Raw genomic sequence first — 144179 nt, 5'->3', positions numbered from 1 at the left:
CTGAGCATACTAATTTTGAGGTTCAGCTGTGCTATTCTGTGTATCACTAGTTCATTCCCTTTTATTATTTTTTTTATATTTAAGTTTTTTTTATTGTATATATATTTTTATTTTCTTTAAAAATATATATATATTTTTTATTTTAATTGGAGGCTAATTACTTTACAATATTGTATTGGTTTTGCCATACATCAACATGAATCCACCACGGGTGTACACGTGTTCCCAATCCTGAACCCCCCTCCCACCTCCCTCCCCATACCATCCCTCTGGGTCATCCCAGTGCACCAGCCCCAAGCATCCTGTATCCTGCATCAAACCTGGACTGGCGATTTGTTTCTTATATGATATTATACATGTTTCAATGCCTTTCTCCCAAATCATTCCCCCCCCCCCCACAGAGTCCAAAAGACTGTTCTATACATCTGTGTCTCTTTTGCTGTCTCGCATACAGGGTTATCGTTACCATCTTTTTAAATTCCATATGTATGCGTTAGTATACTGTATTGATGTTTTTCTTTCTGGCTTACTTCACTCTGTATAATAGGCTCCAGTTTCATCCACCTCATTAGAACTGATTCAAATGTATTCTTTTTAATGGCTGAGTAATACTCCACTGAGTGTATGTACCACAGCTTTCTCATCCATTCATCTGCTGATGGACATCTAGGTTGCTTCCATGTCCTGGCTGTTATAAACAGTGCTGCGATGAACATTGGGGTACACGTGTCTCTTTCAGTTCTGGTTTCCTCGGTGTGTATGCCCAGCAGTGGGATTGCTGGGTTGTATGGCAGTTCTATTTCCAGTTTTTTTAAGGAATCTCCACACTGTTCTCAATAGTGGCTGTACTAGTTTGCATTCCCACCAACAGTGTAAGAGGGTTCCCTTTTCTCCACATCCTCTCCAGCATTTATTGCTTGTAGACTTTTTGATCACAGCCATTCTGAATGGCATGAAATGGTACCTCATTGTGGTTTTGATGTGCATTTCTCTGATAATGAGTGATGTTGAGCAGCTTTTCATGTGTTTGTTAGCCATCTGTATGTCTTCTTTGGAGAAATGTCTGTTTAATTCTTTGGCCCATTTTTTGATTGGGTCGTTAATTTTTCTGGAATTGAGCTGCAGGAGTTGCTTGTATATTTTTGAGATTAGTTCTTTGTCAGTTGCTTCATTTGCTATTATTTTCTCCCATTCTGAAGGCTGTCTTTTCAGCTTGCTTATAGTTTCTTTTGTTGTGCAGAAGCTTTTAATTAGGTCCCATTTGTTTATTTTTGCTTTTATTTCCAATATTCTGGGAGGTGGGTCATAGAGGATCCTGCTGTGATTTATGTCGGAGAGTGTTTTGCCTATGTTCTCCTCTAAGAGTTTTATAGTTTCTGGTCTTACGTTTAGATCTTTAATCCATTTTGAGTTTATTCCCTTTTATTGCTGAGTATTAGTCCACTGTATGGTAAAATAGTTCGTCCATTCCCCTTGATGATACTGGTTTGTTTGCATTTTGGGGCTAAAACTGCTGTTCACGTTTGTGTACCCATCTTTGTATGACTATATGCTTTCCATTTCTTGTGGGTAAATACCTCGAAAAAGTATGGTTGAGTTATAGTAGGTGAATGTCTTAACTTTTTAAGACTCTGTCAAGCAGTTTTCTAAAGTACCATCTTACGTCTCCCCCAGCAGTGTATTAGAGTTCCAGTTTCTCTACATCCTAACACTTGGCATAATATCTTTTTTGTTAAGTGTAGTCGATTTACAATATTGTGTTACTTTCAGATACACAGTGTAGCGATTGAGTATTTCTGCTGGTTAAATGCCATTCTTACAAGATAATGTAAGAATTCTGACAAGATAATGGCTCTATTTTCCCTGTGCTATACAATATATCCTGGTTGCTTATCTAGTTGATATATGGTAGTTCTAATCCCCTAGCCCTATCTTGCCCCTTCCCACTTTCTTCTGCCACTGGTAAACACTGGTTTGTTCTCTATGTCTTTCAGTCTATTTCTGGCATAATGTGTTTTTGACTACAACCATCCTAGTGGCTGTGAAGTGATATCTCACTGTAGTTTTAATTTACATTTTTCTGATGAATAATGATACTGAATTTTTTTTTCATGGGCTTGTTTTTACTATCCATCTATTTTTGGTGAGGTATGTTTAGGTATTTTCTACATATTTTTATTGGGGAGTTTGTTTTTTCTCACTACTGGGTGGTGAGATTTCTTTATATTCTGGATACATGTATTTGCAAATACATGATTTGCAAATACATGATTTGCAAATATATTCTTCTATTTTATAGCTTTTTATTATTTTGACAGTGTCTTTCAAAAAATAGAAGATCTTAATCTTGAAATACCACTTATCAACTCTTTATTTTATAGCTGTGGCTTTTGGTGTCATGTCTGAGAATATTTACCTAATCCAGGGTCACCAAAAGTTTCTTCTGTGTTTTCTTCTATATGATATATAGATTTAGATTTTTCATTTAGTTCTGTGATCTGTTTTGATTAACTTTTGTATATGTTGCTGTGAATCGTTGTTCATCACTTACATTATAGAAATGCAATTGCATATTGATCGTGCACACTGCAGGCTTGACAGAGTCACTAGTTTGAAGAGTTGGGGGTCCCCAAGACTACTCTCATGTGTGAGAATTGCCTTGGAGGATCCACAGAACTCACTGAGAGCTGGTATATTCATGGTTATGATTTTTTACCGCAAAAGGATAGAGATTAAAATCAACCAAGGGAAGAGCCACATGGGGCAGGGTTCAGGAAAGTGGAGTCTGTATGTTTAAAACAGGTTTCTTGTAGACAGCATGTAGGTGGGTCTTCCTTTTTTCATTCCACTTTGACAATCTGTTCATTTTAGAGTGCTTAGATGGTTTCTGGAGAAGGAAATGGCAACCCACTCCAGTATTCTTGCCTGAAGAATCCCATGGACAGAGGAGCCCAGTGGGCTACAGTCCATGGGAAGTGACTAACACACAGGCTGTTTACATGTAAGTTTATTTTCCTTATTATCAGGTTTAAATTTATTATCGTGGTATTCTTTTCTTTTGGATCAGGTGTGTGTGTGTAATAAACATAGGGATACTGTGTATACTGGAGAAGGCAATGACACCCCACTCCAGTACTCTTGCCTGGAAAATCCCATGGACGGAGGAGCCTGGTAGGCTGCAGTCCACGGGGTCGCTAAGAGTCAGACACGACTGAGCGGCTTCACTTTCACTTTCACTTTCACTTCACTACTGTGTATATGCATATATATATATATATATATTTTTTTTAATTAAGGTGAAATTCACCCAAAGAAAACTGACCTTTTAGAGTGTACAGTTCAGTGACATTTAGTCCATTCACAGCTTTGTGTAACCATGGCCTCTTTCTAGGTTCAAAATAAATCAAATCATACACTCTGTGACCTTCTGTGTCTGGCTTTCCCTGAGAGCATGTTTTTGATGTTCATTCACGTTGCAGTGTGCATTGGGACTGCTTTCCTTGTTACAGCTACATCTCACCAACACTATTTTCTCAAGTAAAAAAATTATTATAGCCATCTTAGTGGGCGTGATCTGGGTCTGACATGGTGACTACTGATGTTGAGCATCTTTGATGTGTGTGTTGGCCATCTCTGCCTCTGATCTGGAAAAATGGAGTTGTTTTGTCTTTCTGTTCTTCAGTTGTAAGAATTCTTTGCTTGGGATATTTGACTCTTGCCAGGGCTGCAGTCCATGGGGTCGTTAAGGGTTGGACATGACTGAGCAACTTCACTTTCACGCATTGGAGAAGGAAATGGCAACCCACTCCAATGTTCTTGCCTGGAGAATCCCAGGGACAGGGGAGCCTGGTGGGCTGTCGTCTATGGGGTCGGACAGAGTCAGACACAACTGAAGCGACTTAGCAGCAGCAGCAGACCTGAATGAAAACATTTTATTCTATTAAGTTGTCTTTCTAGTTTCTGGATAAAGTCCTTTCTGGAAAATTTGATTTATTGAATTGGCTGTACTGGATCTCTGTTGCTGTGTGTGGGCTTTCTCTAGTTGCAGTTCCCAGGCTCTGGGCATAGAGGCTTGGTTGCCTTGTGGCATCTGGAATCTTCCTGGATCAGGGATTGAACCCGTGTCGCCTGCATTGAACATTCACAACGGGACCTCCAAGGAAGTGCCATAATGTCCTTTAATGGACAGAATTTTTAGTTTTGATGAAGTCCAGTTTTCTTTGTGCTTAGTTGTTCTGCTGCTGCTGAGTTACATGAAAAGTTAAACTGAAAGTGGCTCAGTTGCATCCGACTCTTTGCGACCCCAGGGACTTATAGTCCCTGGAATTCTTCAGGCCAGAATACTGGAGTGGGTAGCCTTTCTCTTCTCTAGGGGATCTTCCCAACCCAGGGATCAAACCCAGGTGTCCCACATCGCAGGCGGATTCATTATCAAATGAGCCACCAGGGAAGCCCGTAATTCTGTTTATGTCCTTTCTTGGTTTATTAGCTATGTCTCTTCATTGTGTGATTTTCGTGGTTGCATTAGGGTTTATAGGATGTATCTTTTATTTATCAGAGTCTGTCATCAAGAGAAATACCAGTTCACATAGACTGGTGCTCTTATAACAGTATACTTCCATTTAATTCCTTTACCCTTGATTTTCATACATTTAACATGTATGTGTTATTAATCCATAATACATTCTTATTATTTTTCATTGAATATTTAATTCGTATATTTTAAACAGGAGCCTGGCAGGGTCTCTGGGGTTGCAGGAGTTGGACACGACTTGCGACTAAACCACCACATATTTTTAAATAATGAAAATGAAACCTTTCAATTTACTTTCACAGTTTCTTTTGCTCATCATGCTTTTGTGTGTATCTGCATTTCTAGCTGGTATCATTTTCCTCTGCCTGAAAGATTTCTTTTTAGTATTGTTTGTTCTTTTGGTCTGCTAGTGATGATTTCTTTTTCAGATTTTGTGTATCTGAGAAAGGTCTTCATCTTTGTTTTTTGCAAGATATTTTTACTGTATTCAGACTAGAACATTTTCCTCATTATTTATTCAAATATTTTTCTATCCTTCAACAATTCCCAATAAGACAGATATTACACTGCTTGAAATTTTCCTGTGGTTCCCTGACACTTAGGTTTTTTAAAAGTTTTTATTTTGAGATAACTATAGCTTCACGGTGGAGAAGGCAATGGTACCCCACTCCAGTACTCTTGCCTGGAAAATCCCATGGATGGAGGAGCCTGGTAGGCTGCAGTCCATGGAGTCGCTAAGAGTCGGACACAACTGAGCGACTTCACTTTCACTTTTCACTTTCATGCATTGGAGAAGGAAATGGCAACCCACTCCAGTGTTCTTGCCTGGAGAATCCCAGGGACGGTGGAGCCTGATGGGCGGCCGTCTATGGGGTCGCACAGAGTCGGACGTGACTGAAGTGACTTAGCAGCAGCAGCAGCAGCAGCAGCAGCATAGCTTCACGGGTGCTTGTTAAAAATAACCCAGAGAGAGCCCATCCTCCAGCTTTCCCCAATGTATAACTGTAATTCAGTATTACAGGCATGTTCATGTATTTTTCTGTTTCATTTTGATAGTGTTTATTGCTGTGTCACGTTTACTGATCTTTTTTCTACGTTGATCTAAACAGCAATTTGATCAAGCATAGTGTTCATCTCAGACACTGTAGTTTTCACCTCTAGAAGTTTGATTTTCATCTTGGCAAAATATGTTCCTTGTCTCTACCTATTATATACAGCCTTTGCTCTAGCTTCTTGAACACATGAAATACAGTCAGAGTAACTGCTGTTTTTGTCCGTGTTGTATCTTTGGTGCCACATCTAGGTTGCTTTCAGCTGATTTATTTTTTCCTTCTTTATGGGCCTTTTTTCCTACTCTGCACGCCTGGTAATTTTAATTAGATAGCAGTATTGTGCATTTTACCTTACTGGGTGCTGGATATCTTTTTTATTCCTCATATAATTGATTCTGGCTCTGGGGCACATTGACAGACTGCTCTACCAAATTCCACATGTGTCCTATACTTTATTCTCTAGAGCTAATTTTAAAGATGAAAAGGGCCTCCCTTGGTGGGCCAGTGGCTGAGACTTTGTGATCCCTGGTCAAGCGAGTACATCCCATGTGGAGCAACTGAGTTCACATGCCATGACTCACATGTTGCAGCGAAGGCCAAATGCAGAAATATACATGCCACTGCGGTCTGCATCATCATTCGGGGAAGAATCCTGTCCCATTTCCGATGCGAGTCCTCTAGGCTCGAACACAGTTATGTTTTTCTTCCCTCCATCACATGACCTTAGTGCAGACCCCCAGCACGTCTCCTCCGTTTTTCTGATCCATTCTCCACCATGTTGCCAGAGTTCTCTGAGAAATGCAGGTTGTGCCTTTCAAGGGATAATAGCCAGGACATAGAAGCAACCTAGATGTCCATCGACAGACGAATGGATAAGAAAGCTGTGGTACATATACACAATGGAATATTCAGTTCAATTCAGTTGCTCAGTCGTGTCCGACTCTTTGCAACTCCATGAATCCCAGCATGCCAGGCCTTCCTGTCCATCACCAACTCCCGGAGTTTATTCAAAATCCTGCCCATTGATTTGGTGATGCAATCCAGCCATCTCATCCTCTGTTGTCCCTTTCCCCTCTTGCCGCCAATCCCTCCCAGCATCAGGGTCTTTTCCAATGAGTCAACTCTTTGCATGAGGTGGCCAAAGTATTGGAGTTTCAGCTTCAGCATCAGTCCTTCCAATGAACACCCAGGACTGAACTCCTTTAGAATTGATTGGTTGGATTTCCTTGCAGTCAAAGGGACTCTCAAGAGTCTTCTCCAACACCACAGTTCAAAAGCATCAATTTTTCAGCGCTCAGCTTTCTTCACAGTCCAACTCTCACATCCATACTTGACCAAAAAAGATATCCAGCACCATAGCCTTGACTAGATGGACCTTTGTTGGCAAAGTAATGTCTCTGCTTTTGAATATGCTATCTAGATTGGACATAACTTTCCTTCCAAGGAGTAAGCGTCTTTTAATTTCATGGCTGTAGTCACCATCTGCAGTGATTTTGGAGCCCCAAAAATAAAGTCTGACACTGTTTCCACTGTTTCCCCATCTATTTCCCATGAAGTGATAGGACCAGATGCCATGATCTTCGTTTTTGAATGTTGAGCTTTAAGCCAACTTTTTCACTCTCCTCTTTCACTTTCATCAAGAGGCTTTTTAGTTCCTCTGCACTTTCTGCCATAAGGGTGGTGTCATCTGCATATCTGAGGTTATTGATATTTCTCCCGGCAATCTTGATTCTAGCTTGTGCTTCATCCAGCTCAGCGTTTCTCATGATGTACTCTGCATAGAAGTTAAATAAGCAGGATGACAATATACAGGCTTGACGTACTCCTTTTCCTATTTGGAACCAGTCTGTTGTTCCATGTCCAGTTTTAACTGTTGCCTCCTGACCTGCATACAGATTTCTCAAGAGGCAGGTCAGGTGGTCTGGTATGCCCATCTCTTTCAGAATTTTCCACAGTTTATTGTGATCCACGCAGTCAAAGGCTTTGGCAAAGTCAATAAAGCAGAAATAGATGTTTTTCTGGAACTCTCTTGCTTTTTCGATGATCCAGCAGATGTTGGCAATTTGATCTCTGGTTCCTCTGCCTTTTCTAAAACCAGCTTGAACATCTGGAAGTTCACGGTTCACGTATTGCTGAAGCCTGGCTTGGAGAATTTTAAGCATTACTTTACTAGCATGTGAGATGAGTGCAACTGTGCAGTAGTTTCAGCATTCTTTGGCATTGCCTTTCTCTGGGGTTGGAATGAAAACTGACCTTTTCTAGTCCTGTGGCCACTGCTGAGTTTTCCAAATTTGCTGACATATTGAATGCAGGACTTTCACAGCATCATCTTTTAGAATTTGAAATAGCTCAACTGGAATTCCATCACCTCCACTAGCTTTGTTCTTAGTGATGCTTTCTAAGGTCCACTTGACTTCACATTCCAGGATGTCTGGCTCTATGTGAGTGATCACATCATCATGTTTATCTGGGTCGTGAAGATCTGTTTTGTACAGTTTTTCTGTGTATTCTTGCCACCTCTTCTTAATATCTTCTGCTTCTGTTAGGTCCATACCATTTCTGTCCTTTATCGAGCCCATCTTTGCAGGAAATGTTCCCTTGGTATCTCTAAATTTCTTGAAGAGATCTCTAGTCTTTCCCATTCTGTTGTTTTCCTCTATTTCTTTGCATTGATCACTGAGGAAGGCTTTCTTATCTCTCCTTGCTATTCCTTGGAACTCTGCATTCAGATGCTTGTATCTTTCCTTTTCTCCTTTGCTTTTCACTTCTCGTCTTTTCACAGCTATTTGTAAGGCCTCCCCAGACAGCCATTTTGCTTTTTGGCATTTCTTTTTCTTGGGGATGGTCTTGATCCCTGTCTCCTGTACAATGTCACGAACCTCTGTCCATAGTTCATCAGGCACTCTGTCTATCAGATCTAGTCCCTTAAATCTATTTCTCACTTCCACTGTATAATCATAAGGCAATTAATTTAGGTCATACCTGAATGGTCTAGTGGTTTTTCCTACTTTCTTCAATTTAAGTCTGAGTTTGGCAATGAGAACTCATGATCTGAGCCACAGTCAGCTCCCGGTCTTGTTTTTGCTGACTGTGTAGAGCTTATCCATCTTTGGCTGCAAAGAATATAATCAACTGATTTCGGTGTTGACCATCTGGTGATGTCCATGTGTAGAGTCTTCTCTTGTGTTGTTGGAAGAGGGTATTTGCTATGACCAGTGCATTTTCTTGGCAAAACTCTATTAGTCTTTGCCCTGCTTCATCCCATATTCCAAGGCCAAATTTTCCTGTTACTCCAGGTGTTTCTTGACTTCCTACTTTTGCATTCCAGTTCCCTATAATGAAAAGGACATCTTTTTTGGGTGTTAGTTCTAAAAGGTCTTGTAGGTATTCATAGAACCGTTCAACTTCAGCTTCTTCAGTGTTACTGGTTGGGGCATAGGCTTGGATTGCTGTGATATTGAATGGTTTGCCTTGGAAATGAACAGAGATCATTCTGTCGTTTTTGAGATTGCATCCAAGTACTACATTTCGGACTCTTTTGTTGACCATGATGGCTACTCCATTTCTCCTAAGGGATTCCTGCCCACAGTAGTAGATATAATGGTCATCTGAGTTAAATTCACCCATTCCAGTCCATTTTAGTTCACTGATTCCTAGAATGTCAACATTCACTCTTGCCATCTCCTGTTTGACCACTTCCAATTTGCCTTGATTCATGGACCTAACATTCCAGCTTCCTATACAGTATTGCTCTTTACAGCATCGGACCTTGCTTCTATCACCAGTCACATCCACAACTGGATATTGTTTTTGCTTTGGCTCCATCCCTTCATTCTTTCTGGAGTTATTTCTCCACTGATCTCCAGTAGCATATTGGGCACCTACCGACCTGGGGAGTTCCTCTTTCAGTATCCTATCATTTTGCCTTTTCATACTGTTCATGGGGTTCTCAAGGCTGAATACTGAAGTGGTTTGCCATTCCCTTCTCCAGTGGACCGCATTCTGTCAGACCTCTCCACCATGACCCATCCGTCCTGGGTGGCCCCACATGGCATGGCTTAGTTTCATTGAGTTAGACAAGGCTTTGGTCCATGTGATCAGATTGGCTAGTTTTCTGTGATTATGGTTTCAGTGTGTCTGCCCTCTGATGCCCTCTCACAACACCTACCGTCTTACTTGGGTTTCTCTTAGCTTGGACGTGGGGTATCTCCTTACCTTGGATGAGGGGTATCTCCTCACGGCTGCCCCTCTTGACCTTGAACATGGAGTAGCTCCTCTCGGCCCTACTGTGCCTCAGCCATTAAAAAGAATACATTTGAGTCAGTTCTAATGAGGTGGATGAAACTGGAGCCTATTATACAGAGTGAAGTAAGTCAGAAAGAAAAACACCAGTACAGTATATTAACACATATATATAGAATTTAGAAAGATGGTAAGGATGACTCTATATGCAAGACAGCGAAAGAGACAGATGTAAAGAACAGTCTTTTGGACTCTGTGGGAGAAGGCGAGGGTGGGATGATTTGAGAGAATAGCATTGAAACATGTATATTATCATACATGAAATAGATCGCCAGTCCAGGTTTGATGCATGAGACAGGGTGCTCAGGGCTGGTGCACTGGGATGACCCAGAGGGATGGGATGGGGAGGGAGGTGGGAGGGAGGTTCAGAATGGGCAACAGATGTACACCCGTGGCTGATTCATATAAATGTATGGCAAAAAACACTGCAATATTGCAAAGTAATTAACCTCAATTAAAATAGAAAGGTATTTTCTCAAGACCACAGAATTAAGTAGGTAGAGCCAATATCTCAATCTGGGTCTTTCTGAGTCTCTACGTTTCCTCCCTCTGGAGGGGACTGGCTGTATGTCCTATGCAGCAGGAAGTTGGCTGGATCGTCCCAATGTAAGACGTAAATGTTGTCAGAAGTCCACGTGTGTGCTTCTCTGACAGCTGGTCCCTTTTCTTTTTGTAGGTGCACGGGTTTCATATTCCAGAAGGTTGGAAAACTGGCTGCAACGGCTGTGGGAGGTGGATTTTTTCTGCTTCAGGTCTGTATGGGATATGTTCCTGGATGCTTGGCTGTTCCCCTTGCCCATTCGGAATGTAGCCAGGGGAGGTGTAATCTAGCCCTGGCTCTGTGACACTGAATGGTTTCATGTACCTTTTGAAAGGCTGATGACTTTTTGAATCAAACTTCATCAAGTATCATGAGATGGATTCTTTTGTCATTTATAACATGGGAACATGAGTATGTATTCCTTATCATCTCTCCCTTCCAGGGTTTTTAAGACTGCTTGAAAGATGAAGCAGGTGTGGTTTTAAAAATCCCCAGTGTGATGCAAGCGCCCTGTGATCTGACTTATTCTTAGACACTAAGCTGGTGAGACATGAGGGCTAAATGACCCTACGGTCAGGTGGTCTGTGCTGTGCCTTGGCCTGGAGTTTGTATTTGAATAACTGCCTGCTGGTTCCCTGAGGCCACCCCTGTTTACTTGGTTTGCAAACCTGACTCCACATTGGAATCACCTGGGCGTTTGACACAACACCAAGGCTTGGGGCCTGGCCTGCCCACCTCCATCTGATTTCAGAACTTGTGGCTTCCTTGGTGGCTCAGCTGGTACAGAATCTGCCTGCAGTGTGGGAGACCTGGGTTCAGTTCCTGGGTCGGGAAGATCTCCTGGAGGAGGGCAGGGCGACCCACTCCAGTATTCTGGCCTGGAGAATCCCCGTGGACAGAGGAGCCTGGTGGGCCACAGTCCATGGGGTTGCAAAGAGTCGGATGGGACTGAGCGACTCAGCCCAGCACCAACATACTGGTCTATTGGAATATTTTCCAGCTTCTGAGGTGCAGCTGAGCTGGCAAATGCCTGCTCTGTAGGAGCCACAGTTCGTAGACTTGTGCTGGGGTCCCATTTTAGCAGGGTAGTCCCACGTGAAATTCACAATTTGAGTGACTTTTCCCGATGGGTCAGGGTGCACCAGGGATTCAGCTGTCACTGTCCTGGTGTTGAAAGGTGTGAGAGGGAAGGAAGGCTGATGACAACCCAGAAGGAAACAGGAAGGAGTGAGGAGGGGCTTGTCGTTATCTTCCTGGGTGATCACGGACTGTGTGGCAGGTGGGACACGGGTCTGTCACCAGGGTAGTCACAGTGTTGGGAGAACAGGGCTTGTCATTTGACATAAGGATCCAGTTTTCTCTCTTATCTCTGGATGACTGTCCTAGCTGCCTTTAGCGAATGTCTTCCTTTATTTGTACCACTGCCTCTATCATATGTGCGGATTCATCTATGGGTGGATTGGACTCTGTCTGCTTTGCTGGTCCTTGATAGTTGGCAAGACAGGTTCCTGCACGTATTCTTCAGGGTCATTGTGGCGGCCTCTGTACCTTCACTTCTCCCATTTAAATATTAGGACAGTTTCCTTGGTGTGTATGCCCAGAAGTGGGATTGCTGGGTCATATGGCAGTTCTCGTGTACCCCAGTGTTCATTGCAGCACTGTTTATAATAGCCAGGATATGGAAGCAACCTAGATGTCCATCAGCAGACGAATGGATAAGAAAGCTGTGGTACATACACTCAGTGGAGTATTACTCAGCCATGAACATGGAGTAGCTCCTCTCGGCCCTACTGTGCCTCAGCCATTAAAAAGAATACATTTGAGTCAGTTCTAATGAGGTGGGTGAAACTGGAGCCGATTATACAGAGTGAAGTAAGCCAGAAAGAAAAACACCAATACAGTATACTAATGCATATATATGGAATTTAGAAAGGTGGTAACGATAACCCTGTATGCGAGACAGCAAAAGAGACACAGATGTATAGAACAGTCTTTTGGACTCTGTGGGAGAGGGCGAGGGTGGGATGATTTGGGAGAATGGCATTGAAACATGTATAATATCATATGTGAAACGAATCACCAGTCTAGGTCTGATGCATGATAAAGGATGCTTGGGGCTAGTGCACTGGGATGACCCAGAGGGATGGGATGGGTAGGAAGGTGGGAGGGGGTTCAGGATGGGGAACACATGTACACCCGTGGCTGATTCATATGGTAAAACCAATACAGTATTGTAAAGTAAAATAAATAAAAATTTTAAAAAATATATTGAAAGAATTAAATGTCACAGGCTTGTGAATTCCTTTCAGAGATTTTGTTTCCATTTTGATTGGAATTGCATGGGAACCATATAGATAAATTGGGGGAGAATTAAAATCTTTTATGAGACTGCGTCATCTAGCTGTGAACACCGACTGTCTCTCCATTTCTTTCCGTCTTCTGTAGCGTCTTTGCCTAGAATTTTATTTTTTCCATATAAATCTTGTCCATCTGTGGCTCAGTTTTATTCCTTATAAGAGCTTGCCTTGCTCTTATGCCTTTCCTCAGCCACTCACCCTTAGTCCTAAAGCTCTCTCGATTGGACTCAGTGATACAACTCCTGATGTGATACAACATCATCTTATGTGTTTATCTGCTGTCCAGAGCTCATTTTTGGTGAAGTATCTATTCAGGTCTTTTGCCTGTTTTTTGATTGTGTTTTCTGTTTCTGTTCTTATTATTCTGGCCTATTATTCTCTGTGTCCATCTCTTCTGTGTATCTTCTCCAATATCCCACTGTCTTGATTGCTGTGAAATCAGGTAGTGTGATTTGGCTGTTCTAATTTCTTTGTCTTCTTATACAGATTGAGAAGCAGCTTGTTTAGAAAAAGCTCTAAAACAGCTTGCTGTGTTTGGGTTTGCAGTAACTCTGGCCTAATCTGGGGCTTCCCTGGTAGCTCAGTTGGCAGAGAATCCACCTGCAACGTGGGAGACCTGGGTTCGATCCCTGGGTCGGGAAGATCCCCTGGAGAAGGGAATGGCACCCACTCCAGTATTCTGGCCTGGAGAATTCCATGGACTTTATGAGGTCACAAAAGTAGGACATGACTGAGTGACTTTGACTTTCTTTCACTGGCCTGATCACTTCTATTTTGAGTCTTCCATTCTGTGTACATGGCCTGCCCCTCCATTTATCTGGGTCAACTTTGAGTTCTGTCTTCAACATTTTGTCGTTTTCAGCATAGAGATATTCTGTATGATTTTTGTGTAGATTTGCACCTGCTGCTGCTGCTAAGTCACTTCAGTCGTGTCTGACTCTGTGCGACCCCATAGACGGCAGCCCACCAGGCTCCCCCGTCCCCGGGATTCTCCAGGCAAGAACACTGGAGTGGGTTGCCATTTCCTTCTCCAATGCATGAAAGTGAAAAGTGAAAGTGAAGTCACTCAGTCATGTCTGACTCCTAGCGACCCCATGGACTTCAGCCTACCAGGCTCCTCCATCCATGGGATTTTCCAGGCAAGAGTACTGGAGTGGGGTGCCATTGCTTTCTCCGGATTTGCACCTAGTATTCAGTCATTTTGCAACTCTCGTAAAATCTTAACTTTTATTTCCCATTTCCAGTTCAGATTGCTAATATTAACATTGCTAATACAGTTGATTTTGTGTATTCATCTTAGTAGTGTAGATCCTGGCTACATTAACTTTTGGGGGTGTAGGAATTTTGGGGTTTTGTTGGATTCTTCGCAATTATATAGAAAAACATGTCAACAAATAGTGACAGTTTTTTTTTTCCTTTCTCACCTGGATGCCTCTTACCCCTGGATATAGCCAAACCACTCTCTTACAAAGCTGCTGGTTAACCCTCTCAGGAAAAGTGTGGTAGGAGTGTCCATTGCCCTATCTCCTTCGTAGCACTGTGCTTTCAGTAGTTTATCTATCTCCAATCTGATAAAAAGTTATGGTACCTTGTTAACTGTAATGTTAATTTCCTTGATTACTTACGAAGTTGAACTTCTCCTTTATGTTGGCCACTGTCTTCTGTGAGTTGCCTTTTATCTGTTTTTCAAGTGAGTTTCTTCCTTACTGATCTCAAAAAGAATCTTACTTTTTATCAGTATTAGTGATTTTTTTTTATTCATGTGTACTGCAAATACTTTGTCCAGCCTGGTTTGGGTGATGGATTAGTTGGTGGTGCCATTAACTAGAGGACTTGAGGGTGAGCAGCAATGCAGGAGAAGACTAGACAGTGGAGAAGAATTTCAGTTTCAGATATTTTGAGCTATCCAGAGAGGTAAAATCATATCCAAAATTGGAAGGAGAGAAGTGTTATGTTTGGAGGGTTGGCTGTCTCTTTGTTCCCTGGGTAACACTAGTCCATCAGGAAAAGTCATGCCTGAATCAGTCTTATCCTGTTCTCACATTCGTGATGAAATGCTTCTCACTAAGTCTGTGTGTGTGCCTGTCTTGAGTAAGGGAAGTAGTCATATCCTTTAGGTATATTTGGATGGCTTCTCTTTGTGCCGCTTGAAAGAAATCACTCATGAGGAGTCTCTTTGGGGCCAGGTTCTAGAAGATTTCTGACTAGAAGTGATTACTACCTGACAGCCTTGCTCTGTTCATGTGGTCAAGAAAGTCTGGCTTATGTTGGCTTTAAGGTTTCTTTACCTTACCTCTCTACTTACAGTTCTGATTTTCATTTGCTATTGTATTTTTTAAGCTAACTTAAAACTTTATCAAGGTGGGTAAGAGTTAAGGTAAAAGAATTGCCAGTAGTCATTGAAGGCTTGTCTGTCGATTTCCTGTGCCAGGGATTGGGCCTTGCACAATGGACAGATGATGAGGAGCTGTGGCGCTAATATAGTTATACCAAAACCTGGATGGCATATGTCTCCAAAAAATAGAAATTCAGAAGGGTTTTTGATAAAGGATTTTAGTAATTTATCCTGAACAAGAGAAATAACCAGACTGTGTTTCTCCTCTCTTGCGGTCATTTTTGACACTAAAGCTTGCAAACCATACTGGCTACATCAAAGTGGACTGGCAGCGTGTAGAGAAGGACATGAAGAAGGCCAAGGAACAGCTGAAGATCCGCAAGAGCAACCAGATACCTACAGAGGTCAAGAGCAAAGCAGAGGAGGTGAGACTTCATTTTGTTTCTGTGCAGCCTAAGGGTGTAGTCAACTTTGCCTGTACAAAAATGGAGAAGACATACCAGTATGTCAGCCTGGGATGGAATATCTTTACCTCAGAGGCATTTTCAAAGGGTAAACCTACAAGGACCAGTAGAAGGTTTGGTGACTTTTATTGGGGATGCAGGCACACATGTGGGTTGATCATCCCTTGAACTAGTTCTTGTCAGGAAGTGAGGAGGTTGAGGATGTATGTTTTACAGCTACTCTGATCATTTTGATGGGCTTCCCTGGTGGTTCAGATGGTAAAGCATCTGCCTGCAATGCAGGAGACCCGTGTTTGATCCCTGGGTTGGGAAGATCCCTTGGAGAAGGAAATGGCAACCCACTTCAGTACTTTTGCCTGGAAAATTCCATGGACAGGAGCCTGGTAGGCTACAGTCCATGGGGTCACAAAAAGTTGGACATAACTGAGCAACTTGACCTTCCTGATCATTTTGAGTCATACTTTTGGGTCCATACCCATCTCTGAAGTGTCCAGAATACGTAGCCCAGGGGTTGGTAAGCTTTTTTTGTAAAGGGTCAGATGATACATATTGTCAGCTCTGTACGCTGTGTGGTCTCTGTCACAACTATTGAATTACAGGGTGTAGCGTGAAAATAGCCAGAGACGATGGGTAGGCAGGTGGGTGTGGCTGTGTTGCACCAAAATTTTATTTAAAATAAAATTTGGCCCTTGGGCTGTAGTTTGCTAATCCCTGATCTAGCGTACAAAATCAGGTCAGATTATATTGGCTGATACTGGAGGGACAGGAGAAGACTGTCTCTTTTTAAAGATATACTATATTTTGTTAGGTCTTTATGATCTTTAGAAAATTCTCAAATACCGCAAATAAGTAAAGGCACTTAACTGGAGGAAGTAGACCAGGATCAAGGTGTTAAGAAGGTGCCTGATTAATTCTGCAAGGACCCAAGAGACCAGGAACACGTCAGCAAATGTTTTCAAGTTGGAAAGCAGTTAGACGAGGCATAGATGACTTAGCAGAATATGAAAATACTGAACAGACAGCTCTGTGTGGTGGTAAGTGCTTGGCCAAAGCTGTCCATTTGCCATGCTACTCAGATATAAAAGATAATGACATTTGGCCATTTGCAGCTACACGGATGGACCTGGAGATGATCATACTGAGGGAAGTAAGTCAGAAAGAGAAAAATCCCCTATGATAGCACTTATCAGTGGAATCTGAAATATGACACAAAGGAATCTCTCTATGAAATAGAGACAGACCCCCAGAGAGAACAGACTGGTCGGGGAGGGAAGGGGAGTGTGGGATTAGCAGCTACAGATTATTAAAAACTGTATGGGTTTTTTTGAATGGGTACCAGCCCGGGCCTATTGTGTAGTACAGGGAACTGCATCCAGTCTTCTGGGATAAACCGTAATGGAAAAGAATATTTTAAAAAAGAATATATGTGCACAACTGAGTAACTTTGCTGTGTCTAACTTTGCCCAACATTGTAGAAAACCTATACTTCAGTAAAATGAAAAAACAAACCAAAACAATGAAGTTATCCATTGCCCAGAGTGGCAGGTGGCCTTTGTCGGGGGCTCACATACTTAGATAGTCCTTCCCCCTTCCATCCCCCTCAAGCTCAAGGTTACGAAAGTTGCACTTTTTTCACCTCTAAATTATTTTTTATTCGGACATGTACAAAAATAATGCATGGTTTCAAAAGCTTTTTTAATGATACAGAAATGTATACAATAAAAAATAATATTGTTCATGTTTGATTAGAACCTCCTGGTGACTTAACAGTGAACACTTGTAAACTAACCAGAAGGTTTGGAATCGGTTCATTCATTCTCCAAGTTTTTGCTTTCCTCTTCTGAGGGAGGGTGGCTGTTCTTGCAGCGAGCCTTTTGTCATATTTGGGGTCAGTGTGTAGCAACCAGGAGGCCATCAGGGATTTCAGCGTGAACAGTTGCAGTCAGATGGTGGGATTCAGAGCCAAGGTGTACCAAGTTGAAGCTCATTAGTAAAGAGCATGAATGCAAGCAGGTATTTCAGAAAATGGTATGATTGTTTTCATCCCCGTCCCCCGCCCCAGGGCAGATGGCAAGAGACAGTGCCTCTAATAAGGGGGCCAGGGAGGGGGCACTTAGGTTCAGGAAATTAGTAAGCTAGGCTTCAGGGTGTGTTCCTGGTGAACACTTTTCTAAGGTGGTGTTTGCATGTGGGAGAAGAGGGTGTCCGTCTGCCCTGCTCAGCCAAGTGCGGTCTGAGATGGAGGTTGATCATGGACACATGTGGGAGCCGTAGGGCTCCGAATCTCAAACAGGCGGGACCTTTCACTGGAGGCAGGAACCTGCGGGAATCAGAGAAGAAATCCGATTTCAGAGGAGGGTGTCTGGCTAGACCCGGCAGATTGTGGGTGGGAGGATCGTGTGGACAGGTTGGGAGGAGAAACCTCTGCCAGCAGCTTAGCCTAAGACCTGTCAGCTCGCCTTCAGATCCCCATCCTCCCCAATAACAGTGTCCTCAGCCGAGTAATCCACTGTGCTGTCTTCTGTTCCTAGGTGGTGTCGTTTGTGAAGAAGAACGTTCTAGTGACTGGTGGCTTTTTCGGAGGCTTTCTGCTGGGCATGGCGTCCTAGAGGGGATGACTTCACCACCATTAGTCCTAGCTTTGCCAACCAGCAGCCTCTCCACTCCACCCTAGGACAGCAAACTCCTCCTCTTCCTCCTCCCTGCCATGGCGTATCTGAGTGGCTTTGTAGGCATCTGGTGGTTCAAGTTGGGAAGGCTCCACTGTGAGCTTGACGGCAATGGAAGAGACCATAGATATTAGCGCTTATCTAGCACACTCCCCCGGGACTCATCTGTAGGTCAGCAAGTATATTCCTTTCTCGCGTAAGATACTTAACAGAACATAGGACAAGATGACACGCTGAGTGGATCTTCAAAGGTTGCCCCACACTTGATTTGGAAAAGACATTGCAAGCATATAACATACCTCGTTAAGTTTTGCATGGAAAGGAACTGAATACACTGGCGTTTAAGCATGAAAGATTTTGCAGTTGTGGTGTCTACTTTCTCTTTTAGTAGATTTGAGATTACAGAAAGAGAACTACTCTTAGTGTGTGAGAGTTGAAAAATCCAAATATGGAATGAACTTGTCCTAAAGTGACATTCGATGAGCTGAAGCTGTGTTTGGTGGGAAGGCCTTTGGGGAAACCAAGCAGTCGATAACATTTAGGATGGTCAGACTTAGTGAATCATTTAAAGGCGTTCAGATATTATCTAGGGATGTTTTCCACCACACAGGGTAATGCATCTCATGGCTGTTTCTAAAGGGTTTATTGATGGTAAAATAAATGACTTTAGGTGTAAGAGGGAAGAAGCTCTTGGGTTTTTATTTAATAGAAAGGGTTTGAAGCTTTGAAATGCGAACTTTTCTTTACGTCCGGTCAAAACGTCAGGGGTAGCCTGTAGCTCCTCTGTGTCAATTCTGTTTCTTTATCCAGAGTTTTAAAATGGTGGCATTTCCAAGCATTAAAAATTTAGAACAGTAGCATCAAAGGTATCTACTGTCTCATGATGACCCCAACTCTTTGAATTTATCTTTAGAATTCAAGTTCATACACACACCCATCCTTAGAAACAAGACATTTTTCTGTAACGACCTTTTACCATGTCTGGAATATCCAGTGCAGAAAGGCAAGGCTGTGTCTTCATCATTGTATACATGGAGTCAAGCACTTAGTAGATACTCAGTCTGTTGAATATATGAGTAATGAGGTCATAGAAAAGTATGTGGAAAATGGAGTGATCAGCAGGATTTTTGAGACTTGATGAATTCTGAGAATGCCGAAAACTCAGAATTAACTTCTTAAACTTGCAGGTGATCCCTTGAAAAATGTATGTTTTCAATGCCTTCCTTTTAAAATGTTTGCCTTTTAACTTGAATTTGGAAATTGTAGCTACTAGCGGATGTGGAATTTTTTAGAATTCATCCGTTTGCATTTTTCTCCTTATTGTAATATTTTAAGGCAACATTAAGTAGTTTTGCTTGTAACATATGTGGATTATATACAAATCATAATGGTATGAGCCACATTGTCCTATATTTTTGTATAAACTCAAAATTTTTTCACTTTTCCTTATGCTCAGACATATGTAAACATACAAATGTTCAAATATATATGAAAGTACAGTGACCCCCATGGACCCACCACCCACCTATAATGATCATCAAAATATAGTTTGTTTTATCAGTGGCTTTGAAACAAATACCAGATGTGTCCCTTTATTATATTTTGGTATGTGTCTTAAACGGTAAGAACTCTTAAAAATCATAAATACATAGATCCACTATTAGACTCATGTGACCCCACCCATGCCAATGGAATACTGGGGCTGCAAAAGCTAACTGAAGTGTCCTGTGCCCCTCTGGGTTGCAGGTTGGGGTGGGTGGCCTGTCTCTGGTTTCCCTGTCGTCCCTGGTACGGTTGAGGTCAGTATTACAGGTTACTCTCATCATAGTACAGTGAGAATGGCCTGGCCTTCTGCCTACTGTGCGGGGCTACCACTGGTAGCCATGCTAAGTGGGTGCTGATGTTGGAGAGTGGCAGGGCTCTGGTGCACAGTGCTGGTGGGACTTAGTGGAGTCCCCCCAGGCCTTTAGGGGTGCCTCTAAATGGATGCTTTTGAACTGTGGTGTTGGAGAAGACTCTTGAGAGTCCATTGGACTGTAAGGAGATCCAACCAGTCCATCCTAAAGGACATCAGTCCTGAATACTCATTGGAAGGACTGAGTCTGAAGGTGAAACTCCAGTACTTTGGCCACCTGATGTGAAGAGCTGACTAATTGGCAAAGACCCTGATGCTGAGAAACATGGAAGGTGGGAGGAGAAGGGGACAACAGAGGATGAGATGGTGGAATGGCATCCCTGACTTGATGGACATGAGCTTGAGGAAGCTCTGGGAGTTGGTGATGGACAGGGAGGCCTGGTGTGCTGCGGTCCATGGGGTCACAAAGAGTCAGACACGACTGAGCGACTGAACTGAGCTGAACTAAATGGAGGCCTTGTTGCCAGCAGCTTGGTTTCAGACGGTGAAGTGAGGGCGGTTTTCCCCCAGAGCAGCTTGCCGCCCCTTCCTGCGAAACATGCCAGGACTAGGCAGCTGCACCCATTGATTCTGTGTTTGCCCGTGACTGGCAAGGCCTGTTTAATGAGGCATGTGTTTTCCTCTAAGGCCCAGAATCCAGTACTGTGCTGGGCCTCCTTTTTAGTGATGGGGGCTGAAGAGACGGCAGCTTCTCTTGAAGCCTTTCCAGTCGTCCCTGGAAAGGGACGTCTGCTCCCCATTGCTCAGAGCTTCCCTCCCTCTGTCCTGGCCTGTGCCACCTCTGACAGCTGGCGGCTTTTCTCCCTTTTCACTCCTCACCCCTGAGCCCCCTTGTGCACCTGCTGTTCCCTGCCACTCTTGGGGTACCCTGGGACCAGCTCAGATGAGCTGTTCGCAGAAGAGGGGAAGAGGGGCCCAGGGTTCACTTTCTGGCTACTGTCTGCTCAGGGCTGACAGATAAGACTCCTGTGTCTTCAGTTTTGCTAAGGCTCTGTATCCTCATGGCCGGCATGGCTGAAATTGGAGCAACCTGACTGTGAGGCACATCACTGTGATTATTATAACATGCAGATAAGGCCCCTCCCACCACCCGTCTGGGTCACGTGTCTGCTCCCACATCCCGACACTTGGCCTCAGGGACATTCATCAATAGGACGGGGTGGGGTATTCACTCTCAGGTGTGGCCTGTCACCTGGGTAAGAGCCCCGCCTAATGGACCTGCCAGGACCCAGGACATGATGAATGACTTCCATAATTCTAGCTTACATGGTTTTGAAAACGCTTAACTATTGTCAAAGTGTCCCCTCCATCATCTTTCTGGTTTTAAGACTGGGCTCTTACTTTGAACATCTACATTTTTGTAGTTCGGGAAATGCCATGCATTGGATTTTAAAAATTGTCTTAGGGATAGATTGGCAAGATCTGAGTATCATTGGTATTCCATGATGATCTCAGTTTCTTCTCTGAGGGAAACTTTCTTAAAGCCAGTTGTGGACCCTGCAGACAAAATTCGAGTCCTCCCCTTTCTGGGGAGGTCTCCACCAAGTTACCTCATTTCTTTTCAAAGAAGCTTCATTTCTTTGTCATGGTTCCAAGTCTGGGGCTTGCTTGATCACGTATGCAATAGTAGTGTGATCTCTTGGAGACATGGGCAGAAAACCAAATCATACAGTGTGGCGTATGTCTGTTATGCTTGATACTTCTTAAGCATCTTACTGTGAAAGTGCTGCACTCAATATGCCAGCAAATTTGGAAAGCTCAGCAGTAGCCACAGGACTGGAAAAGGTCAGTTCTCATTCTAATCCCAAAGAATGCTCAAACTACTGCACAATTGCATTCATCTCACACTCATCTCACATGCTAGTAAAGTAATGCTCAAAATTCTCCAAGCCAGGCTTCAGCAATACGTGAATTGTGAACTTCCAGATGTTCAAGCTGGTTTTAGAAAAGGCAGAGGAACCAGAGATCAAATTGACAACATCCGCTGGATCATCAAAAAAGCAAGAGAGTTCTGGAAAAACATCTATTTATGCTTTATTGACTATGCCAAAGCCTTTGACTGTGGATCATAATAAACTGTGGAAAATTCTGAAAGAGATGGGAAAACTAGACCACCTGACCGGCCTCTTGAGAAACATGTATGCAGGTCAGGAAGCAACAGTTAGAACTGGACATGGAACAGACTGGTTCCAAATAGGAAAAGGAGTACATCAAGGCTGGATATTGTCACCCTGCTTATTTAACTTATATGCAGAGTACATCATGAGAAATGCTGGGCTGGAGGAAGCACAAGCTAGAATCAAGATTGCCAGGAGAAATATCAATAACCTCAGATATGCAAATGACACTGCCCTTATGGCAGAAAGTGAAGAAGAACTAAAGAGCCTTTTGATGAAAGTGAAAGAGGAGAGTGAAAAAGTTGGCTTAAAGCTTAACACTCAGAAAACTAAGATCATGGGACCTAGTCCCATCACTTCATGGCAAATAGATGGGGAAACAGTGGCTGACTTTATTTTTCTGGGCTCCAAAATCACTGCAGATCGTGATTGCAGCCATGAAATTAAAAGATGCTTACTCCTTGGAAGGAAAGTTATGACCAATCTAGACAGCATATTAAAAAGCAGAGACATTACTTTGCCAACAAAGGTCTGTCTAGTCAAGGCTATGGTTTTTCCAGTGGTCATGTATGGATGTGAGAGTTGGATTATAAAGAAAGCTGAGTGCTGAAGAATTGATGCTTTTGAACTGTGGTGTAGGAGAAAACTCTTGAGAGTCCCTTGGACTGCAAGGAGATCCAACCAGTCCATCCTAAAGGAGATCAATCCTGGATGTTCATTGGTAGGACTGATTTTGAAGCTGAAACTCCAATACTTTGGCCACCTGATGTGAAGAGCTGACTCATTTGAAAAGACACTGATGCTGGGAAAGATTGAGGGCAGGAGGAGAAGGGGATGACAGAGGATAAGATGGCTGGATGGCACCACTGACTCGATGGACATGAGTTTGGGTAAACTTCAGGAGTTGGTGATGGACAGGGAGGCCTGGTATGCTGTGATTCATGGGGTCGCAAAGAGTCGGACATGACTGAGCGACTGAACTGAACTGAAATGTAGTTGTAAAATGTTTCATTAAATTGTTTTACTATTAACAGAAGACATTGAAATGATTTTATGAGAATGTAGCCCTGTTTTCCTGGTCTCTTAAGGCAGCATTTTTCCAAAGGAGAATGTTCCCCTCCTTTGAGAGATGCTATCTGCAAAATCGGGTTTGCTGGTAGAGTTGGCAAGTATTACATATAGTAGTCCTTTCCAGGGAATCATACTTCACATGAGCTTATGAAAAGCTTTAGCCTTGCAGGAAAGAAACCTGTTGATTTTTGTGGAACCTGGTATTCCCCGAATTTAGCTTACCAGGCAAGCGTTTTTTTCTCCATTACAGTAATTCTTAGAAAAGCTGATTTAAAGAACACCTGGTCTCAAACAATAGTGGTATTTGAATATCAGGGACTATCTGAGTTTATTCACAGCAGTGTAGACTCTAGTGTACTAAAAGAGGGGAGGAAGGATCATCCCTGTTCTGGCTTGAAATCCTAACCCCTTAATACCCAAGGTGATGGCATTTGGAGGTGGGGCCTTTGGAGGTAATTAAGTCATGAGTGCAAGGCCCTCATGAGTGGAATTAGCGATCGTATAAAATAGACTCCAGAGAGTTCCCTTGTCCCTTCACATGAGGATATGGTGAGAAGGCTGCCGTCTATGAATCAGGCAGAGGGCCATCACCAGACACTGAATCTCAGCACCTTTATCTTGTATTTTCTGCCTCCAGAACTTTGAGAAATAAATGTATGTTGTTTAAGCCACCCAGTCTATGGTCTTTTGTTACAGCAGCCTGAATGGACTAAGCTTTTGCTTAAAAAGTCATTGTTTTCCTTTTGCAGGGGGGATGGTAGAGGGATGATGTTTCTAGCACCTGAGGAAAGCAAATGGCCTGTTCAATACTGCTCCCCCCTCAACCACTGCATGAAGTCAATTGTCAACAGGCTTTCTTCAATAGCCTTATGTTAAAACCATCAGTATCCATTGGAATATGTTTTGATTATAAGGCCATACAGTGTAGGTAAACCACTTAAGAATTCTAGTTCTGTCTGCCTGGTTTCCAATGAACTGTTCCCTCCAGTTCTCTCATAAGAGTCACTGAACAAATTTGAAGTGGCTTCTTCTGACTAGGCACTTACAATGGGGGAACGCAGAAGTGGAAAGAGGTGTTCTGATTGGCATCTGGAAGGATACATGGCTCAATTATTGGCCATGGAGTCACACAGGTGACAGGCTCAATCCCACAAAACTGCACCCACTTGTTCAGATGCCTATTCCAAACCCCGGTTGTCACCCTCTGCTTCTGATCAACTAGCTGCACATCTGAGGTTCCCAACAATACCTCCTTGGGTTCAACAAATTTATAGAGCAGCTCACAGAGCTTGGGGGACATTTCACTTCAGTGCTTACCAGTTTATTATAAAGGATATAGATGGACAAGCAGCCAGGTGAAGAGGTACCACGGTGAGGTCTGAGCCGGCTCTGACACACAAGAGCTTCTGTCCCCACAGAACTGCAGTGTGTTCCCTCCCGGCATGTGGATGCATTGTGGTTCAACAAGGAAGCTCTCTGAACCCCATCCTTTTGAGTTTTTAAGGAGGCTTCATTACACAGTGTTAAAAAACACATGGACTTCCCTGGTGGTGCAGGATAGGAATCTACCTGCCAATGCAGGGGACACAGGTTTGATCCCTGGTCCAGGAATATTCGACATGCTGCAGAGCAACAAAGCCCATGGTCCTTAACTACTGAGCCTGCACTCTGGAGCCCAGGAGCTGCAACTATGGAGCCTGCATACTACAACTGCTGAAACCCATGTGACTAGAGCCAGTGCTCTTCATCAAGAGAAGTCATAGCAATGAGAATCCCGTGTACCACAATGAAAAGTAGCCACTGCTCTCAGCAACTAGAAAAAGCCCATGTGCAGTAATGAAGATTCAGCACAACTAAAAATAAATACATAAATTATTTACAAGCTCTTATATATACCCAATATCAGTCAGTTTAGTCGCTCAGTTGTGTCTGACTTTGTGACCCCACGGACTGCAGCATGCCAGGCTTCCCTGTCCATCACCAGCTCCCGGAGCTTGCTCATCCTTATGTCCATTGAGTCGGTGATGCCATCCAACCATCTCATCCTCTGTCGTCCCCTTCTCCTCCTGCCTTCAATGTTTTCCAGCATCAGGGTCTTTTCCAATGAGTCAGTTCTTTGCATCAGGTGGTCAAAGTGTTGGAACTTCAGTTTCAGCATCAGTCTTTGCAATGAATATTTAGGAATGATTTCCTTTAGGAAAAGAAAAGCTATGACCAACCTAAATAGCATATTAAAAAGCAGATACATTACTTTGCCAACAAAGGTCAGTCTAGTCAAAGTGACTAAACTGACTGATATTGGGTATATATAGGAGTTTTAAAATAATTTATGTATTTATTTGTAGTTGTGCTGAGTCTTCATTACTGCACATGGGCTTTCTCTAATTGCTGTGAGCAGGGCCTGCTCTTCATTATGGTGCATGGGCTTCTCATTGCTATGATAGTAGGAGACTTTAACACCCCACTCACATCAATGGGCACATCTTTGAGACAGAAAATCAATAAGGCAACAGAGATTCCTAAATGATAACAACAGAACAGTCACACTCAATTTATGTTTTCAGGACATTACATCTAAAAAAACCCAGAAGACACATTCTTCTCAAGTGCACATGGAACATTCTCTAGGACTGACCAAAAACTAGGGCACAAAACAAGCCTCAATAAATTTAAGAGTATAGAAATTACCTTTTCTAACCACAATGGCATGAAACTAGAAATCAACCACAGAAAAGGAAATGAGTAAAAAATGACTACATGGAGGCTAAACAACGTGATACTAAAAAAACAATGGGTCAACAATGAAATCAAAGAAGAAATTAAAAATCCCTCGAGGCAAATAACCATGAAAACATAGCCATACAAAATCTATCAGATATAGCAAAAGCATTCTTACAGGGAAGTTCATAGCAGTGCAGGTCTTTAAAAACAAGAAAAATCTCAAACAACCGAACTCACCACCTAAAAGATTTAGAAAAAGAAAAAACAAAACCTAAAGTCAGCATAAGGAAGGAGATAATAAAGACCAGAGAGGAAATAAAGATTTCAAAATTTAAAAAGTCAATAAAACCAAGAATTGGTTCTTTGAAAGAGTATAGAAAATTGGCAAACCTCTGACCAAGCTCATCAAGGAGAGAGAAAATAGACAAAATAAGAAATGAAAGAGGAAAAACTATATAACTCATACTGCTGCTGCTGCTGCTTAGTCGCTTCAGTTGTGTCCGACTCTGTGCGACCCCATAGACGGTAGCCCACCAGGCTTCCCTGTCCCTGGGATTCTCCAGGCAAGAACACTGGAGTGGGTTGCCATTTCCTTCTCCAATGCAGGAAAGTGAAAAGTGAAAGTGAAGTCACTCCGTTGTGTCTGACTCTTAGCGACCCCATGGACTGTAGCCCTCCAGGATCCTTCATCCATGGGATTTTCCAGGCAAGAGTACTAGAGTGGGGTGCCATTGCCTTCTGCAGATAAACCCTGCTGCTGTTGCTGCTGCTAAGTTGCTTCAGTCATGTCAGACTCTGTGTGACCCCATAGACGGCAGCCCACCAGGCTCCTCCGTCCCTGGGATTCTCCGGGCAAGAACACTGGAGTGGGTTGCCATTTCCTTCTCCAATGCAGGAAAGTGAAAAGTGAAAGTGAAGTCGCTCAGTCGTGTCCGACTCTTAGCGACCCCATGGACTGTAGCCCGCCAGGCTCCTCCATCCATGGGATTTTCCAGGCAAGAGTACTGGAGTGGGATGCCATTGCCTTCTCTGATAACTCATACTGCAGAAATACAAAAAAACAAAACAAAACAAAAAACCATAAGAGAATACTATGAGCAATTATATGCCAATGAATTTGACAACCTAGATGAAATGGACAATTTTTTAGAAACATACAGCCCACCAAAACTGAATCAAGAAGAAATAGAAAAAAAGACAACCTGAAAAGACCAATCATCAGAAATGAAATAGAATCTATAATAAAAACAAATCCAAAACACTCCCTACAAACAAAGTTCAGGACCAGATGGCTTCATAGGTGAGTTCTACCAAATATGCAAAGAAGCTCCTATACTGATCCTTCTCAAAGTTTTCCAAAAGACAAGAGGATGGAACACTTCCAAAATCATTTTATGAAGCCACCATCACCTGATACTGAAACTAGACAAAGACACTACCAAAAAAGAAACAGTCCAATATCTTTGATGAATATAGATGCAAAAATTCTTAATGAAGTATTAGCTAACTGAATCCAGCAACACAAAAAGAAAAATCATACACCATGACCAAGTTGGATTCATCCCAGGGTCACAAAGATGGTTCAGTATGCACAAATCAATGTGATATACCACATCAACAAAGGACAAAAACCACATGATCATTTCAATAGATGCAGAAAAAAATGAAATAAAATTCAACATCCATTTATGATTAAAACTCTTACTAATGTGGGTATAGAGGGAACATACCTCAACATAATAAAAGCTATTATGTGACAAACCCACAGCTAATCTAATACTCAGTGGTGAAAAGCTGAAAGCCTTCCCACTAAAATTTGAAACAAGACAAGGAAACCTTCTTACTTCTCTTAACATTATATTTGAATTCCTAGCCACAGCAATCAGATAAGAGAAAAAAAAAAAGGTATTCAAATTGGTAGGGAAATGGGTAAAACTACCATTGTATAGGTGACATGATATATATATATGCAGAAAACCCTAAAGACTCCACACAAAAACTACTAGAACTGATCAACAAATTCAGCAAGGTAGCAGGATTTGGGGAGAAGGCAATGGCACCCCACTCCAGTACTCTTGCCTGGAAAATCCCATGGGCAGAGGAGCCTGGTAGGCTGCAGTCCATGGGGTCGCACAGAATCGGACACGACTGAGTGACTTCACTTTCACTTTTCACTTTCATGCATTGGAGAAGGAAATGGCAACCCACTCCAGTGTTCTTGCCTGGAGAATCCCAGGGACGGGGGAGCCTGGTGGGCTACCGTCTATGGGGTTGCACAGAGTCGGAAATGACTGAAGTGATGTAGCAGCATAGCAGCAGGATTTGGAGAAGGAAATGGCAACCCACTCCAGTGTTCTTGCCTGGAGAATCCCAGGGATGGTGGAGCCTGGTGGGCTGCTGTCTATGGGGTCGCATAGAGTCGGACATGACTGAAGCGACTTAGCAGCAGCAGCAGGATTTAAGATTAACATACAGAAATCAGTTGCAGGGAGTGGAGGAGGGAGCGGGGCGGGGCGGGTTGCGGGGGAGAAATTGTTTGCATTTCTTTACATTAACAATGAAATATCAGAAAGGGAAGGTAAACAATCTGTTTTAAAATTACATTTAAAAAATACTTAGGAATAAACCTGACCAAGGAGGTGAAAGACATATGCTGAGAACTAAAAGAACATTCTTTTAGTTCCACTTCCCTGGTGGCTCAGTGATAAAGAGTTCCCCTGCAATGCAGGAGCCATAGGAGACATGGGTTCGATCCCGGGGTCCAGAAGGTCCCCTGGAGGAGGGCGTGGCAACCAACTCGAGTACTCTTGCCTGGAGAATCCCATGGACAGAAGAGCCTGGTGGGCTACAGTTCATAGGGTCACAAAGAGTTGGACACGACTGAAGTAACTTAGCACAAAAAAATATTAACAGAGGAAATTGAAGATGATTCAAGGAAATAGAAAGATATCCCATGCTCTTGGATTGAAAGAATTAATATTGTTAAAATGGCCATACTACCCAAAGGAATCTACAGATTTAATGTGATCACTATCAAACAAATTACCCATTATATTTTTCACAGAACTAGAACAAATAATCTTAAAATTCATTTGGAACCATAAAAGACCCCGAATTATGAAAGCAATCCTAAACAAACAAACAAACAAAAAACCAAGCAGGAGGCATAGCCCTCCCAAACTTGAGACAGTATTACAAAGCTACAGTAGTCAAAGTAGCATGATATTGACACAAAAACAGGCATATAGATCAATGGAACAGAATAGAGAGCCCATAAAAAAACCTATACACCTATGGTCAATTGTGTAAAATGTGTACTCAGTCACTTAGTCGTGTCTGACTCTTTGTGACCCCATGGACTACACAGCCTGCCAGACTCCTCTGTCCATGGGATTCTTCAGGCAAGCATACTGGAGTAGGTTGCCATTTTCTTCTCCAGCAGATCTTCCCCAACCCAGGGATCAAACCCAGGTCTCCTGTGTCTCTTGCATTGGCAGGTGGATTCTTTACCACTCAGCCACCTAAGAAGCCCTAATGGTCAATTAATCTTCAACAAAGGAGGTAAGAATACACAATGTGGAAAAGACAGTTTCTTCAGGAAGTGGTGCTGGGAAAGCTGAACAGCCACATGTAAATCAATGAAGTTGGAACACACGCTCTCACCATATAAATAAACTCAAAATGGCTTAAGGACTTAAACATAAAACATGACACCATAGAACTCCTGGAAGAGCTCATAGGCAAAACATTCTCTGACATTAATTATTTCAATGTTTTCTTAGGTCAGTCTCCCAAGGCAATAGAAATAAAAGCAAAAATAAACAGTGGGACCTAATGAAACTTATAAGGTTTTGCACAGCAAAGGAAACCACAAACAAAATGAAAACACAACTTACAGACTGGGAGAAAATATTTGAAAATGGTGCAACCAAACAAGGGCTTAATTTCCAGAATATACAAAGAGTTCATACAACTCAATAAGAAAAAAACCAATGTCCCAGTTGAAAAATGGGGAGAATATCTAAATAGACATTTCTCCAAAGAAGACATACAGATGGGCAATAGGCACATGAAAACATGATAAAAAAAGATGATCAACATTGCTAATTATTAGAGAAATGTCAATCAAAACTACCATAAGGTACCACCTCACATCAGTCAGAGTGGCCATCATTAAAAAGCCTACAAATAACAGGGAATTCCCTGGCATCCCAGTGGTTAGGACTCCACACTTAAGGGAATGGGTTCAACCCCTGGTTGGGGCACTAAGATCCTGTAAGTCGTACAGTGTGGCAAAAAAAAAAAAAAAAAGTCACAAATAACAAATGCTGGAGAGCGTGTGGAGAAAAGGGAGCGAGAGCCCTCCTATACTGTTGGTGGAATGAAAGTTGGTACAGCTGCTATGGAAAACAGTATGGAGGTTCCTCAAAAAACTAACAATAGAGCTACCATATGATCCAGCAACACTCTTGGGCATATATCTGAAAAATATGACAACTCTAATTTGAAAAGATACATGTACCCCTATGTTCATAGCAGCACTATTCATAATAGCCAAGACATGGAAACAATCTAAACATCCACTGAATGGATAAAGATATGATACTTACACAGTGGACTACTTACTACTCAGCAATAAAAAGAAATGGAATTTTGCCATTTGTAGCAACGTGGATGAACCTAGAGATTATCATACTAAGTGAAGAAAGTCAGGAAAAGATAAACACCATATGATATCACTTATATGTAGAATCTAAAATATGGTACAGAGGAACCTATCTGCAAAGCAGGAGACTCATGGACACAGAGAACAGACCTGAGGTTGCCAAGGGTGGGGGATGAGACCGGGAGTTTGGGATTCGGTAGATGCAAAACTATTATATTTATGATGGATAAACAACAAGGTCCTAATGTATAGCACAGGGAACTATATTCAGTATCCTGTGATAAACCATAAAGGAAAAGAATATGAAAAAGAATGTATATATGTGTATATCTGAATCAGTTTGCTGTACCACAGAAATTAACACATTGTAAATCAACCATACTTCAATAAAAATTAAAGAAATAAGAAGGAGAAACTGAGACTAGCCTTGAAAACTCCTTGAGCAGACAAAACCAGTTTAGTCACACAAGCAAGGCTTAATTTAACTTTGGGAGACTAACCTGACCTAGGTCATTTCTTGCTTATGCTTCTGAAAATCGTAAGACAAAGTTGAACTGTTTTCCAAGGCTGATATGAGGTAACCACTGACCAATTCCCTACCGTTTAGGAAAATTCTAGTAACATAAGCAGTCACTGCCAAGCAAAAACAGTCACTTCTGTCATGCTATGTAAACTACTTTATAACAGTACACCCCTGGGCCTCATCCCATGTTTTGGTTTAAGTGCTCTATGTTTACAAACTGTCTTTTTGGTGTGTGTGCAAAAACGTTCATTAATTACTATAGTGATAGTGAAGTTGCTCAGTTGTGTCCGACTCTTTGCGACCCCATGGACTGTAGCCTACCAGGCTCCTCTGTCCATGGGATTTTCCAGGAAATAGTCCTGGAGTGGATTGCCATTTCCTTCTCCAGGGGATCTTCCCAACCCAGGGATTGAACCCAGGTCTCCTGCATTATAGACAGACGCTTTACCGTCTGAGCCACCAGGGATCATTAATTACTACTTTGATGATTAACTGACTTTGTTATTTTTCTGTGATTTTTTTGGTAAATTATTCATTCATTTAAGTTGTGCTGGGTCTTCATTGTTGCATGGGCTTTTTTCTAGTTGCAGCAAGCAGGGGCTACTCTCTAGCTGCAGTGCACGAATTTCTCATTGTGGTGGCTTCTCTCATGGGACACAGGCTCTAGGGCACTCAGGCTTCAGCAGTTGTGGTACATGGACTTAGTTGCTCCTTAGCATGTGGGATCTTCCCGAATCAGGGCTTGAATCTGCATCTCCTGCATTGGCATGTGGATTCTTATCCACTGCGCCACCAGGGAAGTCTTTCTGTGATCTTTTAACAAGTCACAAAGATCACCATTGATTGTGACAAGTCACAATTGACCAAATCATTGGTCATTGGTGATTGAACTTAGTCTTATTCAGCCTCTCACCCATATTCCCTCCTCAGAGGTCAGGGTGGGGGTGGAAACTGAAAGTTACAACCCTCTAACATTGCAGCATGGTTCCCCTGGCAACCAGCCCCTATCCTAAAGTTATCTGCTGCTGCTGCTGCTAAGTCACTTCAGTCGTGTCCAACTCTGTGTGACCCCATAGATGGCAGCCCACCAGGCTCCCCCATCCCTGGGATTCTCCAGGCAAGAATACTGGAGTGGGTTGCCATTTCCTTCTCCAACTGGTGTGCTCCAACTGCAGCACGCCAGGATTCCCTGGTGTGTGTCTTCCAGAGTTTGCTGAAACTCATGTTCATTGAGTCGGTGATGCCATCCAGCCATCTCATCCTCTGTTGCCCTCATCTCCTCCTGCCCTCAGTCTTTCCAATGAGTCAGCTCTTTGCATCAGATGGCCAAAGTATTGGAGCTTCAGCATCAGTCCTTCCAATGCATATTCAGGGTTGATTTCCTTTAGGATGGACTGATTTGATCTCTTTGCAGTCCAAGGGACTCTCAAGAGTCTTCTCCAGCACCACAGTATGAAAGCATCATCTTCAGTGCTCAGCCTTCTTTACGGTCCAACTCTCACATCTGTACATGATTACTGGAAAAACCATAGCTTTGACTATATGCAGCTTTGTTGGCAAAGTGACGTCCCTGCTTTTTGATACACTGTCTAGGTTTGTCATAGCTTTTCTTGCAAAGAGCAAGTGTCCTTTAATTTCATGGCTGCAGTACTGTCCTCAGTGACTTTGGAGCCCAAGAAAAGAAAATCTGTCACTGTTTCCACTTTTTCCCCATCTCTTTGCCATGAAATGTTGGGTCTGGATGCCATGATTTTAGTTTTTTGAATGTTGAGTTTTAAGCCAGCCCTTTCATTCTTCTCTTTCACCCTCATCAAGAGGCTCCTTAGTTCCTCTTTTTCTTTCCCTGATTGTACTTATCACTTAGGAAATTCTAAGAGTTTTAGGAGCACAGTGCAAAGAATGGAGATAAAGACCAAATATATATTTTGTTATAAAGAAAGCAGCTCTTTTGCCCTTTTCCTATTTGCCCATTTCTGGTTCCCCTGTAACCTTAAAAGAACCTGATCATAGGAATGAGATCACCAGGCAATTTAAGCAAACTCCTGACTTATGTGTCCTGAATGCACACCATGCCTCGCCTAACTTGTTGATTCTTTTCCTAGACAGAAGTAGGTAGGCCTCCACCCCCAGTAGCCCCCATAAGTAATCCTGCCAGCAAGATAACATCTGAAGAGTCAGCTAGTCTGCACACAAAGGAGAAGGATGCAGAAGCCAACCTCCTGCTTAAATGGTTCCCTGAGATTCTTCCCCCTTTTCCCTTTAAAAACTGTCATGGCTGATCAGAATCTTCAGAATTGGAGTGAGGACAAGAGTCCACCTCCTCCCCAGCTTGCCTGCTTTTCTACTGACACTTGACCCTCCATTATCACCTTTCAAACAAGCAGCCAAGTCTGCCTTTAGTAACAAGAAAGCAAAACATCACATATATCAAACCAAAAATGTTCACTGAAAAGATTTATTTTAGCAGCTGTTTTATCCCATTCTACACATTTGTTCAATATATTTATATTTGTTCTGCATAGATGGCATATTAACTTTTATAGTTGACTTTTTCATTGGATATTTGCTGCTACCTGGCCTGAAGAAAGAGTCAGGAGGATAAATAAAACCCGCATGGTGGAAACGTAGAGCAGCGTTTTGGTTCTCGGCAGAACTTTACTGTGGTGTGCACTTCAGTGTCTGCTTTTCTTCCTCTTCTTTCTCAAATCCTGAGCAGATGAGAGATCTTCCCTTGGGATATCGAGCACAACACTTACGCAGTTCTTCGATGACAGCCTGACACTTAGATTCCATGTAGTTGTTGGCTGAAAAACAGACAGGCAGACCCTAGTCATGATCTTATAGAACTCAGGCACAGGGACGTTGAGACCTGAACTTCCCAGTCCTTTTCACCTTAATGTGCCTACAGACATGGAAGAAAGAGGATGTAACCACATCTACTGAATTCTTTCTGATTTAGAGACCCATCGACAGCTTAATAAGGAAGAAGAGTATGATTTACAAAGTGCTCAGAAGATATTTTCACATCTAATTTCCTTTTCTTTAAGGCTGATTACTTATGTGCCTTTTTCTAGGGCAGCGGTTTCTAACCTCCTCTCTTTTTTAGGGAGGAGTCACTCATCCCTTGCACATTAGTTTGCACTCAGTTTAAGGTGGCTGCTGGATGTTCCCAAACAAACCTTTGCATTAGGGGTTGAGAAACTGCAGCTTCAGCCTTTTTAACAGCTGAGCTAAGAATAAATTTATTTGGGGGGTTCCCAGGTGGCACTAGTGGTAAAGAACCCACCAGCCAATGCAGGAGACATGAGAGATGCAGGTTCGATCCCTGGGTTGGGAAGATCCCCTGGGGAAGGGCATGGCAACCCACTCTAGTATTCTTGCCTGGAGAACCCCACGGACAGAGGAGCCTGGTGGGCTATAGTCCAATGGGTTGCACAGAGTCAGACATGACTGAAACGACTTCCCATGCATGAGCTAAGAATGGTTTTTATAGAAGGTTGTAAACACACACCCACACTGACCCACACCCACAGCCACATACACCTACCCAAAGACCTCCTGACCTCCAAAGCCTAAAATGTTTCCTGTTAGGTCCTTTATATAAAACATTTGCCCCAAAGATAGACCCTAAGTCTAGGAGGACTTTATCTAAAGGTTCTAGGTAAGCTATAGTTGATTTGAGTTCCCTATTACTAAAATGGGATGCATGGGAGTTAGTCTGGGATAGGAAAGACAATTCTGATTAGCAAGAGTATGGTTGGGTGGCTAAGTCCAGGTTTGGACCCAGACCAAAGGAGTTCCAATCATCACTGTGCCCCTTACTAGTTCTGTGACCCTGGACAAGTTACAAAGCTTATATCCATCTCACGGGTGAAAGGATTAAGTCAATGTTATTTAAAGTCCTTTCAGTTGCGATTGTCATACACTGAGTATTTAGTGGTCTCTATTTCAGTCCTTTTGGCTCTCACTGTAGCAAGGGGGTGTAACCAGCTCTAACTTGATGTGTGTTCTCCTTTAGCCATATGATGCTAATTTAAATCAGGAAAGAATCAGAATCACCTAAGAATTTATCTGGGAGAAGAAATTGTGAAGAGCATTCTTTGCGGGCAGGTGGTGGATGACCTGGGCCCATGGTAGTGAAAGCATGGAGTCCTAACCACTGGACTGCCAGGGAATTCCCCGTCCTTTTTCATCAATTTGGAGAAGGGAAAGAAAAGGATGAATAAAATGGCATTCTTATTTTCCATTAACATTTCAGATTAAAAGATTTAAAAAATATTGCTTGCATCATAAATGGAAAAGTCCAAGAATCAAAGTTAAAGGTCAATGGAAATACACAAACAAGGGTTTTCTTTGGTGGTGAGTCTTTGGGTGAATTCTGAACATTTTCTCTTCTTTCATTTTTATGTTTTTGTGGGCATCCATGTCTATTACTTTAATAATGGGAAAAAATGATTAAAAAAAATCAGTTTTCAAATTCAGATAGCCTTGTAGCTTTCTGCTAGTAATCATTGGCTGATTTAAAAAACTAAAATCCTCTAGTATTTGGTCCAACAAAATGGACAAATCATATCAAATATGCTTTAGCTGAAATTAACTTTTGCCTTTAAGAGTTAGTTGCTGAATCCCAATTGTATTTTCACCCCCACACCTTCTAACCTGACTGCTCTTAAAAAGTGAGTTGTCGGCCACCAAAGTGAGTTGGTAAAGTATGACCAACTCATTTAGAACTGCTGCTGCTGCTAAGTCGCTTCAGTCGTGTCCGACTCTGCGCGATCCCATAGACAGCAGCCCACCAGGCTCTCCCGTCCCTGGGATTCTCCAGGCAAGAATACTGGAGTGGGTTGCCATTTCCTTCACCAATGCATGAAAGTGAAAATGAAAGTGAAGTCGCTCGGTCGTGTCCGACTCTGTGCGACCCCATGGACTGCAGCCTACCAGGCTCCTCCGTCCATGGGATTTTCCAGGCAAGAGTACTGGAGTGGGGTGCCATTGCCTTCTCCACATTTAAAACTAGTCTTTTTTAAAAAGGACTTTGCTCATCTTAGTGATTCTCAACTCTGGCTGTGTATTAAAATCACCTGGTTAATGATTTCGACTGAGGCCTACCCAGACCCCAGCTGCAGAGAGTGTGATTTAATTGTTCTGGGCAAGTTTTTGAAGTTCTCCAGGTGATTCTAAATGTACAACCAGGATTTGTTAACCCTAAGCTTAGGTCACATTGCTTATTTTCTGCCATCTTTGCTTTATTTTCTGCCATCTTTGGTGATATAATGAGGAAAATCTTGAGGATAAATTAATTACAGAAATATTATATTCTGAGTGGAGTTAGTATTGTCTGATGATAAAAAGAACACTTGGTTTCTTGTTAGTTCACAGATAAAGTGGAAACAGAGAAAAAGCATTTAACGTACTACCTTGTAAACATTTCTGTATTTCACAGGCTTGTTTCTGGCACGGATCCTTCTGCGGCATATCCAGAAAACTAAAATAAGAAAAATGATTTTTATTTTGTTTTTTATACATAAAGACTTTAAAGCCCCTCTAGATGGAATTTTCTTCTGAGACAAGCAGTATGCTCTTACAATTGCTGGAAAACAATTACACTACAATGTTCTTCCCATTCAGAGGATGAATATGCTGTATTTGTGTAATATTCCATTTGGTTTGGAAGATATAAATAGCTTGGAAAAAAACCCTTGAATTCAACTCATCTTGACCACTGTAAACCAACATTGGGCTAGAGGAGCCAGAGCTGCAACCACAGAACCACCTTTATAAATGATTTAACTCCTTGAGCCTTTTCCTTATTATTGATGTACAAAATAGGGATCATACCTACCTGAAAGCACTGATGGAAGGATTAAATGTCATAAAGGCAATAAACTGCATAGAAGGCAGTAAGGACTGAACACATGATAGCTATTATTCCCGAGATTTTTTAACAAGTAAAACCTTACTTTTAACGTACATAAAGTGCTATGAGTATTTTAACTCAGGAAATGTCTTTATCAGGTAGTGAATCAGCAATATTCGGTGCTATTACTACTTCCTGAGAAAGGTGCTAGGTAAGCAGTTAAAATTTTTCGTGGAGTTCTTACAGAAACCAACTTCAGATATTTGAAACCAGAGAATAAACTTAAGTGCCCCTGATTCTGATCAGCAATTTCTAATAATGTGAAGACACCATTTCAGAAAGGAAAAAGGCCCAGGAGCCTTGGTAGCTATTTCATGAATGCAAATAATCTTTTTCTCTTTTTTTCCCCTCAGAGCCCCCTAACTTCTCAGTAGATCTGAGTTAGGTCAGTACTGGGATGGGAAACACTGGCGCAAAACCTAGGATATTTACAGGATGGGAGAAGGAAAGGCAGGTGAATTGCTGCAGGGCAAATTAGCGACAAAGAGATGCTGATGCTGCTAGCAGTTGCTCTCTTCTCTCTAAATCAGTACCAAGTCCTTGGTGATCGGGGCATCTGTTCTGTAGCAGGTGCTGACTTTTGTGGGATTCATCAGATCCCAGGTCCAGCGGATGATGTCCATTAACGGGTCTATGGCAATTTCCAAAGGAGTCAATGGCAAGTTACATATCCTAACTACATGCTTGTGTTGGCTTGCTTTCTACCTGCATAACCCTTCCTCTGCAGTTCCACTTTCCATGTTCTTCATGGCCCTTTCTAAACTTCTGTGTTCTTGAGCAGTTTTTCACCCCACGCCCCCCCACCCCAGGCCCACAGGTGGGTGCACTGCAGTGGTGAATGTCGTGATTGTCATTTACTGAACAGAACAGTGGAGCATCTCTTCCTAGAATCCCAGCACCTGGCGGGGGGAGGGGTGGAAAAGAAAAGATCATTAACATCACCACGATCAGAGCGAAAAAGAAGCAGCAGGATAGGGACAGGGAGAGAGAGAAAATACGTACCCGGTTAATCATCAGGCAAAAGCTTAAGCAACAGTTCCTCTACGCCCCTGACCTGCCAGAAAAAGAAAAGTTTATAGAGTACTCTGTCATAAGAGGCCCAGGACAATGAAAAAAAAAAAAAAAAACATGATTAAGCAACAGGCCTACCATTAAATGATGCTGGATTTGCCACAAGCGAGAGTTGTTGTCCATGTAGCGCTCCTCGGGGTAGAGTTGCCACATGAGAGGTAGCTGGGAGGTGAGAAGGTGGCTTGGCCTGGCTGCATCACCTAAAGGAACCTGAACTTGCTGAACTCGGGCCCTTAGGAAGCTCGTCTCCTGGTGGAGAGAAGCGATCACACAGAAAACCAGAGACTTCAGGATGGTGCGACGGATGTACTTGAAAGCAAAAAATCAATCAAGAAATCCGCAAAGGAGAAACAATTACCTCTTCCAGGACGGCCACCCACGTGCGCTGGTACTCGTCGCGGTAGACACCCTCTTGGTGAACCCAGAGGCGATCGGGTGGGGCCCCCACATCCTGTCCTGCCATCCTGGGCTTTGGGGTCCAATGCTAGCCCTGCTTTTCTCCACCTAAGCCTGCAGCACCCGTGCACAGGACACAGGTGTGACTTTGGGCCTTGGATTGAACACACCCATGAGCCAGGGGACCTGGTACTAGCAACCACCAACTAGAAGCCAACCTCTTTGACGCTTACTTGCGCCGTCTACACTGAACCCAGGGCATCTGAAGCTCGTGGCCGGTTTGAAACTTGGGGCAGAACCTTGAGTAAGGCTGCTGACGGCGAAGCACTCGAGAACTCGGGGAGGGAAGGGGTTCTGGGGGCATGTAGGAACAGTGCTATGGGAAGCCAGGTGTTGGCGGGGGGGTGGTCTCGCAGTCTTTGCATTCCGCAAACAGCATCTGACAAAATGTAGTGAGCCATGGAGTATGCACAGCAGTGCACAGAAGAACACACTTATTGGGGCAGGAAAGCAGTAGAACAGATGCATGCATGCCATCCGTCCCCAAGTAAAAGCCCTTTCCAAGCAGTTTCCATCTTAAAAGGTAAGACTGTGCAGGTCAAATCATGTAATCATGTGTGTGGCTTTCTAAATGGCAATCAGAATTTTGTTTTAAAAGGCAAACGACCTGTTAAGCAGCTTTCTTAGAAAGCTTACTTATAGGGGCTAGGCATTTCCAAAAGGCAGTTTTCTTTTTAGCGAAAATATATAAGGTCATATCATGGAATGTTTCAGTTCCAAGACAGTCTGGGGTTGTGATGGTTAAGAGTTGATAGACAGCAAAAGAGGTTATACCCATCTCGTTTCATTTTAATGCTTCGGGGTGTCACAGGAGCCCATTTTCCCACAGACGGGTGGCTTTACATTCTGTTTTCCCAAGTCAGAAAAGCAGAAAAGCTCACCTGCTCTTTGAGAGGTGTAAGCGAAGCACACCTTTGGGGCCAAATCTTCTGTAACACAAACTCAGCTCTACTGTAAGGATCCTCTGCCCACTTCTGGATCGGATTTCAGGGTCTCACAATACCTCGACCTGCACTTTGCAGGGATGAACCTTTGGGGGCCAAGTTTCAGCATCACGGGGTGGCTTCCCTGGATGTCTACATTGGGCAGGGTGCAGACATGCCATTGGGGAATCCACTACAAAAAAACAGAGGCCTTCTATTCCCACTGGCTGACCATTAGGTAGGAGAGGGACTGCAATATGGCTTGGGAGGTTGCTAAACCCTCAAAATGAGACTGTCAGGAGCAAACAAGAAGCCAGAATGCAGGGTGAAGTCCGAGAGGAGAACTAACTGAGCTGAACCCAGCCTTTGCCAGAACAAGCTGAGTCTGATTTGTTGTTTTTCCTTAACATTGTTAGTTTACCTTCACTGAAAGGTAGGTGGAAATATGTTTGAGAGAGGGAGGAAATGGTTTGATTGGCATGAATAATCGATTTAAGAGCATCATGGTTGCTTTGCCCATTGTACCCTGAGTGGACCTGATTCTGAGCCTATCATACCTTTTGTCTTATAAGTAAGTGTTAGTTGTTCAGTCATGCCTGACTCTTTGCGACCCCATGGACTGCAGCCCATCAGGCTCCTCTGTCCATGAGATTTTCCAGGCAAGGATATTGGAGTGGGTCACCATGCCTTTCTCCAGGGGATCTTCCCAACCCAGGGATTGAACCTGGGTCTCCTGCATTGCAGGCAGATTCTTTACTAACTGAGTTACAAGGAAAGCCCTTTGTCTTATATGGCTCTCTTATTTCAAACTCATCAAAGGCAGAATGCCTTCTCCTTAACCAAATCCCGATTTCTCTCAGTGGCAACACAGCCTCTCCTTATCCTGCAGATTCAAAACTTATGACTTATCCTGGACTTCCTCCTCTTCTTCAGTGGGTACATCCCACCTGTCACCAATGCCATCCAGTGCCACTACCACTATTATTTGAGACCAACTTCACCCCAATACCAGATTCATTGTGTCTAGTGCTGTATCCATGTTCTCCCTGTCCAGTTCATCTCAGCAGCTCAGTTGTGTCTGACTCTTTGCGACCCCATGGACGGCAGCACACCAGGCCTGCCTGTCCATCACCAACTCCCGGAGTTTACCCAAACTCATGTCCATTGAGTCGGTGATGCCATCCAGCCATCTCATCCTCTGTTGTACCCTTCTCCTCCTGCCCTCAATCTTTCCCAGCATCAGGGTCTTTTCCAACGAGTCAGCTCTTTGCTTCAGGTGGCCAAAGCATTGGAGTTTCAGCTTCAACATCAGTCCTTCCAATAAACAGCCAGGACTGATCTCCGTTAGGATGGACTGGTTGGATCTCCTTGAATTCTCCCTGTCCACTCACCTATAATATGCCTTCCCAGGCCTCTCTGCCTATCTCAGTGCCATGACCACAGAGGGTACATGTCTGCCTCCTTGATGAAAACATCTTGCCTCTGATGTGTACTGAACATTTATGTCTAAAATCACATTTTGGCCACTAATTATAAATCACTTTGCATTTTGCTCTGCTTATTTCACAAGTCCTGTCCCCGCCCCACCCCAATATAGTATTATAAGCACTAGACAGAAGGAATAACACAGTACTGGGCAGTACTGGGGCACTGTGAGCCTCAAATGCTAGTCAGTGTTCCTGGGAGTGGATGGACATGGTATGCTGAGTAGACAGACAAAAGGCCATATAAACATGGGTAGAGAGTGGTTCATTCTCTGGGTCGATTAGATAGCTGTTATTTTGTTCAAAGCCTTTTTTTTCCATTTCGCAGACACAACTATTCTGCCTCTCTTCCCCGTCCCCCACCCCACAGCTTTGGAAAGGAGTGATCCAAGAAAAGAAAAACAGTAAATAGGAATGTCAAAAAGAGAGTCAAGTCAGAATTTTGATACAGAAGAAATCGGTGTTTCCCCCGCCCCCCCCTTTAAAGTAGAAACCCAGCGTTGAGGGTTTTAGGGCCATCTCAACTTCACAGGTAGGCCCTGACAACAACTAACAGACTGCCACACTGACATTTACATGTTTTGAAGGAAAAGCAAACATTTACTGGTTACCCTGACTTTGAAAGGAGATATTTCCAGCAGAATAGAGGGCCAACCAATTGGATGGGCTAAGTTAGGAAGAATCACTACCAAGAGGCCTGTGAACCTCTGCAAAATATTCTGAGAGGAAAGGCACCACGTGTACTGCTGTGACCCACAGGACAACATGCTGGGCATTGGTGGGGTGAGCCTGGGGACAAACCCCAACATACAGCCCTGGACTGCCACTCGGAGACATGTGACGGCCCAGTGGAAGGCAATTGCAGGGATCAAGGGACTGAGAAGCTGCCCTGTGAATGCAAATCAACAAGAACTGAGAAATGCAAAGGCTCAGTGAGAGGGATTAAGAGCAAAGCCCCCAGAATCACCAGAGAAGGCAATGGCACCCCACTCCAGTACTCTTGCCTGGAAAATCCCATGGACGGAGGAGCCTGGTGGGCTGCAGTCCATGGGGTCGCCCAGAGTCAGACACGACTGAGCAACTTCACTTTCATTTTCACTTTCATGCATTGGAGAAGGAAATGGCAACCCACTGCAGTGTTCTTGCCTGGAGAATCCCAGGGACGGGGCAGCCTGGTGGGCTGCTGTCTATGGGGTTGCACAGAGTCAGACACGACTGAAGCAACTTAGCAGCCCCAGAATCACAGGTTGTATGAATGGAACACAGTCTCCCTAGAGGTGATCCTTGGAACGCTGGCCCCTAACTTTTTCTTGGTCAAGTAAGTTTGGGAATCTTAGGGAAGCATAAAGCACCTAAGGATAATAAAAGCTCTGGCAAGTTATACAGGCACGAAACTTTAACATTCCCCCTGGTTTATCTGACTAGAGAACATTCTTCTGTATATGACACTTGTGCATAAACTTCAGGGCCCTGTGAACTAAGATGAATCTCTGAAACCTTGAGATAAACTTAGGTACAAAGTGCAATACAATACATGGAATATAAACCTGTTGCACTAAACTCAAGGTATACTACCAGATACAAATTCAAGTGGACTCAAAAAAGTGTTTACAGGGATTTCCCTGGCAGTCTAGTGGTTAAGTCTGTGCTCCCAATTCAGGGCTCACGGGTTCCATCCCTGGTTGGGGAACAAAGGTTCCTGCATGCCTCACCGTGTGGCCAAAAAAAGTGTTTATATTCCTTAATTACCCATGAATGTAGGGCTTCCCTGGTGGCACTTGTGGTAAAGAATGCACCTGCCAATGCAGGAGATGCAAGAGACGTGGGTTCGATCCCTGGGTGGGGAAGATCCCCTGGAGGAGGAAATGGCAACCCACTCTAGAATTCTTGCCTTGAAAACTCCATGGGCTGAGGAGCCTGCCAGGCTACAGTCCATGGGGTCACAAAGAGTCAGACATGACTGAACGACTGAGCATACCCATGAATACACTAAGAAAGATTGCCCTCATGGGGGTTACCCTGATAGTAACCTGAATATGACCAGGGACCATACTGGCCTAGATAGACTATTTCGTAGTAAGGCGGTTTGTAAACTACTTTAAATAGGTGACAGATCACAAAGAAGGACTTCCTTAGGTATGTAAGTAAAACCATTATTTTTCATGTATAGAATGAATTATTGTGTCTTTTTAAAAATATACAATTTGGCTTAACTTCCAGGTGTTTGAACAGCTTTCAAACATAAATCAGTTGAATACACTTATTTTATTTGAAGTGAATTAATAAACTCATCTAATTACAATGAGTGAAGTTATTAATATCAAGAATGCCAGCCCTGGAGTCAGCCTGGCCTGTATATGAATGCTGGTTTTGCAACTTACTAGCTCTGTGACCTCGGATAAGTTGAGCTCTCTACACTCCAGCTTTCTAAAATGTTAAATGATAAAAGAACATATTGATCATGATTGTCAGCACTTACTTAGCAGTTTCTACATGTCTTATATATATTGACCCTTGCCAGCTTCACAATCACTCAGTAGATACTACGATTACCTTCACTTAAAGATGACGGAAGTAAGGCACAGAGAAGTTAGCTAACTTGCATGAGGTAACACAGCTAGGAAGTTGCAGACGCTGGTTCCAACTGGGGCAGTTTACACATATGAGACATAGAGATGCTTTGTAGTCTAGCACATAATAAACTTTGACATAAATGTCGGTAGTTTTTTTTTTTTACTCCAATTAAACTTTAGAGCTGTCTAATACACCCATGAGCATTATAAAAGAGAATGTCAATGTTGAATGTGAGATTGAGGAACACCAACCATAGACAAAAGGTGTTTTTCTTCTCTTTTAGTGCTGCCTAAAAGTGGTTATAAACGGAAGAAGTCCCATCAGAAAACAATAATAACAGCCATTCGTGCACCATCAGCGCAGGGCACACTAGCCGCGAAGAGCAATTGAAAAGAATATATGCTGTAAAATCGAAGCTTAAGAGCAAAATCGGATAGGTCGAATGTAATCGCACACTTGAAATGTCGCCCCTGCTTCACCATTAGCAAAATGAATAGTGGAAGGATCTGCAATATGATTCTTAAACTTTAGGTAAACAATGGAGGTTGCTGGCATAGATGTTCCTGATAGTTCCACGGGACGTTGGCCCTATTTGTGGGGAGATTGGGGTTGGAACTGACTTGGGAGAAGAGCAAAGCATCAACACGTCCTCCAGCAGCACCCTGGGCGTGTTCCCTTTCCAGTACTGGCCTGTTCGCCTGGCTCCCAGACTACACACGAAACCGGTCAAACCAACAGGCACTGACCGGCTGTAGCGGCAGCACGGCATAGATTGTCTTTGATTTAGACTCGTTCAAGAACCCGCGTGTAATTTCTAGGCTGGGCAGTTGGGAGATGCGTACTTTCCCTTATGGCGTGTTTATCACACCTCCAAAGAAAATGACTTTTACGTATAATTTCACCGGGTCTGATATCACCGAGACAAGGCGAGCTGAGGAAACTCGTGCGTATCTGCGGCGATCTGAGATACATCTGACCTCGAATCGAAACTTGAATTCCCCTTTCCCTTTCCCTGTATCGAACACAGAGATACCTAAAAGCCTTCGGAGAAAGTAGCAGCCACCAAGCTTAGGAGTGATACTTTTCAGATACAGTGCAGCACTGTTTCTGCCAAGAGGTTACTCACATGAATATAGTGTTTCTTGGGCTAATTAATCCGCCTCAAGAGCAGCGAGGCTACAACTTCAGGTCACCCACCCCGGGCCACTCAAGCCGAGATCGGGACGTGAGCCCGGGGAGAGCCGAGGCGCATTCCGAGCCGAGGTCACCGAACCGAAGTTACCGGCCGGTTACCGGAAGTGGTCCAGTGAAAGAGTGGTCCCAAATTCAAGGCCCCTAACTTGGAAACAAAATAAAAGAAAACCTTAACTCGGGACCCAATTTTCAAAGAGCGTCCCCTGGGCGCGAGAAGGCCGGCGGGGGCAGCGATGCCGCTGGCGGGAGGTCCCCGGAGCGTGTAGGCCGCGCACGGCTCTTCTCGGCGGGCGGGCAAAATGGGCGCCGGCGAGCAGGAGGCGCTGGCCCGGCCGTCCGCCCGTTCCTCACACACAACGTCCGCCGGCGGCCCGACAGCGCCGCCTCCCTGCCGCCCCCCGAGCCCGGCCCCACGTCCTGCCCGCGGCCGGCCACCGCCCTCCGCCCCAACGGCCACGCCTGCCTCAACCGGGGCGGGCGTTTCCCAGGTACCGCTGGGCCGGCCCCGCCCCCGCGTCCCAAGCTCCGCCCCCGCGCTCCCGCCCGCCCCTCCCCGCGCCCCACGCCCCGCCCCGCCCCAAGCCCCGCCCCCACTCGCCCGCCCTCCACCCACCCCGCACCCCGGGCCCCGCTCCCACGTCCCAAGCTCCGCCCCCGCGCGCCCTCCCGCCCCGCCCCACCCCGCGCCCCGGGCCCCGCGCCCCAGGCCCCGCCCCCCGCGGAACCCGCCCGGCCCGGCTGAACGGCGGGTTGGCCAGGGCCTAGCTGGCCGGAGGCGGACGTGAGCGGGCCGGGCCAAGATGGCGGTGCAGGTGGTGCAGGCGGTGCAAGCGGTCCATCTCGAGTCAGACGCCTTCCTCGTGTGTCTCAACCACGCTCTGAGCACGGAGAAGGAAGAGGTGATGGGGCTGTGCATTGGGGAGGTAAGTCAGCCGACCAGCCCTGCCAGGACCCTGCCGAGCGGTCTCCCCACGTCCCCGGGCGGCTGCTGGCCGCGCCCGGGGCTCTGGAGGCCACAGGCCCCCTCGGCTCATCCTTGGATAGGTCATCCCCCTTGCCTCTGCTCGCTGAAGGCTTCTGGAGCCTTCCAAAAGCCCCCAGCGGTCCCCATCAAGCCTTTGGGAGAGGCGGGCGCAGGGGAGGGAAGATTTGCATTTTCTCCTGGGTGTGCTCAGTCCTGGCCGACTCTTTGCGACCCCGTGTATTGCAGCCCGCCAGGCTCCTCCGTCCGTGGCATTCTCCAGGCAAGAATACTGGAGTGGCTTGCCATTTCCTCCAGGGGATCGTCCCCACCCAGGGCTCGAACCTGGATCTCCTGCATCTCCTACATTGGTAGGCGGGTTGTACTGTGTGGCTTTTCTTTAGATCTGGAGTTACCACCTCAGTGACCAAACCCGCGAGTCAGACCAGAAAGAATCTGTTATAATGAGGACATCAGTGTATTAGGAAGCAGGCGTCCACGATTAGGGCCTTCACTGTTCCGTCTAGGAGTCATTTTGAGGGCATCAAATAACCTAAGACAGGTGAGGCTTTCTTTCCAAGACTCCCAAATTTCCGCTGTGTTAAATATTGCAGAGGGCGAAAGAGACCGAGCTTACTTGTTGATAATCCAAAGAGTTGTCCAGGCTTTCATGCTGGTGTACAGGAACCTGTCACCTGATTTTCATTTTATCTGCATCGTGTACCTCTAATACAGTTAATGTGATCAATAATCTTTTCTGCTCTTTCCCACTCTAGTTAAATGATGACTTAAGGTAAGACTCTATTTGTTTATTCCTATCTTTTGATTTCTTTGTTACTGTTAACGCCAAATTATCACAGCTTTCCCAGTATTTTGGACTGGATGTATTCTAACTTACCTTGATGACTCTGGAGCTCCCTCAATAACCCAGTTTCAATTCCACCCACCTCTGAAAGTTGTTTTCCACCTGACTTTCTAGTTAGGAGGATTGGCAGTTGAGATATGGATGTGAAAAATATGGTTGCGGGAACCAAGATCCTAAGTGAAAGCTCTTTGGGGCAGATAGCCTGCATGGGAAGGGGCTGTGTCCCTCTATTAATCCATTTCTCTGTCTACATTGTCAGTGGCTTTCTGCCTCCCCCTGGTGGACCCTACAGTGATCTCCAAGGTCTCCAGCAGCTTGAATGCTTTTGGTGGTGAAAGCTTTGGGTTACCTTTATTGAAACGTCAAAGCATAGCAGAATTTCTCCTTGGCAAACTCAAGTGCTTAATATCCAACATTATAGGACTTTAGCTTTGATCATGAAAAGTGTGTGCTTGCCACTTAAGCATGTGTCTCAGACTCCTCCTAACAGTCATGAGCACAGCTCTAGTCTCAGTTTATTTCCCTCCTCTTCCTCTGTCTTTACTGTTTCATTGCAAAAACTGCTAATCCTGTTACTTTGCTTTGAGACCTTTTTTTTTATATTCCCAAGCTCAGTTCCTTTTTTTCTAATTTATCCCCAAAAGGAATGACCCCAAATTTACATATACTGGAACTGAAATGCGCACAGTTGCTGAAAAGGTACGTGTGCTCTCATTTTGCATGATGCAAACTTGCACTTGGGGATGGATTTCTGTCTGTTTGATGGTCTCAGCCAGGGATGAACCTGCTTCCTGCAGACCTTCATTTGTGGCTGGCAGTGGGGGGGGTGGGTGGGTGTTCTCTCTAGTAAAATCAGATGAAGAATCTCCTCACTAGGAATGGGACCTATTCTTCACAGGAAATTTTTCCTACTCCATCGAAATGAGTAACTGCCATCAGCTGTCCTCCTCGCTGGCCTCTGCTGGGTTTGTGGCCCTTCTCCTATCTTCCTTGAGACTTTGGCTGGTTCACATCCCTGTTATCTTTTTATCCCAAGTCCCAACAGTCACTCAGGCAACCCCTCTCTGCTTACAGGCAACCTGTCTGCACTTCTGCTCCACCTTTTCTGTTATTCTCGTTTTTGTGGTTGAGTATCATGCTTCTCAACCTAATTGTGCAGTTCAGTTCAGTTCAGTTGCTCAGTCGTGTCCGACGCTTTGCAACCCCATGAACTGCAGCACGCCAGGCCTCCCTGTCCATCACCAACTCCCAGAGTTTACCCAAACTCATGTCCATTGAGTTGGTGATGCCATCCAACCACCTCATCCTCTGTCGTCCCCTTCTCCTCCTGCCCTCAATCTTTCCCAGCATCAGGGTCTTTTCCAATGAGTCAGCTCTTCACATCAGGTGTCCAAAGTATTGGAGTTTCAGCTTTAGCATCAGTCCTTCCAATGAACACCCAGGACTGATCTCCTTTAGCTCTAGGACCAGTTAATTCCACCCCCCCCAAGTGTGTTGCAGACCACCACTTCTGTAAAATACAATAAAAGTGAATTCTGTCCTCCCATGAAGCAGATGATGAAGGTGATAAAAGCTATCAGGCAACAACTCCATCTAATTATTACCCGCACATACAGTCCTCTCCATGTTAAACCACTTTGCCTTGCTTCTTCCCATAATTAGGAAAGAAATTTACTCCTGTCTAAAGCTATAGCTTCTTCACAGACCTTGCTTCTCAAATATCCTTTCTCTCTTTTGAGTTTTCAGCCTATTCCTGTGATCTGGCTTTTTTCCCTTAGAATACAGCTGTGCTTCAATTACTGTCTTTTTCAGAAAGGAAGGAAAAATAACATCTCAATTCTGTCTGTCCCTGTAGTTAACTTATTTTGTGTCCTTCCTTTAATAGCTGTGTCTACCTATTCCTTCCTTCTCTCCCTCTCATCATTTATGGACTTTTCCTCCTCTGCCTCAAATATGGTATTCTCTGAGTTTCTGCCTTTATCTCCTCTTCCCAGAATGTCTTCTTGGCCAACATGAACTTCCCTGTGGCTTTATCTGCAGCAGACATTGAGGTTAGACAAATCGGTCTGCAAACACTTTCTGTGATACTTATGGTGTGACTTTGGGCATGTGACTTCACATCTGTGAGCTTTGCTTTCCTTATCTCTAAAACAGGGATAATAATAGCTGCCAGCTTCCTAGAATTGAGAGAGTTGGATCTATGTAATGTGTGTAAAACATCATCTGCAGAATGGGTATTCCAGTAGTACCAACCTTCCTGGGTTATGGGGAGAGTTCAATTAAGTTAATACATGAAAAGCACTTTTCCAAATGCCTGACACGTGGCAGGTAGCCAGTAAAATGTTGGCCATTCTGACTGGTTGCTAATGCTTGGTAGATGCTAGTTAGTATAAATTACCCCATGCTCCAGAACTTCATACTTCACTGCCTTCTGGACATCCATGTTTAGTGTTCAAAACTTTCCTCTTCCCCAAACCCTCTCCTCCAACATTCCTCCTGCCATAGTAGTTCCCATACCTAGCCGCATCTTGGAATTGTGCAATAGTCTCTACAGAATCCCAATTCTGACTCAGTTTTTGGTGAGACCTGTGTGGCGGCAGTCTGCAAAGGTCCCCAGGTGATTCTCACGTGCAGCCACGTTTGGGAACCACAGCGTCTCCACGGTCTCCTTGCCAGGAGTCTCTCCTGCCTGTAGGCTTTTCTTGTGACTGCTTAGGATGTGATCTTTTGAGAACAGCACTCTGCTACAAGTCTGCTGAAAAGGCAGTGGGTTTTCTATTTTTTTTTTAGGATGAAGTCTTCTTAGTGAAGCAGTCAGGATCTTTCCTGACTTTATATCTGTTTCTCTCCTTACATGTCTCTAGGTTGGTTCAAGTTCTAACCATGGCAAATGATGTCAGTTTCCAGATGATGCTGTGCTGTTTCACTTCTTCTGTCTGCTGGGTATTATGTTTGGGCTTCTTGCTTATCCTTCTCTGTTTGGCCTTAAAGGAACCTGCCCTGACTTGTAGCATATCGATTAGGGTACATCAGGGATGTTGTCTTTGAGTTGTCGCCCTGCCTGTCTCTCTTCCCGGATGTGACTACTGTATCCTGTTTATCTTTGTATACTTTAGCCCTCATGCAGTGCCTCACATATCGTACAGACTTGATAAACACATTTTGTTTGAATTAGCATACCTCCCGTGCAGTAGGAAATTAGGGTTACCTGCCCAGGATCCCTGGAGTGCCATGCCACTTGTTGGAAAGGGCCAGATGGTAAATATGTTTAGCGTTGGGGGCCATACAGTTTCTGCTGTAGTTCCTCTGCCAGCATGGTGCAGAAGCAGATACTGGAAGATAAATGAATGAACATGGCCAGATTTGGCCCGAGGGAGACCAGGCCAGCCATAGTTTGCTGACCTTTGATCTGTACCAAGGCAGAAGCGCAAAAGGAACTGGAAAAGGGTAGGGGCTGATCTAGTCCAGCTGGAATATCTTCTTTCCTGTGTGACTATGACCATAACAGTCTGTTCCTCAATCCCTTCAGCTCCGTGTGACTTTCGCAGACATCTGTCAGTCCTCTGTGACTTCTGTGCTTATTTTGTTTTCTTTTTGAGACCTGGGCTGGTCTCACCACCCTATACTAAACTTCTTTTTTTCATTCCTGTTAGGCACTAAACCTTTCTCTGAGTAGAGAAAGAGAGAAAATTCACCCTGGGCAGCAACTCCTGTTAAAATAGTTTAATGATGTAATTTGATTTTTTCAGAGTCCATGTCCTCATCTTGAATTCTCTGTCAGTTTGTACCATGCACGTTCAATATGAAACTTCATGAGTTGAGCAACCTTATCTGTCTAGTTAATGTTGGCATGAGATATCTTTTTCCATCCATTTGTTTTTAGCCTTTTTGTGTACTAATATTTGAAAGTGTCTCTTATTGGCAGCCTGTAGTTTTTAAAAAAAATCTAGTCTGATAATCATTTGAATTGGACTGTTTAGTCCAAATACATTTACTGTAATTATATATATATAACATGCACGCCAGACAGATCTATAGATATATATGTTATAACTGTCATATTTTTGCTTTCTATTTGACCTTCTTTTTTTTCTTTTTCTCTCCTTCCTTGCATTCTTTTGGATTCATCAGTATATTATTTCCCTGTGATCCTCCATTAATTAGATATAACATTTTTTACTCTTTTTGTAGTTATTATCCTACATGTTACAGTAGGCATTCTCGATTTGTTAGTCTAATACAAATTACTGTTCTTAATATTTCCCTGATAACAGTAGAACTTTGAACATTGAAATTTCGTTTACATCCTCCCACCTTTTGGATTACTATTTGCGTGGATTTTATTGATATGCTATTTAAGCCCCACATGACATTGTCATGCTGTTCTGTACAGTTAGCTGTATTTGTATTTACTCATATTTTACCCTTTACAGTGTTCTTCACTTTGTCATACCTGAGATTTTCCTTTCTCTTTTTAGTGTTTCTGGGCTGATAATGATCTCTCGGTTTTTTTGCACATGAAAATGTCACCCATTCTCTTTATGCTTGGTTGTTTCTGTTCCAAAGTCAACTCTTGCCTTGTTGCTCCTTGGAAAGTTGAATTTATTTGTCTCTACTTTTATTTTCTTTTCTTTTTTGTGTTAAAGGTAACAATGATTTATTTGGCTGCACTGGGTCTTAGTTGTGGCATGTGGGATCTTTAGTTGTGGCCCACTGGATGTTTTTCATTGTGGCATGTGGAATCTTTAGTTGCAGCATGTGAACTCTTAAGTTGCAGCATGTGATATCTAGTTCCACAACCTTGGATTGAACCCAGGCCCCCTGCATTGGGAGTCCAGAGTCCTAGCCCCTGGACCACCAGGGAAATTCCCTGATTTTCTTTATTGTATCCTCTGTGCCTGCCAGATACTGTACGGTGGCTGGGGTTAGAAAATAACTAAAACATGTTGCTTGCCTTTATGGAGCTTGTGTTCTAGTAGTTGTTGTTCATTTGCTAAGTTGTGTCCAACTCTTTGTGATCCTATGGACTGCAGAACGCCAGGCTCCTCTGTCCTCCACTACCTTCCATCGTTTGCTCAAATTCATGTCTCTTGAAGCTCCAGTACTTTGGCCACCTAATGTGAAAAGCTGACTCATTGGAAAAGACCCTGATGCTGGGAAAGACAGAAGGCGGGAGAAGGCGACGACAGAGGATGTGATGTTCTGGTAGTTCAGCTCAGTCATGTCCAACTCTTTGCGACCCCATGGACCGCAGCACGCATCCATCTCCCAGAGTTTACTCAAATTCATGTCCACTGAGTTGGTGATGCCATCCAACCATCTCATCCTCTGTCATCCCCTTCTCCTCCTGCCTTCCATCTTTCCCAGCATCAGGGTCTTTTCCAGTGAGTCAGCTCTTCGCATCAGGTGGCCATTGTATTGGAGTTTCAGCTTCAGCATCAGTTCCTCCAATGAATATTCAGAACTGATTTCCTTTAGGATAGACTGGTTTGAGCTCCTTGTAGTCCAGGGGACTCTCAAGAGTCTTCTCCAACACCACAGTTCAAACGCATCCATTCTTCATTGCTCAGCCTTCTTAATGGTCCAACTCTAGTAGAGGAGGAGATTGTCAACAAATAGAACACATGTAAGCTCTAGCAGATATGTGTGTGCAATAAGCAAAGTTGTGTGGGAGGGGAGAAGGACTCATTCTTTATAGGATGAGCAGGGAATTTAAAGTCTATGAAAGAGTTCATGAGGTGAAAAAAAAAGGCATGAAAAGGAACCACAGGTGAAGCACAGTAGCCGCACGTGCCTCAAGCCTGCTTTGATGCATAGTATAGGGTCTATTACTTACTTCAAATGTCTCAGATTTCTCCCTCATCCTTGCAGTGTCTGGCAATTCCATACTCACCTGTTCTCCTGAAACTCTTCAACCATTTCATCGTTCTGCTTTTGATCCCTCTGTCTCCCTGCCTCATTCCTCTTACTGTACCCCATCCTAAACCATGGGTGCACCCCAGGATTCACCCTGGACCTCTGTTCCCTGTCCTCAAATAATTCCTTGCCTTGATTTCCCGACTCTCATCTGAGTTCAGCTCATCTGAAAACGCTCTCATCTTCCCTCTCTTAGAGCCTTTCTAAGCTTAGATGTGCCTCCTCTGTTCTGAGTTTCAACCTTGACAGTTTCCTGGCCTGCATCACTTAGGCTGCATAGGCTCCAAAATCTTGCAGATTCTTCTTAATGATTATCTAGTCTGTTTCTTCCATCTTGGACATACACACAGGCTGGTACTTCATGGTCAAGCAATCTGAAATAGTCTCCTTCCTTGGATGTCATCCTGCAGACCACAACTTGCTACCCGAGACCTTGTATATTTCCACTCTAACAATTCTCAGCCTGTCTGCCATTCCACCTCGAGTTCTCAATTTCAATCAGTTGGCCAGTTTGTCTCCCAAACATCTTACTGACATTGATTTGGCATCTATGGAAATTCTGTCTATCTGTGCACATACACACAACAATTAGGAGATAAGATACACTCGGCTGCCTTTTCTGGAAAGCTTTTTTTTTTTTTTTTTCCAATATAAGTGACTTGTTTTCTCTGCACTTCTGTAGCATTTATTTACTGCATTATTTTAATGTAGTTTCACATATGATTCTTGCTGTGCAACCACATGTTAGGTGGTCGGCACTCAGCCTTGTATTTTTGCACATAGTTGGAAATCAAATGATTATTACTTGATTGTTGCCAAAGTCTTCCCTTGGTATAAATCTCACATTGTGTTTGGAAATGTATATATTGAGTTTGGATGTATTTGAAACATTCCATCATGCATGAGAAAAATCCCAGTTTTCTAAGATGGCAACTTTTTAACCTGATAGTGTAATACGATGTGTCCTCTAATTGCAGGAGGAGATAATTATTGGAGAGAGACAGAAGTAAACATTTCTGTGGATTTTCCTGTAGGTTGACACCGTCAGAATTGTTCACATTCATTCTGTCATCATCCTGCGACGTTCCGATAAGAGGAAGGATCGTGTGGAAATTTCTCCAGAACAGTTGTCTGCGGCTTCAACAGAGGCAGAGATATCCTTACTGGTCGATAAGAAGCGTTTATGTGCTCTTAGGCTTCCAGGTTCCTCTGTTTGCTCCTTTTCTGCCCGGTGACTGTTTCCCAGTTCTCATATTTACCCCTTAGATCCAGTTGCTTGGTTAAGTGATCAGATGGGGCATTTGCTTCCCACAATTCTGGATTCCACAGGTCAACCACAACAAATCAAATTTGCATCAGTGGTTTTAATAATTTATCATTCCTTTGGAATAAGTTAATCTTCTAGTCAATTGAAAAGTAACTTTGAAAACTAGAAAACATTCATGGTAGAAACTTTTAAAAGGTACAATAGTGTATACAAAATAAGTATTTCCCTCCAGCTTCCATGCCCCAGTTCCCCAACCATTCCTCCCTGGCCATAACCAGGACTATCACATCTTCATGTGTCTTTATGGTTGAATTCTTTGCATACAGAAACATATAAGAATGTTTTCTTTTTTACAAAGTTTTGAATACATATGGTAGCTGTAACGATACATAACAGTATACCTAGAGAATTGTCCACCGATATAGAGAGATACCTCACTCTTAAGCCTGCATAACACAGCCCTGGATGGTTGGGCTGACCTCATGCAGATGTTGAGGTTATTTTCAGTCTTTTACTGATGGTGCTGCAGTAGAAGCATGGAGCCCTAACCACCAGACCACCAGGGAATTCCTTAAAAAGTCGTCTTAGACTTAGTTGTGTAGAAAGGCCTGTTGGGTTTCAATGTAAGACATTTGCAGGAAAATGAACTAGCAACATAAGGGGACAGCTTTTTCTTTTCAGCTGAGTTCTTATCTCAAGTTAGAGCCTCAGATAGTTACAGCACGTGGGCTTAGTTGCTCAATGGCATGTGTGATCTTCCCGGATCAGGGATCGATTCTGTGTCTCCTGCACTGGCAGCCAGATTCTTCACCACTGAGCCACCAGGGAAGCCTACACATGACTTTTTCAAAATTTTGCACTTCTTAAGAGAATGAGGATAGATTGGACCAGAGAGAGAATAGAGGATTACTTAAGTTAATCATGTGACATCCAAATACTAGCTAAACTGGATTAAGAGGTTATAACTGTATCCAAGAATGGAAACCAAATGAATTCTGCTTTTTTTTTTTTAAAAAAAAAAGAAACACCTTCGTCTTTAGATGTAAAGTGTGGGAAATTTTGGTATTGACCTTTGACCTTTTTAGACTTGTTGACATTAAATTGTAATGGGTTTATTTGAAACTTTAAGATGCTCTCTGAGCCCTTATTAGCATCATGGATTCTGTTTCCACAAGTTGAAAATACCTTGACAGACACACAGGTTGGCTGAACTGACGGGTCGTCCCATGAGAGTTGTGGGTTGGTATCACTCCCATCCCCATATAACTGTTTGGCCTTCACATGTTGGTAAGTATTTTGGGGTTGCAGTGTTTATTGTTTTTAGAAATGAATATCATTTTTCCTTCTCCGCTACATGGCTTATGGTTTCTCCAGGGGATCTTCCCGACCCAGGGATCAAACCCTGGTCTCCAGCATTGCAGGCAGACTCTTTATCATCTGAGCTACCAGGGAAGTCCTCTCTTTAAGCAGATGTCCTTATTTTCATTTTGCGGTTTTAAAAGTACTGACTTATGTCATATCAATTTGTTGTTCACAGAGATAAAATTTCAGTGCTCCATTTTGACACTGTTCAGGAAATCAGGACTAAAACCTGACAACTGGCTGATATCCAAATAGAATCTTATCGCTAATAATAAATAAACTGTAACCGAAAATTGCTGATTGTGCCTGTCTAGTACACTCCCATTCGGAAGAATCAAAGATGTGAAGGGGGACATTTACAAACTTGATGTTTACCTTTTCTCTTTGACATATATATCATCCTAGCTCTTGGTGCTCTGAACCTGCCTTCTCACCCCTCTAATTAGTATAATTTAACAAAATCATTTTCTCTCCTTTGATTTTTATCCCTTTTCTCTAATCATGGTCATCTTTTGTCTGTACCTGACTCTTTGGAAAGATGTAGAATAACTTAACTTGCAGAAATGAATGTTTTCTCCTCTACCCCATGAGTTAGAGGTCTCCCCTTTCACGTCAGTGAGGAGTAAGCAGATCTGAGGTTTGAACCAGATCTGTCTCCTAGGTCTGTGGTCTTTCCACTGTGAGGTTCTCGTCCTAGCCATAGTCATCAGTGGATTAGAACACTTCTATGTTCATCTACCCTGTGACGTGAATTACCCCAAATTAGGAGTCGTGGTTCTTCATGTGGTGAAGGCTACCTCTCAGTCACCTGGAAGAGCTTTTCTAAAATGAACCTGCTCTAAATTTATCTTTCCTCACCCTGTTTGTTATTGCCACAATCCCAGGGAATGGATCGAAACACTTTGATGGAAAAGAAAAAGTTGGAAGCTGGAACCTGTGGCAACAAGAATAGTGGTATTTTTAACTTTGATTTTGACATAATTTGAGACTTGAAGTTGATAATATAGTACACAGAATTCCTGAATACTCTTCCCCAAGATTTGCCAAATGTTAACATTTTGAAACATTAGCTGTATCACTGTCTACATACATGTATGTATATGCATGTGTGTGTGAGAGTAAGTTGCAGACCCTAATCCCCCTTTACCCCCAAGTACTCTTTTGGTATGACTCTCTTAAATACAAAGAATTCTCTTATATAGTCACAGTGTGCATTTATCAAAATTGATAAATTAATATTGATATCCTACAATTATTGAAATTACTGACATCGTTCAAATTTTTTTATTGGCTTATCAAACTGAGCACCTGGAATTTGCTGCATGCTGGCAACTGTTATAGTATTTGCAACTATTTACGTTGTATTAGGTGTTATATTAGAAGGAAATGGCAACCCACTCCAGTATTCTTGCCTAGAGAATCCCAGGGAGAAAGAAGCCTGGTGAGCTGCCATCTGTGCGGTTGCACAGAGTCAGACACGACTGAAGCGACTTAGCAACAGCAGCAGCAGCAGGTATTATATTAATAATAGATGATTTAAAGTATATGGGAGAATGTGCCTAGGTTATATGCAAATATTGCCCCATTTTATTGAAGAGACTTCGGCCTCTGCAGATTTTGGTATCTGCCCTGGGAGTTGAGTGTCCTGAAACAAATCCCCTGCAAATACTGATGGATGACTCTATATGGCATTTTTGTCCCATGCTTATTACAATACCGAAAAAAGATGCCACAGTATTCATCAGTAAAACTCTTTTAAGGACAAAGAGAGAGTACAACTGAATATCTAAAGTTGTAGGGCAGACACCATTTGAATGATTAACAAGAAAAATCCATTAGGTCTCTCAACTGCCATCTCAAGAGAGTTTGTATGGTCGAACTGTGAGTAGAACTAAAGAAAAAATCATCTCCCAGCTAAACTGCTGTATACAGCTTATCTCCAAACAGCCATTTCAGGATCGAGTCAAACAGTGGCCCTGTATTAGCAGGCCTTGGAAAAAAATGAGTGATGAATTTTTAAAAAGGTTGATTTAAAGTATGTACAGTACATACATTTCAGAGGGAAAGAATCCCTAGCTATGTTAACAAATGCAAAGAGTAAATGATATTTTTTTCTCCATTCAAGAAAAGGAAGGGAGACAGAAGGCTCTGAGAATGGGGTGTGTATGTGTGTAACAAGAATTGTAATGCTGTCACACCTACTCCTCACCCCACTGTAGTCTGGCTTCTAGCCTATTACTGTTGAAGTGGATAGTGCCAAAGTCACCAGAGACATCCAAATTGAAAATCTTGGAAACATTCTAAGTCTCCATATTATGTAGCATGTAACTCTACAACCACTCTCTACTTCTTGAAACACTTTTCAGATAATCATGAGGGCTGCGTGGCTCTTAAGGGAATAAACTAAGCTCACTGGGAGCTGAAAGGCCTCCTCCCAGACAAGACGGCTACTAAGTAGTAGAGTCAGTATCTGAACAGAGGTTTCTGTGAATTGGAGGCCTCGGATTCCCCAGGGTCTGCTTTGTGTGAAGTGGGAATGCTATTTATGAAAACAGGAAATGGAAAAGGAAGCTTAAGTTTGGTGGTGAGGAAAGAGACAGTTGAGTTACGTCATACCCGTGCAACTAACTTACCCAAATTTTACCTAAAGGGCATGGTTTCCAAAGGGCTTCCCTGGTGGCTCAGATGATAAAGAATCTGCCTGCCATGCAGAAGACCTGGGTTCAATCCCTGGGTTGGGAAGATTCCCCTGGAGAAGGGAAAGGCTACCCACTCCAGTATTCTGGCCTGGAGAATTCCATGAACTGTATAGTGCATGGGATCGCAAAGAGTCAGACACGACTGATTGACTTTCACTTACTCATGGTTTCTAAAAGAAAAAGAGAAGCAGTTGAAATAGCACAGCCTATATCATAAATCTCATGAGACTTGGCACTGTTTTTAAGTCACTCTTACATTTGATTTCCTGTCTCTGGAAGTGCATAGTAAGAGGAGAAATGTGACTGTAGGTATGTTCTTAATTTTGATACCTGCTCAGTCGTTTTGTAAGAAATGAAGCACTGTTAGAGTGATGTCATTGTTAGTTAATTTATCACCAGAGTTGCTGGAGCCCATCAACCTCCCATGACAAACATAGGCTGTGGTTTTAATTAAGCAGTTTTCTATAACCAGTCAATTAAAACATTTACATTTCCTAAACAAACAATCTCTTCTAGAAATTACAAGTCAATACTCCTCAGAATCATCAACAAACAATTTTTTTTTTGATATTACATTTCCATGCTCTTCTTAGCAAACCAACTAAGATGGAAACTCTGTTAGGACAAGAGCCAGAATAAGTGAAGGCGGAACCAAAATTTGGGATGGCTAACTCAGGGCTCGTATTCTAAAGACAAATTGTGCATATCATCTCTCATCTTCTGTCATTTACTCTCAACTTGCCTGAAACAGAGACCACAGGCCCCAGAATAAAGGTTTTTAAGAGAATGAGAGATTATATATGCAATTGTTTCACACCAGGAAATGGAAAGTGGCATTCTGTTGTGCCTTGAGACCATCTGATGCTAAAAGAAAAACTGGACAACACAGTTGCAGGAAGTTCTCTTAGACTGCCATCCTTTAGACTAAAGTGTATCTTTTGGGTTCAGCCTTTCGGTTGTAATTGACAAGGAATTAAGGTATCTGATGAAAAGATGTACATCAAGGTAAAGGGTGAAGAGTTTTTATGTTTCAAGGCGCATGATTAGACCTCATGGAGAAGGTAACAGGGGATCTAAAACCTGCAGGAAGTAAGAATGGGCCTTGCAAATATCTTGGGGAAGAGCATTCCAGGCAGAGAGGAATAGTCACTGCAAAGGCCCCGAGGATGAGCATGGCTGGAGTATGTGATGAGAAGCAGGAACGCCAATGTGGTTGGAGCTGAGTGACAGAGGGAGACACTGGTGGGAAGTGAGGGCGGGGAGGTAATGGGGGGGACCCTGTGAAAGGTTGCTGCCATGAGCCGTGACTGACGCCAGGATGCGTGGCCCCCAGACCAGAGGAAATCAATCCAGGGCCAGTGGTGAGGCTTGATCACTCAGAGCTTTTTGTGTATAATACAGTGTTATTAAAGTCTAAAAGAGATGGAGAAAGCTTCTGACACAGACATCAGAAGGGGGCAGAAAGAGTGCCTCCTCGCTACTTTTTAGCAAGGAATTATATACCTATTTTCCAGTAGTCATTTATGGATGTGAGAGTTGGACTATAAAGAAAACTGAGCGCTGAAGAATTGATGCTTTTGAACTGTGTTGTTGGAGAAGACTCTTGAGAGTCCCTTGGACTGCAAGGAGATCCAACCAGTCCATCCTAAAGGAGATCAGTCCTGAATGTTCGTTGGAAGGACTGATGTTGAAGCTGAAATGCCAATACTTTGGCCACCTGATGCGAAGAACTGACTCATTGGAAAAGACTCTGATGCTGGGAAAGATTGAGGGCAGGAGGAGAAGGGGACGACAGAGGATGAGATAGTTGGATGGCATCACCGACTCAATGGACATGAGTTTGGGAGTTGGTGATGGACAGGGAGGCCTGGCGTGCTGTGGTTCATGGGTCACAAAGAATCCGACACAACTGAGCGACTGAATGGAACTGAACTATATACCTATGAGCAAGTTGCTAATCAGAGAAAGGAAACCAAAACAGAGCGGCACCAGGCACCTCACCCACAACATGCATCTTGAGATCGCACTGGCAAAGGGTGATTCATCCCTGGGCCATAAAACAGTTGCCAGAAATCTTGAAGACAGGCAAATGTCCAAGCAAATACATAGTTCCTTACGATAGCTTCAGAAAGACACTTCCATGAGAAAAATGCATGGCTGAGCTCAAGGTTTGAGATGGAGTTAAGTTCATGCAGAACCAGGTGTTGCCATGACAACACAGGATGAGAAGTTTGCTTCCTCCTGCCATTTGGGGACCTCTGGCCTCCGTACTGAGGCCATGAACACTCTCCCCTGGAAGGATGGAGTTGCTGCTGATTGAGAAGGGGATGCATTTGGAATAGCAGATCCTGTGGAGGAAATCCAGTTTGTGCTTTCAGACATGTTGAGTTGCAAATAATGTGGTAGGCAAGTGATGCTCACCTAGTCTGGCTTTTGGCCCATAAATCATCTATGTCAGGAGTTCCCTTTTTACTTAGGAAGATGGTAGGTAGAAGTCCTGATCCAGATAAAAAGGTATAAATGAAAGTATCTTTAAGAACATCTGAGCCTCAGTGGTGGCTCAAAGGTTAAAGCATCTGCGTGCAGTGCGGGAGACCTGGGTTCAATCGCTGGGTCAGGAAGATCCCCTGGAGAAGGAAATGGCAACCCACTCCAGTATTCTTGCCTGGAGAATCCCATGGACAGAGGAACCTGGCAGGCTACAGTCCATGGGATCGCACAGAGTTGGACACGATTGAGCAACTTCACTTTCACTTTCTTTAAAGACATCTAAAACAAGGTAAATGGGCATAAGGCACCAGATGAAACCATGCTCTCTGCACCATTTTGCTTGGATCTTTTGTATCTATAAATAGTGGTCTGAAGGCTTTAGACCTTTTATCTTGGCCTCTGTTCAGTGTTTGGTAATTTTTAATCCTTTCAAATGTTATTTGGTGTTTATGATTTCCTTTTCAAAAATTACATAACCATTTAGTGAGATTTTGTTTCTGTTCCCTGGAATGTAGTGTTTAATTCTACTGTAGTCACTTTTTAGAAAAACTTTTTTATTTTGTATTGAAGTTTAGGCGATTAACATACAATGGTGTGATAGTTTCAGGTGGACTGCAAAGGGACTCAGCCATACATATACATGTATCCATTCTCCCTCAAAGCCCCCTCCCATCCAGGCTGCCACATGACATGGAACAGATCCATGTGCTATACAGTAGGTCCTTGTTGGTTATCCATTTTAAATATAGCAGTGTGGACATGGCCATCCCAAAGTCCTTAACTATCCCTTCCCCTGTCCTTTGCCCTGGCAGCCATAAGTTTGTTCTCTAAGTCTGTGAGTCTGTTTCTTTTTTTTTTTTTTTAACTTTTTATTTTGTATTGGGGTATAGCTGATTATACCATCAGTTCATTTCAGTCGCTCAGTTGTGTCCGACTCTTTGCAACCCCATGGACTGCAGCACGCCGGGCCTCCCTGTCCTTCACCAACTCCTGGAGGTTACTCAAACTTGTGTCCATTGAGTCGGTGATGCCATCCAACCATCTCATCCTCTGTCGTCCCCTTCTCTTCCCGCCTTCAATCTTTCCCAGCATCAGTGTCTTGTCTTTATTTATTTATTTATTTTTAATTTAATTTTATTTTTAAACTTTACATAATTGTATTAGTTTTGCCAAATATCAAAATGAATCCGCCACAGGTATACATGTGTTCCCCATCCTGAACCCTCCTCCCTCCTCCCTTGCCATTCCCTCCCTCTGGGTCGTCCCAGTGCACCAGCCCCAAGCATCCAGTATCGTGCATCAAACCTGGACTGGCAACTCGTTTCATACATGATATTTTACATGTTTCAATGCCATTCTCCCAAATCTTCCCACTCTCTCCCTCTCCCACAGAGTCCATAAGACTGTTCTATACATCAGTGTCTCTTTTGCTGTCTCGTACACAGGGTTATTGTTACCATCTTTCTAAATTCCATATATATGCGTTAGTATACTGTATTGGTGTTTTTCTTTCTGGCTTACTTCACTCTGTATAATAGGCTCCAGTTTCATCCACCTCATTAGAACTGATTCAAATGTATTCTTTTTAATGGCTGAGTAATACTCCATTGTGTATATGTACCACAGCTTTCTTATCCATTCATCTGTTGATGGACATCTAGGTTGCTTCCATGTCCTGGCTATTATAAACAGTGCTGCGATGAACATTGGGGTACACGTGTCTCTTTCCCTCCTGGTTTCCTCAGTGTGTATGCCCAGCAGTGGGATTGCTGGATCATAAGGCAGTTCTATTTCCAGTTTTTTAAGGAATCTCCACACTGTTCTCCACAGTGGCTGTACTAGTTTGCATTCCCATCAACAGTGTAAGAGGGTTCCCTTTTCTCCACACCCTCTCCAGCATTTATTACTTGTAGACTTTTGGATCGCAGCTATTCTGACTGGTGTGAAATGGTACCTCATAGTGGTTTTGATTTGCATTTCTCTGATAATGAGTGATGTTGAGCATCTTTTCATGTGTTTGTCAGCCATCTGTATGTCTTCTTTGGAGAAATGTCTATTTAGTTCTTTGGCCCATTTTTTGATTGGGTCATTTATTTTTCTGGAGTTGAGCTGTAGGAGTTGCTTGTATATTCTCGAGATTAGTTGTTTGTCAGTTGCTTCATTTGCTATTATCTTCTCCCATTCTGAAGGCTGTCTTTTCACCTTGCTAATAGTTTCCTTTGATGTGCAGAAGCTTTTAAGGTTAATTAGGTCCCATTTGTCTATTTTTGCTTTTATTTCCAATATTCTGGGAGGTGGGTCATAGAGGATCCTGCTGTGATGTATGTCAGAGAGTGTTTTGCCTATGTTCTCCTCTAGGAGTTTTATAGTTTCTGGTCTTACGTTTAGATCTTTAATCCATTTTGAGTTTATTTTTGTGTATGGTGTTAGAAAGTGTTCTAGTTTCATTCTTTTACAAGTGGTTGACCAGATTTCCCAGCACCACTTGTTAAAGAGATTGTCTTTAATCCATTGTATATTCTTGCCTCCTTTGTCAAAGATAAGGTGTCCATATGTGCGTGGATTTATCTCTGGGCTTTCTATTTTGTTCCATTGATCTATATTTCTGTCTTTGTGCCAGTACCATACTGTCTTGATAACTGTGGCTTTGTAGTAGAGCCTGAAGTCAGGCAGGTTGATTCCTCCAGTTCCATTCTTCTTTTTCAAAATTGCTTTGGGTATTCGAGGTTTTTTGTATTTCCATACAAATTGTGAAATTATTTGTTCTAGCTCTGTGAAGAATGCTGTTGGTAGCTTGATAGGGATTACATTGAATCTATAGATTGCTTTGGGTAGTATACTCATTTTCACTATATTGATTCTTCCAATCCATGAACATGGTATATTTCTCCATCTATTAGTGTCCTCTTTGATTTCTTTCACCAGTGTTTTATAGTTTTCTATATATAGGTCTTTAGTTTCTTTAGGTAGATATATTCCTAAGTATTTTATTCTTTCCGTTGCAATGGTGAATGGAATTGTTTCCTTAATTTCTCTTTCTGTTTTCTCATTATTAGTGTATAGGAATACAAGGGATTTCTGTGTGTTGATTTTATATCCTGCAACTTTACTATATTCATTGATTAGTTCTAATAATTTTCTGGTGGAGTCTTTAGGGTTTTCTATGTAGAGGATCATGTCATCTGCAAACAGTGAGAGCTTTACTTCTTCTTTTCCAATTTGGATTCCTTTTATTTCTTTTTCTGCTCCGATTGCTGTGGCCAAAACTTCCAAAACTATGTTGAATAGTAATGGTGAAAGTGGGCACCCTTGTCTTGTTCCTGACTTTAGAGGAAATGCTTTCAATTTTTCACCATTGAGGATAATGTTTGCTGTGGGTTTGTCATATATAGCTTTGATTATGTTGAGGTATGTTCCTTCTATTCCTGCTTTCTGGAGAGTTTTGATCATAAATGGATGTTGAATTTTGTCAAAGGCTTTCTCTGCATCTATTGAGATAATCATATGGTTTTTATTTTTCAATTTGTTAATGTGGTGTATTACATTGATTGATTTGCGGATATTGAAGAATCCTTGCATCCCTGGGATAAAGCCCACTTGGTCATGGTGTATGATCTTTTTAATGTGTTGTTGGATTCTGATTGCTAGAATTTTGTTAAGGATTTTTCCATCTATGTTCATCAGTGATATTGGCCTGTAGTTTTCTTTTTTAGTGGGATCTTTGTCAGGTTTTGGTATTAGGGTGATGGTGGCCTCATAGAATGAATTTGCAAGTTTACCTTCCTCTGCAATTTTCTGGAAGAGTTTGAGTAGGATAGGTGTTAGCTCTTCTCTAAATTTTTGGTAGAATTCAGCTGTGAAGCCGTCTGGACCTGGGCATTTGTTTGCTGGAAGATTTTTGATTACAGTTTCAATTTCCGTGCTTGTGATGGGTCTGTGATTCATTTTGATATTTGGCAAAACTAATACAATTATGTAAAGTTTAAAAATAAAATAAAATTAAAAAAAAATAATAAAGTGTTCCTTTCCCAAAAAAAAAAAAAAAAAAAAGATTTTCTATTTCTTCCTGATTGAGTTTTGGAAAGTTGTACTTTTCTAAGAATTTGTCCATTTCTTCCACGTTGTCCATTTTATTGGAATATAATTGTTGATAGTACTCTCTTATGAGCCTTTGTATTTCTGTGTTGTCTGTTGTGATCTCTCCATTTTCATTTCTAATTTTATTGATTTGATTTTTCTCCCTTTGTTTCTTGATGAGTCTGGCTAATGGTTTGTCAATTTTATTTATCCTTTCAAAAAACCAGCTTTTGGTTTTGTTGATTTTTGCTATGATCTCTTTTGTTTCTTTTGCATTTATTTCTGCTCTAATTTTTAAGATTTCTTTCCTTCTACTAACCCTGGGGTTCTTCATTTCTTCCTTTTCTAGTTGCTTTAGGTGTAGAGTTAGGTTATTTATTTGACTTTTTTCTTGTTTCTTGAGGTGTGCCTGTATTGCTATGAAGTTTCCCCTTAGGACTGCTTTTACCGTGTCCCACAGGTTTTGGGTTGTTGTGTTTTCATTTTCATTCATTTCTATGCAAATTTTGATTTCTTTTTTGATTTCTTCTGTGATTTGTTGGTTATTCAGCAGCGTGTTGTTCAGCCTCCATATGTTGGAATTTTTAATAGTTTTTCTCTTGTAATTGAGATCTAATCTTACTGCATTGTGGTCAGAAAAGATGCTTGGAATGATTTCTATTTTTTTGAATTTATCAAGGCTAGCTTTATGGCCCAGGATATGATCTATCCTGGAGAAGGTTCCATGTGCGCTTGAGAAAATGGTGAAATTCATTGTTTTGGGATGAAATGTCCTATAGATATCAATTAGTTCTAACTAGTCTATTGTACCATTTAAAGTTTGTGTTTCCTTGTTAATTTTCTGTTTAGTTGATCTATCCATAGGTGTGAGTGGGGTATTAAAGTCTCCCACTATTATTGTGTTATTGTTAATTTCTCCTTTCATAGTTGTTAGCATTTGTCTTACATACTGTGGTGCTCCCGTGTTGGGTGTATATATATTTATAATTGTTATATCTTCTTCTTGGATTGATCCTTTGATCATTATGTAGTGACCATCTTTGTCTCTTTTCACAGCCTTTGTTTTAAAGCCTATTTTATCTGATATGAGTATTGCTACTCCTGCTTTCTTTTGGTCCCTATTTGCATGGAAAATCTTTTTCCAGCCCTTCACTTTCAGTCTGTATGTGTCCCCTGTTTTGAGATGGGTCTCTTGTAGACAACATATGTAGGGGTCTTGTTTTTGTATCCATTCAGCCAGTCTTTGTCTTTTGGTTGGGGCATTCAACCCATTTACGTTTAAGGTAATTACTGATAAGTATGATTCCGTTGCCATTTACTTTATTGTTTTGGGTTGGATTTTATACACCGTTTTTGTGTTTCCTGTCTAGAGAATATCCTTTAGTATTTGTTGGAGAGCTGGTTTGGTGGTGCAGAATTCTCTCAGCTTTTGCTTGTCTGAAAAGCTTTTGATTTCTCCTTCATACTTGAATGAGATCCTTGCTGGGTACAATAATCTGGGCTGTAGGTTATTTTCTTTCATCATTTTAAGTATGTCTTGCCATTCCCTCCTGGCTTGAAGAGTTTCTATTGAAAGATCAGCTGTTATCCTTATGGGTATTCCCTTGTGTGTTATTTGTTGTTTTTCCCTTGCTGCTTTTAATATTTGTTCTTTGTGTTTGATCTTTGTTAATTTGATTAATATGTGTCTTGGGGTGTTTCGCCTTGGGTTTATCCTGTTTGGGACTCTCTGGGTTTCTTGGACTTGGGTGATTATTTCCTTCCCCATTTTAGGGAAGTTTTCAACTATTATCTCCTTAAGTATTTTCTCATGGTCTTTCTTTTTGTCTTCTTCTTCTGGGACCCCTATGATTCGAATGTTGTAGCGTTTAATATTGTCCTGGGTCTCTGAGATTGTCCTCATTTCTTTTAATTCATTTTTCTTTTATCCTCTCTGATTCATTTATTTCTACCATTCTATCTTCTAATTCACTAATCCTATCTTCTGCCTCTGTTATTCGACTATTTGTTGCCTCCAGAGTGTTTTTAATTTCATTTATTGCATTATTCATTATATATTGACTCTTTTTCATTTCTTCTAAGTCCTTGTTAAACCTTTCTTGCATCTTCTCAATCCTTGCCTCCAGGCTATTTATCTGTGATTCCATTTTAATTTCAAGATTTTGGATCAATGTCACTATCATTATTCGGAATTCTTTATCAGGTAGATTCCCTATCTCTTCCTCTTTTGTTTGGTTTGGTGGGCATTTATCCTGTTCCTTTATCTGCTGGCTATTCCTCTGTCTCTTCATCTTGTTTAAATTGCTGAGTTTGGGGTGTCCTTTCTGTATTCTGGCAGTTTGTGGAGTTCTCTTTATTGTGGCGTTTCCTCACTGTATGTGGGTTTGTACAGGTGGCTTGTCAAGGTTTCCTGGTTAGGGAAGCTTGTGTCGATGTTCTGGTGGATGGAGCTGTATTTCTTCTCTCTGAGAGTGTCCAGGAGTCTCCGGCACAGGCCCAGGTCGACAGTGGGCTCATCAGTGTCTTTTCAAATGAGTCAGCTCTTCGCATCAGGCGGCCAAAGTATTGGAATTTCAGCTTCAGTATCAGTCATTCCAGTGAATATTCAGGACTGATTCCCTTGAGGATGGACTGGTTGAATCCCCTTGCAGTCCAAGGGACTCTCAAGAGTCTTCTCCAACACCACAGTTCAGAAGCATCAATTCTTTGGTGCTCAGCTTTCTTTATGGTCCAACTCTCACATCTATACATGACTGCTGGAAAAACCATAGCCTTGACTAGTCGGACCTTTGTTGGCAAAGTAATGTCTCTGTTTTTTAATATGCTGTCTAGGTTGGTCATAGCTTTCCTTCCAAGGAGTAAGTGTATTTTAATTTCATGGATGCAGTCACCATCTGCAGTGATTTTGGAGCCCCCAAAAATAAAGTCTGTCACTGTTTCCACTGTTTCTCCATCTATTTGCCATGAAGTGATGGGACCAGATGCCATGATCTTCGTTTTCTGAATGTTGAGCTTTAAGCCCACTTTTTCACTCTCCTCTTTCACTTTCATCAAGAGGCTCTTTGGTTCTTCACTTTCTGCCATAAGGGCAGTGTCATTTGCATATCTGAGGTTATTGGTATTTCTCCCGGCAATCTTGATTCCAGGTTGTGCTTTCTCTATCCCAGCGTTTCTTATGATGTACTCTGCAAAAAAGTTAAATAAGCAGGGTGACAATATACAGCCTTGGCATACTCCTTTCCCGATTTGGAACCATATACCAATTTGGAACCATTATACCATAGGCTGATAATATAGCTGATCATACCATATGGGAAGACTATAGCCTTGACTATATGGACCTTTGTCAGCAGAATAATTTCTCTGCTTTTCAACACACTGTCTAGGTTTGTCATAATTGCCTTCCTGCCAAGAAACAGGTGTCTTTGATTTCATGGCTGAAGTCACCATCCCCTTCTGTTTGCCATGCAGTAATGGGGCTGGAGAAGGCAATGGCAACCCACTCCAGTACTCTTTCCTGGAAAATCCCATGGATGGAGGAGCCTGGTAGTCGGCAGTCCATGGGGTCGCTAAGAGTCGGACACGACTGAAGCAATTTAGCAGTAGCAGCAGCAATGGGGCTGGATGCCATGATCTTAGTTTAATATTTAGTTTTAAGTCAACTCTTTCACTCTCCTTTCACCCTCCTCAAGGGGCCCTTTAGTTCCTCTTTGGTTTCTACCACTAGAGTGGTATCATCCACATATCTGAGGTTGTTAATGTTTCTCCTGCCTGTCTTGATTCCAGCTTGTAACTCATCCGGCCTGGCATTTCTTATGATGTGCTCAGTATATAGGTTAAACAAACAGGGTGACAGCAGACAGCCCTGTCGTACTTCCTTCTCAATCTTGAACCAGTCAGTTGTCCCATACAGGGTTCTAAATGTTGCTTCTTGACTCTCATATGGGTTTCTCGGGAGACAGGTAAGATGGTCTAGTATTCCCATCTCTCTAAGAGCTTTCCACAGTTTATTATGATCCACACAGTCAAAGGCTTTGGTGTAGTTGATGAAACAGAGGTAGATGTTTTTTTGGAATTCCCTTGCTTTCTTTATGATCCAGCTAATGCTGGCAATTTGATCTCTGGTTCCTCTGCATTTTCTAAATCCAGCTTGAACACCTGGAAGTTCATGGTTCACATATTGTTGAAGCCTAGCATGCAAGATTTTAAGCATGACCTTACTAGCATGGGAGATGAGTGTAGTTGTCCGATGGTTAGCATATTCTTTAGTATTGCCCTTCTTGGGAATTGGTATGGCGACTGATGCTGAAGTTGAAACTCCAGTATTTTGGTCACCTGATGCGAACAGCTGACTCATTGGAAAAGTCCCGGAGGCTGGGAAAGATTAAGATGAGATGGCTGGATGGCATTGCCGACACAATGGACATGAACTTGGGCAAACTTCGGGAGGTGGTGAGGGACAGAGAGCTTGGCATGCTTCAGTCAATGGAGTCGCAAAGAGTCAGACATGACTGGGTGACTGAACAACAGCAACAGTAGCTGATTCACAATGTTGTGACAACTTCAGGTGGACAGCAGAGGGACTCAGCCATCCATATACATGTATCCATTCTCCCCCAAACTCTCCTCCCATCCAGGCTGCCACAGAACATTGAACAGAGTTCCCTGTGCTATAGAGTAGGTCTTTGTTGGTTATCTATTTAAAATATAGCAGTCACTTCTATACAATGGTTTCCTAGGTAATAGTTCGACACTGCCATTCTTTAATATCAGATCTAATATATTCACTTCTTTAGAAGCTGTCCATGAAAAATTTATTCTCAGAAATCTTTTTTGTCTCCTTTCCATGCCTTTTTATTTTCTTTTGGAGTCCTCTTACAAGAAATTATCAAGTGTTTTGGGGCTAACAGAAGTTTTCCATCTTCTTTCTACACTCCATTTCATAGCAGGGCTAGTCATGGGCTAGGCAGCCTAGAATCATTAGTACATTTTATTATTTAATTGCTGACTCCCATAGTATTTCCCTAACAAACGAAAAAGCTTTTACTTTGACAAGAGTATTGTCATTCCAGTATATCCCCGTTGTCCTTTTAGAATCTGAATCTTTGGTATCTTTATATTTTCACGTCTGGGAGATAGAGTTCACTGACAGTGGATTTTTATCTTTGTTTCTTTGCAGATGTCCGCACACAAGCCATGTACCAGATGATGGATCAAGGCTTTGTAGGACTTATCTTTTCCTGCTTCATAGAAGATAAAAATACAAAGGTATTGTGTGTGCATGTCTCTCTGTGGGTGTAGGCATGTAGGCACGTGCAGGTATAAACATACACACAGAACAGAGAAATATCTTTGGGAATTTGCATAGTATGTCCAGGGAAGGTTTCAATGAGCAGGGTCATTGAGTCAGGACCTGAAGAAAGTGAGGGAGCAAGTCTTGTGGATTTCTTGGGGGAAGAGCATTCCAGGCAGGGGAAAGAGCCAGTGAAAAGACCCTGCGGTGAGCGTGGAACATTTTGGGGGACATCGAGGAAGTCAGTGTGGCTGCAACACGACCCTCTGTCCCAGCTTGCCTTCATCAGTCCCCGTTTCACCCCATTGCCCCCAGTCTCCTATTCAGGCCACACCTTTCCTTCTTAGAAGTATCGTTTGGATAACTCGTGTGCTCATCCTCCAGTGAGGTCTGGGGTGGGGGGTGCTGGTGGGCACATAGGGAAGGAGGGGGTGCAGAATCCATGACATCCATAAAACCAGTTAGGGAGAAACTGCAGTAACTGGGGAAGAGATAATGGACATTTGACTACAGCAGTAGGAGTAGAGTCAATGAGAAGTGGCCAGATTCTATATATTTTTTGGTGGCTAATCATAATAACAAGTGCCACCATTTATCACGTATTGTATGGCACTTAGTCATTATGTGTTTGACATAAATATGCTCAGACCCTGACAACAGCCTCTGAGGGTTATTATTATCCATATTTTCCGGATAAGTAAACTGAAGCTCAGAGTAGTTAAGCAGCTCAATCAATGGCTAGTCTTGCCATTCTTGGGGAAGATCCTCTGGAGAAAGACATGGCAACCCACTCCGGTATTCTTACCTGGAGAATCCCATGGACAGAGGAGTCTGGCGGGCTATAGTCCATAGGGTTGCAAAAAGTCAGACATGACTGAAGCAACTTAGCACACACACCATTCTCTATTTAGAGTGCCTCTGTTTGAGTTTTATGTTCTGATCAAGAGCTTTTACTATGTGTCACTGCAAATGAAAAGAAAATTTCACACTGCAAGTGTGAATTTTGCCAGCTCACCAAGTGTGTTCTGTTGTTTAGTACATTAGTTATAGTCTCAGGATCTATGTTCATAGTGAATAGTCTTCATAATATCGCTCTTGTGAAAACATTAAAGTTTAGTATCTTGAACTTCATAGTTCATTTGGAATGCTTCTGGCTTTGGCATTATAAATTTATTTACTGTCATTACAGATAGTTACAGAATCAGTTTGTCAGTTTCCAACAAAGAAGTCTGAATGGTCTCCTCAGTTTCTTGGGTCTCGCATTTGTGACCATTTCTCTGCTGTCATATGAGCAGATGTTTCATTGTAGCCATTTCATGTTGACTGAGTATTTTATCCTTCTTACAGAAACTGATTTATGCATATTTCATCTTTAGAAATCTCTTCTAACCTTCCAGTGTCAGAGGGGCATTTGAGTTTTAGGTTAGAGTCTACTAGGTTGCTGTACTTTTTCAATACTAATCCTCTGTGTGACTTTAATTTCTTTTTTTCTTTCTGTTTTTTTTTTTTTTTTTTTTTTTTTTAAGACTGGACGGGTACTCTATACTTGCTTTCAATCCATACAGGCCCAAAAGAGCTCAGAGTAAGTATGAAAGAGATATATGTATGTATTGGTGGGTTAATCTCCAGTCCACGGAATTGATTGTTTTGTTTCATTTTATTAATGTTTCTCTCATTAGTAAGACATGAAGAATTCTGTAGTCTATTTATACTTACTAACATCTCTGTGAGGAGTTAGCATCTTTTTATTTTTTTTTATTTTTTTATTTTTTTACAAGGCAGCACTTCAATACTAATTTTATTATCACTTAAAAAAAAAAAAAGAGTAAAGGACTTGAAAGATACATTATAAAAGAAGCTTAATATCATCTTTTTAGTATCTTGGATACTGTGGATCTACAAAGCTAGGCTAACATAAGCAGTCTGGACATTGCAATTACATCATTACAGCCCTGTCCCAGATTTCCTTTCCAGTATTATTCTAAACTGAGTTGCACTGTTAACTTTTCTTTTCTCTGATGAATTGTGAAACAAAGACTGAGTATGTAGTCTTACAGATTTGTATAAGCTCTTTTTTTTTTAATTTTATTTTATTTTTAAACTTTACATAATTGTATTAGTTTTGCCAAATATCAAAATGAATCCGCCACAGATTTGTATAAGCTCTTGTGTTTCCTGTGCCATGGACTTGATTTTAGACTTACAGCATCTCATTGAAATGTTTACCTAGCTTACTTCCTTCATTGAAATTTAGTTCAAGCTAAATTAGCAAATACAGTATCTACTTTATGCCATACACCGTGGCCTGCACCAAGTAGGCAGAGATGAAAGCCACGTTCAATATCTTATTAGGAGATAGAAGCAAAGAATGCTTCAGATTTTTTTCTTACAGTATTGGTCAATTTCTTATAATATCATTGTTTGAAAGAGCAAAGACCTGGGGAAAAGAACAGATGTCTCTCAGTACAGTACTGATTAAATAAATTATGATATATCTAAATAATAGAATAATATTTGACTATTAAAAATAGGAGACTCAGGAGAGATACATAAACATCTCCAAGATACATTGTTAAATAGTAATAGGCAAGATACAAGAATAGTATGTATAGAATGCTATACCATTCATGAATATCCGGACCAAAACACATCAGTCACCGCAGCAGAGAGGAAGTGGGAAGACTTCATTGTATTTTCACATGGGTTTGGAATGTTGAATCATACACAAGGGTTACAGTTTTCATCACAGTAATAGATGTATGTGTATAAAAATACAGAATGGTACACATTTTATGATCAATAGTCTTACTCCTCAGGAGGAACAACTTCTTTCTCCAAATCTTGTTTTTAGTTCTTCTGATATTTCCTTTGATATCTCTAAATAACATACTTTTGATATTCTTTCTTGATTTACTAATTTTAGATATTAACTCTTCTCACAAAGGAGGATTTAGCCCACTGATACCGCCTCATCTCCATTCTGCCCAGTGTAGTTATATTCCTCCTTTCTGTTCTTCTGTTGTTACTTTTCTAATCTTAAGTAGTTTGCTGCTTTACTTATCCTATCAATAGCAGATAACAGACAATATCTTTTGACTCCCTACTGTTACTGACAGATTGAATCAGTATCCAGAAACATCTCAACAAAGACAATTCCAAGACCAGAGGACTTCACTGGTTAATTCTGCCACCCAGTTAAAGAAGGATTAACACTAATCCTTCTCAAACTCTTTCCAGAGGCCAAAGATGCTATTGGATTCAGTGTGGTAGTATTTTGTTGAGGATTTTTGCATCTGTACTCATAATAACATTTTATAATTTTTTGTGATATCTTTGTCTAACTAGTTCTTATGTTGAACATCACTTGTATGCCAGGGTAAATCCCACTTGATCATGGTGTATAATCTTTTTAATATGCAAAAATCCTCAACAAAAGACTACCATACTGAATTCAACAGCACATAAGAAAGTCAGTTGATTAATACTCCATGTTAATAGAATGAAGAGGGGAAAAAAAACACATGATGCACAAAAAGCATTTGAAAAATTTACAAGTCATAATAAAAACACTAAAAAAACTAGGGATCTAGGGAACATGTCTCAATATTTATGGGCTTTTATGAATCCCACAGCTAACATTTTACTCAATGTTGAAAGACTGAAAGGTTTCTCCCATAAGATCAGGAACAAGACAAGGTTGCCCACTTTTATCACTTTTACTCAACATTTTACTGGTAGTTCCAGCCAAAACAATTAGGCAAAAACAGAAAAGGCATCCAAATTGGAAAGTAAAAAGTAAAACTATTTGCTGGTGATGTGATCCTATATATAGAAAATGTTAAAGAAACACCCCAGAGATACTAGAGTTGATAAACAAATTCAGAAAAGGTGCAGTGTTCAAAATCAGTTCTATTTCTATATACCAGCAATGAACCATCAAAAAAAGGACACTTTAAAAATCTATTTATGATGGCATCCAAAATAATAAAATACCTTGGAAAAAATTTAACCAAGAATGGAGACTTATAAAGTTAAAACTAGGATACATTGCTGAAAGGAAGAATACCTAAATATATTAAAAGACATCCCTTGTTCATGAATCAAAAGACATAATATTGTGAAGATGACAGTACTTACCCGAGTTTCAGTAAAATCCGTACAAAACTCCAATGGCCCTTTTTCCAGATATGAAAAAGATGATCCTCAAACTCATGGAATTCCAAAGTGTCCTGAAGAGTCAAAATATCAAAAAAGAAGAATCAAATTCGAGGAATCATACTTCCAGATTTCAGAACTTACTACAAAGTTTCACTAACTAAAGTTTGTGGATCTGGAAAAAGTAGAGACATAGAGACTAATGAAGTAAATAAAGCTGCTTATCTATGGCCAGTTGGTTTTCACCAAAGATGCTGATGTCATTCAATGAGGAAAGAAGAGTTTGTTCAATAAGTGGTGCTGGAACAACTGGTTATCCACATACACTAGGTATAAAAATGAAATCAAATCAATGACCTAAACAGAAGAGCTAAAACTATGAAATGCTTAGAAGAAAACATAGTGGTAAATTTTCCTGAAAGAAAATTTGTAGAAAGAAAGCTAAGCACCGAAGAATGGATGCTATTGAACTGTGGTGTTGGAGAAGAGTCTTGAGAGTCCCTTGGACTGCAAGGAGATCCAACCAGTCCATCCTAAGGGAGATCAGTCCTGGGTGTTCATTGGAAGGACTGATGTTGAAGCTGAAACTCCAATACTTTGGCCACCTGATGCGAAGAGCTGACTCATTTGAAAAGACACTGAAGAGCTGACTCATTTGAAAAGACACTGATGTTGGGAAAGATTGAAGGCAGGAGGAGAAGGGGACAACAGAGGATGAGATGGTTGGAGGGCATCACTGACTTGATGAACATAAGTTTGGGTAAACTCCAGGAGTTGGTGATGAACAGGGAGGCCTGGCATGCTGAGGTTCATGGGGTCGCAAAGAGTTGGACATGACTGAGCGACTGAACTGAACTGAAATTTTCATGACATTGGATTTGTTAATGGAATCTTATATATGACACCAAAAGCATGGATAACAAAAGAAAACAGATAAACTGGATTTCATAACAACTTTTCTGCATCAAATGACATTATCAAGGAAGCCAAATGACAACCTATAGAATAGGATAAAATATTGCAAATCTGATATCTGAATGAGTCTAGTATCCAGAATGTATAAAATGACATCTTAAAAATTTGCACAGGACTTGAATAGATATTTCTCCAAAGTAAATGTGCAAAAGGTCCACAGGCACATGGAAAGATGCTCAACATCATTAGTCATTTGGAAAATGCAAAGCAAAACTATAACAAGATCCCACCTTAATCCACTGAGTTGACCATAATATTAAAAATGGAGAATAACAAGTGTTGACAGAGATGTGTAGAAATTGCAGCCTTCAGGCATTGCTAGTGGGGAATGTAAAATGGTGAGGCTGCTGTGAAAAAGTATCGGGGAAGTTTTCCAAAAAGTTAAACACAGAATTCTCATATGACCTAGCAACTCTATTCCTAGGTATATACCAAAAAGAATTAAAAACAGGTACTCAAACACTTCGACATGAATATTTACAGCAGCACTGTTCACAATAGCCAAAAGTTGGAAATGACCCAAATGTCCATCAACTGATGAATAGATAAAATTTAGTATTGATATATGCATTCAGTGGACTATTACTCATCATAAAAATATGAATGAGGTACCAAAACATACTACAATGTGGAACGATCTTGAAAACATTAATGCTAAGTGAAGGAAGCCAAACAAAACAGGTCACATATTGTAGGATTTCATTTATATGAAGTATCCAGAATAGAGACAGAAAGACTGGTGTTTGGCATGGGTTGGTCAGAGGGAAGGATGGGGAGCAGTTGCTTTAATTGATATGGGATTTTATTTTGGGGTAATTAAAAATTTTTAGAACTACATAGAGGATGTGGTTTTACAACACTGTAAATGTACTAAATTCTATTGAATTGTTGCCTTTAAAATGGATAATTTTATGTTATGTAAATTTCACCTCGATTTTTAAAAATGGGCAAAGGACTCGAATTGCCACTTCTCCAAGGAGGATATACAGTGACCACAGAGATAGCTGCCCAACATCATTATTCTTTAAGACCTGTAATGAGATACTAGGATGGCTGTGGGCTTCCCTTGTGGCTCAGATGGTAAAGAATCCACCTGCAATGCAGGAGACCTGGGTTCGATCCTTAGGTCGGGAAGATCCCCTGGAGAAGGGAAAGGCTACCCACTCCAGTACTCTGGTGTGGAGAATTCCATGGACTGTATAGTCCATGGGGTTGCAAAGAGTCAGACACAGCTGAGCGACCTTCACTTTCTTTCACTTTCACTCTCCTGGCTTGCAGATGGTTGCCTTCTCATTGTGTCCTCATGTAGCCTTTCCTCCATACATGTGCATGCCTGTTGTTACTTTGCATGTCAAAGTTTCCTCTTCTTATAAGGGCACCAGTCAGACTGGACTTGGACCCAACCTTAACTGTCATTTTATTTTAATTACCTCTTCAAAGGCCCTTTCTCCAATGCCGTCACCTTCTGAGGTACTGGGGCTTAAGGTTTCAACATTTGAATTTGGGTGGAGGTGGGGCACAATTCAGACCATAACAGGGAGTGACTGCTTAACAGGTATGGGCTTTCATTTGGGGTGATGAAACTATTATAGAATTAGGTAACGGTAATGGTTGCACAATGTTGTGAATGTACAAGTACCTGAATCACAGACTTCAAATGGTTATAGTGGTGAATTTTATGTTCTCTGAATTTTACCTCCAAAAAACAGCTGGAGAGACCTGTACACTAAAAGGTCTATCAATCATAATAGTCCTAGAAAGTAGAGTTTGGTGCTGAAAATCCCCCTCTGCCCACTTCTATTTAACTTTATGCCTGAAGTCTTAGTGCAATAAAGCAAGAAATAAAAGGCATATGAATTGGAAAAGATAAATCGATCCCCATTTGCATAAGACATGGTTGTCTGCATAGAAAATCCCAAGGAATTTATAAAGAAATTTCTAGAACTAATAAGTGATTTAAATGATATCAACAGGATGCAGCGTCAACACACAAAGGGAATATTTCTATATGCTAGCAATAGAAAATCGGAAACAAATTTTTAACACAGTAATACAAGAAATGAAACAGGTGTAAAAATGTATCAAAATCTATCAAATCTACATGCTGAAGACCACAGAATGTTGATGAAAGATATCAAAGAAAACCTAGTTAAATGGAAAGACATACCATGTTTATGGACTGGAAGACTCAGCAGATTAATAGTCAAGATTTCAGTTCTCAAAATAATCTATAGATTTAGAGCAATAGTCAAAAGTTCAGCAAGAGTATTTTGTAGATACAAACTGATTCTAGCATTTATATGGAAAGGCAAAGGAAGTTGAAAACCTTCATTTTGAAAAGGAAAAATAAAGTTGGTGGAATCACACTACCCAGCTTTAGGACTTATTATGAAATGATAATAATTAAGACAGTATGGTATTGGTTAACACATAAACACCTAGATTAGTGGAACAGAATCGTGTTCAGAAATAGATCCCCACAAAGATTTTTGACAAAACTGAAGAGCTATTTAGTAGAGAAAGGAGGACAGTTTGACTACCATATACAAAATAAACGTCAATCTAAATCTCATACCAAACAAAAATTTAAAGGAATCGTAGGTCCAAACTGAAAACAGTATGGAAGTTTTAGGGGAAAAGATAGAAAATCTATAGAATATTGGGCTTGCCAACAATTTCTTATTCTTGGAACTGAAAGCATTTTCCATGAACTCATTTGCAAGAGAAAAGCAAAGTCACAGATGTAGAAAACAAACTTTTGGTTACCAGGGGGAAAAAGGAGGGTGCAGATAAATTGGGAGATTGGGATTGACATATACATGCTACTATATATAAAAAAGATAACTAATAAGGATCTACTATACAAAAACTAAGATCATGGCATTTGGTCCCATCAATTCATGGCAAATAAGATGGGCAAACAATGGAAACAGTGAGAGACTTTATTTTCTTGGGCTCCAAAATCACTGCAGATGGTGACTGCAGCCATGAAACTAAAAGACGCTTGCTCCTTGGAAGAAAAGCTATGACCAACCTAGAGAGCATATTAAAAAGCAGAGACATTACTTTGCCAACAAATGTCTGTCTAGTCAAAGCTATGGTTTTTCCAGTAGTCATGTATGAATGTGAGCGAGTTGGACCATAAACAAAGCTGAGCACTGAAGAATTGATGCTTTTGAACTGTGGTGTTGGAAAAGACTCTTGAGAGTCCCTTGGACTGCAAGGAGATCCAACCAGTCCATCCTAAAGGAAATCAGTCCTGAATATACATGGAAGGACTGATGCTGAAGCTGAAACTCCAATACTTTGGCCCCTCATGTGAAGAACTGACTCATTTGAAAAGACCCTGATGCTGGGAAATATTGAAGGCAGGAGGAGAAGGGGATGAGATGGTTGGATGGCATCACCCAACTGAATGGACATGAGTTTGAGCAAGCTCTGGGAGTTGGTGATGGACAGGGAAGCCTGGCATGCTGCTGTCAATGGGGTTGCAAAGAGTTGGACATGACTGAGTGGCTGAACTGAAAAACTGAAATTGAATACAGCACGGGGAACTCTTCTCAATCAATACTCTGTAATGACCTATATGGGAAATGAATCTTAAAAAGTTTGGATATATATATTTAACTGATTCAGTTTGCTGTACACCTGAAACTAACACAACATTGTAAATCAACTACAATAAATTTTTTAAAAAACATTTTCCATAAAAGAAATATGTGAACACCTCATCAAAATAAAAAACTCTACAGAATGAAAGAAACTAAAGATAATGTTTTCATTATCTTTACAGTAGCTACGGTAGGAAAATATTTCAAATCATTTATCTGACAAAAGACTTGTATATAGAATATACAAAGAACTCCCAAAACTCAACAATAAAAAAGGAAACAACCCAATAAAAAATGGGCAGAAGATATGAGCAGGTACTTCACCAAGAAGTATGTAAGAATGGCAAGTAAGCACATAAAAAGATGAACTGAACATCATTGTTCTGGAAAAGATACTGTACTGGGGAAGTGAAAATTGAAACTGCAATGAGATACCCCTACATATCTGTTGAGGTCCTTTAATGGACCAAAACCTGGTGGTCTGAAGTCGACGATAAGAAAGTGAAAGAGAGAGAGAAGCTGATATTCCTTGGTTTACGCAGAAAACCAATAAAGCTCTTGACACAGAGCTTGCACGGCTTCATGTAGGTACCAGGCACGCTCTCGAGAGGGTGAAGGCACAGTGCACCTTCTTGAGAGGGTCTTAGAAGCCCAGGCAAGAAAGTGAGCTCAGCGGGCTTCTGCACTTCAAAGAATTAGCCTGAGAGAGAGAGAAAGAAAGAAAGACACGGGGACCCAAGCTCTGATGGAGCAAAGCTGTTTTATTCAACATAGTGTGGGTATATATACTGTCTTATAAGGTAGCTATTTTCAGCAAAGATAAAAAATCAAAAGTCAAGACTTACAAGTTATCATAAGGCAATCCATATCAGAGAGGGTTGTAAATAATTACTTTTACCATATGGTTCATAAAAAGGAAGAGGGTTGTAAATAGTTACTTATCACCGTATGGAAAAACTAATGAAGGAAATGCATGCATTCTCAGCCGTGGGAGCAGCTTGCCAACTCCTCTTAATGCCTGAATATTCAGGAATTAATAAGGAACAGAGGATTCATGACATATCCAAAACAGCACGCAGGAAGCCTCCTGTTAAATGCTTCCTGACACATACCCATTAGAGTCACTAAAATAAAACTAACAGTGCCAAATGCTGGCAGGGATACAGACCAGAATTCTCATGATGCTGGTAGAAGTGTACAATGGTATTGTCACTTTAGAAAACTCTGACAGTTTTGTATAAAGTTTAATGTACACTTAATGTGTGACCCAGGAGTCTTACTCCATAGAGAACTGAACACAGTTTCACACAAACCCTGTTTGTATATGTATATGTATGTATGTATATATATTTCTTAATTTATTCATAATTGCCACAAAGTGGAAGCAACCCAAATTCCTTCAATAGGTGAATTGTTTATGAAAGTCTAAGACTTCCACTGAAGAACTAATCAGCAGTAAAAAGGAATGAACTTAAAAGAAATTTACATTTAATTGCCTGCCTGGGGTCTTAGTTGTAGAATGCAGGATCTTTAGTTACCACATGTGGGATTTAGTTCCCTGACCATGGATTGAACCCAGGTCCCCTGCATTGTGAGCTCGGAGTCTTAGCCACTGGACCACCAGGGAAGAGTCCCAGGAATGAACTTTTGATAACAAGCAACAACTTGGAAGAATTTCAGAGTCTGAGTGAAAGAAGTGAGTCTCCAAAGGCTACTTACAGTGTGATTGCACTCATATGATAGTCTCATATCAAAATTAAGAAATAGAAAACTTATTCAGTCTAATTACTAAAGTAGAGACTGAAAATTGTGATTAAAGATATATGATTTTAAAAGACAGCCAGTTTACATGGCTTTACAGCTAAATTCTAACCTTTGAAGGATGGATGGGTCTAATTCAATTTGTACATTATCACAAACGATATGAAAAGCTTAAAAGTTCCTCCATTTTTAAAACAGCTAGAATAATTTTAACACCAAAACCCGGTTCAAGATAACATAGAAGAAAACTATTGACCCATCTCATCTATAGATGTCAAACTTTAGAAAAAAATATCAGTAAATATAACTGTATTAGGGAACAATCCACAATGACCAAGTTCAGTTTAATCCACATATATAAAGTCCATTCAGCTTCAGGAAATTTCAGGGTAATTCAGGATGTTATATAATTCTTTACATTAACAAACTAAAGGAGAAAAAGCATATGGTTAGATCAATAGATACTGTGGAGACATCTGCTAAAAGTCATCCAACCAGTCCATTCTAAAGGAGATCAGCTCTGGGTGTTCTTTGGAAGGAATGATGCTAAAGCTGAAACTCCAGTACTTTGGCCACCTCATGCGAAGAGCTGACTCATTGGAAAAGACTCTGATGCTAGGAGGGATGGGGGGCAGGAGGAGAAGGGGATGACAGAGGATGAGATGGCTGGATGGCATCACCGACTTGATGGATGTGAGTTTGAGTGAACTCCAGGAGATGGTGATGGACAGGGAGGCCTGGCATGCTGCGATTCATGGGGTCGCAAGGAGTCGGACACGACTGAGTGACTGAACTGAACTGAACTGAATGGAAACTTAACAGGTACTTGTAACAACTCTGTTTCCCCTTTTACTAATGAGGAAATGAGCTTCAAGGTTAAAAAACTTGGTTGGAGTCCAAGGCTGGTGTACAGGGTCATTTTCAACGTCAAATGTTAATTTTCTCGAACTTTTTAAAAAATACTCATTTGGCTGCATGTGTCTTAGTTGTGGCATGTCTTAGTTGAGGCTTGAGGGCTTGGTTGCCTGGTGGCATGTGTGATCTTAGGTGCTCTGTTAGTGCAGTAGGGAAGAAAACCTATGACCAACCTAGACAGCAAATTAAAAAGCAAAGACATCACTTTGTCGACAAAGGTCCATCTAGTCAAAGCTATGATTTTTCCAGTAGTCATGTATGGATGTGAGAGTTGGACCATAAAGAAAGCTGAGCGCCAAAGAATTGATGCTTTTGAACTGTGGTGTTGGAGAAGACTCTTTAGAGTCCCTTAGGCTGCAAGGAGATCCAACCAGTCCATCTAAAAGAAATCAACCCTGAATATTCATTGGAAAGACTGTTGCTGAAGCTGAAGCTCCAATACTTTGGCCGCCTGATGTGAAGAGCTGACTTATTAGAAAAGATCCTGATGCTGGGAAGGATTGAAGGCAGGAGGAGAAGGAGAAGACAAAGGATAAGATGGTTGGATGGCATCACCGACTTGATGGATGTGAGTTTGCACAAACTCCAGGAGATGGTAAAGGACAGGGAAGCCTGGTGTGTTGCAGTCCCTGGGGTCACAAAGAGTTGGACACGACTGAGCAATAACTGTGTGTGATCTTAGTTCCCTGACCAGGGATGGAACCTGTGCCCCCTGCAGTGGAAGGTGGATTCTTAACTACTAGACTGCCAAGGAAGTCCCTCAAACATTAATTTTTACCAGTCTGACAGATGAGTTAACAGTATGCCACCAGTAAAGTGGATTTAGTGAGAGTGCCCATTTCCTGTTTGGCAGTTCTGAGTTGCCCATTCATATTCTTTACTTTTCTATATAGAGTTATTCTTTCTCCCTGCTGATTTGCATAATTTCTTTATATGTTCTAGAAATTTCATCTTTTTGTCTGTCACATATGTTGCAAAAATTTACTCCCAGGCTGACTTCGTTTATTGTGTCATGTATCAGGCGAAAGCTTTAAAACAATGAATCACTGTTATCCTTCATTTTATTTATGCTTTTTGCTTTTCTTCTTTCAAAGACCTTTCTTTTCTTCATGATTATAAATAATAGTTGTATGTATTTTCTTCTTATAAAAACCTATAGAACCTATATTATGGACCTATAGATTTGAATAGCAGATTGGGTGGCAAATAACATTCTTTCTGACTATAATGGGAATACTTCTGATGTTCCACCATTAAGTATGAGTTGTTATGATTATGTTGTATTTAGAACCTATATTAAGGACCTATCGGAGAAGGCAATGGCACCCCATTCCAGTACTTTTGCCTGGAAAATCCCATGGACGGAGGAGCCTGGTAGGCTGCAGTCCATGGGGTCACTAAAGTCGGACACGACTGAGCAACTTCACTTTCACTTTTCACTTTCATGCATTGGAGAAGGAAATGGCAACCCACTCCAGTGTTCTTGCCTGGGGAATCCCAGGGACGGGGGAGCCTGGTGGGCTGCCGTCTATGGGGTCGTACAGAGTTGGACACGACTGAAGTGACTTAGCGATTATGGACCTATAGATTTTGAACCTATATTTTGGACCCATAGATTTGAATAGCAGAGTTGGGTGGCAAATAACATTCTTTCTTACTCTAATGGAATACTTCTGATGTTCCACCATTAAATATGAGTATCTTATGATTTTGTGGTAGACACCCTCTATTCCTTTATTAAGTTAAGGAGGTTTCTAATTCTAATTTACTGAGAATTTTTAATAATTGTCTTGAGTTTTATCAAATGCCTATTTGTCATTTCCTGAGATGATAATGAGGAGAGTGAAAAAGTTGGCTTAAAGCTCAACATTCAGAAAACTAAGATCATGGCATCTGGTCCCATCACTTCATGGCAAATAGATGGGGAAACAGTGGAAACAGTGTCAGACTTTATTTTTTTGGGCTCCCAAATCACTGCAAATGGTGATTGCAGCCATGAAATTAAAAGACACTTACTCCTTGGAAGGAAAGTTATGACCAACCTAGATAGCATATTCAAAAGCAGAGACATTACTTTGCCAACAAAGGTCCGTCTAGTCAAGGCTATGGTTTTTCCAGTGGTCATGTATGGATGTGAGAGTTGGACTGTGAAGAAAGCTGAGCACCGAAGAATTTATGCCTTTGAACTGTGGTGTTGGAGAAGACTTTTGAGAGTCCCTTAGACTGCAAGGAGATCCAACCAGTCCATTCTGAAGGAGATCAGTCCTGGGTGTTCTTTGGAAGGACTGATGTTGAAGCTGAAACTCCAATACTTAGGCCACCTCATGCAAAGAGTTGACTCATTGGAAAAGACTCTGATTCTGGGAGGGATTGGGGGCAGGAGGAGAAGGGGACGACAGAGGATGAGATGGCTGGATGGCATCACCGACTCAATGGACATGAGTTTGGGTGAACTCCGGGAGTTGGTGATGGACAGGGAGGCCTGGCGTGCTGCAATTCATGGGGTCGCAAAGAGTCGGACATGACTCAGCGACTGAACTGAGATGATAATGTGGTTGTTTCCCTTTAAAGTTGGAAATGATTTACATTGAAAGCTTTTAAAACAGTGAACTGTTGTTACATTCCTGAGATAAACCCTACTTTGCCATGATATATTGTTCTTTTAACAAAGTAGATTCTAGTTGCTAATATTTGGTTTAAGATTGTTATATCTGTGTTCATATGTGAGATTAGTCTGCAGTGTTCTTGTCTTGTACTAATCTGGTTTTGGTATCAGGATTATTAGGTTATAAAATAAGTTGGATTTTTTTCTCTTGTTTGGAAAGACTGCATAGCATAATAAGAACATGGCTCTATAGTCAGATGCTTTGGATGGAATCTTGATTTTCTGCTATCTTGATGTCTAACACTATAGGTTACTTTCACCTATTTTTGAACCATATGTAAATAGAGCCATATAATATGTACTCTTTTGGGTCTAGTTTCTATCAATCAGTATTATGTTTGTGAGGTTCATCCATGTGGTTACATGAAGCAACAGTTTAGTTATTCTCATTGCTGTATAGTGTTCCACTGTCTGAATATACCATACTTTGTTTATTCATTCTTTATTGAGAGATAATTTCAGGTTTTAAAAGGCTTTTTACAAATTATGGTGCTACAAATATTCTTGTGAACAGATGTACATTTACTAGATATTTCTGTTGGGTACATATCTAGGAGTGGAATGCATATGTATAGTTGTATATATTCAGCTTTAGTAGATAATTCAGAAGTTTTCCCAAAGTGTCTATTGCTTTTCACTCCTAACACCAATGTTGGAGAGTTGCTTCCTGCACATTCCTGCTAATACTCAGTAACATCTGTCTTGTTCATTTTTGCCATTCTGGTAGAGTATTGCACTGTGGCTTTACTTTGCATTTTGTTGGTCACTCGTAAAGTTGAAAACTTTTTCTTTCTTTTTTTTTAGTTCTAGCATTTTATTATTACATGAACAGCATCTGTCTTATACACATATGTGCGCTTCTCTGGTGGCTCAGCTGGTAAAGAATCTACCTGCAATGCGGGAGACCTGGGTTGGATCCCTGGGTTAGGAAGATCCCCTGGAGAAGGGAACGGCTACCCACTCCAGTATTCCAGCCTGGAGGATTCCATGGAATATAGTCCACGGGGTCACAAAGGGTCGAATATGACTGAGTGACTTTCACTATACACATATATAATCCTTGAATTAAACTATGTGTTCACATCCCCCAAATAGATTAAGCCCTATATTCCTAACCCTAAAATTAAAGTCAAATAATCAGGATGTTTTTATTCAGGTCCATAACATGTGATAACAATTTATTAGGTTGTGTTAGTTAAAATTACATTTGGTTGAGAACAAAGTAAATTTTTTAAAAAATAATGCCTTTAGCAAAGTTAAAGTTTAAATCTCCATCATGGGGAAAAAAAGTAAACAAGTTGACTGTTTTACCTAGGTAAATATGTACTCAGTCACTCAGTCGTGTCTGACTCTTTGTGACCCCATGGACTACACAGCATGCAAGGCTCCTCTGTCCATAGGCTTTCCCAGGCAAGAATACTGGAGTGGGTTGCCATTTCCTTCACCAGGGTATCTTCCCGACCTAGGGATTGAACCCATGTCTCCCGTGTCTCCTGCATTGGCAGGTAGATTCTTTACCACTGAGCCACCTGGGAAACCTGAAATATGAATTAAATATCAGCACAGTCAAGGAATAGACATATCCAACACTTCTGAAGTTTCCTTTTGTTTTTGTTTTGTTTCATTTAATTTTGTTTTCATGATAAGAAGACAACATGAGAACTACACTCAACAAAATTTGAAATCCACAATACTGTATGTCCACTGAATAACTATGCCTCTTTCCCCTACCCACATCCGCTGGCAACCAGTATTGTATGCTCTGCTTAGACTATATTAGATTCCTTATATAAGTGGAATCATGAAGTATCTGGCTTTCTGTGATGGCCTGTTCAATTGGGTACAATGTCCTCCAGATTCATCCATGTTGTTGCAAATTGTAGGATTTCCTTGTTTTTTAATATTGAATGATATTCCTACACACACACACACACACACATATATATTACACTTTATAATATGTATGCATATGAAAGTTTTATCACTCATCTAGATAAAACTTGGGTTGTCTCCATATTTTGTTTATTGTGAGTAATGCTGCAGTGATCATGAGAGTCCAGATATCTCTAAGATCCTGGTTTCATTTCCTTTGTATATATGCCCAGGAGTGTAATTTCTAGATCATATGTTAGCTCTGTTGTTAGTTTTTTGAGAAACCTCCATACTGTTTTTCCCAACAATGGCACACAAGGGTTTATTCCAATTTCTCCAACTCACTGCCAACACTTATCTTTTTTAATATTAGTCATCCTAACAGGTGTGAGGTGATATCTTGTAGTTTTCATTTGCATTCCCTGATGAATAGATAAATTGATTACCTTATACCTGGTGGACTTTTGTATGTCTGGAGATTTCTGTCCAAGTCCTTTTTCCATTTTTAATTGGATGTGTGTGTATGCTCAGACGCCTAGTCATGGCTCTTGGCGACCGCATGTACTATGGCCCTCTAGGCTCCTCTGTTCATGGGATTTCCCAGGCAAGAATACTGGAGTGGGTTGCCATTTCCTTCTCCAGGGGATTTTCCCGACCCAGGGATCGAACCCACAACCCCTTCATTGGCAGGTGGATTCTTTACCACTGAGTCACTTGGGAAGTTAATTGGATGACTTTTATTTTTGCTTTAAAGTTGTAGGAGTTCATTTTTTATTAGTTTTTATTAGAGTATAGTTGACTTACAATATTGTGTTAGTTTCTGCTGTATAGCAAAGCGAGTCAGTTATACATATACATATATACACTCCTTTTTAGATTCTTTTCCCATACTGTATGGCTTATTACAGAGTATTCAGTAGAGTTCCCTGTGGTATGCAGTAGGTGCTTATTGATTCTGTATTTTATAAATAATAGTGTGTATATGTTAATTCCAGTCTCCCAACTTATCCCCCGGCCCCCCCGCCTCCGCCCACTTCCCCTGGTAATCGTTAAGTTTGTTTTCTACATCTGTGACTCTATTTATGTTTAGGAATTCGTTATATATTTTGGGTATTAACTCTTTAGGAGATATGTGGCTTGCAAATTTTTTTTAAATTTTTTATTGCAAGATAGTTGCTTTACAAGTTGGGCTGGTTTCACTTGCAAATATTTGATGCCAGTTCTTAATTTTAATACATATCATTTCCCCCCCACTTTGGAGCTCTTTGTATGCTGTTTAAGAAAATTTCTCCTGCTGCTGCTGCTGCTGCTAAGTCGCTTCAGTCGTGTCCGACTCTGTGCGACCCCATAGACGGCAGCCCACCAGGCTCCCCCGTCCCTGGGATTCTCCAGGCAAGAACACTGGAGTGGCTTGCCATTTCCTTCTCCAATGCATGAAAGTGAAAAGTGAAAGGAAAGTCGCTGAGTCGTGTCCAACTCCTAGCGACCCCATGGACTGCAGCCTACCAGGCTCCTCCATCCATGGGATTTTCCAGGCAAGAGTACTGGAGTGGGGTGCCATTCTCTCCTCCAGGGGATCTTCCCGACCCAGGGATTGAGCCTGTGTGTCCTGCATTGGCAGGTGGATTCTTTACCACTGAGCCACCAGCGAAGCCCTTCCTCACTATTTAAATCTCTTTGTTTTTTTTTCCCCCCCCTGGGTTTTCTCTGAGTCAATTATGGTAATTTATATTTCCTAGAAAATTGTCCATTCCATCTAACTTTTCCATTTTCTTGGCTTGAGGAAATATACATATTTAAAAAATATTTTTATTTAAAAATATTTTATTTATTTTTAGTAAATGTTTAATTAAAAAAAAGTTTTTTTTTTAAATGTTTCATTTTCTTTGTAGCATTTATCACTGTGCTGTGCTGTGCTGTGGCTTCAGTCATGTCTGACTCTGTGTGACCCCATGGACTGTAGCCTGCCAGGCGCCTCTGTCCATGGGATTCTCCAGGCAAGAATACTGGAGTGGGTTGCCATGCCCTCCTCCAGGGGATCTACCCAACCCAGGGATGGAACCTGGGTCTTCTGCACTGTGGGTGATTTCTTTACCGTCTGAGCCAAGTAATTTAATTTTTCATTCATTATTTATGGTCTCTCCACTAGACTGTTGTCTCTCTGACTGTGGGGCCTATGTCAGGGCCTGCCACACAGTAGCCATTCAGTAAATGTTTCTCGGGTGAATGATTGTGTGATATTTCTTTTAAGTATGTCCCCTTTTCCATTGCTAATGCTGTTTACTTGCTGTTTTCTTGATACTGTTTGCAGAGGCTTATCTATTTTGTTGGTCTTTTCAAAGGACCAGCATTAGGTTCTGTTGGTCAACTCAATTTCTTTATTTTCTTTTTAAAAAAATGTTCCGTTTTTCCCTTTAGCAATTTCTTCATTTTATTTTCTGGATGTTTTAATATTGCTGTGTTGTTCTTATTTTTATCTTATTCTAAATTCTTGAGGTGAAAACTAGGTTTATTTTCTGTCTCCCTTGTTTTCTGATAAATACATTTAAGGCCATAAATTTTCCTTCTCACTTGTCTCCATTACATAGGTTTTGTTGTATAGTAGTTCCAGTGAGGTTTTTAAACTTCTAACTCATTTTGTTTTCTGGTTTTATTTCCTCTTCAACTTGAGAGTTATTTAGAAATACATTTAAAAATTTCCAGGTGTGTGGATCTGCACTGGAGTTTGAAGGGATATTTTTTCTTCTTATGTTAACTTTTAACAGTACGTGATGGTAGCTGTTGCCTGTGTGATATCAGCTTTATGGAAGTTTTTTGGTTATTTCCTTTGTTACCTAGAACAGGGAGATCCACAAAATACAGCTTGTAGGCCACATGGGCCTGGTGCCTATTTTGGAAATCAAGTTTTCTTGGAATATAGCCACGCCCATTTGTTTACATACTACCTATGACTTGTTGCGTGCTGTGGCCCATGGGGTCGCGAAGAGTCAGACACAACTGAGCAACTGAACTGATGACTCGTTTCCAGTTAACAACTGGAAAGCTGAATGGTTGTAACAGAGACCTTGGGGCCCACACAGCTTAAAAAATTTACTATTTGGTCTGTCCATGAAAAGGTTGTTGCCTGACTTAAAACATGGTCAACTTTCATAACTTTTTCATACGAATTGAAAGATATGTGTATTGTCTTGAGTCTAAGTCCCTTATAACCTTGTATGACTGTGTGTGTGTGAGTTTATTCCTTTACTTAGGATTCCCTGGTGGCTCAGACAATAAAGCATCTGCCTGCAATGCGGGAGACCCGGGTTCAATCCCTGGGTCAGGAAGATCCCCTGGAGAAGGAAATGGCAACCCACTCCAGTACCTTTGCCTAGAAAATTCCATGGATGGAGGAGCCTGGTGGGCTACAGTCCATGGGGTCGCAGAGTCAGACACGACTGAGCAACTTCACTTTATTCCTGTACTTTATTCTGTTCCATTGGTCTATTGTCTGTTTCTTATGCCAGTACCATAGTCTTCTGATTACTGTTGCTGTTCTACAGATCCTTATTTCCTTCCTCATTGAGAGAGATGTATATAAACCTCCCATTGTAACTAAATTTGTTTACTTCCTATAGTTTAATCATGGTAAGCTTTATGTGGGCTTCCCTCATGGCTCAGCTGGTAAAGAATCTGCCTGCAATGCAGGAGACCTGGGTTCAGTCCCTGGGTGGGGAAGATCACTTGGAGAAGGGAAAAGCTACCCACTCCATTATTCTGGTCTGGAGAATCCCATGGACAGAGGAGCCTGGCGGGCTACAGTCCACGGGGTCGCAAAGAGTCAGACACGACTGAGTGACTAACATACTGACTTTGTGTATTCTGAAGCTGTATTGTTCGTGCATAAAGAATGGATAAAGGTTCATAACTTTTTATATTTTTTCTTCCTAAACTATGAAGTGTCTTTCTTTGTCCCATCTATTTATGCACATATTTAAATATGCCTTGAATGCTTTCTTTGTAAAGAATATTATTATTTGATTCCTGTAGCTGTTATACAGTAATAGTTGAACCTCTTAGGATGAGGAGGTTCAACTATATATATTAGGAAAAATAATAAATAAAATTAAGAAATATTCTTGCTTGGGTAGAAGAAGTCTGGAGATAGTTGTTCCAGGACTCTGTGATATTATCAGACTCCTACCTTCTGCTTCACCATCTTGGTGTATGGTTTCCATCCTAAGGTCCCCTCGTGGTCCCCGAGACTTCTGGAGCTCCAGCCAGCACATCTCCATTGAGGGACAGAAGGAGGAGGAAAGGTAGGAGGACAAAAAGGATCTGGGCCCAGGTCTGCTGGTTTCTAATAAGTAACCCTCCCAGACAGTCCCAGAAAACAATTCCATTTTCATCTCCTTGGCAGAATTTAGTCAGGTCCCCTCGCCTGATCTCCCAGGGAGGCCTGTCAAGATACCTCTGTCCTGGCTGAAACTTGGCCTTCTGTTACCAAGGAGATTTTAATTGGTGCAGCCAGCAATCTCTGTCACTCCCTGTTTGCATTTTGCAGTTCTTGTCAGTGTCCTTTCCTGTTATAACTTTTTTTTCCCATCTCTTTATTCTCAACCTTCCTCAGTTATTTTGTTTTGAGTATGTCTCTTGTAAACAGAATGTAGCAAGATCTTGAGTTATTTGCTTTTAAGCAATCAGAACATCTGTCTATTATTAGGTGAATGCAATGCATTCATTTATTATTGTTGATACATGTGGCAATATGATTACCATTATTCTTTCTGCATTCTTTTTGTCATACATCCTGCTTAATTCTTTTTACCTTTCCTTCTCTTTGTTACTCTGATGGAGTTTTCCGTTACCTGTTTTTTTTTTTTTTTTCAGTTTTAGAAATTGTCCTTATTGTTTTCATTCTTTTAGTCATTACTCTTCATGTTTTACAACATTGTTTTGAAATAATTGCAGATTTACAGAAAGTTGCAAGACTAGTACAAAGGATTCCTGTGTACCTTTTACCCAGCTCCCTCAAATGTCAGAATTTTATCATATTTCCATTATCTTTTTTCTTTATACCGATGCATTATTTTTCCTGATCCATTTGAAAATAAGAACACAGGCCAGTTATTCTGGGAAAATGTCCTTTGTTTTGGATTTGTTTATGTTTTATCATAATTAGATGGAGATTATGCAGTTTTGGCAATAATACCACAAAAGTGATATTGTGTTCTTAGTGATTTGTTTTAGGAGGCACATGATATCAGTTTGTCCCATTATATGTGACCGGAGCTTTGCATGTGCTTAATGTCTATGAGGTTTTCCACTGTAAATTTTTACCACTGAAATTAGTAAGTATCTTGTGGGGAGTTTTAGCATTCATTAAATGAGTCTTTCGTAATTATTTATTACTAAAATGGTTATCAAAGGCAATGGTCTAATTCCATCATTCCACCTACATTTACTAGTTAGCATTCCACTGCAGGGAAGGGCTTGTCCTTCTTGCTATTTGTTTATTTATTTACGTTAGTGTGGACACCTGGATTCTTATTTTACTAATAGGTTTTAACCCATTATTGTCACCAGCTATTTTGAGACACACATTGTTTCAGAATTGGCCATTGGAAGCCCCTCCTATGTTCTCTTGACATGTTCCCACCATTCTTTGAGTACTACCTGATATTCTAACACAAGAAGATGTTGCAGCTTCATCTCTTCCTTTTCCTGCATTCAGTCCTAGATTTAGCATTTCTCCAAGGAACCCTGGTTCTTTTTATTTTTTAAGCAGTTTTACTGAGGTATAATTGACATAAACTACACGTTTAAAGTATACAATTTGATAAGTTTTGACATACATACCTATACATACCATCACCACAATCAAGACGATAAAGACATCCATCATCCTTCAAATTTTTTATGCCCCTTTGTAATTCCTCCCTCTTGCCATTTCATGTCCCTCCTCAAACCCCAGGAAACCCTGGCTTGCTGTCACTAAAGATTACTCTGCATTTTCTAGAAATACGCATATATGTAGAGGCTCAGCAGTAGAGAATCCAATGCAGGAGATGCAGGAGACATGGGTTTGATCCCTGGGTCAAGAAGATCCCCTGGAGGAGGAAATGGCAACCCACTCTAGTATTCTTCCCTGGGAAATCCCATAAATATAGGAGTCTGGCAGGCTACAGTCCATGGGATCACAGAGTCAGACATGACTGAGTGACTGAGCATGCACACACACACACACATAGAATATGCAGTTTGTTTCCTTTCAAACAACAGAATTATTTTGAAATTCATCCATGTTATAGGATGTATCAATAGTTCATTATTTTCATTATAGAACAGTATTAAATATTACAGCTAATGCCACAGTTTCTTTATCCATTCACCTGTTGATAGACATTTGAGTTACTTGCAGTTTTTGTCTATTACAAATAAAGCTGCTTTGAACATTAGTGTGCAAATCTTTGTATGGGCATATACTGTCTCTTCCCTTGTGAAATACCCAGGATCAGACTGGCTGAAGCATATGGTAGGTGTATATTTAACTTTTTCAGAAATTACCAGGCTGATTTCTAAAATAGCCTGCTGGGATTTTTTTATTGGGATGATATTGACTCTGTTGATCATTTTGAAGAGAATTGATATCTTAAGATACTGAGTTTTCCAGTCCATGAACATGGTATATGTCTCCATTTATTTAGGTCGGGAATTCTCTCAACAATTTATTGTCGTTTTCAGTGTATAGGTCTTGCATATCTTTTGTCAGACTTATCCCCACATATTACATGTTTTTATCATCCTGTTTTAATTTCATTTCCTACTGTTCTTTGCTGCTATACAAAATACATTTGATTTTTTTATATTGATTGTATCCTACAACTTGGCTACATTCACTTGTTAATTTTAGTAATTTTTTCTGAAGAGTCTGTTGGATTGCCTATTAATACATAGATCATCATCTGTGATTAAAGGAAGTTTTACTTCTTTCTTTCCAATCTGGATGTTTATTTTTCTCACCTTACTGCATTCAATGAGAGCTTTAATAAACTGCTGAATGCAGGTTAAAGACAGTGAGAGCAGTCATGGTAGCCTTCTTCTTGATCTATGGAGAAATCAGCATTTCAGCATTAAGTATGATGTTGTTGTTCAGTTGCTAAGTCCTGTCCGACTGACTCTTTGCGACCCCATGGACTGCAGCACACCAGATTTCCCTGTCCTTCACCAACTACTGGAGTCTGCTCAAACTCATGAACACTAAGTTGGTGATGCCATCCAACCATCTCATCCTCTGTTGCCCCCTTCTCCTCCTGCCTTCAATGTTTACCAGCATCAGGGTCTTTTCCAATGAGTCTGCTCTTCGCATCAGGTGAACATGGTATTGAAGGATCAGCCTCAGCATCAGTCCTTCCAATGAATATTCAAGGTTCATTTCCTTTAGGATTGACTGGTTTCATCTCCTCACAGACCAAGGGACTCACAGAGTTTTCTCCAGCACCACAGTTGGAAAGCGTGAATTCTTTGGCACTCAGTCTTCCTTATGGTCCAGCTCTCACATCCATATATGACTACTGAAAAACCATAGATCTGACAGTACAGACTGTTGTCAAAGTGATGTCTCTGCTTTTTAATAGGCTGTCTAGGTTTGCCATAGCTTTTCTTCCAAGAAGCCCAAGGAGTCTTTTAATTTTGTGGCTGCAGTCACCATCTGCAGTGATTTTGGAGCCCAAGAAAATAAAGTCTGTCACTGTTTCCATTCTTTCACCATCTATTTGCCATAAAGTGATGGGACTGGATGCCATGATCTTTGTTTTTTGAATGCTGAGTTTTAAGCCAGCATTTTCACTCTACTCTTTCACCCTCATCAAGAGGCTCTTTAGTTCTTCTTCACTTCCTACCATTAGAGTGGTATCATCTGCATATCTGAGGTTGTTGATATTTCTCCAAGCAATCTTGACTACAGTTTGTGCTTCATCCAGCCCAACATTTCGCATGATGTACTCGGCATAGCAGTTAAATAAGCAGGGTGACAATATACAGCCTTGACATACTCCTTTCCCAATTTTGAACCAGTTCATTGTTCCATGTCTGGTTCTAACTGTTGCTTCTTGGCCTGCATACAGGTTTCTCAGGAGGCAGGTAAGGTGATCTGGTATTCCTACCTCTTAAAATTTTTCCACAGTTTGTTGTGATCCACACAGGCTCAGATGATAAAGAATCTGCCTGAAATGCAGGAGACCTGGATTTGATCCCTGGGTTGGGAAGATACCTTGGAGAAGGAAATGGAAACCCACTCCAGTCTTCTTGCCTGGAGAATCTCTGTGGACAGAGGAACCTGGCGGGCTGCAGTAAATGGGGTTGCAAAGAGTTGGACACAACTGAGTGACTAAGCGCACACACAGTCAAAGACTTTCACGAAGTCAATGAAGGAGAAATAGATGTTTTTCTGGAACTCCCTTGCTTTTTCTATGAGCCAATGGATGTTGGAAACTTGATTTCTGGTTCCTCTGCCTTTTCTAAATCCAGCTTGTACATCTGGAAGTTCTTGGTTCACATGCTGTTCAAGCCTAGCTTGAAGGATTTTTTTGAGCATGATCTTGTTAGCATGTGAAATGAGCGCAATTGTGCAGTAGTTTGAACATTCTTTGGCATTGTCCTTCTTTGGGATTATAATGAAAACTGATTTTTTCCAGTCCTGTGGTCACTGCTGAGTGCTCCAAATTTGCTGGCACATTGAGTGCAGCACTTTAACAGCCTTATCTTTTAGGATTTAAAATAGCTCAGCTGGAATGCTATCACTTCCACTGGCTCTGTTCATAGTAATGCTTCCTAAGGCCCACTTGACTTCACACTCCAGGATGTCTGGTTCGAAGTTAGTGACCACACCATCGTGGTTATGCAGGTCATTAAGATGTTTTTGGTTCAGTTCTTCTGTGTATTCTTGCCACCTCTTCTTAATCTTTTCTGTTTCTCTTAGGTCCATACCATTTCTGTCTTTTATTGTGCCCATCTTTGCATGAAATTTTCCCTTGGTACCTCTAATTTTGTTGAAGATATCTCTAGTCTTTCCCATTCTATTGTTTTTCTCTATTTCTTTGCATTGTTCACTTAAGAAGGCTTTCTTGTCTCTTCTTGCTATTATTTGGAACTCTGCATTCAGATAGATATATGTTTTCTTTTCTCCTTTTCTTCTCAGACAACCATTTTGTGTTCTTGCATTTCTTTTTCTTTGGGATGGTTTTGGTCACTACCTCCTGTACAGTGTTACAAACCTCCATCCATAGTTCAGGCACTCTACCAGATTGAATCCCTTGAATCTATTTGTCACCTCCACTGTATAATAGGGGATTTTATTTAGGTTATACCTGAATGGCCCAGTGGTTTTCTCTGCTTTGTTCAGTTTAAGCCTAATTTTTGCAATAAGGAGCTCATGATCTGAACCACAGTCAGCTTCCAGTCTTGTTTTGCTGACTTCTCCACATTCGACTGCAAAGAATATAATCAGTCTGATTTTGCTGTTGACCATCTGGTGATGTCCATGTATACAGTCATCTTTTGTGTTTTTGGACAAGGGTGTTTGCTATGACCAGTGCATACTCTTGGCAAAACTCTGTTAGCCTTTGCCCTGCTTCATTCTGTACCCCAAGGCCAAACTTAACCTGTTACTTCTGGTTATCTCTTGACTTCCTACTTTTGCATTCCATTCTGTATGATGAAAAGGACATCTTTTCTGCTGTTAGTTATATAAGATCTTGTAGGTCTTCACAGAACCATTCAACTTCAGCTTATTCAAGATTAGTGGTCAGGGTGTAGACTTGGATTGCTGTGATACGCCTTGGAAACAAACAGAGATCATTCTGTTGTTATTGAGATTGCATCCAAGTACTGCATTTCAGACTCTTTTGTTGACTATGAGGGCTACTGCATTTCTTCTCAGGGGTTCTTGCCCACAGAAGTAGATACAATGGACGTTTTAATTAAATTAGCCCATTCCTGTCCATTCTACTTCACTGATTCCTAAAATGTCGAAGTTCACTCTTGCCATCTCCTGTTTGACCACTTCCAATTTACTTTGATTCATGGACCTAAAGTTCCAGGTTCCTATGCAGTATTATTCTTCACAGCATCGGCCTTCACTTTCACCACCAGACTCATCCAAACTGAGCATCATTTCCAATTTGGCCCAGCAGCTGCATTCCTTCTTTCAGTTCATTTAAGTTCAGTTGCTCAGTCGTGTACAACAACTCTTTGTGACCCCATGGACTGCAGTATGCCAGGCTTCCATGTCCATTGAGTCAGTGATGCCATCCAACCATCTCATCTTCAGTCATCCCCTTCTTTTCCTGCCTTCAATCTTTCCCAGCACCAGGGTCTTTTCAAATGAGTCAGCACTTTTCATCAGGTTGCCAAAGTAATGGAGTTTCAACTTAAATATCAATCCTTCCAATGAACACTCAGGACTGATCTACTTTAGGATGGACTGGTTTGATATTCTTACAGTCCAAGGGACTCTTGAGAGTGTTCTCCAACACCACAGTTCAAAAGCGTCAATTCTTTGGCACTAAGCTCTCTTTATAGTCCCACTCTCATATCCACACTGGAAAAACCATAGCCTTGACTAGATGGACCTTTGTTGACAAAGTAATATCTCTACTTTTTAATATGCTATCTAGGTTGGTCATAACTTTTCTTTTTTTAATTTATTTATTTTAATTGGAGGCTAATTACTTTACAATATTGTATTGGTTTTGCCATACATCAGCATGAATCCGCCACAGGTATACACGTGTTCCCCATACTGAACCCCCCTCCCACCTCCCTCCCCGTACCATCCCTCTGGGTCATCCCAGTGCACCAGCCCCAAGCATCTTGTATCATGCATTGAACCTGGACTGGCAATTCGTTTCATATACAATATTATACATGTTTCAATGCCATTCTCCCAAATCATCCCACCCTCTCTCTCTCCCAAAGAGTCCAAACGACTGTTCTATACATCTGTGTCTCTTTTGCTGTCTCGCATAGTTACCATTACCATCTTTCTAAATTCCATATATATGCATTAGTATGCTGTATTGGTGTTTTCTTTCTGGCTTACTTCACTCTGTATAATAGGGTCCAGTTTCATCCACCTCATCAGAACTGATTCAAATGTAATCTTTTTAATGGCTGAGTAATAACTCCATTGTGTATATGTACCACAGCTTTCTTATCCATTCATCTGCTGATGGACATCTAGCTTGCTTCCATGTCCTGGCTATTATAAACAGTGCTGTGATGAACATTGAGGGTACACGTGTCTCTTTCAATTCTGGTTTCCTTGGTGTGTATGCCCAATAGTGGGATTGCTGGGTCATAAGGCAGTTTTGTTTCCAGTTTTCTAAGGAATCTCCACACTGTTCTCCACAGTGGCTGCACTAGTTTGCATTCACACCAACAGTGTAAGAAGGTTCCCTTTTCTCCACACCCTCTTCAGCATTTATTGCTTGTAGACTTTTGGATAGCGGCCATTCTGACTGGGGTGAAATGGTACCTCACTGTGGTTTTGATTTGCATTTCTCTGATAATGAGTGATGTTGAGCATCTTTTCATGTGTTTGTTAGCCATCTGTATATCGTCTTTGCAGAAATGTCTGTTTAGTTTTTGGCCCTTTTTTTGATTGGGTCATTTATTTTTCTGGAATTGAGCTGCAGGAGTTGCTTATATATTTTTGAGATTAGTTGTTTGTCAGTTGCTTCATTTGCTATTATTTTCTCCCATTCTGAAGGCTGTCTTTTCACCTTGCTTATAGTTTCCTTTGTTGTACAGAAGCTCTTAATTTTAATTAGGTCCCATTTGTTTATTTTTGCTTTTATTTCCAATAATCTAGGAGGTGGGTCATAGAGAATCCTGCTGTGATTTATGTCAGAGAATGTCTTGCCTACATTCTCCTCTAGGAGTTTTATAGTTTCTGGTCTTACGTTTAGATCTTTAATCCATTTTGAGTTATTTTTGTATATGGTGTTAGAAAGTGTTCTAGTTTCATTCTTTTACAAGTGGTTGACCAGTTTTCCCAGCACCACTTGTTAAAGAGATTGTCTTTTCTCCATTGTATATTCTTGCCCCCTTTTTCAAAGATAAGGTGTCCATAGGTGCGTGGATTTATCTCTGTGCTTTCTATTTTGTTTCATTGATCTATAATTCTGTCTTTGTGCCAGTACCATACTGTCTTGATGACTGTGGCTTTGTAGTAGAGCCTGAAGTCAGGCAGGTTGATTCCTCCAGTTCCATCCTTCTTCCTCAAGATTGCTTTGGCTATTCGAGGTTTTTTGTATTGCCATACAAATTGTGAAATTATTTGTTCTAGCTCTGTGAAAAATACCGTTGGTTGCGTGATAGGGATTGCATTGAATCTATAGATTGCTTTGGGTAGTATACTCATTTTCACTATATTGATTCTTCCAATCCATGAACATGGTATATTTCTCCATCTATTAGTGTCCTCTTTGATATCTTTCACCAGTGTTTTATAGTTTTCTATATATAGGTCTTTAGTTTCTTTAGGTAGATATACTCCTAAGTATTTTATTCTTTTCATTGCAATGGTGAGTGGAATTGATTCCTTAATTTCTTTTTCTATTTTCTCATTATTAGTGTATAGGAATGCAAGGGATTTCTGTGTGTTGATTTTATATCCTGCAACTTTACTATATTCATTGATTAGTTCTAGTAATTTTCTGGTGGAGTCTTTAGGGTTTTCTATGTAGAGGATCATGTCATCTGCAAACTGAAATTTTTACTTCTTCTTTTCCAACTTGGATTGCTTTTATTTCTTTTTCTGCTCTGATTGCTGTGGCCAGAACTTCCAAAACTATGTTGAATAGTAGTGGTGAGAGTGGGCACCCTTGTCTTGTTCCTGACTTTAGAGGAAATGCTTTCAATTTTTCACCATTGAGGATAATGTTTGCTGTGGGTTTGTCATATATAGCTTTTATTATGTTGAGGTATGTTCCTTCTATTCCTGCTTTCTGGAGAGTTTTTATCATAAACGGATGTTAAAATTTGTCAAGGGATTTCTCTGCATCCATTGAGATAATAATGTGGCTTTTATTCTTCATTTTGTTATTGTGGTGTATTACATTGATCGATTTGTGGATATTGAAGAATCCTCGCACCCCTGGGATAAAGCCCACTTGGTCATGGTGTATGATTTTTTTAATATGTTGTTGGATTCTGATTGCTAGAATTTTGTTAAGGATTTTTCCATCTATGTTCATCAGTGATATTGGCCTGTAGTTTTATTTATTTTTTTTTTTGTGGCATCTTTGTCAGGTTTTGGTATTAGGGTGATGGTAGCCTCATAGAATGAATTTGGACGTTTACCTTCTTCTGCAATTTTCTGGAAGAGTTTGAGTAGGATAGGTGTTTACTCTTCTCTAAATTTTTTGTAGAATTCAGCTGTGAAGCCATCTGGACCTGGGCTTTTGTTTGCTGGAAGATTTCTGATTACAGTTTCAATTTCTGTGCTTGTGATGCATCTGTTATGATTTTCTATTTCTTCCTGGTCCAGTTTTAGAAAGTTGTACTTTTCTAAGAATTTGTCCATTTCTTCCAAGTTGTCCATTTTATTTGCATATAGTTGCTGATAATAGTCTCTCATGATCCTTTGTATTTGTGTGTTGTATGTGGTGATCTCTCCATTTTCATTTCTAATTTTATTGATTTGATTTTTCTCCCTTTGTTTCTTGATGATTCTGGCTAATGGTTTGTCAATTTTATTTATCCTTTCAAAGAACCAGCTTTTGGGTTTGTTGATTTTTGCTATGGTCTCTTTTGTTTCTTTTGCATTTATTTCTGCCCTAATTTTTAAGATTTCTTTCCTTCTACTAACCCTGGGGTTCTTCATTTCTTCCTTTTCGAGTTGCTTTAGGTGTAGAGTTAGGTTCTTTATTTGACTTTTTTCTTGTTTCTTGAGGTATGCCTATATTGCTATGAACCTTCCCCTTAGCACTGTTTTTACAGTGTCCCATAGATTTTGGGTTGTTGTGTTTTCATTTTCATTCGTTTCTATGCATATTTTGATTTCTTTTTTGATTTCTTCTGTGATTTGTTGGTTATTCAGCAGTGTGATGTTCAGCCTCCTTATGTTGGAATTTTTAATAGTTTTTCTCCTGTAATTGAGATCTAATCTTACTGCATTGTGGTCAGAAAAGATGCTTGGAATGATTTCAATTTTTTTGAATTTACCAAGGCTAGATTGATACCCCAGGATGTGATCTATCCTGGAGAAGGTTCTGTGTGCACTTGAGAAAAAGGTGAATTTCATGGTCATAACTTTTCTTCCAAGGAGTAAGTGTCTGTTTATTTCATGGCTGCAGTCACCATCTGCAGTAATTTTGGAGCCCCAAAAATAAAGTCTGCCACTGTTTCCACTGTTTTTACATCTATTTGCCCTGAAGTGATGGGACCAGATGCCATGATCTTTGTTTTCTGAATGTTAAGCTTTAAACCAACTTTCTTACTTTCCTCTTTCACTTTCATCAAGAGGCTCTTTAGTTCTTCTTCGCTTTCTATCATAAGGGTGGTGTCAGCTGCATATCTGAGCTTATTGATATTTCTCCCGACAATCTTGATTCTGGCTTGTGCTTCATCCAGCCCAGTGTTTCTCCTGATGTACTCTGCATATAAGTTAATAAGCAGGGTGAAAGTATACAGCTAGATGTACTCCTTTTCCTGTTTGTAACTAGTCTGTTGTTCCACGTCCAGTTCTAACTGTTACTTCCTGACCTGCATACAGATTTTTCAAGCGGCAGGTCAGGTGGTCTGGTATTCACATCTCCTGAAAAATTTTCCACAGTTTATTGTGATCCACACAGTCAAAGGCTTTGTAGTAGTCAATAAAGCAGAAATAGATGTTTTTCTGGAACTCTCTTGGTTTTTTGATGAGCCAGTGGATGTTGGCAATTTGAACTCTGGTTCCTCTGCCTTTTCTAAAACCAGCTTGAACATCTGGAATTTCACAGTTCACATATTGCTGAAGCTTGGCTTGGAGAATTTTGAACATTACTTTGCTAGCATGTGAGATGAATGCAGTTGTGTGACACTTTGAGCATTTTTTGGTATTGCTTTTCTTAGGGATTGGAATGAAAACTGACCTTTTCCAGTCCTGTGGCCACTGCTGAGTTTTCCAAATTTGCTGGCGTATTGAGTTCAGCACTTTCACAGCATCATCTTTTAGGATTTGAATTAGTTCAACTGGAATTCCATCACCTCCACTCGCTTTGCTCATAGTGATGCTTCTTCATAAGGCCCACTTGACTTCACATTCCAGGATGTCTGGCTCTAGGTCAGTGATCACACTATTGTGATTATCTGGATCGTGAAGATCTTTTTTGTACAGTTCCTCTGTGTATTCTTGCCACCTTTTTTCAATATCTTCTGCTTCTCTTAGGTCCATACCATTTCTGTCCTTTATCAAGCCCATCTTTGCATGAAATGTTCCCTTGGTATCTTTAATTTTCTTGAAGAGATCTCTAGAAAGACTCTTGAAGAGTCTTTCCCATTCTGTTGTTTTCCTCTATTTCTTTTCGTTGATCACTGAGGAAGGCTTTCTTATCTCTTCTTGCTATTCTTTGCAACTCTGCATTCAGATGCTTATATCTTTCCTTTTCTCCTTTGCTTTTTGCTTCTCTTCTTTTCACAGCTATTTGTAAGGCCTCCCCAGACAGCCATTTTGCTTTTTTGCATTTCTTTTCCATGGGGATGGTCTTCATCCCTGTCTCCTGTACAATGTCATGAACCTCAGTCCATAGTTCATCAGGCACTCTATCAGATCTAGGCCCTTAAGTCTGTTTCTCACTTCCACTGTATAATCATAAGGGATTTGATTTAGGTCATACCTGAATGGTCTAGTGGTTTTCCCTACTTTCTTCAATTTCAGTCTGAATTGGGCAATAAGGAGTTCATGATCTGAGCCATGGTCAGCTCCTGGTCTTGTTTTTGTTGACTGTATAGAGCTTCTCCAGCTTTGAGCTTCTCCAGCTTTGGCTGCAAAGAATATAATCCATCTGATTTTGGTGTTGACCATCTGGTGATGTCCATGTGTAGAGTCTTCTCTTGTGTTGTTGCAAGAGGGTGTTTGCTATGACCAGTGCATTTTCTTGGCAAAACTCTATTAGTCTTTGCCCTGCTTTATTCCGTGTTCTAACACAGCAGATATCAAATTTTGTTGTACATGTGATTCTTTTGTTTGCATTTTGAATGGGTTTGTTTTTCCCACCATGACTCTTTTAGTTGTATATTTGAAGGCTATTATTTCTGTATTAACATTTTTTATGATCCTGAGTTTTTTCGTTCCTTGGGTTAATTTTACATTTGATTCTCTAGAGCTTTACAGATAAATATTATGTCTCACCTGTTAATAGAAGTTGTTTTACTCTCCAGTTCTTATGCATCTGATTGACTGTCTTAGGTGCTACTGCATTGCCTAGTATCTCCTTTATATTTATATAACACTGGAAAATAGTAGGCAGTCTTACTTTGTTTCTCATCCTGGTGTAAATTCCTGTAGTATTTCACTATTAAATAAGAAAGCTGAGTGCCGAAGAATTGATGTTTGAACTATGGTGTTGGAGAAGACTCTTGAGAGTCCCCTTGGACTGCAAGGAGATCCAACGAGTACATCCTAAGGGAGATCAGTCCTGGGTATTCATTGGAAGGACTGATGTTGAAGCTGAAACTCCAATACTTTGGCCACCTGATGTGAAGAGCTGAGTCATTTGAAAAGACCCAGATGCTAGGAAAGATTCAGGGCAGGAGGAGAAGGGGATGACAGAGGATGAGATGGTTGGATGGCATTACTGACTCAATGGATATGAGTTTGGTAAACTCTGGGAGTTGGTGATGGACAGGGAGGCCTGGTGTGCAGCAGTTCATTGGGTTGCAAAGAGTTGGACACGACTGAGTGACTGAACTGATACATATGCTTTCCTATTAAGAAAATTAAGGAACTGAAGATGGTGGAGTAGATGGATGTGCGTTCATCTCCTGTAAGAACACCAAAATCACACTAGCTGGTGAACAACCATTGAAAGGAGGATGTTGGAACCCACCAAAAAATAAATACCCCATGTTCAGGGACAAAGGAGAAACCACAACGAGATGTTAGGAGGGGTACAATCATGTTACAGTCACACCCCATATCTGCCAGAGACTCTTGTGCTGTGCTAAGTCGCTTCAGTCATGTCAGACTCTTTGCGACCCCGTGGACTGTAGCCCACCAGGCTTTTCTGTCTATTGGATTCTCCAGGCAAGAATACTGGAGTGGGTTGCGCTCTTCCTGAACCAGGGATCGAACCATTGAGCCTATAGCCCTACCATGAAGACTGCAGACTCCAGGACTGGGCCGCCTCAGGCCAAACTATAGGGAGGGAACACAACCCCACACATCAGCAGAAAATTGGATTAAAGATTTACTAAATATGATCCTGCCCACCAAAGTAAGACCCACAGCCAGCCCCTCACGTTAGGAAGCTTGCACAAGTCTCTTATCCTCATCCATCAAAGAGCAGACAGATTGAAAACCACAATCACAGGAAAGGTGCCAAAATGATCACATGGATCACAGCCTTGTGTAACTCACTGAGACTATGAGCCATGCCATGCAGAAGAGCTGGCAAGAATACACAGAAGAACTATACAAAAAAGATCTTCACAACCCAGAGAATCACAATGGTGTGATCACTCACCTAGAGCCAGACATCCTGGAGTGTAATGTCAAGTGGGCCTTAGGAAGCATTACTATGAACAGAGCTAGAAGAGGTGATGGCATTCCACCTGAGCTATTTCACATCCTAAAAGATAATGCTGTTAAAGTGCTGCACTCAATATGCCAGCAAATTTAGAGCACTCAGCAGTGGCCACAGGACTGGAAAAGATCAGTTTTCATTCCAGTCCCAAAAAGGGAATGCAAGAGAATGTTCAAACTGCTGCACAAATTGCATTCATTTCACTTGCTAGCAAGGTCATGCTCAAAATCCTTCAAGCTAGGCTTGAACAGCATGTGAACCAAGAACTCCCAGATGTACAAGCTGGATTATGAAAGGGAGAAGAACCAGAGATCAAATTTCCAGCATCCATTGGCTTATAGAGAAAAGAAAGGGAGTTTCAGAAAAACATCTATTTCTCTTTCATTGACTATATGAAAGCCTTTGACTGTCTGGATCACAACAAACTGTGGAAATTTTTTAAGGAGGTTGGAATACCAGATCACCTCAGCTGCCTTCTGAGAAACCTGTATGCAGGTCAAGAAGCAACACTTAGAACCTGACATGGAGCAATGAAGTCATTCAAATTTGGGAAAGGAGTATGTCAAGGCTGTATATTGTCACCCTGCTTATTTCACTTCTTTGCAGAGTACATCATGAGCAATGCTGTGCTGGATGAATCAGAAGCTGGAATAAGGATTTCCAGAAGAAATATCAGCAATCTCAGATATGCAGGTGACACCACCCTAATGGCAGTAAACAAAGAGGAACTAAAGAGCCTCTTGATAAAGGTGAGAGAATGAAAATGCTGGCTTAAAACTCAGCATTCAAAAAACGAAGATTTGGTATCCAGTCTCATTACCTCATGGCAAAGAGATGGGGAAAAATGGAAACAGTGACAGAGTTTATTTTCTTGGGCTCCAAACTCACTGCAGATGGTAACTGCAGCCATGAAATTAAAAGATGCTTGTTCTTGGAAGTAAAGCTGTGACAAAGCTACACCACGTATTGAAAAGCAGACACATCACTTTGCCGACGAAGTGGCAAATAATCATAGCTCTGTTTTTTCCTGTAGTCATTTATGAATGTGAAAGTTGGACTGTAAAGAAGGTTGTGTGCTGAAGAACTGATTCTTTTGAACTGTGATGTTGGAGAAGACTCTTGAAAGTACTTGGACAGCGTGGAGATCAAACCAATCATTCCTAAAGGAAACAGATTCTAAATATTCATTGGAAGAACTGATGCTGAAGCTGAAGCTCCAATACTTCAGCCACATGATGTGAAGAACTGACTCACTAGAAAAGACCCAGATGCTGGGAAAGATTGAAGGCGAGAGGAGAAGGGGACGACAGGATGAGATGGTTGGATGGCATCACCAACTCAATTGTTTTGTGTTTGAGGAAGCCCTGGGGGATGGTAAGGCTTTTGTGCTTCAGTCCACAGGGTCAGAAGGAGTCAGACACAACTTAGCGACTGAACAGCAAATTAAGAAAATATCTATAAATCCTTCATAATTACCTCTTTTTTTTTTCTGTGTTTGTTCAGGAATGACTGTTGAGTTGCGTTAAGCTTTTCAGGACCTATGAAGGTAATTCAGGCTTTCTTTAGATCTGTTAATATGGTATATTATATTGATAGATTTCCTACTATTGAACCAAGCTTGGCTTCCTGGGAAAATATGCTATGAGGTTTTCCTAATGTGTTATTGGGATGTTTTTGCCAATATTTTTAGTTTTTGCTTTTGTATCAAGTCATAAGTGATAACTTTTTGGAATTTTTTTGTATTATTAGGTTTAGGTTTCCATATCATGCTTTGTTGGGATAGTTCCTCTGTTTCTTTTATGGTAGTAGATCTACTTATGCTTTTTTTTCCTAATGAGGTCAGTTTTTATTGACCTGTATTTTCTTAAGAACTTATTCATTTTGTCTCATTTTCAAATTTATTTGCATAGAGATCTATCTACCAGAGAGTCTCTTATGGTATTTTAAATCTCTTCTATTTCAATAGTTACCTCCCCCTAGTCATTGTTAATTTCCCCCCAAACATTTTTATGTATTAGTTTGTTCCTACTCACATTCTCACAAATTTTTACTTTATCTTTCATTATTTCCTTTATGTTTTTTCTTTCTCAAATCTTCTGAATTTTATTTCCTTATGTTTTATTTTGGTTATTATCCTGTACTTTATCTTAACCTTTAGAGTTTAGAATTTATTTAATATATTTTTTGTCTTTCATTTTTATTGATGTAAGTGCTTAAGGCTGTGAATTTCCACTGGTCTCAGCTTTAAGTATATCCCATGCTAGGATAGTAGCAGTATTTTTATTTTCATTATTTGTTAAAAAGTGGTTTAATTTTGGTTTTCATTTTTACCCACCCATTGTATTCCTGTCTTTTTTTCCTTCTATTTGGTATCTATGCTATAGCTTTTCTGAAATGGTCCTGATCCATAATATAAAAAAAAAAAAATAGAACTCAAACCTGAAGCCCTTCATTGTTTGCCTGTTTCTCCAGCCATTGCCTGGCTAACACTCATCTTTGAGGACTAAGCTCAAGTTTAAGAATTCTTCTCTGATACCTGTCAGCCTTCAATGTCAATCCAGTTAAGTACTCCTTCTGAGAAGTAAATGGAATCCCTTCAGCTGTAGACTTCAAAACTCTATTCTGACTTATGAGTTCCAGCAAACTCGAGAGCTTCTTCATAACCTTAGTTTGGTTTGTTGATTTTAGCTTTTCAGTGGAAGTGTAACACAGAGACAGAAAAGCACACTAATTATGTGTCCAGCTCAATCAGTTTGCATAAAGATACCTACATAACCTCAACACAGGTCACGAATGTGCCTATGAAGCTAAAATATATATCAGGAAATAGAAACTTACTAGCTCCCCAGAAGCCCCTTGTGTGGCTGCTCTCGATTGCTAAGCCTTTGCTCCTTTCCAAAGGGAACCATTACGCTGATTTCTAAAAATACAGATTAGTGATTCTGTCTCATAATGGCTGCTTTAAAGTTTTGTCAGATATTTCCAGCATATGTTTCATTTTGCTTTTTTGTGTCATTCATTATCTTCTTCCATGCACGATAAGATTTCTGTGGTTCTTTATATGTTGAGTAATTTCGGTTCCTAGCTTGATTATTTTGGATATTACATTGTAAGTTCTGAAGTCTTGTTTATATCCATGGCTTGTATGGTATTTTGAATTTTGGTGTCCTTCCCTAATCCACCTGTTATTATTTGCTTTGCAGAGTTCACAAGTAGCCAGGCCTGGAATTCTGTCTGGGTTTTAGAGTTGAATTCAGTGCAAGATAAGGATAGTATGTGTTTATTTCATCTTGTGTGTGAAGTCATCCAATGTTTTGAGGTCTAATAATATACTTACAAATACCCTCTGAATCAAAGAATAAATCAGAAGGGAAATCAGAAAATATTTTGAGCTGAATGATCATTTTTGTAAAAAAGTAAAATTTGGGATGCAACTAAATGGGTACTTAGAGGGACATTTATAGGTCTTTGGATCTTTCAAAGAGAGCAGTCAAATTAATAAGCCCCCAGGAAGACCAATCAAGGTAAAAATACAGAGCATAAACTTACAAATGTAGAGAATGTAAAAGGGAAAATCACTTGTAATCTTACATATTTTGAAAGGATAAGAATATATTATGAAGAATGTAAGTTAAATGGATTCATTCCTAGAAAAGCACAACTTTCCAAAAATCAGAGCATATGCAGAATACATCATGCAAAATGCCAGGCTGGATGAAGCTCAAGCTGGAATCAAGATTGCCAGGAGAAATATCAAGAACCTCAGATATGCAGATGACACCACCCTTATGGTAGAAAGTGAAGAGGAACTAAAGAGCCTCTTGATGAAAGTGAAAGAGGAGAGTAAAGAAGCTGGCCTAAAACTCAACATTCAAAAAACTAAGATCATGGCATCTTGTCCCATCACTTCATGGCAAATAGAAGAGGAAGAAGTGGAAGCAGTAACAGATTTTGTTTTCTCAAGCTCCAGAAGTACTGCGGACAGTGACTGCAGCCATGAAATAAAAAGATGTTTGTTCCTTGGAAGGAAACCTATGACAAAACGAAACAGCATATTAAAAATCTGAGATATCACTTTGCTGACAAAGGTCTATATAGTCAAAGTTATGGTTTTTCCAGTAGTCATGTACAGATATGAGAGTTGGACCATAAACAAAGTGCTAAATAATTGATGCTTTTGAATTGTGGTGCTAAGATCACTAATGTGTTATAGTCTATCAAATGTTTAAAGAAAAAATAACAATCTTATCCACGCTGTTTCAGAAAATTGAGATGTGGGAAGACTTTGTATGCAGTCAACATAACCCTTACATCAAAATCTAGAAAGGGTAATTAAAGAAAAGAACATTTGGAACATACTCATTTACAACTAAGATGCCAACGTCCTGCCACACCCAGTATACAAAAGTTAACCTAAAATGTGACAAAGACGCATATAGAGAAGCTAAAAGTATAAAACTCATAGATTTAAATCTTTGTAACTTTGGACATGGCAAGGGTTACTTAAATATGTCACCAAATGTACAAGCAATAATTTTTTTTAAAAAAGATAAACTTGGTAAAAAATTTAAAATTTGGTACACTGAAGGACATTATGAAGAAAGTGAAAAAGTCCACACAGAATAGGAGAGAATACATGTAAATCATATATTTGATCATGGTATAGCATCCAGAATATGTAAAGAACTCTTACTCTAAACAATTAAAAGACAAGCAACTCAATTTAAAAACAGGCATTTAACATGGAACTGGAAGTCCTAGTCAGAGCACTAGGCAAGAAAAGGAAATAAACAGCATCCAAATTGCAAAGGAGGAAGTAAAATTATCTCTGTTGACAGATGACATAATATATGTAGAAAGCCTCAAAGACACCACTAAAAAACTATAAGAAGTAATAAATTCAACAAAGTTGCAAGATATTAAATCATACAAAAACATCTGTTTTGTTTGTATACACTAACAATGAACAATCCAAAAAGTAAATTAAGAAGAAAATCCATTTACAATAGCATCAAAATGAATAAAATACTTAGGAATAAACCTAACTAAAAAGTGAAAGACTTATACAATGCAGACTACAAACTGCTGCTGAAGAAAAGTAAAGAAGACACAAATAAATAGACATCCCATGTACATGGATTGAATAAGTTGACATATTATTGACCAGAGATGTATCAGTACATCTTTTGTTACCCAAACATTATTGACTGGAGTGTTTCAATATTCATTTGCATAACAAATCACCAGCCACAGGCATTAGTTTCTGCGAAAATCCCCAGGTCAATAATGTGTTAATATTGTTAAGATGTAAATACCACTCAAAGTGATTCACAGAATTAGTGCAATCACTAACAAAATCCCAAAAGCGCTGGTTTTTGTTTGTTTACAGAAATAGAAATGCCGATCCTAAAATACATATGGAATCTCCAGGGACCCTGAGTGGCCAAAACAATTTTTAAAAAGAATGAAGTTTGAAATCTCACACTTTGTCATTTCAAAACTTACTAAAAAGCCCCAGGAATCAAAACAGTGTTGTACCAGCATAAAAACGGACATAAAGATCAAAGGAGCAGAATAATAAATCCCAAATTAAACTGTCACATATGTGGTCAAATGATCTTTGACCAAGTTTCCAAGAATACTTGATGTGATGGACTTCCCTGGTGGTACTGTGGATAAGAATCCACCTGCCAATGCAAATGACATGGGTTGGATCCTTGGTCTGGGAAGATTCCACATGTTTCGGAGCAGCTGAGTGCATATGCCCCAACTATTGAAGCCCTTGTGCCTAGAGTCTGTGCTTTACAATAAGAGAAGCCACCCCATCGAGAAGCCTGCATACCACAAAAACAAAGAGTAGCCCTCGCTCAACACAGCTAGAGTAAAGCCTATGTGCAGCAACCAAAAACAAATAATTTACAAAGAGAATGTTAATTAAAAAAAGAACATGATGGGAAAAGGACTTCTCTTCAATAAATGATGCTAGGAAAAATGGAGAGTTGCATACAAAAGAATCAAGGTGGGTCCCTACCTTGTACAATATGCAAAAATTAACTCAAATGGAATAAAAACAGAAATGTAAGACTGAAAACTATAAAAGTCCCAGAAGAAAATCGGGAAAGCTCATGAAATCTAATTTGGCAATGACTTCTATTAGGGGACTTCCCTGGTGGCTCAGATGGTAAAGCATCTGCCTTCAATGTGGGAGACCCAGGTTCAATCCCTGGGTCGGGAAGATCTCCTGGAGAAGGAAATGGCAACCCACTCCAGTATTCTTGCCTGGAAAATCCCATGGATGGAGGAGCCTGGTAGGCTACAGTCCATGGGGTCGCAAAGAGTTGGACATGACTGAGGGACTTCCCTTTCACTCTTAGATATTACACCAAAAGCACAGGTTACAAAAGGAAAAACAGACGAACGCACTACATTAACCTTAAAAGCTTTTGATCATCAAAGGAAACAATTGAAAAGGCAACCTACAGAATGGGAGAAAATATTTTCAAATCCTATATCTGATAAGAGGTTAATAACCAGAATATATAGAGAATTCCTACAACTGAATGACAGAATAACTTAATTTAAACATGGGCAAAGGACTTAAGTAGACATTTCTCCAAAGAAGATAAACAAATGGCCACTAAACCTGAGAAGATGCTCAGCATCACTAATCATTAAAAAATGCAAATCAAAACCACTGTGAGACATTACTTCACACACTTTAGGATGGCCATTATCAAAAACACAGCAAAGAACAGATGTGTGGTGAGGATGTGAAGAAGTTGAAAGCCTTCTGCTGTGTTGGTGGGAATGTAAAATGGTGTAGTCAGTATGGAAAAGAATACAGAAGGTCCTCAAAAAAAACAAAAACAAAGCAAGAACTGCCATATGACCAGCAATGTCACTTGTGTATATCCAACAGCACTGAAAACAGAATCTCAAAGAGATATTTGCACACCCACATTCATTACAGCATTATTTAAAATAGCCAAGACTATGGCTCAGATCATGAGTTCCTTATTGCAAAATTCAGACTTAAATTGAAGAAAGTAGGAAAAACCACTAAGCCATTCAGGTATAACCTAAATCAAATCCCTTATGATTATGCAGTGGAACTGAAAAATAGATTTAAAGGATTAGACGTGGTAGAGTGCCTGAAGAACTATGGACAGAGGTTTGTAACACTGTAGAGAAGGCAGTGATCAAAACCATCCCAAAGAAAAAGAAACACAACAAGGCAAAATGGTTGTCTGAGGAGGCCTTACAAATAGCTGAGAAAAGAAGAGAGGCAAAAGGAAAAGGAGAAAAGGAAATATATACCATCTAAATGCAGAGTTCCAAAGACTAGCAAGGAGAGATAAGAACGCCATCCTCAGTGATCACTGCAAAGAAATCGAGGAAAACAATAAAATGGGAAAGACTAGAGATCTCTTCAAGAAAATTAGAGATTCCATGGGAACATTTCATGCAAAGATGGGCACAATAAGGGACAGAAACGGCAAGGACCTAATAGAAGCAGAAGAGATTAAGAAGAGGTGGCAAGAATACACAGAAGAAATGTGCAAAAAAGATCTTAATGACCCAGATAACCATGATGGTGTGATCACTCACCTAGAGCCAGACATGCTGGAATGTGAAGACAGTGGGCCTTAGGAAGGTGATGGAATTCCAGCTGAGCTATTTCAAATTCTAAAAGATGATGCTGTTAAAGTGCTGCAGTCAATATGCCAGCAAATTTGGAACACTCAGTAGTGGCCAGAGGACTGGAAAAGGTTACTTTTCATTCCAATCCCAAAGAAGGGCAATGCCAAAGAATGTTCAAACAACCACACAATTGCACTCATTTCAGATGCTAGCAAGGTCATGCTCAAAATCCTTCAAGCTAGGCTTGAATAGCATGTGAACTGAGAACTTCCAGATGTTCAAGCTGGATTTAGAAAAGGCAGAGGAACCAGAGATCAAGTTTCCAACATCCATTGGATCATAGAAAAAGCAAGGGAATTCCAGAAAAGCATCTACTCTGGTTCATTGACTACGTGAAAGCCTTTGACTGTCTGGATCACAACAAACTGTAGAAAATTCTTAGAGAGATGGGAATACCAAACCACCTTGCTCATTTCCTGAGAAACCTGTATGCAGGTCAAGAAGCAACAGTTAGAACCAGACATGGAACAGACTGGTTCCAAATTGGGAAAGGAGTACATCATGGCTGCATATTGTCACCCTACTTATTTAATTTATATGCAGAGTACATTATGTGAAATGCTAGGCTGGATGAAGCACAAGCTGGAATCAAGATTGCCAGGAGGAATATCAATAACCTCAGATATGCAGATAACACCACTCTAATGGCAGAAAGTGAAGAGGAACTAAATAGCCTCAAGATGAAGGTAAAAGAGGAGAGTGAAAAATCTAGCTTAAAACTCAACATTTCAGAAAACTAAAATCACGGCATCCAGTGCCATACTTCATGGCAAATTGTTGGAGAAAAAATGGAAACACTGAGATAGACTTTATTTTCTTGGGCTCCAAAATCACTGCAGATGGTGACTGCAGCCATTAAATTAAAAGATGCTTATTCCTTGGAAGAAAAGCAATGACAAACCTAGACAGCATATTAAAAAGCAGAGACATCAATATGCTGATAGAGGTCCATATAGTCAAAGGTATGTTTTTTCCAGTAGTCATGTATGGATGTGAGAGTTGGACCATAAAGAAGTCTGAGCACTGACAAATTGCTGCTTTTGAACTGTGTTGTTGGAGAAGACTCTTGAGAGTCCCTTGAATAGCAAGGAGATCAAACCAGTGAATCCTAAAGGAAATCAATCCTGAATATTCATTGGAAGGACTGAAGTTTAAGCGCTGATACTTTGGCCACCTGATGCGAAGAGCCAACTCATTTGAAAAGACCCTGATGCTGGGAAGGATTGAGGGCAGGAGGAGATGATGGTGACAGAGGATGAATGGTTGGATGGCATTATCGACTCGATGGACATGAGTTTGAGGAAGCTCTGGGAGACAGTGAAGGACAGGCAAGCCTGGCATGCTGCAGTCCAGGGGGTTGCAAAGAATTGGGCATGACTGGATGACTGAACAACTAAAAAGATGTGGAAACAACCTATATATACGTCATTTTGTGGAGAGATATTTTGAATGACATTTTTAAAAACTTCCATGTACAGATGTTCATTGATAGCATATAGAAACTGATCTGTGTCTATGTTAATCTTGTACTTTATGACCCTGCTAAACTCATATAGATAGTCATGTTGTGTGCAATAGAAGAAACACATACAGGATTTGTATGTTGAATAAAACTCATGAATAAAATCAAAGATATAAATAAATAGATTTACTATGTTCATGGGTTAGAAGAGTCAGAGCAGCAAACATATCAATTCTCTCCAAAGCTATAGATTTAATAGCAATCAAATTCCAGCAGAAAAAAATATAATTGTGGTTTACTACTGCAAAGTGTTTTGGGTATTTCTTTTATATGCAAAGGTCTTATGAGCCAATAAAACTTTCAAAGTAAAAAAAAAATTTTTTTTTTGAGATCAGACCTGCTATTCTAAAATTTTATGAAAGGGCAAAACAACCTTAATAGCCAAAAAGATCTGGTGAAACGTGTATAAATTTGGAGGAATCACATTCCCAGATACTGAGCTGCTATTAAGCTATAATAATCAAGACAGGTGGTATTGGTGAAAGGATCAGAAATCCAAAGAGCAGAAGAGAGATTATTGAAAGATACCCTCTTTTATAAAGATGCTAATTGACCCCATTCATGAGGGCTCCAACCTCATGGCCTAATCACCTCTCAAATGCACAGATATTGGAGGCCACATGAAGACAGAGACAGAGATAGGAGTTAGGCTGCTAGAAGCCAAGAATCTCTTCAAGCCACAAGAATGTGCCTGTGGCCAGGAAGGGTTTCCCATCTAGAGCTTTCAGATGTGGGGCCGTAATAGGTTTTTGGGGGCGAGGTGATGGGGGAGTATTAAGGGTTTTCTACATATAAGATTAACGCTTCTGCAAACAGAGAGAGTTTGACTTCATTTTTTCCAGTTTGGATACCTTTATTTGTTCTACCTGCAGAATTGCTCTGGCTCAGAGATCTAATGTTATTTTGAAGAGAAGTGGTAAGGGGGCCAGACATATTCTGCTGGGTGGTAAAGAGAGAGAAGGGAGCTAGATCTTATGTTGAGGTACCACCCTGGGCCAATGAAGTCACAGAGTACCAGGGACCCTCAACTTTGGATGCTCCATTGAACCCACTGTTAGGTGGAGATTAGGTGTATTTGGGGTGAGAAGTATTTAGAGGTAGATTGGTTGGCCTTGGAGTAACAAGCCTACTCTAGCATGAAAATGGAAATATTTGTATATTATGTACCTATTTCCTTCCAGGGGAGAAAATGGGAAATCAGGTGAACACTGAATTAGAACAAGTGATTATTTATATAAGTAATCCCTTCCATGTAACAAAGCTGATGGAGCCATTGAAGAGTCTCTAGTTCCTCTTCCCCCAGGCTTTGTGATCAGTGTTCCACCTCATTGGCAACTTTCTGAAAACAGTATTAATAAGCTATTTCCCTTGTCTGGGAAATGAGTATAAGGACTTTATTTTCTATGAGAATACTGGCTCTGCAAATGTACTTCCAAATTGCTCCCCACATGAGCTCAGTTTGAACCATATCCCCTTTGGAGTTACTAAATGAGTTATAGGAATGTTTAATGTTTGAAGCATACCATGTCCAAAAATTTCTTTTAAAACTATAGAAAACTTCAGATTATGACAACTCAGCATTAAAAACTTACCAACTTCTTGGTATATATCCAAAGGAAGTGAAATCAGAGTCTCAAAATAATATCTGGGGTCCCATGTTCATCGCAGAATTATTTACAGTAGTCAAGGAATGAAAACAACCTAAATGTATGTCAGTGGACAAATGGATAAAGAAAATGTGGTATATGCCTGCATATGTGTATATACATACCATTTTCAACAACATGGATGAACTTCGACTACATTATGCTGAGTGAAATAAGTCTGAGAAAGACAAATACTGCAATGCATGCCCTCACTTGCTAGGCTGGATGAAATACAAGATGAAATCAAGATTGCCGTGAGAAATATCAACAAGATGCCTGTGTGCTAGTCGTGTTCAACTCTTTGCAACCCTTTGGACTGTAGCCAGTCAGGCTCCTCTGTCCATTGACTTTTCCAGGCAAGAATACTGGAGTGGGTTGCCATTTCCTTCTCCAGGGGATCTTCCTGACCCAGAGATCGAACCTGTGTCTCCTACATTGCAGACGGATTCTTAACCTGCTGAGCCATTGGGGAAGCCCATCAACAAGATGATACAACTCTAATGGCAAAAAATGAAGAGGAACTAAAGAGCTTCTTGGCAAGGGAGAAAGAGGATAGTGGAAAAGCTGGCTTAAAACTCAACTTTCCAAAAACGAAGATCATGGCATCCAGTCCCATCACTTCATGACAAATAGAAAGGATAAAAGTAGAAGCAGTGACAGATTTTGTTTTTTGGGCTCCAAAATTACTGCAGATGGTGACTGCAGCCATGAAATTAAAAGACCTCTTGCTCCTTGGAAGGAAAGCTATGACAAACCTAGACAGCATATTAAAAAGCAGACATCACTTTGCTGACAAAGATCCGTATAGTCAAAGCTATAGTTTTTCCATTAGTCATTTACAGATGTGAGAGTTGGGCCATAAAGAAGGCTGAGCACCAGAGAATAGATACTTTCAAATTGTGGTACTGGAAAAGCCTCTTGAGAGTCCCTTGGACAGCAAGGAGATGAAACCAGTCAATCCTAAGGACAGTGAACTCTGAATATTCCCTGGAAGGACTGATGCTGAAGCTGAAGCTCCAATACTTTGGCCACCTGATGTGAAGAGCCAACTCATTGGAAAAGACCCTGATGCTGGGAAAGATTGAAGGTGGGAGGAGAAGGGGACGACAGAGGATGAAATGGTTGGATAGCATCACCACCAACTCAATGGACATGAGTTTGAGCAAACTCAGGGAGATAGTGAAGGACAGGGAAACCTGGTGTGCTACAGTCCATGGAGTCACAAAGAGCTGGACACAACTGAGCAAAGAACAATAAAAACAATGTTCTTACATGTGGAATCTAAACCCATCAAGCTACTAGACACAGAGAGGAGAATGGTGATGGCAGGGGTGGTAGAGGGGAAAATGAGGAAGTGTTGGTCTAAGGGTATGAGTTCGGGAGATCTAATGTCAACATGGTGAGTATCTACTTGAAATTTGTTAAGGGACATCTTAAATGTTAAATCAGCACAAAAATGGTAATTATGTGAGCTGATAGATATGTTGATGCACTTGAGTGTGTTGATCGTTTCACAATGTGTGTGTGTGTGTATATATATATATATATCATAATGTCAATTTGTATACCTTAAGAAGTGTAGGTATATAAGACAAATAAGAATTATATATATATATATATATGTATGTATATGTATATATATAAAATTTGGTGGCTCATACCGTAAAGTGCTGCCCGCAATGTGGGGGACCCAGGTTCGATCCCTGGGTTGGGAAGATCCCCTCAAGAAGGAAATGGCAACCCACCCCAGTACTCTTGCCTAGAAAATTCCATGGATGGAGGAGCCTGGTGGGCTACAGTCCATGGAGTCGCAAAGAGTCAGACACGACTGAGTGAGTTCGTGTTTTTTCTTTCTTTCTTTTCTTATATAGTTTGTCAATTTATTTGCCAACTATACCTCAATAAGTTCAGTTCTGTTCAGTCGCTCAGTCATGTCTGACTCTTTGCGACCGCATGGACTGCAGCTCACCAGGCCTCCCTGTCCATCACCAACTCCTGGAGTTTACTCAAACTCATGTCCATCGAGTTGCTGATGCCATCCAACCATCTCAGCCTCTGTCATCCCCTTCTCCTCCCGCCTTCAATCTTTCCCAGCATCAGGGTCTTTTCCAGTGAGTCAACTCTTTGCATCAGTTCAGTTCAGTTCAGTCCCTCAGTCGTGTATGACTGTTTGCGACCCCATGGACTGCAGCATGCCAGGCCCATCACCGATTCCCGGAATTTACTCAAACTCATGTCCATTGAGTTGGTGATGCCATCCAACCAACTCATCCTCTGTCATCCCCTTCTCCTGCCTTCAAGATACCTCAATAAAGCTGGAAACAAAAATTGACATGACCCGACCTGGTTGTCTTCCAGGTATGAAAGAATTGAAATCCCAATTCATATTGTACCTCATGTAACCATTGGGAAAGTATGCCTTGAGTCAGCAGTTGAGCTGCCCAAGATCCTGTGCCAAGAGGAACAAGATGCGTATAGGAGGATCCACAGGTAGAGACCCTCGCTGCTCATCTTTCTACTTCTCAGGGCCTGGTCCCCATTCCCTCCCGTCCTGTCATCTTTGGCAGCTCAACCTGCGAGCCCCCTTTGCTTTTTTGCTCTCTTATGAAAAAGCTTTACAGTAGTTTGCAGTCATCAGGTTTCTCACCCTGTATGATAACAGTCTCTTTACCACTTGTTTCTCTCCTGGTGCACTTTGCATCCTCCTGGGGCAAAGATAATTTTTTAGTTGCTAAAAAAAATTAACATCTAAGTTAACCCCATGTACTATGTGACGCCTTCAGTCAGAGACAGCAATTTCCAGATTATTTCTTTGAATTATTTCAGTGTTCGAAATGAAAGTACATCCCCCCATCATGAAAAATTTAACAAGAATGGAAAGTTAAATGATCCATATTTATCTGTTCTGGCAGCAGACTGGTGCCAGCTAGATTAGATGAACTGATGCTCTGCTACTAATCTATTTTATCCTATCCCTTTAGCCTTACACATCTGGACTCAGTAACCAAGATCCATAATGGCTCAGGTAAGACTTTTTTCCCCTAAAGTATAAACAGTAAAATACTCACATGACCGAAGCAAATTTAGCTGAAGTGACTGAATTGGTGAGTACAAATTACCCTGGAGTTTTCTTTCCCAAGAGCTTTTCCTTTTCTAAGCCTGCCCCCACAACTTTTCTGTTGAACCCTGCGGACAACTGAATACTATACATGCCACCCAAAGGAAGACTGGAATGTTTGCAGCAGCAGTATTTGCAATAGCCAGAAAGTGGAAACACCCAGCCGTCTGTCAGTAGGTGAATGGATCAACAAAGCGTGATCCATCCATACAACAAAGTATTGCTCAGAAATGAAGAGAACAAACTACTGATATGTGATGGAGAAGGAAATGGCAAACCACTCCAGTATTCTTGCCTGGAGAATCCCATGGACAGAGGAGCCTGGCAGACTACAGTCCATGGGGTCACAAGAGTTGGATATGACTTAGCGACTAAATCATCAAATCATCACATGGACAACCTTGATGAATCTCAAAACCGTTATGCCAAGTAAAGTGTCATGTAAACTGTTACATACTTTATAGTTCCATTTATATGAAATTCAAGAATAGGCAAGAGTAATGGGGCTTCCCTGGTGGCTCAGAAGGTAAAGAATCCACCTGCAACACGGGAGACTGGGGTTTGATCTCCAGGTTGGGAAGATCCCCTGGAGGAGGGAATGGCTACCCACTCGTTATTCTGGCCTGGAGAATCCCCATGGACAGAGGAGCCTGGTGGGCTACAGTCCAAGGGATTGCAAAGAGTCAGACACGACTGAGTAACTAAGCACAGAACAATCTATGGTGACAGCATAGATTATGGATTAGTGTGGGGAAGTCTTGAAAGTTGGGGAAAGAGACCCTTTTGGAGGTCTTAGCCCTTTCGCTATGAGAGTGAAAAGCTGGTTATGTTTCTGCTGTCTGCATAGGCAGGCTTCCCTCTGGATTATGGGTTCAGGGATGTTCAGGGTAGCCTCCGAATAGGTATCTTCCTTGCTCAGTTATCCTGCTATCCCCTGGCTGCCCATCCAAAGCTGTCTGCCAGTTCTACTACTATACTTTTTCTATGTTCTCCTTCCCCTTCTTCCTGTACTCCGTGGTGTGGGGCTGCTGATGGTGGAATGTTGTCCTTGTGTTTTGTTTCTGTTGAAGTATTTACCAAGAATCTGTGCAGTCAGATGTCAGCGGTCAGTGGACCTCTACTACAGTGGTTGGAGGACAGACTGGAGCAAAACCAACAGCATGTGCAGGAGCTGCAACAAGAAAAGGAAGAGCTTCTGCAAGAACTTTCTTCTCTAGAATAAAGCAGGAGACAGAACAGGGTAAAATGCTTTTCTTCCAATTTGTGTTAAACATGGTCTGCAATTTCACATATAGGATGTGTAGGAGTATGAGGGAGCAGCTCTTTTTATACCCCAATGGGTGTGTCTTATGCCTGCAATAAACAAACACAAGACATCTTCCAGAAAGTTTCATTTAGGGCTTAATAAACCCTCCTACCTGGAACTGGCCTACACAGAGCAAATGCAGGGTGATTTAAGTAGAATATGAAAGGTTTTTAAAGACTGTGGAAGGTACATTGGCAAGGACATTCTATAATAAAATGTCTGGGGAGTATATCTCAAATGTTCATTTCCCCCTGGAATGAGCTAAAGGAAGAAGAGTATTTCATGTTTGATTTTGTAGTTAGGATGCTTATATTGGACAAGTACATAAGTACATGAGGGTCAGTGGAAAGAAGTGACTCTACCTATACTTTTTGCCCCCACTGACAGGCATATATCTCGTGTCTTCCTTCCTGATCTCTAAAATAGGTATTCTGAGATACCTAGGAAAGGTTGAATCTATGTGGGTGCTCTTTATAACCAAAAACATAAGTTCTGACATATATGACTTTGAAGCAAATTCCTATTGAGCAGATCCTAGACCCTAAGAACTAGTATAATATAAATGTGTTTTTCCAGAAACATTTAGGACTTAGGATGTAACAGAAATCACACTTTAAAAAGTTCTGTTGCATCCTTCTTACCATGTGTAACCACAAATGATAAGTGTATCTTCAGAAAAGAGCCAAGCCTACCTCATACTAGAAATTACAGTGGGAATTGAAGGAGTTAGATGACAAAGAAAGTCCTAATCCCAACAGCAGTGACAAAGGGTTGGTTTTTGTTTTTTCTTCCTGTTTCTCCCTAAATTATTGCTTTTCACATTTCAAAGTATAGTCCAGAACTACCTGTACCATAATCATTTGGATGTCAGACTTCATCTCTTCATCTCAGAACCAGAAAAGGTCATGAACTTTCTTAGGACATATGTAGTCTAAATGTTGTGTTTTCCCTCATTTCCCACAGCCAGAGTTCTTCTCTATTCTTTTCTTTCCCTGTAGGAAGGATGAAGATATCCAGGAATAAAATTAATTAGGCTAAATCCATTTTGAAGAAGAAAAATTGGGGGGACTCACGTTACCTGACTTCAAGATTTACTATAAAGCTGTAGTGATCAAGACAGCCCATCCGATTTTGACAAAGGTACAGAAGCAATTCAACAGAGGAAGGATAGTCTTTTCAACAAACCATGTTGGTGCAGTTGGCAAAGAAAAGAAACTTTGACCTAAACTGTATACAATATACAAATTTGAAAACGTATCATGATGTTAGGTATAAGATGTAAAACTGTAAAACCTTTAGGGAAAAAAAATCATAGAAAAATCTTTAGGATCTTGGGCTAGACAACGAGCTCTTGGCCTTCACCCCAAAAGCACAGTCCTAAAAGGAAAAAGTTGATACACTGGACTTTTTCAAAAGGAAAAACTTCTGCTCTGCAAACAATTTAAGAGGAAGATGTTATTGACAGAAATCACTTGCAAACCATTTATCGTGATGAATCCAGAATATATTGTATAAAGTCAAGAGGAAAAAATAATACAGTTAGAAAATGAGCAGAAGGCATGAATAGACATAGCACTGAAGAGGGAATGTTGATGGCAAGCAAGCATAGGAGAAAATGCTGAATCTTATTAGTAATCGGGATGCAAATTAAAACCATAAGGAATTATGACTATGTACTTATCAGAATGGCTAAAGAAAATAATAATGAAAATGGGGACTTCCTGGCAGTTCAGTGGTTGAGACTCTGCCTTTCAGTGCCAGGGGCATGGGTTTGATCCCTAGTTGGGGAACTAAGATCCCACATGCCTCAGGGTGTGGCCAAAATTTTTTTAAAATAGTGAAAATAGAAGATGCTGTTAAGTATACAAATTGGAGATCTCTTACCTTGCTGAATGGAATGTAAAATGGTAAGCCACTCTGAAAAAAAAGAGTTTGGAAACTTCTAATAAACTTAAACATGAAAGTAAAAGCGTTAGCTGCTCAGTCATATCTGACTCTTAGGACCCCATGGACTGTAGCCTGCCAGGCTCCTCTGTTCATAGGGATTCTCCAGGCAGGAATACTGCAGTGGGTTGCCATTCCCTTCTCCAGGGGATTTTCCTGACCCAGGGATCGAAAGTTAGACATACATGTACTTTATTACCCAGCAACTGTTTTTCTGGACATCTATCCCAAAGAAATGAAAGCCTATTTTGGCACAAAAACTTCTATATAGATGTTATTAGCACTTTCATTTGTAATAGCCCCAAATGAAACAACCCAGATGTCCTGCAGTTGTGTGTGCAGTTAAACCAACCATGCACACCATGGGATACTACTCTGCAATGTAAAGAAACAGAATATTGATATACACAACTTGGATGGACCTCAAGTGTATTATGATGAATGAAAAAAGTCTCAACAGGTCACCTGCTGTATGACTGCATTTGTATAACATTCTAAATTCTTGAAATGAAAAAATGATAGAAATGAAGAACAGATTAATGGTTGCCAGGGATAGGGACTAGACTGGGTATGAGATATGCGTGATTATAAAGGGTAACAACACAAGCAGTTCCTTTGTGCTGATGGAACAGTTCTATTTCTTGATTGTGGTGCTGATTACATGAATATATATCTGTGCTAAAACTATATAGAGCTACACAAAAAAACCCCCACAAATGAGTGCATGTAAAATCTGGTGAAACCAAATAAGGTCTATAGTCTAGTCAGCAGTATTGTACCATTGTCAATATGTTGGTTTTGAAGTTGGACTATAATGATGTGTAAGATCTTACCACTGGGGGAAACTCAGACTCCCTGTACTATTTTTGCACCTTCCTGTTAATCTGTAATTATTACAAAATAAAGAGTTGTAAGTTTTAAATAAGGAACTAGGAGGTATGGTATGTACTTCGTGAAACAAGAGTAATAAAAAGAAAATTTGAGGGGAATAGGATGATTTGACTATTTTTACAGGCCAGCCTTCAGCATGTGTCCCTTCTGAGCTATTTACACTGATGCAGTTATGACCATTTGAAATTCTTTTTCTAACCTGATAATCTGGGTTGTAATTTGTAAAACAGGAATGTGGGGAGAGGAGGTGGGTACTCAGAAATGTCAAAGTAGATGCCATGCCTGAGGAAGCAGGGCTGGGATGAGGGCCTTGTTTGGGGCCAAATGATGTAGCAAATAAGTAAATATAGTGATGGAAATGGAAGCCAGGTTTGTCAAGTGTCAGTATTAATGTGAAAGTTTTTTCCAAGGAAAAATATATATATATACACAGATATAGGGCTGTATGCAGATATAGATGCATGTATTTCCTGGCTCTGTCCATTCAGATTAGAAGAAATGATACCCCAGTAGCTATGAGCACATTGAGCACCCAGATATTGGTTCTCACTAAATGTAACCAGGGCCCCCTCTGAGAGAAATGGCTGGTTCTGGAGCTGGGGGCAGAGAAAGTATGAGATAAGCCGAGACCAAAGTTCCTTTGTTAATGCTGACAAAAGGCCACTTAAAACAACGAGTAAATTCAGAGCAGTGCTTATTGGTACCAGCAGGTTTGTAGCCTCCCCACAAATCTCTCTCTCCTGTACCTTAACTTCAGCTTCTTTCAGAGATGACACTTTGATCAACTTCCAGCCTGACAGTGTGAGGCATTCTGTAGACACTCCTTCCCCAGTGAAAATGATAAAAATTATCTTTGAATTATTAAAGTCCCTGGGAGTAGTCTGAGGAGCAAACAGAAACTCAAGAAAATCCACAAAAATTCCCTAAGAATTTCTAGTATTCAAATTGAGATCTCTTAGGGGAAACACTGACTGGAACCGCTGACCCTGGCCAGGCACCATAGTAACCATTTGCGTGAGTTATTTTAGGACAGGAGGTAGTGGTAAGGAACACGAAACTAACAAGCCACCACCAACCAGAAGAGTTCAGGAAAAGTTCAAAAGGAGATGCCACATGTCCCACCACCTCCCAGAACCCTTGCTGGAATCCATCTTGGCTGAGCAACGTGTGCACCACCAGGAAGGACTCTGAGACAGAATAACTGGCCAAAGACAATCCAGAAACGAATCCTATCACCATAAAACCTGAGACTACAAGCCAAGTGGCAGAACAGTTCTCCTGGGTTCCCCTGCCCTACTGTTCTCTGCCCAGGTGCCCCTTCCTGATAAAGTCTCTTGCTTTGTCAGCATGTGTGTCTCCTCAGACAGTTGATTTCCAGGCGTTAGATAAGAGCCCTCTCTTGGGCCCTGCAACAGATCTCCTCTCTCCTTTCCTTCTCCTAGCTCAGTAAAGAGAAGATTCCACTCCAGACTTGTGCAGCCAAGAACACAGGGTTCAACCTACCCCTAGCGCCCAGCTGGAGGGCTTTCTTCCCATGAGAAACAGGACTTAAACATTTCTTATCCTGCCCCCAGCTCCCTGTTGCTTTGGCTAAGTCCTAGGAAAGAGAGATTAAGACATGGGAGGACACTCTAACTTGGATGTGGAGCACTGAGATCAGGGTCCCTGATCACCTTGCCTGCACTCATGAAGTGGTGGTTCTGTGCCTGAAAAAACCTCAGGCTACTGACCCTGGCCCTAACACTTTAGGTCCTAGAGCTGGAGTATCACTCAGAGAAGCTTGCCAGTATCCCCATGTGCTGTTCCAGAACCTTGGCTCAGAGATTTTTGCATAGGGAGAGAAACAGGCTATAAACTCTCCAGAGAGCAGGAATAGAAGGAACATACCTCAACATAATAAAAGCTATATATGACAAACCCACAGCAAACGTTATCCTCAATGGTGAAAAATTGAAAGCATTTCCTCTAAAGTCAGGAACAAGACAAGGGTGCCCACTTTCACCATTACTATTCAACATAGTTTTGGAAGTTTTGGCCACAGCAATCGGAGCAGAAAAAGAAATAAAAGGAATCCAAATTGGAAAAGAAGAAGTAAAACTCTCACTGTTTGCAGATGACATGACCCTCTACATAGAAAACCCTAAAGACTCCACCAGAAAATTACTAGAATTAATCAATGATTATAGTAAAGTTGCAGGATATAAAATCAACACACAGAATTCCCTTGCATTCCTATACACTAATAATGAGAAAATAGAAAAAGAAATTAAGGAATCAATTCCATTCACCATTGCAATGAAAAGAATAAAATACTTAGGAATATATCTACCTAAAGAAACTAAAGACCTATATATAGAAAACTATAAAACACTGGTGAAAGAAATCAAAGAGGACACTAATAGATGGAGAAATATACCATGTTCATGGATTGGAAGAATCAATATAGTGAAGATGAGGATACTACCCAAAGCAATTTATAGATTCAGTGCAATCCCTATCAAGCTACCAACGGTATTCTTCACAGAGCTAGAACAAATAATTTCACAATTTGTATGGCAATACAAAAAACCTCAAATAGCCAAAGCAATCTTGAGGAAGAAGGATGGAACTGGAGGAATCAACCTGCCTGACTTCAGGCTCTACTACAAAGCCACAGTCATCAAGACAGTATGGTACTGGCACAAAGACAGAAATATAGATCAACAGAACAAAATAGAAAGCCCAGAGATAAATCCATGCACCTATGGACACCTTATTTTTCACAAAGGAGGCAAGAATATACAATGGATTAAAGATAATCTCTTTAACAAGTGGTGCTGGGAAAACTGGTCAACCACTTGTAAAAGAATGAAACTAGAACACTTTCTAACACCATACACAAAAATAAACTCAAAATGGATTAAAGATCTCAATGTAAGACCAGAAACTATAAAACTCCTAGAGGAGAACATAGGCAAAACACCCTCCGACATACATCACAGCAGGATCCTCTATGACCCACCTCCTAGAAATTGGAAATAAAAGCAAAAATAAACAAATGGGACCTAATTAAACTTAAAAGCTTCTGCACAACAAAGGAAACTATTAGCAAGGTGAAAAGGCAGCTTTCAGAATGGGAGAAAATAATAGCAAATGAAGCAACTGACAAACAACTAATCTCAAAAATATACAAGCAACTTCTATAGCTCAATCCCAGAAAAATTAACGACCCAATCAAAAAATGGGCCAAAGAACTAAACAGACATTTCTCCAAAGAAGACATACAGATGGCTAACAAACACATGAAAAGATGCTCAACATCACTCATTATCAGAGAAATGCAAATCAAAACCACTATGAGGTACCGTTTCACGCCAGTCAGAATGGCTGCGATCCAAAAATCTACAAGCAATAAATGCTGGAGAGGGTGTGGAGAAAAGGGAACCCTCTTACACTGTTGGTGGGAATGCAAACTAGCACAGCCACTATGGAGAACAGTGTGGAGATTCCTTAAAAAACTGGAAATAGAACTGCCTTATGATCCAGCAATCCCACTGCTGAGCATACACACTGAGGAAACCAGAATTGAAAGAGACACGTACCCCAATGTTCGTTGCAGCACTGTTTATAATAGCCAGGACATGGAAGCAAGCTAGATGCCCATCAGCAGATGAATGGATAAAAAAGCAGTGGTACATATACACAATGGAGTATTACTCAGCCATTAAAAAGGATACATTTGAATCTGTTCTAATGAAGTGGATGAAACTGGGGCCTGTTATACAGAGTGAAGTAAGCCAGAAAGAAAAACACCGATACAGTATACTAACACATATATATGGAATTTAGAAAGATGGTAACAATAACCCTGTATACGAGACAGCAAAAGAGACACTGATGTATAGAACAGTCTTTTGGACTCTGTGGGAGAAGGCTAGGGTGGGATGATTTGGGAGAATGGCATTGAAATATGTATAATATCATATATCAAACGAGTTGCCAGTTCAGGTTCGATGCATGATACTGGATGCTTGGGGCTGGTGCAAGGGGATGACCCAGAGGGATGGTATGGGGAGGGAGGAAGGAGGAGGGTTCAGGATGGGGAACACATGTATACCTGTGGCAGATTCATTTTGATATATGGCTAAACCAATACAATATTGTAAAGTTAAAAAAAAAAATGCTCCTAATCTCTTCCCAGAAAACTAACCAGTCTGATCACATGGACCACAGCCTTGTCTAACTCAGTGAAACTATAAGCCATGCTGTGTAGGGCCATGCCATGTAGGGCCGTGCCGTGTAGGGCCACCCAAGACAGGTCATGGTGGAGAGTTCTGACAAAACATGGTCCACTGGAGAGGGAATGGCAAGCCACTTGAGTATTCTTGCCTTGAGAACCCAATGAACAGTATGAAAAGGCAAAAAGATAAGACACTGAAAGATGAACTCCCCAGGTTGGTAGGTGCCCAATATGCTAGTGGAGATCAGTGGAGAACTAACCCAGAAAGAATGAAGAGATGGAGCCAAAGCAAAAACAACAACCAGTTGTGGATGTGATTGGTGATGGAAGTAAAGTTCAATGCTGTAAAAAGCAATATTGCATAGGAACCTGGAATGTTAGGTCCGTGAATCAGGACAAATTGGAAGTGGTCAAACAGGAGACTGCAAGAGTGAACGTTGACATTTTAGGAATCAGCGAACTAAAATGGACTGGAATGGGTGAATTTAACTCAGATGACCATTGTATCTACTACTGTGGGCAAGAATCCCTTGGAAGAAATAGAGTAGCCATAATAGTCAACAAAAAGAGTGAAATGCAGTACTTGGAAGCACTCTCAAAAATGACAGAATGACCTCTGTTTGTTTCCAAGGCAAACCATTCAATATCATGGTAATCCAAGTCTATGCCCCAACCAGTAATGCTGAAGAAGCTGAAGTTGATCGGTTCTATGAAGACCTCCAAGACCTTCTAGAACTAACACCCAAAAAAGATGTCCTTTTCATTATAGGGGACTGGAATGCCAAAGTAGGAAGTCAAGAGATACCTGGAGTAACAGGCAAATTTGGCCTTGGCATACAGAATGAACCTGGGCAGAGGCTAATAGAGTTTTGCCAAAAGAATGCACTGGTCATAGCAAACACCCTCTTCCAACAACACAAGAGAAGACTCTACACATGGGCATCACCAGATGGTCAACACCAAAATCAGATTGATTATATTCTTTGCAGCCAAAGATGGAGAAGCTCTATACAGTCAGCAAAAACAAGACTGGGAGCCCACTGTGGCTCAGATCATGAGCTCCTTATGGCCAAATTCAGACTTAAATTGATAAAAGTAGGGAAAACCACTAGACCATTCAGTTCAGCTCAGTTCAGTCACTCAGTCATGTCCGGCTCTTTGCAACCCCATGGACTGCAGCATGCCAGGCTTCCCAGTCCATCACCAATTCCTGGAGCTTGCTGGAACTCATGTCCATTGAGTGGGTGATGCTATCTAACCATGTCACCCTCTGTTAGCTGCTTCTGCTTTTGCTTTCAATCTTTCCCAGCATCAGGGTCTTTTCTGAAGAGTTGGCTCTTCATATCAGGTGGCCAAAGCACTGGAGCTTCAGCATCAGTCCTTCCAATGAATATTCAAGGTTGATTTCTTTTAGGATTGACTGGTTTCATCTCCTTGCAGTCCAAGGGACTCTCAAGAGTCTTCTCCAACAACACAGTTCAAAAGTCAATTCTTCGGCTCTCAGCCTCGTTTATGGTCTAACTCTCACATTCATACATGACCACTGGAAAAACCATAACTTTGACTATATGAACTTTTGTTAGGAAAGTGATGTCTCTGCTTTATAATATGCTGTCTAGGTTGGTCAAAGCTTTTCTTCCAAGGAGCGAGCTTCCAAGACACATGGTGTCTCCTTTTAATTTCATGGCTGCAGTCACCATCTGCAGTGATTTTGGAGCCCAAGAAAATAAAATCTGTCACTGTTTCCACTTTTCCCCCTTCTATTTGCCATGAAGTGATGGGGCCGGATGCCATGATCTCAATTTTTGTAAGCTTTTCACTCTCCTCATTTACCTTTATCAAGAGGCTCTTTAGTTCTTCTTCACTTTCTGCCATAAGGGTGGTGTCATCTGCATATCTGAAGTTATTGATATTTCTCCTGGCAATCTTGATTCTGGCTTGTGATTCATCCAGCCCAACACTTCTCATGATGTACTCTGCATATAAGTTAAATAAGTCGGGTGACAATATATAGCCTTGACGTACTCCTTTCCTGATTTGGAACCAGTCCGTTGTTCCATGTTTGGTTCTAACTATAGCTTCTTGACCTGCATACAGGTTTCTCAGGAGGGAGATCAGGTAGTCTGATATTCCCATCTCTTTAAGAATTTTCCACAGTTTGTGGTGATCCACAAAGTCAAATGCTTTGGCGTAGTCACTAAAGCAGAAGTAGATGTTTTTCTGGAATTCTCTTGCTTCCTCTATGGTCCAAAGAATGTTGGAAATTTGATCTCTGCTTCCCTCTGCATTTTCTAAACCCAGCTTGTACAGCTGGAAGTTCTTGGTTCATGTACTGCTGAAGCCTAGCTTGAAGGATTCTGAGCATGACCTCCGTGCTAACATGTGAAATGAGCACAATCATGTGGTAGTTTGAGCATTCTTTGGCACTGCCCTTCTTTGGGACTGGAATGAAAAGTGACCTTTTCCAGTCTTGTGGCCACTGCTGAGTGTTCCAAATTTGCTGGCATATTGAGTTCAGCACTTTAACCTCATCATCTTTTTGGATTTGAAATAGCTCAGCTGGAATTCCATCATCTTCACTAGCTTTGTTGGTAGTAATCCTTCTTAAGGCCCACTTGACTTCACACTCCAGGATGTCTGGCTCTAGATAAGTGACCACATAATCGTTGTTATCCAGGCCATTAAGATCTTTTTTAGGTAGTTCTGTGTATTCTTGCCACCTTTTCTTAATCTCTTCTGCTTCTGTTAGGTCCATACCATTTCTGTCCTTTGTCATGCCCATCATTGCACAAAATGTTCCCTTGGTACCTCCAATTTTCTAGAAAATATTTCTAGTCTTTCCCATTCTATTTATTGGTTTCCTCTATTTCTTTGCATTGTTCATTTAAGAAGGCTTTCTTTTTTTTTCAGTCTGTGATATTAATTTTATTATACATGAGAAAGGTTCACAGGAAACAAAATTTTTCAGGTTTACTGTGACATAGCTAACAATAATTTATAGGGGATTTGAAATAAATATTCTCTTTTATTTTCAGGAAATTTCGGTTTTTTTTTTTTTCAGTTGTACTGTGTGTTATCCAACATGTTGACCAGAAAGAATGGTTTAGATGACATAAGTCACTGGGAAGAGAGGAATGCATTTGCCAAAATGAATGGGAACACCTTCTTAAGACAATAGTACATAGGTATACTGCAATCAAAGATTTAGAGACAAATGTGAATCTCCTAAAATACCTACAATTTTGGCCAAAGTAGAGCAGCAGCTCGCCCTTAAATTCACCTACTCTGATGAGAAAGTTAAGGTTGACTATTGAAATTGGTCTCACATTATTTTTTCCTAGGGTAGGATGAGTTTACCCTATTTTAAAGAAAGGGCAATCTGATACTTTCTCTGACACAGAGCAATGAAAATATGGTAGAACCAAATGAAAGTTTGCCACAAGATACCAGCCTAACTATTCCATGCTTTGGCGTGGCAGACTCTTTTCTTTGGATCTAACGTATTTGTGTGTGTGTGTGTGTGTTTTTCTTTACAATATTGTATTGGTTTTGCCATACATTGACATGAATCTACCATGGGTGTACATGTGTTCTCCATCCTGAACCCCCCTCCCACATCCCACCCCATACCATCCCTCTGGGTTATCCCAGTGCACCAGCCGCAAGCATGCTGTATCATGCATCGGACCTGAACTGGCGATTCATCTCACATATGATAATATACACGTTTCAATGCCATTCTCCCAAATCATCTCACCCTCACCCTCTCCCAGAGTCCAAAAGACTGTTCTCTACATCTGTGTCTCTTTTGCTGTCTCGCATACAGGGTTATCATTACCATCTTTCTAAATTCCATATATATGCGTTAGTATACCGTATTGGTGTTTTTCTTTCTGGCTTACTTCACTCTGTATAACAGGCTCCAGTTTCATCCACCTCATTAGAACTGGTTCAAATGTATTTTTTTTTTTAATGGCTAATAATCTATTGTGTATATGTACCACTGCTTTCTTATCCATTCATCTGTTGATGGACATCTAGGTTGTGTCCATGGCCTGGCTATTATAAACAGTGCTGCGATGAACATTGGGGTACATGTGTCTCTTTCAATTCTGGTTTCCTCGGTGTGTATGCCTAGAAGTGGGATTGGTGGGTCATATGGCAGTTCTATTTCCAGTTTTTAAAGGAATCTCCACACTGTTCTCCATAGTGGCTGTACTAGTTTGCATTCCCACCAACAGTGTAAGAGGGTTCCCTTTTCTCCACACCCTCTCCAGCATTTATTGCTTGTAGACTTTTGGATAGCAGCCATTCTGACTGGCATGAAATGGTACCTCACGGTGGTTTTGATTTGCATTTCTCTGATAATGAGTGATGTTGAGCATCTTTTCATGTGTTTGTTAGCCATCTGTATGTCTTCTTTGGAGAAATGTCTGTTTAGTTCTTTGGCTCATTTTTTGATTGGGTCATTTATTCATTTTTTGATTGGGTCATTTATTTTTCTGGAATTGAGCTGCAGGAGTTGCTTGTATATTTTTGAGATTAGTTGTTAGTTGCTTCATTTGCTATTATTTTCTCCTATTCTGAAGGCTATCTTTTCACCTTGCTTATAGTTTCCTTTGTTGTGCAGAAGCTTTTAATTTTAATTAGGTCCCATTTGCTTATTTTTGCTTTTATTTACAGTATTCTGGGAGGTGGGTCATAGAGGATCCTGCTGTGATGTATGTCAGAGAGTGTTTTGCCTATGTTCTCCTCTAGGGGTATTATAGTTTCTGGTCCTACATTTAGATCTTTAATCCATTTTGAGTTTATTTTTTGTATGGTGTTAGAAAGTGCTCTAGTTTCATTCTTTTCCAAGTGGTTGACCAGTTTTCCCAGCACCACTTGTTAAGGAGATTGTCTTCTCCATTGTATATTCTTGCCTCCTTTGTCAAAGATATGGTGTCCATAGGTGCATGGATTTATCTCTGGGCTTTCTATTTTGTTCTGTTGATCTATATTTCTGTCTTTGTGCCAGTACCATACTGTCTTGATGACTGTGGCTTTGTAGTAGAGCCTGAAGTCAGGCAGGTTGATTCCTCCAGTTCCATCCTTCTTCCTCAAGATTGCTTTGGCTATTCGAGGTTTTTTGTATTGCCATACAAATTGTGAAATTATTTGTTCTAGCTCTGTGAAGAATACCGTTGGTAGCTTGATAGGGATTGCATTGAATCTATAAATTGCTTTGGGTAGTATCCTCATCTTCACTATATTGATTCTTCCAATCCATGAACATGGTATATTTCTCCATCTATTAGTGTCCTCTTTGATTTCTTTCACCAGTGTTTTTTAGTTTTCTATATATAGGTCTTTAGTTTCTTTAGGTAGATGTATTCCTAAGTATTTTATTCTTTTCGTTGCAATGGTGAGTGGAATTGTTTCCTTAATTTCTCTATTTTCTCATTATTGGTGTATAGGAATGCAAGGGATATCTCTGTGTTGATTTTATATCCTGCAACTTTAGTATATTCATTGATTAGTTCTAGTAATTTTCTGGTGGAGTCTTTAGGGTTTTCTATGTAGAGGATCATGTCATCTGCAAACAATGAGTTTTACTTCTTCTTTTCCAGTTTGGATTCCTTTTATTTCTTTTTCTGCTCTGACTGCTGTGGGCAAAGCTTCCAAAACTATGTTGAATAGTACTGGTGAGAGTGGGCACCCTTGTCTTGTTCCTGACTTTAGGGGAAATGCTTTCAATTTTTCACCATTGAGCATAATGTTTGCTGCGGGTTTGTCATATATAGCTTTTATTATGTTGAGGTATGTTCCTTCTATTCCTGTTTTCTGGAGGGTTTTTATCATAAATGGATGTTGACAAGGCTTTCTCTGCATCTATTGAGATAATCATATGGCTTTTATTTTTCAATTTGTTAATGTGGTGTATTACATTGATTGATTTGAGGATATTGAAGAATCCTCACATCCCTGGGATAAAGCCCACTTGGTCATGATGTATGATCTTTTTAATGTGTTGTTGGATTCTGATTGCTAGAATTTTGTTAAGGATTTTTGCATCTATGTTCATCAGTGATATTGGCCTGTAGTTTTCTTTTTTGTGGCATCTTTGTCAGGTTTTGGTATTAGGGTGATGGTGGCCTCATAGAATGAGTTTGGACGTTTACCTTCCTCTGCAATTTTCTGGAAGAGTTTGAGTAGGGTAGGTGTTAGCTCTTCTCTAAATTTTTGGTAGAATTCAGCTGTGAAGCCGTCTGGACCTGGGGTTTTGTTTGCTAGAAGATTTCTAATTACAGTTTCAATTTCCGTGCTTGTGATGGGTCTGTTACGATTTTCTATTTCTTCCTGGTTCAATTTTGGAAAGTTGTACTTATCTAAGCCGTTTCCATTTCTTCCAAGTTGTCCATTTTATTGGCATATAATTGCTGATAGTAGTCTCTTATGATCCCTTGTATTTCTGTGTTGTCTGTTGTGATCTCTCCATTTTCATTTCTAATTTTATTGATTTGATTTTTCTCCCTTTGTTTCTTGATGAGTCTGGCTAATTGCTTCTCAATTTTATTTATCCTTTCAAAGAACCAGCTTTTGGGTTTGTTGATTTTTGCTATGGTCTCTTTTGTTTCTTTTGCATTTATTTCTGCCCTAATTTTTAAGATTTCTTTCCTTCTACTAACCCTGGGGCTCTTCATTTCTTCCTTTTCGAGTTGCTTTAGGTGTAGAGTTAGGTTCTTTATTTGACTTTTTTCTTGTTTCTTGAGGTAAGTCTGTATTGCTATGAACCTTCCCCTCAGCACTGCTTTTACAGTGTCCCACAGGTTTTGTGTTGTTGTGTTTTCATTTTGATTCGTTTCTATGCATATTTTGATTTCTTTTTTATTTCTTCTGTGATTTGTTGGTTACTCAGCAGCATGTTGTTCAGCCTCCATATGTTGGAATTTTTAATAGTTTTTCTCTTGTAATTGAGATCTAATCTTACTGCATTGTGGTCAGAAAAGATGCTTGGAATGATTTCAATTTTTTGAATTTACCAAGGCCAGCTTTATGGCCCAGGATGTGATCTATCCTGGAGAAGGTCCCGTGTGAGCTTGAGAAAAAGGTGAAATTCATTGTTTTGGAGTGAAATGTCCTATAGATATGAATTAGGTCTAACTGGTCTATTGTATCATTTAAAGTTTGTGTTTCCTTGTTAATTTTCTGTTTAGTTGATCTGTCCATAGTTGTGAGTGGGGTAATAAATCTCCCACTATTATTGTGTTATTGTTAATTTCCCCCTTCATACTTCTTAGCATTTGTCTTACATATTTCAGTGCTCCTATGTTATGTGCATATATATTTATAATTGTTCTATCTTCTTCTTGGATTGAACCTTTGGTCATAATGTAGTGTCCTTCTTTGTCTCTTTTCACAGCCTTTGTTTAAAAGTCTATTTTATCTGATTGTGTATTGCTACTCCTGCTTTCTTTTGGTCTCTATTTGTGTGGAATATCTTTTTCCAGCCCTTCACTTTGGTCTGTATGTGTCCCTTGTTTCAAGGTGGATCTCTTGTAGATAGCCTATACAGGGGTCTTGTTTTTGTATCCATTCAGCCAGTCTTTGTCTTTTGGTCGGGGCATCCAAGCCATTTCCATTTAAGGTAATTATTGATAAGTATGATCCTGTTACCATTTACTTTATTGTTTTGGGTTCGAGTTTATACTCCCTTTCTGTGTTTCCTGTCTAGAGAAGATCCTTTAGGATTTGCTGGAAAGCTGGTTTGGTGGTGCTGAATTCTCTCAGCTTTTACTTGTCTGAAAAGCTTTTGATTTCTCCTTCAATTTGAATGAGATGCTTGCTGGGTACAGTAATCTGGGCTGTAGGTTATTTTCTTTCATCACTTTAAGTATGTCCTGCCATTCCCTCCTGGCCCGAAGAGTTTCTATTGAAAGATTAGCTGTTATCCTTATGGGAATCCCCTTGTGTGTTATTTGTTGTTTTTCTCTTGCTGCTTTTTTACATTTGTTATTTGTGTTTGATCTTTATTAATTTGATTAATATGTGTCTTGGGTGTTTCGCCTTGGGTTTATCCTGTTTGGGACTGTCTGGGTTTCTTGGACTTGGGTGACTATTTCCTTCCCCATTTTAGGGAAGTTTTCAACTATTATCTACTCAAGTATTTTCTCATAGTCTTTCTTTATGTTTTCTTCTTCTGGGACTCCTATGATTTGAATGTTGGGGCATTTAACATTGTCCCAGAGGTCTCTGAGATTGTCCTCATTTCTTTTAATTCATTTTTCTTTTTTCCTCTCTGTTTCATTTATTTCTACCATTCTATCTTCTACCTCACTAATCCTATCTTCTGCCTCCTTTATTCTACTGTTGGTTCCCTCCAGAGTGTTTTTGATCTTATTTATTGCATTATTCATTATATATTGACTTTTTTATTCCTTCTAGGTCCTTGTTAAACCTTTCTTGCATTTTCTCTATCCTTGTCTCCAAGCTATTTATCTGTGATTCCATTTTGTTTTCAAGATTTTGGATCATTTTCACTATCATTATTCGGAATTCTTTATCAGGTAGATTCCCTATCTCTTCCTCTTTTGTTTGGTTTGGTGGGCATTTATCCTGTTCCTTTACCTGCTGGGTATTCCTCTGCCTTTTCATCTTGTTTATATTGCTGTGTTTGGGGTGGCCTTTCTATATTCTGGCAGTTTGTGGAATTCTCTTTATTGTGGAGTTTCCTCGCTGTGGGTGGGGTTGTATGAGTGGCTTGTCAAGGTTTCCTGGTTAGGGAAGCTTGTGTTGGTGTTCTGGTGAGTAGAGCTTGATTTCTCTCTCTGGAGTGCAATGAAAGAAAGTGAAAGTGAAGTAACTCAGTCGTGTCTGACTCTTTGTGACCCCATGGACTGTAGCCTACCAGCCTCCTCTGTCCATGGGATTTTCCAGGCAATAGTACTGGAGTGGATTGCCATTTCCTTCTCCAGGGGACCTTCCTGACCCAGGGATCGAACCCAGGTCTCCCTCATTGTAGACAAACGCTTTACTGTCTGAGCCTGAGTTATGAGATGTCAATGGGTTTCCAGTGACTTTGGGCAGCCTGTATATTGGAGCTCAGGGCTATGTTCCTGTGTTGCTGGAGAATTTGCATGGTATGTCTTGCTCTGGAACTTGTTGGCCCTTGGCTGGTGCTTGGTTTCAGTGTAGGTATGGAGGCGTTTGATGAGCTCCTATCGATTAATGTTCCCTGGGTCAGGAGTTCTCTGGTGTTCTCAGGATTTGGACTTAAGCCTACTGCCTCTGGTTTTCAGTCTTATTCTTACATTAGGCTCAAGACTTCTCCATCTATTCTTTACTTTCAGATAGTTCCTTGATCTGGCTTATACTTCTCAAGATCTATAGGCCCCTTTCTATGTAGTCATTGTTAAGAACAGGGTTTTAATCTGTTGCACCTGTCACTTCCAAGGTGGTTCCCTCTGTTTTTGCTTCTTCTGTTTGCTGGTCTCTTCAGTGTCTAATTTCCACCCTGACACACGGGGGTGGTGGTAGTCACTTTTTTAGGCTCACTTGTTCAGTCGTACTGTGGGCAGGGAAGAACACTGCAAACAAATATCACTGGCCTGTGTGGGGAGTGCTCGCAGTGTCTCTGCCACACTGGGTTTGCCCCCGCTCACGGCATGTGTGCTTTCCCAGTCTACACTGCTTAGGCTCTAGGTTGCTCTGCCGGGAACTGTCTGAGGCTGGCCCTGGGTTGTATGCACTTCTCAGGTCTAAGCTGCTCAGGTTCAGGTACTCGGGTCCTCCTCAAAGGTGCAGACTTAGTTGGGCCTGCGTTTTGTGCCCTTCCCAGGTCCGAGCAGCTCAAGTGACCAGGTGTTTGGTGAGCATGGTAGGTGCGACTTATCGCCTCCCCTGTCCCTGCCACTCGGTTTTCTGGGTGTACAACTGGCACACCTTCTCAGGCGGATGTCGACCATCCAGAATCCCAAGAAGTCTTGATTAGCAATGAAGCCTGCTTGCAGTTTGGTAGATAATGCCTCTCTGGGGCCGTGATTGACCCCTTCCGGCTCTGGCTGCCCTCGCCTGCCTGTCTCCGGTGGGGGAATGGGCCAGTCCACAGCCGGCTAGCTCTGCTCAGTCCTTTGTTCTGTGAGTGGGCCTGGCGGTATCTTAGGTTATGGCTTTTCGCATGGTAGCTATCCCATGGTCTGGTTTGCTATCCTGGCGAGTGCAGGCGTCTGCACTGCTTCTCCGTGGGGAGTTACCATTGAGCATGTAATCTGTAGGTTTTAATTATATATTTATTTTTCCTCCCAGTTATGTTGCCCTCTGAGGTTCCAAGGCTCGCCAAAGACTCGCAAGTGAGAGTGTTTTCTGGTGTTTGGAAACTACTCTCTTTTTTAAGTCTCCCTTCCTGGGATGGATCTCTGTCCCTGTCCCTACCTCTTTTGTCTCTCTTTTTATCTTTTATATTTTTTCCTACTTACTTTTGAAGACAATGGGCTGCTTTTCTGGGTGCCTGATGTCTTCTGCTGGCATTCAGAAGTTGTTTTGTGGAATTTACTCAGCATTCAAATGTTCTTTTGATGAATTTGTGGGGGAGAAAGTGGTCTCCCTGTCCTATTTCTCTGCCATCTTAGGCCCGCCCCTTTAAGAAGGCTTTCTTTTCTCTCCTTTGCCATTCCCTCTTCCACTGGACAAAATGTGGTTCACTGGAGGAGGAAATGGCAAACCACTCCAGTATTCTTGCCTCAAAAGCCCCATCAACAGTATGAAAAGACAAAAAGTAACCCATACACTCCAATTCGTATTAAAATATGTAAAAGAAGAAGAAACACTGAGTCTATTCCCCTCAGGCCTTGGTGACCTGGGGTGATGTCACATCCCGGGAGTCTGAGCATGCCTGGGGTCGAAGGCTGGAGTGTCCTGGGGCTGAAGAAGCTGGGAAGACATGACAGCCAAGGGGCCTGCCCCTCCCAATGGACCTGGACTGCCTGTTGCCCCTGCATAAGCCCACAGTCTCCAGGTCCAGGCGGGCCCTCCTAGAGAAACTGAGCTTACTGCACCCAAAGGATGGCAGAGCCTCTGGGCTGAAAGAGCTGTGAAAAATTCCCTGGGCTGACTCCTTGTCTCCTCATCATGGGATTCCCACCTCCAGCCTACTACCTTAGGGTCACCCCAGCAACAGATGACAGCACCCTCTGCAGAGCAGTCTTGTAGAAATTGGGGTGTGTCTAGCACATAAAACATAAGGGGGAAGAAGTAATGGGACACAAGCCTCAAGTGTTTCTTCTGGCACGTTCTACTCATTGACAATCCAGGAACAGGACTTTCCCTAAATGGCTTCCCTGGTGGCTCAGATGGTAAAAATCTGCTTGTGAGACCCAGGTTGGATCCCTGGGTCAGGAAGATCCCCTGAAGAAGGAAAAGGCAACCCACTCCAGTATTCTTGCCTGGAGAATTCCATGGACAAAGGACTCTGGTGGGTTACAGTCCACGGGGTCACAAAGAGTTGGACATGACTGAGCCACTAACACTTTCACTTTCTGCTCTCCAAGTAACCAGATTTGGGCATGAAGAAATGCTGCCACCTTGTGGCTATTTCCTGTAACAGCTTTAAAACCGATGCTGTAATGATCTGAAACTTCACAAGGCCCGCGGGGCTGTCAATGACACCTGCCCTCAAGTAATGTCCTCAGGTAAATTATCGGGAAAGAATTTAAAGATGGGCCGACTTTCAAGAAGCCAGTTTCAAGAGGTCAATTGTACTCACGTTGTATAAGATCAAAAAGCATGTGAAAGATACTCCACCTCGCTATTAAATCAAGGCAAATCAAAACTACAATGAAAAATTACCTCACACTGGAGGTAATTTAGGCCAGCATCAAAAAGATCTACAGAGAATAAATGCTCCAGAGGGTGGAGGGCAAATGCAATCCTCCTATACTCTTGTGGGAATGTAAATGGCTGCAAGCCAGGATGGAAAAGAGCATAGGCGTTCCTTAAAAAAATGAAACATAGAGGAACCATGGGATCCTGCAATGCAACTCCTGGGCTTAGATCCTGAGAAAACCATAATTTGAAGTGACACGTTCATCCCTGTTTTCAGGGCAGCACTATGTACAATAGCCAAGAAATGGAATCAACCAACATATTCATCAACAGAAAACTGAGGTCTAACTGGTACAACCCTACATGGGGATACTACTCAGCCATAAAACACAACAAAATGATGGCATTGGCAGCAGTGTGGATGCACCAAGACATTATCATACTAAGTGAAGTAGGTCAGAGTGAGAAAGACAAATATCATAAGATATCATGGATGGAATCTATAAATTCATACAAATGAACTAGTTTACAAAACAGAAACAGATTCACAAACATAAAACCAATTTATGATTATCAAAAAAATGTCAGGGGGAGGGGTTATTTAAGACTTTGGAATTAACATACACACACTAATGAATATAAGTAAGTAATCCAAAACTACCTCCTGAATAGCACAGGGAAATCTTCTGGACACACTGTAATAATTATATGGGGAAAAGACCCCCCCCCCCCAATAATAGATATACGTCTTTGTATAACTGAACACCAAAAACAAAAGTTCCTGAACACCTAAAACAAACCCTAACATTTGATATCAACTCTACTCCAATATGAAATAAAAATGAAAATGTTGTTCAGTTGCTAAATTGTGTCCGACTCTCTGAGACCCCATGTGCTGCAGCACACCAGGCTTTCCTGTCCTTCAGTATCTCCCAGAATTTGCTCAAACTCATGTCCATTGAGGCAGTGATGCTATCTATCTTATCCTCTGTCACCCCCTTCTCTTTCTGCCTTAAATCTTTCCCAGCATCAGGATCTTTTTCAGTGAGTCAGTTCTTCACATCAGGTGGCCAAAGTGCCGGAGCTTCAGCTTCAGCATCAGTCCTTCCAATGAATGTTCAGGGTTGATTTCCTTCAGGGTTGACTGGTTTGATCTCCTTGCAGTCCAAGGGACTCATGTCCGACCAGGTCTCAGAATCCTTCTCACTGGCATCCATCTTGGCTGAGCAATGTGTGCTCTACCAGGAAGGACCCTGAGTCAGAATGATCGGACAAACACAATCTGGAAACTAACCCCATGACCATAAAACCCGAGACTGTGAGCCACTTGGCAGAGCAGTCCTCCTGGGTTCCCTTAACCTCTTGCTCTTCACCTGGGCGCCCTTTCCCAATAAAGTCTGTTGCTTTGTCAGCATGTGTGTCTCCTCAGACAATTCATTTTTGATTGGTAGACAAAAGCCCACTCTCGAGCCCTGGAAGGGGTCCCCCTTTCTGCAACAACACTTCACTGCCAATGGCCCAACTGAAAACTGCATCAGTTCAGTTCAGTTCAGTCGCTCAGTCATGTCCGACTCTTTGCAACCCCATGAATCACAGCACGCCAGGCCTCCCTGTCCATCACCAACTCCCAGAGTTCACTCAAACTCACGTCCATCGAGTCGGTGATGCCATCCAGCCATCTCATCCTCTGTCGTCCCCTTCTCCTCCTGCCCCCAATCCCTCCCAGCATCAGGGTCTTTTCCAATGAGTCAACTATTAACATGAGGTGGCCAAAGTACTGGAGTTTCAGCTTTAGCATCATTCCTTCCAAAGAAATCCCAGGGCTGATCTCCTTCAGAATGGACTGGTTGGATCTCCTTGCAGTCCAAGGGACTCTCAAGAGTCTTCTCCAACACCCCATTCAAAAGCATCAATTCTTCGGTGCTCAGCTTTCTTCACAGTCCAACTCTCACATCCATAGATAACCACTGGAAAAACCATAGCCTTGACTGGACGGACCTTTGTTGGCAAAGTAATATCTCTGCTTTTTAATATACTATCTAGGTTGGTCATAACTTTCCTTCCAAGGAGTAAGCGTCTTTTAATTTCATGGCTGCAATCACCATCTGCAGTGATTTTGGAGCCCCCCAAAATAAAGTCTGACACTGTTTCCACTGTTTCCCCATCTATTTCCCATGAAGTGATGGGACCAGATGCCATGATCTTCGTTTTCTGAATGTTGAGCTTTAAGCCAACTTTTTCACTCTCCTCTTTCACTTTCATCAAAAGGCTCTTTAGTTCCTCTTCACTTTCTGCCATAAGGGTGGTGTCATCTGCATATCTGAGGTTATTGATATTTCTCCCAGCAATCTTGATTCCAGCTTGTGCTTCTTCCAGCCCAGCATTTCTCATGATGTACTCTGCATATAAGTTAAATAAGCAGGGTGATAATACACAGCCTTGATGTACTCCTTTTCCTATTTGTAATCAGTCTGTTAGAGGAGCTACCCCATGCTGGAGGTCAGGGGCGGTGGTTCAGAGGAGCTACCACATGCCTGAAGTCGGGGTGGGGGGGGGGCGGCTGTGAGGAAATACCCCTCATCCAAAGTAAGGAGCAGCAGCTGTGCTTTGCTGGAGCAGCCATGAAGAGATACCCCATGTCCAAGGTAAGAGAAACCCAAGTAAGATGGTAGGTGTTGCGAGAGGGCATCAGAGGGCAGACACACTGAAACCATAATCACAGAAAACTAGCCAATTTGATCACACAGACCATAGCCTTGTCTAACTCAATGAAACTAAGTCATGCCATGTGGGGCCTCCAAGACGGGAGGGTCATGGTGGAGAAGTCTGACAAAATGTGGTCCACTGGAGAAGGGAATGGCAAACCACTTCAGTATTCTTGCCTTGAGAACCCCATGAACAGTATGAAAAATTCATGGCATGGCCCCCCCAAAAAAAAAAAAAAAATTGGACTCTGACCCCCAGCTCAACAAAATGCTGCTGCTGAGGTTGCTATAATTTCTTACATGAATTGTTGACTGAAAAAATATACACAAAAGATATACACATAAAAGTTGAGAATTATGTTTTATTTGACAGAAATTTTTAGGACTTAAGCTCAGGAGGCAGCATCTCAAGTAACCCTGAGAGAAGTGATCCAAGGAGGCAAGTGGTAGGAGACAGAAGCCAGGTTATTTAGAAGTTTTGCAACAAAGGACAGGTAGTAGGAACAAAAGATTACTGTTAACAATAAAAAAAACAAAAACAAAAACAAAAAACACCTAGCTATCTCAAGTTAAGGAATTTGGTGCTTTCCTATGTATGGGAAGATGCAAGAGTCTGGGCTCACTGAAATCATTCCTTTGACATGCAGCTCAGCTATCTGAGGCCAGTATCCTGTGTTTTTTTATGCTGAGTTTCCTCAGGGCTCACCATCGGGAGTGGCTGTAGTCTGAAGGCTGCTGGATGGCGGGTGTTCTTTCCTTCCTGAGTTCCCTCAGGGCTCATCAGCTCACCACGTGGTGGCTGCAATCGCTGATGACTGTGACAGCCTTCATTTACTGATAATGGCAGGAAATAATTCCATTTCTCAGAATGGCATGCCTATACTAGCCTGTCGTACACAAACCATTCTATATTCTTCAGTGTAAGTGGTAATGATGATGTCCTGGACTTCCTGCTGGTTTGTCAAGGCAGGGTATGTGCAGCCGCAAAATCCATTACTGTGCCTGGATCAGTGAGATACTTAACTGGTTTACTTCCCACTGGGGAGCCTGGCTGAAGTCTGTCCTCCAAGTGGGCCTGATCATAATACTAGCAAATCACAGTCATAGTCAGTCTGGTCCTGTGTGGATTGGGTATAAGCCTCTATCAGTACAATTAATTACAGTATACTTGATGGGGTGACCTATATTCCTGAGAATTCTTAGTTGGGTATATGACAAGTCAGTGATGAAGATGTAGAGAATGGGCCTACCAAAGTGCCCTCATGACCTTCCATGTATCTGTTCAAGCAGAGCTCAATCTGTGACTTATCTGGGTCTTGGAAGGATGTCTTGTGATCCAACTGAAACATGAGGATGGGAGGTTTGTGAGTCTATCTCCCTCTCACCTTCTTTTCTCCTCTGGGAGGCTGTCCTGGGACAGTTTTTCTTTGCCTTCTGGATTCTGCTGATGTATGAGTCTCCGAGCCCTGCACCAGTCAGAGTATAACTACAGAATATAAACTCCTGAGCTGCAGTCTAGAGGGGGGTTCTTGGCAGTGGAGTGTCCCACAACTGGTGCTGCAGTCATCTTTATCTAAAAAGCAGGTGTTGTTTGTACTTTACAAGCACAATTAGGCACTCTGGTGCTTGGCCTTTTTTGGGTGGTGGGGAAGTAAAGTAAAAAGAAGTAGCTTTATTGCTTTGCCAGGAAAAGGGAGCCACAGTGGGCTCCTGCCCTCAAGACTGTGTGTCCCATCCTGGAGGGGACAGTGAGGAGTCTTATAGTGTTCAAGGAACAAGGCATGATCGGCTCATGGATGGGTTGGTGGTGAGGTAATTGGGTGTCAGCATCATCAAACTTCTGGTTCGAACCAGCCTAGAGGACTACATGCTTGTGGGTAGCATACTAGAGGGGATTTCAAAATCTGAAAAACAGCTCAAAGGACATGGTTCAGAATATTATCTATAGTCCTTGAGGAAGAACTAAAGGTCCTTGACTTTGTTTAATGGCTGCTGCTGCTAAGTCGCTTCAGTCATGTCCAACCCTGTGCAACCCCGTAGATGGCAGCCCACCAGGCTCCCCCTGGGAATCCCTGAGATTCTCCAGGCAAGAACACTGGAGTGGGTTGCCATTTCCTTCTTCAATGCAGGAAAGTGAAAAGTGAAAGTGAAGTCGCTCAGTCATGTCCGATTCTTAGCAACCCCATGGACTGCAGCCTACTAGGCTCCTCCATCCATAGGATTTTCCAGGCAAGAGAAGTCGCTCAGTCATGTCTCACTCTTTGCAACCCCATGGACTGTAGCCCACCAGGCTCCTCTGTCCATGGAATTTTCCAGGCAAGAGTACTGGAGTGGGTTGCCATTTCCTCCTCCAGGGGATTTTCCTGACCCAGGGATCGAACCCAGGTCTCTCTTGCCTGACTGTTTTCCTTTCTTTCTTCATTTTCTCACTTCTCTCATTAAATGTATTCTTTGACTAAAGGTTTTCTAAAAACACGCAAAAGACAGGTGGAGGACATAGGTGGGGGGGTCTGTACTATGAAGGCCTCATAGGGTCCTGATCAGTTACAATTGAATCATAGTACTCCATACAGCTGTTTAAAAGTGTGTTTCCCCTCTCTCTTGTCCAAAGGATAGAATTCAGACTTCTTTGATTAGTATATCTCTACAATGGCACCCCACTCCAGTACTCTTGCCTGGAAAATCCCATGGACAGAGGAGCCTGGTGGGCTGCAGTCCATGGGGTCGCTGAGCGACTTCTGACTGAGCGACTTCACTTTCACTTTTCACTTTCATGCATTGGAGAAGGAAATGGCAACCCACTCCAGTGTTCTTGCCTGGAGAATCCCAGCGATGGGGGAGCCTGGTGGGCTGCCGTCTATGGAGTCACACAGAGTCGGACACGACTGAAGCGACTTAGCAGCAGCAGCAGCAGCAGCTGCCAGTGCCACTGCTGCTTATTTTTCCAGCTTCCTCTTCTATTCCTTGCATTATGAACTTCTCCACACTGAACTTTGGCACATTTGAATCCAACTCCCTCACAAATTCATTAGCTTGGAATGTTCTGCCTGCTCTTTCTTCACCTTTTTTGAGTAAACATTTATTTTGTATTGGAATATAGCTGATTAACAATGTTGTGATAGTTTCAGGTAGACAGCAAAGGGACTCAGCCATACATATACATGTATCCATTCTCCTCCAAACTCTCCTCCCATCCAGGCTGCCACATAATATTGAGCAGAGTTCCCTGTATGTGCTTGGCCTTTTGCTTGACAATGTGGTAGTTATGTACAAGAGTGTCCTTGATTTTTGAGAAGCACACATTAGAGTATTTAGAGGCGATGGAGCATGATGTCTGAAGCTTGTTCTAAAAAAACGGTTCAGAAAAAGCCTAATGATAAAGATGGTTCACACACACAAACACGTGCATGCACACTGCACAACTATGGCAGAATGTTAACAATGGAACAATATGGGTGAAGGGTATGTGGGAGTTCTTTGTACTGTTCTTCCAACTTTTCTGTAAGTTGAACATCATAAAGAATTATTAAGATCCTATATACGCATGTATGTACAATGTCTGAAATGCTACATGAAAGAATGATAATTGGCTAATTATCTTGAGAAAGTGAAAGTCACTCAGTCATGTCTGACTCTATGTGACCCCATGGACTAAAGCCCCCAGGCCCCTCTGTCCATGGAATTCTCTAGGCAAGAATACTGGAGTGGGTATCTGTTCCCTTCTCTAGGGGATCTTCCCAACCCAGGGAATGAACCCAAGTCTCCAGGATTGCAAGTGGATCCTTTACCA

General features: G+C 41.2%; 5 protein-coding genes across 9 annotated transcripts in view; 3 read left to right on the top strand and 2 right to left on the bottom strand.

The window, feature by feature from the left end:
- The window catches only part of FUNDC2 (FUN14 domain containing 2), a 23504-nt gene extending 4393 nt beyond the window's left edge, over positions 1-19111 (top strand). The window contains exons 3-5 of the mRNA XM_055563287.1: positions 10565-10640; positions 15415-15546; positions 18117-19111. Coding sequence (XP_055419262.1) covers positions 10565-10640; positions 15415-15546; positions 18117-18194 — 286 coding nt within the window. The 3' untranslated portion in view covers positions 18195-19111. The remainder of the gene's footprint in view (positions 1-10564; positions 10641-15414; positions 15547-18116) is intronic.
- A 14595-nt stretch (positions 19112-33706) lies between these two features.
- CMC4 (C-X9-C motif containing 4) lies at positions 33707-45296 on the bottom strand. 4 transcript variants are annotated; one of them, XM_055563954.1, is made up of 3 exons: positions 44819-45296; positions 36685-36752; positions 33707-34071 (listed from the first exon to the last, which is right to left on the bottom strand). In XM_055563954.1, exons 2-3 carry the CDS (start codon positions 36740-36742, stop codon positions 33923-33925), a joined length of 207 nt encoding a protein of 68 aa, XP_055419929.1. In that variant the 5' UTR covers positions 36743-36752; positions 44819-45296; the 3' UTR covers positions 33707-33922. The 4 variants fall into 4 exon arrangements, with proteins under 4 accessions (XP_055419929.1, XP_055419930.1, XP_055419928.1 ...); XM_055563955.1 differs by lacking the exon at positions 44819-45296 and adding an exon at positions 37617-37769; XM_055563953.1 differs by lacking the exon at positions 44819-45296 and adding an exon at positions 37110-37600.
- On the bottom strand, positions 36685-42073 carry MTCP1 (mature T cell proliferation 1). 2 transcript variants are annotated; one of them, XM_055563948.1, is made up of 4 exons: positions 38614-41493; positions 38334-38504; positions 38187-38238; positions 36685-36752 (listed from the first exon to the last, which is right to left on the bottom strand). In XM_055563948.1, the coding sequence occupies exons 1-3, from the start codon at positions 38716-38718 to the stop codon at positions 38191-38193; spliced, it is 324 nt and encodes a 107-aa protein (XP_055419923.1). In that variant the 5' UTR covers positions 38719-41493; the 3' UTR covers positions 36685-36752; positions 38187-38190. The 2 variants fall into 2 exon arrangements, with proteins under 2 accessions (XP_055419923.1, XP_055419924.1); XM_055563949.1 differs by lacking the exon at positions 36685-36752 and adding an exon at positions 37962-38083 and having other exon boundaries at positions 38614-42073.
- Positions 44819-45628, top strand: LOC129639998 (basic proline-rich protein-like). The gene is made up of 2 exons (XM_055565273.1): positions 44819-44993; positions 45084-45628. The coding sequence occupies exons 1-2, from the start codon at positions 44819-44821 to the stop codon at positions 45626-45628; spliced, it is 720 nt and encodes a 239-aa protein (XP_055421248.1).
- A 49-nt stretch (positions 45629-45677) lies between these two features.
- BRCC3 (BRCA1/BRCA2-containing complex subunit 3) lies at positions 45678-121704 on the top strand. The gene is made up of 12 exons (XM_055562985.1): positions 45678-45809; positions 46624-46640; positions 47357-47411; positions 53663-53782; positions 55095-55182; positions 69703-69791; positions 71343-71398; positions 89994-90068; positions 116766-116897; positions 117389-117432; positions 118596-118765; positions 119830-121704. The coding sequence occupies exons 1-11, from the start codon at positions 45687-45689 to the stop codon at positions 118745-118747; spliced, it is 951 nt and encodes a 316-aa protein (XP_055418960.1). The 5' UTR covers positions 45678-45686; the 3' UTR covers positions 118748-118765; positions 119830-121704.
- The last annotated feature ends 22475 nt before the right edge of the window (positions 121705-144179 follow it).

Source organism: Bubalus kerabau, chromosome X, assembly GCF_029407905.1.
Source record: "Bubalus kerabau isolate K-KA32 ecotype Philippines breed swamp buffalo chromosome X, PCC_UOA_SB_1v2, whole genome shotgun sequence".
Taxonomy (NCBI): Eukaryota; Metazoa; Chordata; class Mammalia; order Artiodactyla; family Bovidae; genus Bubalus; species Bubalus kerabau.
The sequence above is the reverse complement of the archived record's forward strand: the minus strand, read 5'-3'. Positions and strand labels throughout refer to the sequence as shown.

Bases quoted from the DNA above. Each gene is read 5' to 3' on its own strand.
- CMC4 (XM_055563950.1), bottom strand. From the start codon at position 36,929: ATGGAATATTACACAAATACAGCATATTCATCCTCTGAATGGGAAGAA. The intron at 36,753-36,852 runs GTAAGAGCATAC...TTCTTATTTTAG, and splicing joins GTAATTGTTTTCCAGCAATT to TTTTCTGGATATGCCGCAGA. The intron at 34,072-36,684 runs GTAGTACGTTAA...TCTGTTTTTCAG, and splicing joins AATACAGAAATGTTTACAAG to CCAACAACTACATGGAATCT.
- MTCP1 (XM_055563949.1), bottom strand. From the start codon at position 38,718: ATGGCAGGACAGGATGTGGGGGCCCCACCCGATCGCCTCTGGGTTCAC. The intron at 38,505-38,613 runs GTAATTGTTTCT...TCTCTCCACCAG, and splicing joins GGGTGGCCGTCCTGGAAGAG to GAGACGAGCTTCCTAAGGGC. The intron at 38,239-38,333 runs GTAGGCCTGTTG...TTTTTCTGGCAG, and splicing joins AAATCCAGCATCATTTAATG to GTCAGGGGCGTAGAGGAACT.
- LOC129639998 (XM_055565273.1), top strand. From the start codon at position 44,819: ATGAATATAGTGTTTCTTGGGCTAATTAATCCGCCTCAAGAGCAGCGA. The intron at 44,994-45,083 runs GTCCAGTGAAAG...ATTTTCAAAGAG, and splicing joins CCGGCCGGTTACCGGAAGTG to CGTCCCCTGGGCGCGAGAAG.
- BRCC3 (XM_055562985.1), top strand. From the start codon at position 45,687: ATGGCGGTGCAGGTGGTGCAGGCGGTGCAAGCGGTCCATCTCGAGTCA. The intron at 53,783-55,094 runs ATATCCTTACTG...TGACAGACACAC, and splicing joins CGGCTTCAACAGAGGCAGAG to AGGTTGGCTGAACTGACGGG. The intron at 55,183-69,702 runs GTAAGTATTTTG...GTTTCTTTGCAG, and splicing joins TGTTTGGCCTTCACATGTTG to ATGTCCGCACACAAGCCATG.